The sequence below is a fragment of the Andrographis paniculata genome, unplaced genomic scaffold (genome assembly GCF_009805555.1).
Source record: "Andrographis paniculata isolate CXL003 unplaced genomic scaffold, ASM980555v1 Contig77END, whole genome shotgun sequence".
In the NCBI taxonomy this organism is placed as follows: Eukaryota; Viridiplantae; Streptophyta; class Magnoliopsida; order Lamiales; family Acanthaceae; genus Andrographis; species Andrographis paniculata.
The window spans coordinates 3,346,713-3,462,332 of NW_026137614.1; the positions used below are offsets into that span (position 1 = coordinate 3,346,713).

Below are 115,620 nucleotides of genomic sequence, written 5' to 3' on the forward strand. Positions count from 1 at the left end.
TTTTAAAAAAGATCTGAAGAAATTTAGCAAAAGAAACATAATGTTAGTATTTTTAAAAAAACTGTATTTATATTTTTTATTAAAAGACGGATACAATGTCCTGAATTTCAATTTAAATTTAAGAAACATAAAATTTAGATTTGACTCGGGCGAGTGGGTTCCGAGTCGACTCAAAACGTGTTTTAACTTAACTGTACAGATAATCTGACATAAATAGAAATGCAGTAACCAAATCAAGCAAGCGTTCGTGGGGAGGACTTGGGGCCTCGGCTCGGCCTATATTTTTACGCATCTCTTTCACGCTTCAACTCCATTTCCTCTCTTTTTCTCGATTTTTCTCTCATATGGCGGCGTTTCTTTGCTAGATTCGCGTAAATCTGCTGCAGGTACGTTTGGACCGTTTATCATTGCCTGTTCGCCGAAAGGACTGGTAAATGCTGAAACCCTAGGATTCATTGCACCTCCTAAGGAAGCCGTTTGCTTTTTGGGTACATTTTTGGGCATTTTTTGGTGTGTGTTTGGTTGATTGAATTTTTTATGGATTAGATTTTCTGTTTCGGATCTGTAATTGGATATAATTTTACAATCGAACTGATTTTTATGTTGGTTTCGTCTTGATTTATTTTAGTTTATATTGTAATGGGATTTGAAGTACGCTAAGAGTTGGGAAATTGAATGTAGGTGTGATGAGAGGAAGTGCTGTTTGTTGCCGAACTATTTGCAGGAAGTGAATCTTCGTATTGAGGAGTAAACTGCCGGTGCTGGTGGAATGGAGCCTGTAGAGGTTTTGCCTCCAAAGCGCAGGGGCAGGAAACGGAAGATAATTGAAGGGCAGGATGCCTCTGTGGATTGCAGTAACAAAAGGAAGACAGTGGAGACTAGGTCTCTGAAGCTTGTGGGTAGATACGTGGTTAAAGAATTTCAGAGCAGTGGTTTGTTTTTGGGAAAAATTACCTTTTATGAGTCAGGTTTGTATAGAATAATCTATGATGATGGAGACTGTGAAGATTTGTATAGTGGTGAAGTAAAAGCATTTTTAGTTGAAGAGGGTGATTTGGCTGGTGAATGGTCTGAAAGGAAAGAGAAGTTGGATGAATTTTTGCTAGGAAAAGAAGTGGGTGCAAAGAATACAGAACTTAAAGATGCCCCGGAGCTGGTCAATGTGAATTTGGTTTCTTCATCAGTGATTGGAGTGTCAAACAATATGGAAACATGTGCTAATGAAGTGATTGAGGTTCATGGTAATAATACCAGTGATACTGATTCTTCAAGTGATTCATGTGAGGACGCTCAAGATGATGATTCCAATCTAGACATGGAGGACACATTTGTTCCAAAACCAGAATTTCCTCCCTCTTCTGGGCATATTGGTGTTCCGAATGAATATGTTTCTCACCTTCTCTCTGTATATGGTTTCTTACGTTCATTTAGTATCCCTCTCTTTCTTTATCCCTTTTCCTTAGATGATTTTGTGGGTGCACTCAATTGCTCTGTTGCAAACACACTGCTGGATTCTGTACATATTGCTCTATTGCATGTTTTACAGCGGCATCTTGAAAGGCTCTCATCTGATGGTTTAGAGCTGGCGCATAAATGCTTGAGGTACTTCTCTATATGTTTTGCCATTAACTTTCTTTATTGGATGTTTTATATGTATGGATCCATTTTTGTGCGATGGTGTTCTTGTTAGGTTTTTCCCTTTGAGCACTTCTCGTGAACTTGACACATTGTATATTAATATTCTGAACAATAATATTAACGTTATTGTTGTTTTCATTATGTTTATGTATGAAATTAAATAGCGGAGTCAAACTATAGGTGGTAAGGTATGTGATTTTTGAAATGATTGTCCTGCCGGTCAATGTCTCCACTAACATTGGTTATTTATAGTTCCTTCAGTGCTGCCCTCTGAGTTCAAGTTGTTTTCTCATGACCATTCAATTGATACCAATAGTATCCTTACTCATCTCTGATTGTAGGTGCCTAGATTGGAACTTGCTTGACACTTTTACTTGGCCTGTTTACACAGTCCATTATCTGATGGTTATGGGCTGTTTAAATGCACCTGAGTTGAAAGGATTCCCTATCCATTGCTTGGAGAGGGATTACTACACTTTATCAGCTGGAACAAAATTGATTGTTTTGCAGATTTTATGTGATGATGTTCTAGATTCTGAACTGCTAAGGGTAGAAATGGACAGGCGTGAAGAATTGGAAGTAGGAATAGACATAGACTCAAGTACGGTGTTTATGACTACTGGTGATTCCAGAGGATTCCATCCTAGATGCTCTAAAACAACAAACAACATAGAAGCAATACAAGTTGTTTCTGAAAATCATCAAATGAAGCATTCTCTTGGTGTCCATTCTACTCAGACAAGTAGACCAGCTGGGAGCTCTGCAGATGAGGATGGTAATGGTGATGAATGTCGCATTTGTGGCATGGAAGGATTATTGCTTTGTTGTGATGGGTGCCCATCATCATACCACACTAGATGCTTGGGATTAAATAAGATGCATATGCCAGTGGGTACATGGTATTGTCCCGAGTGTAAAATAAGTGCTACTCAACCCAAACTTTTGCAGGGTACAATTTTAAGGGGAGGCCAATGTTTTGGGGTTGATCCATATGGACAAGCCTTTGTTGCAACCTGTGATCACTTACTTATGTACGTGCTTCTAACTCTGTTCAATCATATTAGCCTTTTACCTTGTTCTCATTGTCTGTTCATTCTTATTAGCTGGATATTAATTACATTCCTTGTATGAGTGGCTTTACATGCTATACTGCCTTAGCATAACTAATCAAATTTTAATCTTTGAAATTTTCTTTTGCAGATTGGATGCCCCAATCAGATCAGGAGTCTGCCTCAGATACTACAACAGACATGATGTTCTTAAATTTCTACTTTCCCTCTCTTCTAAAGTAGAGCATTTGGTTGCATATTCAGAAATACTCAGGGGAATCTTGCAGTATTTTGAGATACCTGAAAGCATCCTACCTTGCTATGGCATATCTGGAGTTGGTATGCAGATGGAAAAAGAAAAAGAAGTTAGTAAAACTGCATGTCACTTGGATAATTTGTTGGGTAAATCAGCTGTGGAGATTGCAGAGGTTGAGAACTCTGGAAGTTGTACTACTCATTCTAGTGCAGCAGATATGGTGAGTTCAAGTGTTACTAAGTATGTTCAGGAACCTGTTATAATTGGAGGCTCTTTGGACATGGGAACCAAATCTGATCAACTGGCTGTCAAAGGTTTGGCTGAACAGTATTCTTGTGTGAGTAAGGACACTGTCTTGCAGGAACCCATTACTTACAGTGGTTTACCTGGCCAGGCTTCTGATACCAATGATTTAAGCCAACAAAGCACTTCAAGTGTGAATGGAATTGCCGCCTGTGCAAGACAAAATGGCAATATTGATCACAGCGGTCCCTTTGCAAATGGTCTTCGTGAATCGAAGTTGTCTATTTTATGCTTGGATAACAAGGTTGACAAAATGTCTAACTCAGACCCATATGATGCTTGCTTGTTTAAGGGTTCTTTCTTCAAACCAACTGGTTATATTAATAGTTATGCACATGGTTATTTTGCTGCTTCAGCAGCTTCTAATTTGGCCATTCTTTCATCAGAAGAAAATCAAGTTTCTGAATCCCGCCCTTATAATCGGCGAAAGGGTATGCTTGACAATGTTTCGCTTCAGGTAAAAGCATTCTCTTCTGTGGCCGTACGATTTTTTTGGCCAAATACAGAGAAGAAGCTTTATGAAGTTCCTAGGGAAAGATGTTCGTGGTGTTTTTCTTGCAAGGCTACTGTATCAAGCAAGAGAGGCTGCTTGTTAAATGCAGCAGCTTCAAATTCTACTAGAGGGGCTACAAAGGTACCTTGTGGTGTTCGTTTGATGAAGAGTGGTGATGGGAGACTCAGTGGAATTGCAGCGTACATCATTTTTATGGAAGAGAGCTTAGGTGGTCTTGTTGAGGGTCCTTTCCTCAATGACACTTTCAGAAAAAAGTGGCGAAAGTTAGCTGAACAGGCTACAACATGCAAGGCTGTAAAGATCCTTTTGCTTGAAGTAAGCACTAATTTTAGTTGGTTGCATGCTTGATTCTGATTTTATGACAAGCTGATAAATCAATATGCATGGTTATATGATTAATAAATAATATTCGCAAGGTTTGAAAATGAAGGGTGTTAATATGGAGCACAGTGAGATACCCCCAAACTTCTATCCTATCCCTTCATTCTATGCTATTAGCATATTATTTATTTTCTATTTGTTGTCTTTCAAAAGAGAAACCATAAAAAATTGTTATATATCAAGAGATTTCTTGGGATCTGTTCTTTTAAGTTTGGATTTGAATTTGAGGTTTGGGAATAGTAAACATTCGAATTGAAATAGTGTTTGATGGGATCTAATGGATGTATGATGAGATGTTTTGAATATAAAATTAATTTTTTGGTACTATATTAAATGAAGAGAATAGGTGTTTGATTTGATGGTTTTAGGAAAATAGAATTTGATGAATAGTGAGACCAAATCCAAACGCTATTGGCTCCATTTTCTTTCTATAAATTATTACTTATCAAAGTAGTTATTAGTACTTCATGTATTAATAAATTTACAGATAATTAATGTAAATATATTTACTTCATATCTGCATCATTTCAATATACTTGGTTCTCTGAATGTATCATTTTTATTAAACTATTCTTTATTTAGTATAAGAATAACAATCAAGTATTTGCATTTCATCATTGATCACTATATATATACACATTTATCTGAAATGCTGTTCAATGCTGGTTGATGTGAATGTCTAACATACTCTTTAGGCTTTCTACTTGATGTTTTATCTATCATTCAAGCATAAGAATAGCATTCAAGTATTTGCATTTGATCATCTATCACTATATGTACAGTATACACACATTTATCTGAAGTGCTGTATAGTACTGGTTGATGTGAATGTCTAACATACTTTGTAGCCTTTCTGCTTGACTTTTAATTTGTCATACTTTAGATGAAAATTGTTTGATAACATTGATTAACCTAATTTTGCGATCAATACAATCAGTTTACCCTAAACCCTTAGGGTGTGTTTGTTTGGGGGTTTGGATTTTGAGTTGGGATTTGAATAGTAAAAAATTTTGAATTTGAATAGTTGTATGATGTGATATAAATAGGTGTTGATGTGATTTTTTGAATGTAAAATTGATTTTTAGTATAATATAAAAAATAAAAAATAGGTGTTTGATTTGATGTTTTTGGGGGAAAAATGGGATGAATAGTGGATTTAAAATCCAATCCCCCAAACAAACACACCCTAAGAAGCCATTAAATAATATAGTACTATATTACACATAATAGTAAACTAATTACTAAGGTTGGTCTATCTTAGGAACAAATTGTTTGACTATAACAGGTGGAATGTCTAATACTTTATTATTAGATAATATTATTTAAAATAATTTCTAATATTTTAGTCCCAATCCCACCTCAAAAAATATCAAATCCACATTTGTTCCTGTATGGTTGCATTATTTCAGTTAGTTAGTAGGTGCAGAATCATCTCAGCTCTGTGGTCACTGCATCTAATTGGAAAAATATAGTGAATTGAGATATATTTGCCCACGGGTTTAATAGATGGTGCTTTGATTGATGTTTATCAATAATTATCGCTATATTACTACACTTGTGTTGCTCTGTATTGCTCAGTATTGCTCATAATTTTGCACTTCCAAATTCCTAATGCTTTTGCATTTACAGCTTGAGGAGAATATAAGGACAATTGCCCTATCTGGAGATTGGATAAAGCTTGTTGATAGTTCATTCCAATCTTCTACTTCTCAAATTACAGCTAATGCTGCTGGGTCAGCTCAGAAGCGTAGACCAGGGAGGCGTGGTCGGAAACCGTCTGCTGTAGTTGAAGAAATTAGTGCTAACTACAAGGATATGTCCCCTGACTTTACTTGGTGGAGAGGGGGTGTGCTGTCAAAGCTGATGTTTCAGAGGGGAATCCTTCCTTGTTCCATGATCAGGAAAGCAGCTCGTCAAGGTAAATATGTAATATAAGCATGCCCTATGCATATTGTTTCTTGGGAAGTTGGATTGCTTATATTGAGTGAGGTTGTGATTAGCTTTTCATTGAGTTTATAGATGTCTAAACATATGGGTACTGAATTGTGAGAATGACAGGTGGTTTAAAAAAGATAATTGGCATACACTATGTTGAAGGACATGAGAGTTCCAGAATGAGCAGGCAGCTTATCTGGCGCTCGGCAGTTGAAATGAGTCGGAACTTGGCTCAAATTGCACTTCAGGTATCATTAATTTCTTATTTACTTTGAAAATAATACGCCTACACCTTTGTACTTATACCATGATTATTTCTGGTGGTACTTTATTTCTGGAAGCAAGCATATTATATTTTGATGTGTTCTTTCTAATGCATTCAACACACCAGGTTCGATACCTTGATTTTCATGTGAGATGGAGTGATCTAGTTCATCCAGAGCAGAACCTCGTCGATGGAAAAGGGCCTGATGCAGAAGTTTCAGCTTTTAGAAATGCTTTTATTTCTGAGAAGAAAATAGTAGGACATGACACAAGATATTGTGTTGATTTTGGCAGTCAGAAACACCTGCCATCTCGTGTTATGAAATATGTAGCAGAAGTAGAGAAAATCCTGGAAGATGGGAAGGAAAGATTCTGGTTTTCTGAGACACGCATCCCATTGTATCTAATTAGAGACTATGAAGAAAAAGTAGTGAAAAACAAAACTGTGGAAGTATTTTCCAAACTGCAGAGGTGGCTGGGGAAGGGTTCCCGTAAAAATATATATCCCTATCTTTGGAGGAAGCAAGATAACCTGGTCAGGAATTATTGCCCTTCCTGCCATGAAGATGTCTTGCATAGGTAATCTTCAAAACATATCTTCCTGACTTTCTGTTTTCTCATACAAGGGCTTTCCCTTCTAAATTAACTGTTAATTTTTCGACCTTTGCGATTCCAGGAATGCAGTCAAGTGCAGTGCATGCCAAGGTATGCTAATACTCTTATATCTGGAATTCTCAAACTTGAACTCTTATCTTTTTATATATTAAATAGGATTTCTGTAGTTGATATACTGCTAGAAGTACCAGAAAAAAGAAATCATGGGGAGTTTATATATGAGAAATGCTACTTTTTGGTTTATAGTGATGCAAATCCATTACGCCTATTTGTTTCATTCCCTTTTTGTACTCTAAACCCTAAATCCATCACATTCCTTGATATGTCTAGATTTCTTATTTATTTGCAACATTCTTTTCTTTCTTGCATTAGTGTGCCATTACTAAGATACATAATATGATGAACTGCTGGCAGGAAAGGATATTATGTACCTTTTGGGTATACTTAGAAACAGCAAGTTTTGTGCATACTCCAGTATGCTAGGTTCAATGTTTTTTATTGGATTGCAGTTGTTTTACATCTTAAATGCCCATGTTGTGAGATTCTTGCATATTATGATCCGATGACTCTTGAGAAGTGCTCACTAACCCTATAAATAGCATCATTTGTACACTCTTTGAATTTTAGTACAGTTTCTTTCAGAATTTTCTCCAATGGTGTTCATTACTTTGCTCTTTTCTGTTTGTAATTTTGATATTCTGAGACTGCTAATTGTGGAAGAAGGGGACAGAAGAAACACTAAAATCTTATGCAAAAAACCATGTATATGTTTCAATATTTTTCTCTTTGTTCATTTATATTTCAAATATAATGTGGAAAGTAATTAGCTTTTTATGCTGCATCCCGTTATTGATTTACTTGCGAAACTATTGCTCTGCCGTGACGACAGTTGATTCAGCATGTTTGACTACTTATTTTTCTATATATGACTTGAAAATAAGACCTTGTCTATTAGTTTATTTGGGTTGTTATTTATGATCTCTTGTGACAAAAAGCTAGTCAATTGGGTATGAAAACATGCCTGTTACTGCCATCTTATCTTATCTTATCCTTCTTTTTTTTTTTTTCTTTTTTGTGGCAAAGAAGTTGTCTTGTTATTTATGATTTCGTGTGATGAAAAACTTACCAAATTTGTTTTGTTGATCAGGTTCTTGTCATGAGCAATGCACCAATGGTTTAGCAGTTGAAGTGAACGAGGGGGTTGAATTTTTGATCACCTGTAAAAAGTGCTGTGAAAGTCGAGTTATCACTCACGTCCAGAGTAGTTATGGATCCCCTACAAGTCCTTTGCTTCTACAAACTCAAGACTTACCAAACGGTAGTAATACCAATATACACGTGAACTCAATAGCTTATAAACAGCCACAAGCACCAGTGCCCATAGAAATTTCTTCTGAGAAGAAATTGAGTAATGGTTCTGCGGTTGCTAAGAAAACCAAAAATAAACACTGGGGTCTTATATGGAGGAAGAAGAACGCTGAAGAAAATGGCGCTGATTTCAGGTTGAAGAACATTCTTATGAGGGGCAAGTCCGATAGGGGTTCGACAGAACCTGTTTGCCGTCTTTGTAATCAGCCATACAATCCTGACCTAATCTATATATGCTGCGAAACATGCCAACGTAAGCTCTTCTCGCATTTGATCGTTATTTTTTATAAATTAACTTTGGCGCTTTGGTGATTGTATTCCTGGTTTTTCGCAGATTGGTATCACGCCGATGCGGTTGAATTGGATGAGTCCAAGATTTCTATGCTGATGGGTTTCAAATGCAGCAAGTGCCGCAGAATCAGATCTCCTGTGTGCCCGTACTTGGATCCTGAAAAAAAGAAGGCATTGGAGAACAGGATCGACAGCCGAGCTCCCAAGGTGGATAATATCGAAAAGGCCAACGATTCTTGTCTAAATTCCAAATATCTCAAAAAAGAAGGCCCATCATCTTTACCACCTCCCATGAAAGCAGAATTTCATCATCAACCACCAGCAGATGATCGGCGCCATCCTTGTGTACCCCAAGTCGGGAAGTGCTCCAACACACCAATGGTGGACAGCGAATGGAATAGCGCCACTCTTTCTAATTCAGCTTCTCGAAAGCTTCCTGTTAGAAGGCACTTAAAGCAAGAGAATGACACGGCCGATCCATTTCAGATCGGCGCATCTGTTGTAGCCGAGACCGAGAAATTGCCCGTCAGGAGATACACTTACACTGACTCTGCTACTGACCGTATGCAAGTTGAAGCCCCAAAAACTCAATTGGTCAATTCTGACGAAAAAGCTGCTGACACATTGGAATACGATGATTGTCTTCAATATGATGGTGCGGAGTTTGAGCCTCAGACATATTTCTCGTTCGATGAGCTGCTCGCCTCTGACGATGGGGGAAATGGATCATATGTGTTCCCGGAGAATGAAACGCTCGAAATATCGTACGATCAGGAAGAACCCGTCATTTCTGTCGACGTAGTGCCCTGTAAGTTCTGTGCTCGCATTGACCCGTTTCCAGACCTTTGCTGCAAAGCGTGCGGGATGTGGTTGCACGGGCATTGTTCGCCGTGGGTGGAGTCGTCCTCGTCCTCGTCGTGGGAGGACGGGTGGAGGTGTGGTAATTGTCGGGAGTGGAGATAATCGATTCTGTTTGTTTGTTTGTTTCTAACAGTGGGAGGATGTGGTCCGATGAAGTATGTATCTATATTGTTGTACAAGGAAGGAAGGAATGAATCAGAAAACAAACCAAACAGCAGCAGAGTGTGGTTGTAAGGTAAGGTGTAAGAAGGTATCATTTTTGAGCATTGGTTGATGAATTAATTGTTTGTGGGCAGCTATGAATGAAATGACACTACTGCCTGCCTGCCTGCCTATCGTATCATATTTTGCCATTCATTCCATCTAACTAAACTATATTCTCTCCTCTTTTCTTTGCTAAATTCTACTTTCTTTGTTCCATAATTTATCAATATATTAATTTTGGCAAACTCAATAACATTTAATTATTATTTTTGATTCAATATTTATTTAGATATTATACTAGAATTAAATTTTTTAAAAAATTATATTTTTATTTTTAATTTATATGTTATATTTTTATTTTTTTCAAACTTAAAAGTATTTTTTAAAGCATATTTGAAGTAGCTTTTGAAACAAATAAAAATACTTCTAAATAAAAATTATCATAATAATGATAATAATAATAATAATAATAATAATATAAGATAATATAAAAATAATTAATGTAGATATTATACTAGAATTAAATTTTTTAAAAAATTAAATTTTTATTTTTAATTTATATGTTATATTTAGATTAAAATTTAAAACTATAACTGGACTTTTCGATCACTTGTTCAATTTGGAATTTTTTCATTTGCTTTCTTGGGCTATGCATTAATTTCAGACTGGATCCATCATTTTAACTAGTCCTAATTCCTCCAAAATTTTTCTAAAATTTTTTGAATTTTTTATATAACAGTTATGCTGTGATTTATTATTATTATTATTATTATTATTATTATTCTTTTTATTTTTACATACTCGTACACGCAGGCACTCACCAGGATCAAATCCGAGGATGTCTCACCATTTGCCATGACTGGCTGATGTTCTTTCATCCCATACAAACCACGACCAAAACGAAGCAAACTTTTGAAGAAAAAACGTAGTGCCAATTAAAGTCCTCAACAAACCTAATGACCTAAAAAAAAAAAAACACAAAAAACTAATGTGAAAGTAGCCTGCCTGGCTGCTTGGTACCGTACACCTTTTACCGCTCCCACTAACAAAAGCTGCATCCACTCGTACAAACACACACCAACATAATGCAAACCAAAATTTTTCTTTATTTCTATTTTTTATTTTTCTTAATAATTTCGAAAAAAAAAATAATTTGAATTTGATATTAAAATGATACTTCTTCGATCTAAGATTAGCACATTTTGAACCGACACGGAGATTAAGAGAGATGATGTTAAATAAATATTAAATGTAGGATAATATCGAAAAATACATAGTAGTACAAATAGAGGTTTGGAGAGAAGAAACAAACGATGCCCAATAGTAACGAAGTTACCATTTAATTGAATTTAGAGCGGTCTAGAAGCTTCTTTCAGCTTAAACAATGCATGAAAAGACCAAAATACCCCCCGCATTCACATAACACTACAAGCATTAGGGTTCTCATCACTGAACAGCTGAGGAGCGTGGTATGGTTGTGGTACGTACCAATTATACGGGGCCGGGTAGTAGTAAAAATACTGCTCACCCGGGTACGGGTTCGGGTTCGGGTTCGGGCTTACGGACCGTTGCGACTGCGCCTTGTTTACTGCTTCGGTTTTGTCTCCTCCGTCGCCGCCGCCGCCGTCGGCCTTCTCCTTGCCGCCGCCGCCGGCCTTCTCCTTTCCACCGCCGGCATTATTCTTCTCCTTTTTGTTTCCATTCTTTTGCTTTTCACCTCCGCTTTTCTCCTTCTCTGCGGCGGCGTCCTTTTGGGGTAGAATTTCGACTTCCTTTTTCACATGCTTCCTGAGCACCTGAGCCAACGCTTCTACGTCCATGGCGCCGGTTACTGTTACCAGGTTCTTCTCCTTGTCGATCTTCATGCCGCTGTAACCTGCAAACGCACCGTCGGATTAGGATTGTGAAATTGAATTAGAGATCGATCGATTATATGCTCACCCTTGGTTTTTGCTATGGATTTTCTGATCTTCTGAATGCAGCCTTCGCAGTGCAAGCGCATCCTCAGCACCGTCGTTGTCACCGGAATCTGCATTACGATTAAATTCAGAGAAACTGTAAGATGCGCGTGGGAGACGTGGGTGAGGTGTTGAGGCGGTTAACTGTTGGATAGTTGCAAACGTGTTGTTCGTGCTAAATATGGAGAAAACAAAACAGAAAATCGACGAATGAAATCGGATCGATGAACTGACGGTAATTGAATACCTTCTTTTCCTTTTCGGAAGAATCCTTATCGGATTTATTCTTCGAGTTTTTATCATTGGACTGCTCTTTGTTGTTCTTCTTCTTCTCTTGCTTAGGATTCACAACATTGTTGTTTTCTTTGCCTTTTGCATTCTCTTTATCATCGTTGTTGCTGTTTTCTTTCTTTGGTTGTGGCGAAATGAGTTCAAACTTTTTGTGCGTTTTCTGCTCCACCTTATTCCTGAGTTTCATCGGATCCACTTTTCCGACCACCGTAATCTTCTGCTCCCCGCCGATGGAGGCGCTGTAGACACCTAAATAGAAAAAAAAAAAAAAAAAAAAAAAAGAAGCAAAAACATCACCAGGAAATCAGATCCGAAGAACTACCAACACATCTATGGTGAATATATATTAGGAAATAGCTTTTCCGAAGAATATCACCGTCCAAAGAGCGGATACACTTCAGAACTTTGGAAACGCAGCCATCGCAGTGCAAGTCAGCCTTCAGCACCACCGTGACATTGCTCCTGCCTCCTCCTCCATTCTCACCATTGTTCTTCTGCATAGGAGCCAATTGCCAAATCGAAGTTTTCCTTATTAACAATTACAAACTGCATGATGAATAATTAAAGCACATTGACATTGAGATTAAGTTAGATTGATTACCTCACCCATTGGCAACGACGCGATCGGAGTTGAAGGAAACTGTGAAACTTGGTGGGGGAGGAAACTGGAAACTGCCTCTGGCGGTATTTATAGTTTGGCAGTGAGTCATATGTTAGTGGGCAGAGATAAGAGGAGTTTGAGTTGTCACACCTCAAACTAAAGAGTCTTTCTATTATTGCATCTACAATTCTTCCAAATTCCAATATATTAAGGCTTTAACATTCTTTTTTAATAATAATAATATTATTATTATTATTTTTAAAAAAAAATTAAATTAAATACTATTTTTATTTAATTGAAATTTATCATTTCCGGTTAATTTGTCGACTTAACTTACAGTTACATATGAAGTTTTAAGTATTGTATAATTAGTAAATAATTAAAAAATATATTAGTAAAAATAATTATGATTTAATAAAAATAATTATAGATTAAAATTAAAATAACCAAATAATTTAATAAAAAAATTATAAATTATAAATTTTAAAATGTGGTTAAAATTTATAATTATATTTTAAAAAAATGAGAAATTATATGGAACAAAAGAAAGTGGATAAATTAAGTGGGACGGATGAAGTAATATATTTTCAAATAATATAGTACTCCTTTCGTTCCAAAACAATAAAGACATTCGGGATGGACACGAGAATTAAAGAATAATAATATTATATCGATAATGGATGTAAAAGTATTTCTAAAAAATCAAAATGTCTCTATTTTATATAATTATTGTGAAGAAGTGGGGATAATTTTGTAAAAATGTAGGGAACTTGTTACAAAAAAAAAAAGAAAAAAAAAAAGAGACTATTGTTTTGAGACGGACGAAAATGATAGAATGAAACTATTATTTTGGGACGGAGGAAGTATTTTATTAATTAATGAAAGTCGGTAAGAGATTTTAATATTTTTGTTCTTTAACTTTATGTATAAAAGTAATTGTATGTGTAATAGTATATTTTTAATTTAAATAAAAGTTTGAGAGTATTTGAATATTAGTATAAGATTAGTTTTACTAAAACATAAATAAATATTTCTTAGTGAGATAGACTAAAATGATAAATATGATATTTTGAGCTGAGATTAAAAAAGTATTTATTTTCTCTATTATTCAAATTTATATCCATTTTACTTTTTAGGTTATCATTAAAAAAAAATTCCTTTTTACTTAAAAAGACATTAATATTTTGTATTTTTTTTACTTAAAACAAACACTAACTATTTTTACCTATCTTCTAATGAGGGATGAAGAAGTATTTTTTTTCATAAAATATTGTATTAAATCTTTTAATATTTACTATTTTTAAAAATTTAAAAATAAATCTTAAATTAATATTAATTTGTACTCATTCAATTCTAACTCAATGTGTATTTTTTATTATTTTATGTATCATATTCAAAAATATTTATTTTAATAATAACAATTATCAATATATAAATACCAAAATGATCATAACTTTTACGAAATTATTCATTTCATTTTTACTTGTAGAGACAAAAGTTTTAGAATATTTTAATATTTTCACAAATTAATAACATACTATTATTATTTTCTAATCTACTAAAAAAATGACCACTTTTAGTTTGGACGAAGAAAGTATATATATGATTGTCAATGTGTTTTTTATTCTTCTACTATAATAAATATTTTTGTTTTCAAATATTATAATTAAATTTATGTATTTATTCAAATAATTTTTTTTTTTTTTTTTTTTTTATTGATATGATCTTCAATATACATTATACATTCATTTTTCTAAAAAATTCAATCTTCAACATAAAATATATACATATTTTTATATTAACAATTTCATACTCCATATAAAAAATAGTTCAAACTAAAATACGAAATACACCTTAATTCCAATCCCGAAGACTCTTGATAGATGCAGTGGAATAGAATGCAAATTCAAAAGGTTTGTTGTGTTCAGAATGATGTTGATTTGAACAACAAACTAATCACAAAAATGCATGCGCAGAATGAAACGAAACAAACATCACACCGAAGTTTGTTGACCCAATTATCAACCCAGGGCAATTCCACTATAGGTAAGACAAACAAAACCACAAATAAACAGCCACAAACCCAACTTAATTATATTGGTTTCCCTACCACATGTATCTTTCTTCGCAAAGGAAATCATGGAAGGCCTCGACGTCCATTGGTTGTGCTCTGAAATGGAACGTTGTTGTAGGCAGCTTGACACCTTTTTCTCCTTTAACTCTTCTTAGAAGCCATTTGCATTACACAAACACTCGGCAATTTTTCCACACAACAAACTATTGGAACACTTTCAGAATGTCATCTTCGACTTCGTGAACCAGCAACTTTGAACAGGTTTTTCACCCAAAAATATGTACGAAATCTTTCTAAATTTATGCCTCTCAACACATGGACAAACCTCTCTACAAAACTCTCAAAATAAAAGACTAGACTCGTGCTTAACAATATGTAAAACTCAACTATTACACCATGAAATTTGGGCTTTCCTTTCGATATGAAAATGAGTATAATTTTTCAAGTTCCATGGGTTGTGTATATATATACACACACAAATCCACTTCTTCCAATCTAAATTCAACAACACAAAAACTCCAAATAGTCAAATATGCCAAAACACATCTCATGTCAATTATCAATGCGTATGTAGTAGAAGGAAATGATAGTAAAATGATACCTTTTTCGGTAATAAGAGTAAGATATTTATTCTTCTTTTATATTTGACATCTTTTTTGCATGCAAGCTCGAAGGACAACATTATTTTGTCTTTGTATACAGTAGGATAATGAGATATACATTTTATCTCACCTTGAAGTTTTTTCATTATCCAAAACATCAAGCATCGAACCAAGACTTTGAGTAGGGTTGCAATCTTGCAAGAAGCAGGTTGATTGTCTTTCTTTTTCATCTCTTTTTTACTTTTGAAATCAATGCTAGCACATTTTTTCTTATACTTATGCATAATTTGAATTATTTTTTTATATCCCCAAAAGACATTTTCCAACTCAGAAAATGTGTGACAAAATATTCCACATCAGCAACCAGTGTGGACAATTTAGCGGTCATACATGAACCAATCTAAACAGTTTGCGGATCCCCGATCAAACTAAATTTTATACCAACACAAATGATATTTAAATATTTGACAAATATTAGGGATGTTACCACCTTCTAGTGGTTTTTCCAACAATATTGATTCAAAATGAGGTTGAGTATATTAAACTTAATCATACAAAGTGTCAAAAGTATTTTACTTTATAAAGATTTTATTTTCTTGTAAAATTTACAAGAGTGTTTGTGAAATTTTGATTTTGAATAGTAAAATTTTAAATTGAAAGAATTACTTATTGTGATATAAATATACATTGATGTAATATTTTGAATATAAAATTAAATTTTAGTATCATATAATAAATAAAAAATAAGTATTTTGTTTGATTTTATTTTATTTTTTGGTGAGGGGGATTGGAATAGTAAAAAAAAAAATCAAAATCACACAAACAAACACACCCTACATTTCATGAAATAATATATTTTCTATCTATGTTTTGATAATTTTTCAAATGTCGTCGAGATAGGTGACCCTCCTTAAAAATAGAATTAGATATTTCTTTTTTTTGATCGGATAAAATTAGATATTTACTTGGATGAAAAATTCTATAGAGGTCAAGATGTAAATGTTAGCATAACCACTATTTTGATGCTTTGGTATGGTAGAAATCTCAAAATTGAAATTCAAAATTTTATCGAAGTTATCCTGTGATGTTTTAGCTATTCTTTTTGTATGGGGATATCAAATGCTATATTCAATGCAAAACTCGAGTGATCTTTATCGTTCAAAATTATTTTGGAATATAGTCGAAGTATTAGTTTCTAGAGTAGATTGGAGTTTGTCAAATGTATATAAATAAAAAGCTAATTATGATACATGTAAGTTCTACGAGTTTTTAAAGAACTACATACATTCTAGTTTATCTTTTTATTGTTATCACCCAAAATAATAGTGTAACATCTCGGCCGGTAAGTCATAAAAATCGAATATGTTGGAACATAGACTGATCACATTGATCAACATAAATCCTTTCAGCATGTACAGAGGTTTATCCATTTTAAAATATTCTTAGACAAAACATGTTTAATTCTAGAGTTCTTTCAGTATTCATAGAAAATGATATACATATTGTTGATATAAGTAACCTAATCGATCCATTTAAGTTCTATTCATATTTCTTTTGCAAAACACACTGGATAAGTGTGTGTTGACATGTAAAACTAACTTACGAATCAAACATACTCAATTTGAAATACTTTCATGCTCTTGATAATAATTTTTTTGATAAACAATTTTTTTTTTTTTTTTTTTTTTTTTTTTTTTTTTTTATGTTTGTCATGTGAAACTCTAATTATTTTAGGATTATAAATAGACTTTGTACATAAATAGTTTTCCAATTTAAATTTTTTAATAGAAATAATCCTCCAATTTATATGTTCTCACATGTGATCATGCTGCCTGTATCACATAGTATAATATTTATTAATTTTTTTAAAAATGAAATAAAATAAATTGTATTTGCAACCTAATCGAAATTGGAATTTGTATACATCATGTACAACTACATTAATTATTTCTTTAATGTAAATTTATTTGTATGTATCATATAAAATACAGACATAACAAAACAAACGGTGGGGAGGGGGAGAAGGTATATTAATCCTTCTATCCATATTGTCATCTCATTTTATTATTTTTGTCTACCATCAAATCAATTGTTTCATTATCATAAATAGTAACCATGGTCCTTGTGTCATTGTAAACGGAAAATTGCAAAAAAATCACACATTTTTCGTTATCATTTTTATCCTATATTGCAAAATATATCCCACGTATTTGCAAAAGTCAGTTATTTCTATCTTTTGGCCGCGCGTGATCACGTGTAAAGGCGCGTGGTGTGAATGTCACGCGCGAAAAAAAAAAAAACATAAATAACAACTTTTATAAACATACGAGATATATTTTGTCAGCTAGATAAATATATGACAAAAATGATAATAGAGTATAAATGTGAGATATATTTTTTTTGCAATTTTCTCTCACTATAAAACTATTTTATTTTTATCATTATTATATAAAAATATCTTTATTTTTAAACCAAAATTAAAACACACATTCATATATATAAAAAAAAAAAAAAAAAAAGGAAAGACTTTTTAACATTATTTTATACCTGCAACTATTGAAATATCAAGGAATTAATATTACTTGATCCAAAATTCTAAAAAAAAAAAAAAAAAAAAAAAAAAAAGATATTTTATCTTAAAAATCTAAAATTTTACTATATGTATTCTTCAAATATTATTTTAATATAAAATTCAAGCCAAATTTTCGTCCCAACATTTTAAAATATGTATTTATAAAAATTTACATGTAATATGATATATTTTCTTTTAAAATAAAAATTACATTATATCGTTATGTACAAAAAGAGAAACAAAGACAAGCAAAAACATCCACAAATTTTCCATTTGGCAGGGCAACGCAGATTCAATTCGACATCACTCAATTAATTGCTTAAAACTAATGCAACATACCTTAGGTGGGTGCAGTCGAGCATCCCAAAATTCGCCAACGTAAGTCCAACAAACGGCCGTTTCATATTTTAGATCGAACCTTGTTAATAAGCTCCCGACGAAGAATTTTCCCCGACGCCGATTTCGGGACACTGCTAACGAACGTGACTCTTCTCAATCGTTTAAATGGGGCAACCTGTAATGTGGAAGATTCGACAAATACATACAAGTCACTCTAGAACGACAATAAATCGGCGAAAAGAGACATTGCATGAAAACAAGAAAATTAGGACAGAGCGAAACCACGAGGGATTCGAAAAGAAGGGAATACCTGCTCTGAAATGAACTTGATGACATCGAGTTCGGTAAGTGAGCTGTTAGGTGATAGAACAACATAAGCGACGGGAACTTCACCTGCTTCCGCATCTGGGAACCTACAATGGGAATAAAAATGATTTATATGTATGGAATGGCGAGGTATTTAATTATTGAAGGCTTTGTTAGAATGTTTACGGGATGACAACAGCGTCGAGTATCTCAGGGTGAGATATGAGCAGCCCTTCGAGTTCAGCTGGAGCGACCTGGAGAGAAAATGTTAAGCAATGATTATCGATAATATGTTTCACTTTGTGCCGGGCTCATATGTCTTTATAAGAGTGATATCCTCGAGATTGTTTGCTCGGGTGAAATATAACAATGTTTAAATAAGGGGACTGGTTATGGTGCTGATTAGGGCTATTCAGCATCATTCTAATTAGCCACAGTCGGTACATTGTAATAAAATAATATACACAACACATGGTTGCCATTGACACAGTATATGTTGTGCTTGATATTGGATGAAATCAATTGTGATTGTGTTGTGTGGACGGAAAAATTGTAAAAGATATTCTCTATGTATACTCAATTATAACTTTGTCCTTTAGTTATATTGCTGGAAAAATATATCATAAATGTTTGCAAAAATCGCCATTTTTGTCATTTAGCTGCGCATGGGACCACTGTTGTGTGAACATCACGGGTGCCCATAGCGACTTTTGCAAATTGGCAGAATATATTTTTCTACTGAAATAAATAAAGAACAAAAGTAGTAATTCAATATATATAGAAGATATTTTTTGCAATTTTCTCTGGTGTGGACTATTGACATGTGCTATCAACAATATATTGCATTATATTATACAACCTTAGTCCGGGCTAAGTATACCACTTTGTTTGAATAAAGAGACAAAGAAATAATAATATTTTAATGTTTTAATGTAAAAGTAAAGTAGATAAAAAAGTAAGATAGAGGTATTATAGAGAATTTATTAAAAAAATTATAAAAAAAGTGATGGCATAAATAAAAATATAATAACAAATTGGTTACTATATATAAAGTATAGATAATAAAATTGTTGATGAGCAAGGTGTTTACTATAAATGGATTGTGCATAAATTTAACGGACAGTAAAAAAATGAAAACATGGCATAATTATAGCATACGGATGGAGTATTAAAGTAAACTGGTGTTATTTGTTTATTAGCTATGTGTTGTACGCTATATTGAGGTACTATCAGCATCATGCAAAATATATTTGATTCAACACACTACCAAAAAGAAACCATTTTCAAAGGAACTTACTTGAAAACCTTTGTATTTGATCAACTCCTTAATACGGTCGACAACATACAGCTGACCATCGTCATCAAAGTATCCAAGATCTCCGGTGTGTACCCATCCCTGTTCGTCAATTGTTAGTTTTGTGGCCTGAATGTTGTTAAAGTAACCTGAATTGGGAAGTAGAAATCAATATTAGAATTGAATGAGAACATAGCCCGTCTCCGTTTCCCTGAAAAGCTCTAATAACTTGAAATGTGTAACCAACTACATCGTAAGTCCTAACTACAAATATACCTTTCATCATATTTGGCCCCCGGACCCAAATTTCCCCCATTTCTCCGGGAGGAAGTGGCTTTATTTTGTCTACACTAACAATTTGACACTCCACTCCAGGGACAAGCATTCCAGCCGAACCAGAGTGCCGAGGCCCGGTGTAGGGATTCTCTATAGAGATAATGCCACAAGTTTCCGTCATTCCATAGCCCTGAAATTATTTGGTTCACAGACAATTACATAACGTAAATATCGTATCTCATCTCGCAGTGTAATCACCAAGATAGTATTGTCAAAAAGTTTAGTACATCAGTTAATCCCTCCCTCAGGCTTCCTTTTGCCAAAGAAATGTGCAACTAAATCTTTCCCTGTATGCCGTCGCAGCAGTCAAGAGGAAAATTTCTGCTCTGTCTACATATTCACTTTTGGAAATTTTTGGCATTAACAGTAACTAATAACAATTTCATTTCACAAAATATCACGTCTAACTATTTTAACTTGTTACTATTTCCAAATTTTTCCGAAATTCTAAAACCCTCTATATAAACAGAGATATTTTGTTCAAAGATCGACATTTGATGTTCGGCCACTAAATTTCACAAGTAAAAACAACATCATATGTTTCATTGTAAGCCTCGTTGAAATCATCCAAGAAGTATCCCAAACGTTAACTAAAACAGACAATCAACAGCTGCAGCAGCAATTAATTAATTACAGAGGCACAAATGGATTGTTTCTCATACAAATATTCAAAGAGCCAACGCTGAATGTGCACAGTAATCAACAAGATTGACTTCCATTCACGACATTTACTGCCTAAATCAAGCACAATTAATCAAAATCAGTAAGTTCTTCAATTTTCATGTGGTAGGTAATCTACTGTTGAATGAAGAACTATCAATCGAATGCATCGAACGAAATTAATTACCTGACAAACAACAGCCTGTGGGAAATTCTTGGCACAATCCTGCATCAATTCCCTGCCGAGAGGGGCGGCGCCTGATCCTATCTGCTTTAACGACGAAAGGTCGTATTTGTTCACAGAACTGAGCTTTGCCAACGCAAGTATGATCGGCGGCACCACCCACAGATGCGTGATTCTGTGCTTCTCCACCGCCTTCAGAATCGATTCCAGATCGAACTTCGACATGGAGACGACGGCATTACCGCGCTGCAACTGAGCGTACAGAATAACAGCGAGGCCGAAGATGTGGAACATAGGGATAACGCAGAGGTACACGTTGTGCATCTCGCCGGCCATATCCTGGTCGGCGGAGACCATCAGCGCAGCGGCGATGAAATTCCGGTGGCTGAGCACCACGCCCTTGCTCGTTCCAGTCGTGCCGGACGAGTAGAGAAGCGCAGCAGTGTCGTCCTGCCTGATTCCATACGGATTGCTGTCCAAATCAAAGGATCCTCCGCTGTTTAGGAGCTCCGAGAACAGGATAATCGAGGGGATCCGTCCAATTTGAAGAACTGGCTTCTCCTCAGCGCCAAATAGAACGACCGGCAGCCCGAAATCCCTAACCTTCGGCAGCAAATCCTCGACGGTGAAGATAATCTTCGCGGTGGAATCCTCAATCTGTTTGGATAGCTCCGCGACGGTATAAATCGGATTAACGGTGGTAGCGACGGCGCCAACGGCGATAGCGGCGAAGAAGCAGATAGGGAAGTGGATGGAATTGGGGGAGAATATGAGAACGACGTCGTTTTTGGCGAGGCCAAGGTGGAGCAAGCCATTGGCGACTCTGGAAACGGCGGACTTGAATTGACGGAAGGTGAGGGTTTCGCCGGTGTGGTAATCGATGAGAGCAGGTTTGTGAGGGAAAGACGAAACGTTCCTGAAGAGAAAGGAGAGGAGAGAAAGGTGAGGGGCGTCGGGAGCAGTAAATGGAGGCCTCAAGGATCTGAAGATGCCGTCGAGGCCATAACCAGAGTTCGCCATGGATGCAGTAGTTTCAAAGGTTTTCTTCCCTCGGTTATGTAGAAATACGTGGGACTGTTAATTTGTTTACTAATTAAACTAATCATGGTAGGTATAATAATGCTGACAGTAGAATACATTTTGGTCACCATAGTAGGTATAAATTGATTGTAGTCCGAACATAGTAAATAAAATGCGGAAGTGGAAGTATGTAAAATAATTTTACCATTTTTATTTTTTAGGTAACAAGCAATGAATAATTTCTGAAAAATTAGAGGTATTTTGTTATTTATATATGAATTATTTTTATTATAATAGAAAAAAAATATTTTTTTGAATGTGACATAAAAATGATAAAAAATAGTATATTAAATTGGAATGTATAAAATGTTACTCTCTCCGTCCCGGCTTCGGGGTCCCTTTTACTGCAGACACGAAAATTTAAGAGATGTATATGTTGGATCCTAAAATTCGGAGGTTCCAAGATAGTTCGTTGATTTATCGGTGTGGGTTCCGGAAGTACTCCAAGTAGCCTGTTCGTCGTCGGATTTGGGGCGGCTCCTTCGGTGAAGCCTGCACGGCTTCGATCTTAAACGAGGCTTCAAGTCTAAACGACCGATTACGATGGATTTAAACTAGCATCTACTAAAATTCGGATAAATCTACTGGAAAGAAGATAAAAACATATTGCAAGAAACATAAAAACATGTAATTCGAATTAAAATGCATAAACAAGAACTAAAACATAAAAAAGAAATATAGAAATATACAAGTTCATCTTGTTGTGCGCGTGTGATATGTTTTTTCTAGTTTTAATTTTAAAATAGAATAACCGTTTCTTTTAATTTTAAGATAGAATAATCATTTCTTCCACTAGAATGAACAGTTCCAGTTATTACTCCACCATTCTCAATCACCTAGTAACCTCCCTCCAACGGTCCGGTAACCTTCTTCCACTACCTCCAACTGTCTGGTACCCTCTTTCCATCAGTTTCTGGTAACCTCCTTCCATAATCTCAGTAGCATAATCAAAATGACAAATATTTGAGAAAATTGCAAAAAATGTCTGTACGTAAGTTCAATTATCATTTTCGGACACATTTTTTTAACTTTCGCATTTTAGGACAATATGTGTATTCCGGATATGATTTTTACCCTCCGACGTCAGAAAAACGCACGTGACCATCACATGCACCTACATGGCATTACCCGTGCAAACGTGGATTTTGTCGGTGGTTTGATGTCGCCTGCGTGGACTTCGGATAAGTGATGTGGAATTTCAACTTATTTAAAAAATATATAAAAAAAAATTTAAAAAATCAAGTTGGTCCATTCAGGCCAAATTGAAAATTTTAAATTTTCTTTATATATTATTTTTTAAATAAGTCGAAATTCCACATCACTCCTCCAACATCCACGCAGGCAACAACACACTACCGACGAAGTCCACATTTGCACCGGTAATGCCACGTAGACGCACGTGATTGTCATGTGTGTTTTTCTGGCGCCGGAGGGTAAAAATCATATCTAGAGTACACATATTGTTCTAAAATGCAAAAGTGGAAAAAAAGTATCCGAAAATGATAATTGAATCTACATACGGGACATTTTTTCAATTTTCCCAAATATTTGTCATTTTGATTATGCTACTGAGCAAAATGAATTACATTATCCAATTATTCACCGAACCCAAGTCTCACAACCATATTATTTGGTCTGGGCATGTGGTGCACGCCTATGATCTACTGACATTTATATGTCTGATAATCATTATATAGTTCATATGCATTTCAACTCAACGAATAATCGATTTCGAAAATTATGAATTTAATTCATAAATTAAATTTTATTTATTAAATAAATAATCGATTAATAACTCATTATTCAACATGTGCATCAATCGACGACGACAACTAACGGCAATCAACGGCCTGGACAGCAACGGCAGTGCAGCGAACTCCAATGGACAACGCCGAACAGTGACGGTGAGCGGCGGTGGAACTCCTCTCGTAGAACTTCGGTCACTTTCTCCATACCCGAAATAGCTTCGATCTTGTCGATTCTTACACCAATCTTTATCAATCTAACTTTCTCTGACGAAAGGACAACAAATTAAGACTCAGATGCATGGTGCAAAGTGACCCGAGGTAAATAAATACTAGAACTTTTCTACTATCTTTTTTCCATACGGGCAAGAGAGGCCCCCCTTCCGCACCTACCCCTCCCCTATTTCATTAGAGGTTTATTATTATTATTATTATTATTATTAATTTTTCAATATATAGAAATCTTTGAAATTAATAAAAAGATAATACTTTATCCATCCCGCAAAAAGGTTATTTAATTTTTGCGTCATTGTACTTAAGATAAAAAAAATATCTTTATATTTGAACAATTTACTCGATAAATATTATTGTATTTCTATAATAAAAGACTAATAAACATATTTTTGTTTTTTTCTCTTGATTTTTACTATGTACTAATATAAAAATTAATATTCAAACATACAAAAAAGTCATGACAACCTTATTGCGGGGGGAGGGAGTATAAATACAAATTCAAAGTGTTGAATTTTTTTAATAAGTACTTATATTAATTTTTATTTTTAAAAATTACAAAAATAAATATTTATAATATATATAGTCATTGATATAGTTTTAATTTATTATTGTGTAATAAAATTAAAAAAAATTATTATTTTATAAATTAAAAAATATTTTCTATATTTTTTTTAAAAAAAAAAAAAAAAAGAAAAAAAGATTTGCCCTCCTCTAATTTGATCCTGGTTCGGCCGTGCCTTTTTCAATGCTTTGACGGGAGGTAATATTATCTCCTCCTATTTTCAGGAACAAAATTAGATGAATCATAATAGTCATAATAATAATAATAATAAATAAAAGAGAGAACTATAATTAATTTATTTGGTGAGGGAGTAATTTCAGAGGACAGCAGTATTCCCTTTTGTCCGCCATGATCCATTTTTTTTTATTTTATATGTTCTATAAAAGATAGTAATTTTATCAATTTTAAATATATTGAACAAATATAAATCAATTTAATTAAACTTTTAACATCTTAGAGGCATGACACATTAAAAACCTCTTTATTTTTATCTCTTTCCTCAATTAACATAATTTTTTTTCTATATTTAAAATTCTTCATTTTTTTATAAAACTAATTTATGGTAATGATAAATAAATAAAAATAAATATTTTTTATTCATTTGTATTATATAAAATTTTATTATGTACGGAATGATATCCATATTGCATATATTTTTTTTTGAGATATAATCTTAAAATTCTTTAAAATACCAATAATATTATTCATATAAAAAATAATAAACTAATATCATAACTTATTATTAATAACTTACTATTAGACCATCCGTAAGGGTATCTCCACTACTTTTTCTTATCCACGTCACTTTCTCTCTATGTCACGTTAGCGGAGATACTCTCTCCTATTTTATATTCACAACAAAGATACTCAACCTAATTTTTTAATAAATTTTTATTTTCATATTATATATATCATTTTTTTAATTATAGTTTTAATTTGTAGTATTAATTATTTATTTAATTATTATACTATATTATATTATTATTTGTCAATATTTCGATTTATTAAAAAGTTATGAGAAAAAAGTTATATTATTTATTATTTAATTAAATTTAGTTTTAATTTATTTTTAAATTTTAATTTTAATATCAAATTTGTATTTTTATTGTTATAATTATTATTGGTTAATTAAAAAAATATAAAAATAATAATTACAATAGAAATATTTAAAATTAAAATAAGAACAAATAACTTAATTATTCATCGAACCAAATTTTTGCCATATGTTTTCAATCAAATATGCTTTGAGTTGTTGATGTGCTCCTCTGTCTCGAAGTCCCATTCTATTTTTTAGAAACTCAATCATTCCAACATGCCTATCTGCAGAATATTTCTGACTTGAACCACTTAAATTCTCAGTCTCCACTTGTTCGAATTGAGATATATCATAATAATGTATATATGTATCTCTTTCATCTTCAACCATTATATTATGCAAAATGATACATATCTTCATTATCTTACCAATCAAATCAATATCCCAAATGAGTAACGGACGTCGAATAATAGCGAATCGAGCTTGCAAAACACCGAAAGTACGTTCTACATCCTTTCGAGCAGCTTCTTGACGTTGTGCAAATAATTGCATCTTAGATCCTTGAGGCAGACGAATAGATTGAATAAATGTCGCCCATGGAGGATATTTTCCATCCGTAAGATAATACCCAATATTATATTGGTGATTATTGACAATAAAACTTACTTCTTGGACTTTTACCATTAAACAAGAAATTAAAAATCGGAGATTGATCAAGTACATTAATATCATTGCATGTATCTGGTGCTCCGAAAAAGGAATGTCAAATCCATAGATCATACGATACCACAGCTTCTAATACGATAGTTGGTTTGCCATGATCTCTATGTGAAAATTGGCTTTTCCAAGCAACTGGAAAATTTTTCCATTCCCAGTGCATACAATCAGTACTTCCCATCATTCATGGAAAACCACGTTCTTCTGCAACATACAACAATCGTTGTAGGTCTGTTGCATTTGGCCTTTTTAAATATTCCTTACCGAATATTGAAATGACTCATTCAACAAAATTTTTTACACACGTTCTTGCTGTACTCTCTCCAATACGGATATAGTCATCTACAACATCAGCAGCTATTCCAAAAGCCAACACACGCAAAGCAGCCGTGCATTTTTGTAATGACGATAAACCAAGCCTTCCCGTTACATCTCGACGTTGTTGGAAGAACTCATTTTCTGTTGTTAAACGATCTACAATGCGCATAAAGACATGTCTCCTCATTCGAAATCTACGATGAAATTGAAAATTTTTATAGACAGGATTTTCAGAAAAATAATCGTTGAACAAACGATTGTGACCTTCTTCACGATTTCTCTCAATGTATATTCTTCGGCGTGATTGATTTTCCTCTCGTGGTTAGTGATAACATCTTGAATACTCAAAATTTTCAAACATCTGTCCCAAATTTCTACGCTTCATCGTATTCTTCTATTCCTCCACACTACTATTATCCTCAAAATTTTCAACCTTTTGTAGGTTCATCATATCCTCAAAATTTTCAATCATATGGAGGTTCTTTTAATGCTCAAAATTTCCAATCATTTCAAGGTCCATTTCATCCCCCATTGATGGGTTTTACGCAAAATATACAAATGGAAAGTATTCCTGAATTTTGCACACAAACCAATCAACAAGATGAAGATGACGTACAAATAATTGCTCAAACAATAGAGACCAAAAGAAAGTGGACTCGTGAAAAAGATTTGCTTCTTATTAATGGATGGCTTAACACAAGCAAAGATGCACTCATAAGCATTGATAAAAAAAAGGTACTACTTTTTGGAAAAAAATTTCTCAATATTTTAATGATAACAAATTTGAAGCAAGGGGTGTCAAAAAGTGTAAACCAATGCAAGAATCGTTGACAAAAAATAAATAAAGCCGTTTCAAAATTTGTTGGGTGTTTTCAACAAGCTAACCAACAAAATATGAACGGAAAATCTTTTGATGATGTCTTGAATAAGGCACATCAAATATATTCTGCATATTGTAAGAAAACATTTATTTATGAACATGTTTGGCGTGAATTAAAACTTGAGCCAAAATGGAGTACCAGTCATCGTGGTACAAATGTTGTCAATGAACCATCTTATGACAGTGGAGTTGGCCCGAAGAGAACTAAAATTAATGAAGATGGTGGATACTCGTCTAATTCAAATCCAACAACACCACATAGTGATGGAGTAGAAGAATCTCCCTCAATTTGTCCTCCGGGTGTGAAAGCGTATAAAAATAAAGGCAAACGGGCACTGAAGAAATCTTCAAATTCACTTTCCTCTAATGATTTTGAAAAACTGCAAGCTCAAAGTAAAGAAGTTGCATCACAATTTGCTCGCATGGCACAACCGAAGGAATAAAAAATTCAAAAGCAATGAGCGTATTGCAAAAATGCAACTTTATCGAACACTAGTGGAGAAATATAATTTGACAGAGCATGATCTATTTGTTAAGGCTAAATTGTTCGAAAAGTTGTTTTAAATATTGTTTAAATTATATGTATTTTATTCTATGTTATTCAAATTATCTTGTTTTTTATTTTATATTAATATCTTATTATTAATTATGTATGTATAATTAATTATAAACTAAATATATTTATTGTTTAATATAATTTTATATTATTTAATTGCTCTAAAATTTATAATTATATTTTATTTAATAAATTAAATTAAATTTACTAATATTAATTTGTTCAATATAATTATATAATATTTGTATTTATATATGTTAAATTTTAAACTGATAAAATATATTCAATATTGGTATCATTTTATAGAATACAAAATATTATGAACTATACAAAATTTAAATATAACAATAAATTTAATATTAATATAAATTAAAAAAAAAAAACAAAATGTATATAATATATATCATATATATACATATATACAATAAGTGTGGTAATGGAATAAAAGCTTCCCCGCATCTCTGCAGAGATGCTAGGAAACAATGAATTTGTCATTTTTTTTAGATGCTGGGAAGCAATGAATTTGTTATTTTTATTTTTATTTTTATTTTTTTTAATTATGACGTGACGCATCTAAAAAATCTATATATTAAAAAACAAATTTTACTTTAGGTGTGTCTCTTTGAATGGAAATACAAATCATGACAATTCAATGCATCCGTTTATGATAAAACAATATTATTTTTATTTCAAACTTTGCGTAATATTTGGTTTTTGTGATAAAGAATTTATGTGTAGTATTAAGTACGATAAATAACTAAATGATATTATAGGAGAAGAAATATATATATATTTTTTTATTTGTTTGACGTAATAAGATAAAATATAATGTATATATATTAAAAATTAAGTATAATTAATTATTTTTTACTTCAAAAATATTGCAGGATGTTTAGATAAAAATAATAATAATAATAATTATATTTACAAAATATTATTTTTAGAATAGAAAATTTATATAATAATTTTATTTAAATCAAAATTCATATAAAAAATATAAACTCAAATTAAAACCCAACAAATGCTTATTGTATGTTTAAAATGTATAAATATTTTTGATCATTTGTGTGCAAATATTATACTTTGTGCTTAATGGGCTTGACTAGAGTTTGGGCTTATAGAAATTGTCCACTTCTGTCAAATTGCTAGAGGAAGGAATGCAATTTGTTCGAGCAATATTTTCAAATTTCACTAAAGAAATCTTAATGCCAAAGAATCAAAACTCTATTGTAAAACATTTGTAAATTTATTTGTAAAGAGATATATATATATATTATTCATGAAAAAAAAAAAAAAAAAAATTATGTGTTCATTTTGACAATATTAATGATAAATAAAAGCATTCATTCAATGAAACGTTTTACGGAAAAAGGTTAATTCACACGTTAATAGATCATTTTGATTTTGTCATTTTAATACCTTATGTATTTTGATAATATTAATTGAAAAAAGTGTGTAATTTTTTTTTTTTTTTTTTTTTTTTTTTTTTTTTAAAGGTGAAGATACTCAAAAATTACACTACTATATTCGTACAAGTTTATGCATGAATCGAGCATGAGCTGGATTAAATGAAATGAAAAATTCTTATGCTTGAGTTTGACTTGTTTGTTATTATAATTGAATCAAGCTCAACTCACAAGCTACTAATTTTTATAGTAGTTTCTCATACGTTTTGTATCGAATAATCGGTTAAATAAATTAATCAATAGAATTAATTATTGAAGCATAAACGCCTATACTAATGTTCATAACAAGACTATGCAAAAATCCAAAGTAAAAAAACAGCACCGATGACATAAAAAATCAAAAATGACCTGTCAAAAAATAAAATAAAATAAAATCAACGCTTTAAACGATCAATTTATGCCCAAAAAACTTTTGTGGGCCATCTATTATCCACTAAAATTCAAAGGAAGACACCAGCGGCGCAATAAGAAAGATATGTCCGGGTCACTTCCAACCAAAATAGCATAGTCAACAAGCCCATGTCAGGTCAAAATCATGATTGGAAGGCGGGAAAATATGGTAAGTGGAATCAAGAAGTGAAAGTTAAGAAAATTATGGAATAAATAATAGAGATGAACAATAAATATTATTTCATCTTTTACCGTCCAATCTAGTGTATTCTTATAAAATTTACTTTTCGTCCTGGTTCATTAATTACGGTTACTTCAGTTATAAATTTATTGCAAATTTTGTCAATCGCGAGAAAAGCTCAGATACTTTATTGAGGTCAGGAGACCCGTTCAATATCGATTTTTAGCGACAACACTAATAATATATTTGTCTTTGAAGGAGCAAAAATGGTTTGGGACGAACAATACACTACGGACATAAATCTGTTGGATAGGATAGATGATAGAGAAGAATTGCAAAAGAAAAATACCAAGTGTTGTTGCGTGTGATCTTTTTGATAGGAGACTTTTCTCATTCATCTCTTATGAATTAAGATATATTTAGATATATTCCCCACGAGACTTTCTAGATATATGACTCTTGAACATAGATTAATTGTCATATTAATCACTATGAAAATTACAAATTAAATTTTCAACACCCTCTCTTAATTTGTAAATTTCAATTGTTGTTTATGCTTCTGCATCTTCTTCGCACCAAGTGATTTGGTGAGAATATTAGCCCGTTGTTCACTTGAATTGATAAACTCAATGCTTGTTTCTCATTTTGTCATAAGTTTTTGAATGAAATTATGGCGCAATTCAATATGTTTTGAGCGAGCATGAATCATAGGATTCTTAGTCAGTGAAATAGCTGAATTATTTTCACAGAAGATTGTTGTTGCATGTTTTTGCTTAAACTACAAATCATCCAGCATTCTCCTAAGCCACATTCATTCACAGGTTGTTTCAGTAATAGTACTCGGCTTCAGTAGATGATAGTGTTACTATTCTTTGTTTCCTTGAACACTAGAATATTGACGATTTCCAAAGATAAAATATATAGCCCTTGGTAATCTTTCTATTATCAATCTAGCCAACCCAATCACTATCAACATATCCAATCAAATTGTAATAATTTTATTTTTCATACACAATACCAAGCTTTCTGGTTCCTTGAAGATAGCACATAATTCTTTTTGTAGATGCAAAAATGAGTTCTTCTCGGATCACTCATGTACTTGGACAACACACTAACTGCAAAGACGATATTTGCCATCGTGTCAGTTAAATAGGTGAAAAAACTCACTAAACTTCGAAAGAGATAAAATTCACTTTTTCTGAGTCATTTAATTGCTAGAGTTTTTCATTTGCAAGTAGTCATGTGAAATCTTTTCAAAATATTATGAGCGTATTTTTCTTGTGAGAGAAAAATTAATCCTTCGCTTTTGCTTCACTTACATTCCCAAAAAATACTATATTGTACCCAAATCTGTCATCTCAAATTTCATCTTTATCTTTTGCCTAAAATTCTCCAACAATAATTTGTTAGTTTTGAAATAAATCAAATCATCAACTATAAACAAATGACAAAAAATCACTCAATTCTTTCTTGATATAGAGTGAAGACTCATTTCTACCTTTCTGAAAATTGCAACTTGCAAAGTAACTATTAATTTTATTGTTCCAGGCTCGCAGAACTTGCTTTAGTCCACATAAAGTCTTTTGAAGTCGGTTGACTTTCTTCTTCTCCATTTCATGACAAATCCTTGCGAATGCTTTACATAAACCTGTTTCTCCAGTTCTCCATTTAGGAAAGTAGATTTTACATCTTTATGGTACATTTTGGTGAGACTTTATTGAAACAAAAATCTTTGATTGGAAGGCCTGCTCAAGGGACTGGTTTTGTGCTCTTTCAATCATTTGTTCATGAACCTAAAGCAAGCTCATCAACTCATGAAATGACATTTCGGACAAATCTTTGAATTCTTCTATGACAACAACACAATGGTCGAATTTTTAGGGTAAATTTATGAGAATCTTCTCGATTATCTTCTTGCTTTGGATGTTTTTTCCCATGCTTTTAATGTAATTCACAATGTCAACGGTTCTTGTAAAAAATTTAGCTATATTTTCACTCTCTTTCTTCGCCAAATTGTCGAAATTCCTCCATAAAGATTGAAAGTGTATAGAAATAACTCTATCATTTCCATGAAACTCTTCTTTCAGCACGTCTCATGCATCTTTTTCCTTCTTTTTATTAAAAATCCGTGGATGGATTGTCTTACCCACTCTTTGCTTGATATAGCGAAGTGCACTGCAATAATTTTTCTTCTTATTATTATTTTTTGTACTATTTTTGTTGAACATTAGTTCAGACTGTAGACATACTTTCTACATGTGGTTCTTTGAATCCTTTTGCTACAATATCCCATAGATCATGTGAAATGAAGAAGTTTTCCATTTTACTACTCCAATAATTGTAACGATCTCCTTCAAAGATTGAAACTTCACTCAGGAAATATTTAAACAAGGTGGTTACCGTAGAACTCAACATTGTTTAACAACTCTGATACAAAATTTATTGGGTAGGATAGATGGTCGAGAAAAATTGCAAAAGAAAATTACCAAGTGTTGTTGCTTGTAATATTTTTTATAGTACTTTTTTTTTTTTTTTTTTTTTCATTCACCTCGCATAAATTAAGATACATATAGATATATGCCCCAAGAGACTTTTCTAAATATATACCCTTGAACTATACGGAATGACTCTTGAAATGCATATCATTATTTTAGTGTTTTATTATTTTATAGGTACTAGAGTATAGATTGATTATCATATTAATTATTTTGAAAATTACAAATTAGTTTTTCAACAAAATCATTTTCCCCAATGGGGAGACAACCTTGTAATTCTAAACTTGCTTATAGGGCTTCTAATTGCCCATGTTATGCAAATAATGAATATTTCACTTTGTATATTTTGACAAGACCAAACGATCATGTATTCTTTTGAAGAACCTATAGAGAATCCTATGAGATTGTACCTTAGAATTGGGACACACATATAATATATAATCATTGGACCATCCAGATCATGGGTGGCTCTTAGCAGAACTAGAGTGAACAATTGCTCATGACTCAAAATTTAAGATGGTCTATATTTGAAAATTTTAATTTATTATTAAATTTTAAATTTTATTATATATATCATAATTACTCAATTTAATTTTAATTCTAAAATTTTAAAGCTTAATCAAATATTTTTTCAAACACTTATATTTTCTTCTTAATCATATCTATCCATCTTTCTAAATTGCAAATCTAATTGTCGTCCATCCACCATAAATTTTGTAACAAATGATATATTTAGATTTCATAGTTATTATTATTATTATTATTATTATTATTATTATTATTATTTGTATTTGTGTTATTATTATTATTGAATTATTATTTTTATAATGGTTGATTTTTTAATTTATTTTCGATTGATGATATATTTTGTAACTGTGGCCGTATATTGAATATATAATTAAAATAATTTTTATTTTTTTAAATTTATTATTATATTTATTGGTGATATTATTTTAAAAATATATTTATCGTATATTTACGGGGCCTACAATTTAGCTTTTGCTCAGGGTCCTATAAAAGTTCGAGACTGTCCTGATACATACTAATACGTAAAATTTTCATAAATAGACGAATATGATGGCATGTAATCAATCAGCAATCCCCATTAGTTTCGTTTTAGCCATTATTGATTATATGGTTTTCTTGATTTAAGCATGAAGCTCTATTATGTAATTTCTTTGTACTTCCTGATCGATCAGAGGAATAATGATACACACTCCGTGTCATTGAAAGGTTATCATTTTTTATTTTTGTCTGTCCCAAAATAAGATTATCGTTTCCTAATTTAGTAATTGTACTACCTAACTAACATAATAAATAACTTTTCAACTTACAATATATTACACAAATGCTATTACTTTTATATTGTACCATACTAATAGGAGTATTTTTATCTTTTTTTACTACAATCCAATATAATACTAATATTCAAAAATTTACATAAAAAATCAAATGTCACATTTCCAATTCGACGAAGGGAATATATTATTCTGGACTCAATTATTTTATATAATAATAATAATAATAATAATAATAATTACGCATGATATAAGTATGACTAAAGTTTAAGGAGCAGGTTGCGTGTATGAAATTTTTTAAAATTTTCTTGAAACCTAACAATTGAATAGTAGTCATTGCTCTATTTTTCATGTAAAATAGGAAATTACATATGTAGAATACAGTGCCATTCAGCTACATCGATTATTATTATTGGTAAATTTCAGCTTATATATATATACACATACTCAAAAACCCTCATTTTAAAAAAAAAATTAAAAAAAAAATAAAATAAAATAAAGACAAAACCCTAGTTGAGTTTGACCATGGATTTGTACAAACAATAATGTTCTTATTGCAGTGTTAGAAACAAATTAAACTCAAAGCAAATTAAATAATTAATTGAAGAAAAACATGAATTGCATATTAATTATATATATGTAGATTGGGATGAGTGTCTTTGACTGTGTTGATATTGTTGTTCCCAATCTCTGCCTTTCTCAGTCCTAACTCAGAGTCAGTCATTCACTCACCATCAATTTTACATAGATAGATAGATAGATAGAGACAAATTAAAATACACACATAATAAAACAAAAAAAACAGGACAAAATTAAAGCTTGTTGACTCTGAAACCTGTGAGAACTGTCCACTTTTTTATATTCTTGGATTTAAATTATAAAAAATAAAAATAAAATTATTTTCTGAAAAAAGTTAAAAAAAAAAAGAAAAAAAAAAAAAAGACAATATTCTGAGTGAGCCCTTTTGATTTTGATTCATTTCTGTGTTTTCTTAAACATATATGAATTGAGAAGAGTGGTCGAAAACTTACATACATACATACATATATATATATATAAATATATATAAATCTAGACCATACCCCAATTAACCTGTCTGGTTCTGACACGATTTGGATTATTATATATAACAAGTTTTATTTATTTTATTTTTTATTTTATATATATATGTATTTTAATATTTATTGTCCATGTGGAGGCGCAATTTTAGGGAGCATGAGATCTGATCTGGATGATATCTAAATTTTTTATTCGATGGATCGATGGGTTTGATTCGATGACAAAATATTATGCTTCTTTGTTTAGGCAAAGCTCTCTTCAAAAGTTGCCAACTTTTCTAGTCCTTTTCACAACAAATAATTATATAATAAACAATCATTTAAATTTAAATAATCAAACTTGGTTTTTTATTTTTTTATTTTTTATTTTTGCAATTTATTTCTTCGTTTTTCTCACTCTCACTCCTTTTTGACCTTTCAGACACGACATTCCTCGAAAACCTTCTGATCTCTTACTGTCGTGCTGATAATATATATATATATATATATAAATAAATAAATAAATAAAAAAAGATAACTTCAAGATTTTTCTATTTAGGTTTTTATAAATATATATATATAGTAGAAATTTATGTGGGATTTTTCTAATATGTTAAAGAAAATAATTTAAGGGAGAGGGAGGAAGAGGATAATGTAGTTATTTATCCTATTAATTAATTAATACAATAATTATAGAAATGTTTTTAGTACTACCTCTGTCCCACGTACCGTGTATGTTACATTGTAGATACGGTATTTTAGAAGGGGTATAATTAATAAATAATTAAGAATGTATTGGTAAAAATAATTATCTTATACTATAAATAATCATAAATTAAGGTTAAGATAACTAATTAGTTTAATTAAAATTTAGAAAAAATAAAATTAAAAAGTTTAAAATAAGATTAAAGTGTATAATCAATTTCCAAAAAAAGAAAGTGACATAATACGTGGGACGGACAAAAACGACAACGTGAATATAGTACGTAAAACAGAAAAGAGTATTAATTAATTAATTAATTAATGAGTTGCTTGCTTGCGTTGGCTGTCTAAAAAAAAGGAGTGGCAGTGGCGCATGTGGTGACGTCATATGGGGTCGATCTTGAAATAATACACAAATTTGGAGCTTATGATGTCATGTGTGCTTTCCCTATAATGATTCTGATCTCCATATTTTCTAAGTCTTTAATCTTAATTTGTCTCATCTTATCTATAAAAGTTGTACTTTAAATTCTACAACAATTTCAATTTTCTTTATCGATAATGATTTTTTAGTTTGTTTGTTTGTTTGTTTAAAATGTACTTTGTTCGTATATATGTTTTGGAAAATGTTATGCTCCCTGTTCAAGTAAAAAATATACATTTATTTTTAGCGCGAAATTTAAATAATAATATTATCTTCTTTCCATAATAAAGTATTAATTTTTTCATTTTAATTCGTCCCATAATAAAGTATCCATTTTATTTTTTTAGTAACTGTACTATCCACCTAACATTACAAATACCCTTGCAACTTACAATATATTACACAAATATCATTATATTTATATCACACATGCTAATAAGGTTATTATAGTCATTTCTACTATATTCCTACTATATCCCAATATAATACTAATATTTCTAAAATTACGTGCAAAAAGAAAATTGATATTTACTTATGGGACGGAAGGAGTAGTATTTTAATTATAATGGATAGATAAAAGTAGTGTAATGACATTTTTGCCTTTACTTTTTGGGTATAAAAGTAATGATGTGATGTAAAGTAGAGGTATTTGTGGAAAATATGGGGTATTAATGAAATATTTACTTTGTAATTGGACGTCTCAAAATAGAAATATGTATACTTTATAGCTGGAATGAGAGAGTAATATTTTGGATTGTTTTAACAATTTTTAAAATTTTCGATCGATAAATATGTCTGGGATATCATGACATAAATAGAAAATACTATTTTCGTCCAACTCTAAGGGTCTCATTTAGTTTTTGCGGGTTGATCTTTAAATATTAATTATTATATGAAACATAATACAAATTAAGGAAAAATGACAAAAATAATTATATTATTGTCTTATAATAATATTATAATGAAATTTATGAAAAAAATATACAAATATAAAAATATTTTTTAATGTTAAGTAGAATGATGAAAAAGGTAAATGAGACCCTTAGAGCCGGACGAAGAGAATATATTTTAATATAATATCTTAAATAAAAATATAGGGCGTGTTTATTTGTAAAATTTTGGTTTTTTTATTTGATTTTGAACAGTAAAATTTTGGATTGAAATAGTTGTTTGATGTGATATAAATATGTATTAACGTGATATTTTGAATGTAGAATTTAATTTTAATGCAATATAATAAATAAAATAATAAATGTTTAATTTAATATTTTTAAAAGAAAAAAAAATAGTAAAATAAGTGAAAATTTGTACAAGTAAGCACACCCTACATTTTTTGTATTGTCATATAAAAAAAAAAAAAAGATATTTACGTGTATCTTTTTACGAGTTCATTTCTTCTGTCATTGAAATGGGTTCAATTTTTTTTTATATACAAGTTTTAATATCTGTATTTTTTAACATTTTACACTAAAAAATACAAAAAGTAATTATAATTTTTAATAAAATAATTTTTTTTTTTTATATATATATAATAGCCTAAAAATAAAAGTAAACATAGATGATAGATGAAAGATTATGTATATTTTTTTATTCTAAAAAATAAAAGATAATAAAAACACATATTCACATTAAAATAGCTGAAAAAAGGTCATAAATAGTAATAATGAATATGGATTTGAAAACACAAATAAACAAAATTAAATGTTTATTTATGTTTTTTTTTTTTTTTTTTCATCATTTACCATAATTTATCTTTCTAAAAAACTGCAACATTCAAAACTTATGTATTTGTTATTTAAAATATATTTTTTGAAATAAAATAAATAAAATGATTATAGATAACATTTTCTTAATATATATATATATACATATATAGTGACGTAACTGGCTTTTAGATTTTGTGGGACAAACTTGTTCTGTTAATTTATTTTTTTAATTTTTTCACTATTCTATTTCATTTTCAACGTATTTCGGACGGTTAATTTTTTATTTTTTTATTTAATCAGGTATTTGGCTTCTTTTTTTTTTTTTTTTTTTTTTGTATGAAAAAAAATTGTATGAATCAACTTGTTGATTTATTTTTAGGCTTAGTCTGAGTTACTCTATTTCATTTGATTTTTCTTCGACACTACAGTGATCATAAAAAAGAAAAAAATAATTAAAAAGAAAAACAAAAGAGTAAGTAATTTAAATTGATGGGCAAAATTACATAATTGATTTTTTTTAATATTTTTTATTAAAAAAAAATGGCTTTTGGAGGCAGATGACCCTACCTCGTCCGTCACTCTATACGAGGTTTGGGAGCTAAGAGCATCTGCAACCACGCTGTATTTATGGCATTTCAACACCATTTCTGCCGCCACGCTGCTCCAATCCAATGCCATTTCAAGCTCCAATTTTGGAGTTTGCTACAGTGCAAGCACCATTTTGGTGCTTGCACTGTAGCAAAACGTCATTTATTTTATTTTATTTTTTTTAATTTTTAAAATTATAAATTTAATTTTTAAATTTAATTTTTATTTTTTAAAAATTTTTAAAATTTTATTTTAAATTATAAAAATAAAAAGTTATTTAAGATAATAGAAAAAATTGAATATTTGAAGAATAATAGTGAAAAATGGAGTTATGGTTGGAGTAAAATGACTGTAGCAACTGCATATTTGAAATTAAAACTGGATAAATGGAAATGATGGATTGAAGATGGCCTAATTGGATCAAATTAATATGTTATTGGTTTGCGTTAATAAAGTTATTTAAGGTAAAATTGTTCATCATGTTCTGCATTAATTTAAGGTAAAATTGTTCATAATTTACTTATTTTTTGAAAAGTTTATATCATTATAATTTATAATTTAAAAATTGTATGAAATTTTTTCATATTTTAAAAAAGTATTGCACAAAATTTCCTTTTAGAAATTCCTATGCAATATTTTCAAAAACACAAATGAATCTCGCACAATATTTAAAAAAATTTATACAATATTTTCTTAAATACTTGGGGGTGCAGTTTCTAAATCAAATGAGAGAATGATGCAAACTTTTTAAATTACAGGTGAGTTATAAATAATTTAACTTAATTTAAACAATGTGTTACAGTTCATACTTATATATTGTGTTTATGAACATATCTATTGAGTTGAGATTAATGGCAATATGTATTGTATTACTTATTGTAATATGTTGTTTCACTTTATGTTCAAAACTAAATTTAAATGATCAAATTCATTCGCCCATCCAAAACGGTCCGAAAATTCAAACATTTTGCGTTGCAATGACGTTTGTTGTTTTTTGGCAATCCGAAATCATTTAGAGTCTTAAATCGATGTTTATATAGTTTTGAGGTGGTCTTACTAAAATTTTTGTAATTATTTTTATTTTGAGTTTTAAGATCTTCGACTCAATAAATTACACTACAAAAAAATAGTATATTTGTAACGGAATTTCGTTCCTAAAGTTTACGTAGCTAACGTAATTCCATCTCTAATATTATTAGTAACAGAAAAAGTGAATTTAAAAACGAAAAAATCTCGTTACAAAATTGATAATTTCTTGTAGAGTTAATGTTTTATTTCTCCATCATTCAAATATATGTTTATTTTTTTTAGTATTATTATTTCATTATCTTTTGCAAAAAAGTATATTATTTTTTTGTATTTTTTACTATAAAGGCAAAAAGTAATAGTTATGATCGGATTTTATTAAAATTGTACTCTAAATATTTGAGCACACAATTAGATAATGAAAGAAAGCGTATTTTATATTCAATTATTTTTTTTCAATATTCGATTGACAAATATTATCTTTTTCAATTTTTTTTTCAATTTGTATATCAACATCAATATAAAATGATATTATATATTTTAGTTTTTTTATTAAATAATTATATTATAAAATATTTTGTATGAGTATTTTTATAAGAAAGCATACAATTATATATTACCATTTTCGTCCCATCTAATTTGTCCTCTTTAATTTAGGTAAAGAGTTTTAAGTATTGTGTAATTAGTAAGTAATTAAATAATATATTAGTGAAAATAATTATGATTTAATAAAAATAATTATAAATTAATATTAAGAATAATATTAAGATGACTGAATAGTTTGATTAAAATAAAAAATATATAAATTATAAATTTTAAAATGTGATTAAAGTATATAATTATATTTAAAAAAAAAAGAAACAAATTATATGAGATAGAAGAAAATAAAAAAAATGAACAAGTTAAGTAGGATGAAAAGAATATAAAATTATAAAAAATTAAAGAAAATAAGACCTAAATATTACATAATATTTTTACTGCCTATGATTTGTCACCATCTTTTTGGTGCTTATACTTAATATAGATATGATGTCATTGTTTTTACGTGGTCATATTTACTTTTTTCGTTGTTAAATTTAATATTAAAAATATTTTTATATTTGTATATTTTTTATACAAATATTCTTCTATTAGTATTATAAGACACTGATAGAAGTATTTTTGTAATTTTTTTTTTAATTTGTACTAAGTTTTTATATAATAATTAATATTCAAAAATCAACACATAAAAAGTAAATAAGACCCTTAGAGCCGGACGGAAGTAGTACAATATATGAATTAACAGTAAATACTATAATTTCATACAATACAAACAATATTCGATTTTAGCATACCAGATACTGTTATACAACACATCTGTAATTACGAACAAACATCACATTATTTGTGTATAATAAAACAATGTATTGTTTGTATATATATTACATATTACAGGTGCTGAAAATCAGCACGGTGCGGATTCTAAATCAGCATCGTAACCGTTGCCTTAAACTAAACTGATTGCATAGTGCAAACATTTAACTTTGATCAGAAAAATATTACTTCTTTGATCCGTCAAATTTACTCTCATTTTTTTTTTTTTTAAATTTGTCCACTAAACTTACTGCATTACTAATTTTGGTAAAGTGAAAAAATCAAGATTTAACCATTAACCTTTATTCAACATTTATTTATTATAAATATCTCTATTTTTTTTTACATTATCTATTCTATTGTTTTTAATTTTTATAAATTTTTAAATATACCTTCAATTATTTTTTTATTTTTATTATTTTTTAATAAAATATATACTTTTTTTTTTTTAATTTCCATGCTGAACCAAAATATTCTAAATTCACTTAACAGATATAATACTTTGTTATTTTTGCAAAGAAGCTTTTGAACGTGTGTTTTTTTTTTATATATATTTTAGTTTTAAATTTTTATTATGCAATTATTTTGATTCTTTATAAAAGATGTAGTATTATTATTTTTCTCTCAATGAAACATTCAAACCACTACTTAGGCAAAATTTTGACTTTTTTTTTTTGAGTTTTTTAATATTTTGTTTAATATTTCATTTTCAATTTAAAAATATCATATATAACATCTATTTTTTAAATATATATATATATTATTTTTAATAATTATGTCGCATAGAAAGAAAAAATTAAAAAAAAAATACAACAAGAGCAAACTACACGCATTAGAACAAATATCTTTTCAAAACGGCCACCTAAAGGGTTTGTCTTTTTGTGTTTTTTTATTCATATTTTACACTATTCAATCTATCACTTCATTATATATATATATATATATATAATATTTACATAGATTTTTTATTTAAAAGTATCAAAATATAAAATTCCAAAATAATATAATAAATAAACAAACACACACTCACGCACATAAATAATGCTCAAATTGCATTATTATTGGGTGTGTTTGTTTTCTTATTGAAAATTTAATAAATTTTCATTATTAATTCAATTCACACAATTTTAAAAAAGGGATATTAATTTTTTTTTTAACAAAATATCACATAAAAATTTATTTAAATTAAAATTAAAATTATTATATAAATTTCAAATTAAAACCAAAGAAGCCCTTTTAGTGTATTTATATTTTTATATGTTACAGTTTTTTTTTTTTTTCTTTTTATGTATATATTTTTATGTTAAATATGAAAAATTAGCGTTTCTAATACAAAAAATAAGGTTTGGATCATATGGTGACATATTAAAATAAATCAGCATTTGCTAAATAAATCGCAGCCTTTGTTTTGAATCTAATAATTAAATTAAATAGAGTAATTTAGCAAATAGATGATTTAGATTAAATTCAGATTGTAATTCAACATGTTATCTGAGTTAAAAAAGTAATATTTTATCGGTCCCACATAATTTGTCTAATTTTTTTATTTCAATTTGTGTCACATAATTTGTACATTTTAATCACATTTTAAATTTATAATTTATATATGTATATTTTTAATCAAACTATTTAGTCATATTAATTTTAATTTATAATTATTTTTATTATATCATAATTATTTTTACTAAGACACTTTTTAATTACTTACTAATTACATGATATCTAAAACTTCATGCCCAGCTAAAGTGGACAAATTAACCAGAAAAGATGGAGTATTTTGTTTTGAATTGTTAACTTTTTTGAGTAGATAAAGCATAAATATTATATATTGTGTTGATATGTATATACTTTTCCGTCCCAACTCAAATTATTTTTTTTACCATTCTATTCTCGTGTTTTTCACACAATATATATATATATATTATTTTAATAAAAATAATCGTATATTAATACTAAAATATATTTAACTTTTACTTAAATGATAAACATACAATTACATATACAATTACTTTATATATAAAATAAAATGACAAAAATAGCAAAATCTCTTACATATTTTCATTAACTAATAAAATATTATTATTTTTTAATTTATATTGAGTGGGACGAAAAAAATTATATTGTAATTTTTAATAATATTTATAAAAAAATTACTTTAATTAGAAATATCAATGAACAAATTCATTATTGATCAACTACTTATTTTACTCCCTCCGTCCCAATACAATAGTCTTGTTTACCATTTTAGTCCGTCCCAAAACAATAGTCTTATTTTTATAAATAATCATATCATTATAAAACTATCCTTACTTTTTTATTATTATTACATAATTGCCACTATTTTTTACACTAATACACTCACAAAGATAAAAAAGATTTTAACCCGTACTTTTAACCCACTATCAATGTAATATTAATATTTTTAAATCTCGTACCAAAAACAATACAATATATATTATTGGATGGAGAGACTATATCAATACAATAAATATGGAACTTTTAGTTGACTAAATGCGGGCATGTTAGAGTGTTGATTATTAATGTATATATTATATAGATTATAATTTAAGCAAATCAAATACTCCTATAATTTGACAACATATACCATATAGATTATTAATGTATATATTATATGTATGTTAGTTTAATATATTTTGTGTAATGAGATTAATTGTAATATATATACGTACACCGTTTGGATTAAAATCGTATATTATCAATTTCAGGGCCGTCTCGGATTTTTTGGAGATCCTAAGCAAAAATAAATTATAGGTCCTATAAATACATGATTAAAATATATTTTTAAAATAATATCACTGATTAACGTCGATTGAAGAAGATGTTGAACGTGACCGTCACGACAATGTCAATTTGAGAAAAAAAAATATGAAAGACGGTTTGTACGGAATTTCAAAAAACGAGAATGACTGAAGGAAGGTGAAAGAGATAAGACAAAAGGTGAGGCAGGTTTGGTCTGAATTGGTGGGCGCAATGCGACAGGGTATGAGGTAAAGAACTGTGACGATTAAATTTGAAAAGATAGAGTGAGACATGATTAGGAAGAAAGATATAAAAAAAATATATAATTAGAATTTTAAATTTAATTTTAAAATTAAATAGGATAATTATGAAAAAAAAAATATGAACTAATAGTTACAATTTAATTTTAAAATTTCATAATAATAATAGATAATAATTTAAAATATGAGCCATTTATTAATTAGGGACCAGAGCAGTTGTTCGCCCTACTCCTGCTATAAGCCGCCCCGCATTAATTAATATATTGTATTTATATTATATTAGCATATAATTTATAGTTTGATTTATATTTTATATGACGCTAATATATATTGTGTTGTTTGTAGTGTGTTAATTAATAATTATAGTCAATACAATAATAATATTCGACTTATGTTTCTTTAGTCAATTTTTCCCAAAATTTATTATTTCGATTCTGCGTTTTTCGAAAAAAATACAATTTTTTCTTCTCATAAAATATCACATCAAATATTATTTTCATACCAAATCAAAACCAATTTTTTTCCAAACTCATAAAAAAACACACTAACATAAAACATTTGGGTATAGACAAATTAGAGCCCTGTTTCCTCACGTATAGAGTTAGGGTGTATTCATCCGTTATTTATTTGGGTGGTATAATTTTCGATAAATATTATTAAAAATATAGAGTGTATTTTTTTACAAATTTTTTCAAAAAATTTATTATTCATTAAATTTTTTCACCAAAAATATGAAATCAAATGCATATATATTTTTTTATTTTTTATATTATACTAAAAATCAATTTTATATTCAAAAGATCATATCAACGCCTATTTATATCACATTATACAACTATTTCAATTCAAAAATTTACAATTCAAATTTTTAACTCAAAATCTAAACTTCCAAACAAACACACCCATAATATATACTCCCTCCGTCCCATAACTACGTATCCGTTTGATTTTTGCACGAAGTTTTAGAAATATTAGTATTATATTGAGATGTAGTAGAAATAAAGTATAAATGACTAAAATAACCATATTAGTATTGTGTGATATAAATGTAATGACATTTGTGTAATATATTGTAAGTTGTAAGGATATTTTTAATGTTAAGTAGATAGTACAATTACTAAAAAAAAAAAAGAAAATAGATACTTTGTTATGAGACAAATTAAAATAGAAAAATGAATAGTTTGTTATAGGACATATGAAGTATATAGTTATACAATATATTTTATTCGTTCAGCCATAAAATATACAATTATTTTATATATAATTGTATCTAATATTAAAAATATCTTTACATTTGCAAAATTTATTCCGCTAGTATTATTATATTTGTATTATAAAAGAGTAATATATGCATTTTTGTCATTCTCTTTATTGGTACTATATTTTGATAAAATAAGTACTCCAATATTAAAAAATCAACACAAAAAAATAAGTGTATGCTTTTTAGCTAGACATATTATCGGTTAACTTACAAAATATTATCAATCCAACATAAAATATTATTTTATATTTATTCTCACTTTCCTTTTTAGTCCGTCAACTAAATTTATCCCATTACTAATTTGGCAAAGTCAATAAATAAATATTTAATTTTTACCCTCTATTCAACACTTATTTACAACAAATACTACTAACTTTATTACATTCTCACTATTCATTTACTTTACTTTTTAATTAATTTTTTAAAAATACCCTCAACTACCTATCACTTTCTTAATAAAATATTTATTTATTTTTTTTTTAATTCTTGTGTTGAGTCCAAATGAACTAATTTTAATGGACCGGAAATAATATTAACATAGTAATACATTCAAAATTACAAAATGATAGACATCCTATATTTTTGTACTATGATTTATTTTAGAAAAGTTATAATTATATTAATTTGTAAAATTTTTTTACTTTTTTAAAAATATTTTTGTAGTACTAGCTTTGTTTACTTCGGGTGTGTTTGTTTGGGGGATTGGATTTTATTTTCACTATTCATTTCATTTTTTTCCCTAAAAATATCAAATTAAACATATATTTTTTATTTTTTATATTATACTAAAAATCAATTTTACATTCAAAACAACACATCAACACCTATTTATATCACATCATACAATCTCAACTCAAAATCCAAACCCCAAAATAAACACACCCTTCATCTACTTTTATTTATTTAATACTATTTATTTTTCAAAAAATATCACATTAACTATATATATATATTTTCATAAAACATTACGTTAAATTATTAATTTTTTAATTTTTTTCAAACTCTTAAATTTTCAAAAATCTCCAAAAATATCTACCTAGATAATTCCAAAATTTAGGCCATTGAAACCCTAATTACAATTTTTTCTGTGTCAAGGTTGCTTGCTGCATCAAGAAACCGAATTTCATTTTTATTGAAATTAAATAACAATAATAATAATAATAATAATAAATTAGCTTACCTAAGTGTACAGTGAGGAGCAAGAGTCAACTCTCTGAGAAATTGATAATCATTAACCAATCACATCAATGGGACCATCTCTTTACTGTGAGAAAGGGCTGCCGTGATAGGCGTCGGGTTTCTAAAACGACGTCGTATCGGAAAATATATATTTATAATTATATATATATTTATATATTTATATTATATATATTTATACTCCCTCCGTCCCAGATACCGTGTCTGCTACACTGTAGAGACGGTATTTTAAGTGAGGTGTAATTAGTATATAATTAAGAATGCATTAGCAAAAATAATTATTAAATAATATAAATAATTATAAATTAAAATTAAGATAACTAATTAGTTTAATTAAAATTAAAAAAAAATAAAATTAAAAATTTTAAAATGAGATTAAAGTGTGTAATTGTTTTTTAAAAAAAAATGACATGGTATGTGAGACGGACATAAACGACAATATGGACATGGTACGTGGGACGGAGGGAGTATTATATATATATATATATATCTACAATCCACATGCACGTATACAGTAGCTATATGCTTGCTGTCCTCCATAATTTTATATACCATTGATTCTTTCATTTTATTTTTTTATTACATCTTCAAAATAAGACTGAGATTTTGATTTCTTGTGTCGTTGTCTCAATTAGCCACCATGCATGCATATTCATTATTTTATTTATTTATTTTTATTTAATTTCTTCATTAATTATAATAATCTACATATGTACAAACTTTTATTTTTTATTTTTTATTTTTTAATTAATATATGCAAACTTGTGTCTTTCAAATACAGTAGTGGGGTTGAGTCATTCAATTGTAAAAGGACATATTCATCATCATTATATTATATATAAATTTACATATATTTAATTAATGGGAAGCCCTCTTCAAACATTGATCCATTTTAAATTATTTCAATTTAAAATGACCATTGTTTTTTTTTATTATTAATTAAATCAGAAGTTCTAAATAGCAATTTGAAAGTCTTATGTGTGAGAAGGTGTATTGACATGTTCGTTAATTTTTGTGACACAAAATTAGGACAACTCACAGGTCAATGCACATATACTATTTTAGGTTTTTTACTAGTAAAAGTTAATGATTTTTTTTTTTTTTAATAAATGAGATATTTACAATAACCATAGTAAAAAAGTAATATAATGTAAAAAAAAATTAATATAGAGCTAATCTTGATTCCAAATCAAGTTAGGGTTTTCTCAAATGAACCAAATCAACAATATTGGAAGGATATTGATGCAATTAATTTTATTTTTTTTGTATGAATCTTGACATAAAAATAAATAAAGGATTTATGAAATGAGGCACAAATTAATTTAGAGGGAAAGGGCTAGTTTTTTTTTTTACTATGTACTTTCAACAATAAAATAAATTAACACAATTTTTTACCCCTTGAATTTGCAACACAATCACAATCACACGACCTACTAACCAACCAACCAAATCCCAAATAGAGAAATTTCAAATCTTTTTTTTTTTTTTTCCATTGATGATCTTCGAATGAATCCCATTTCACTTCCAAAAAGTTTGATCCCCAAATTTCTAGTAGTAATAGATCCCTCTCTGATGATCATAGTGATCTTCTGTTGCAGTCTTGTGTTCATCACTTAGCAAGAATGTATTGACATCCCCCCCACCCCCACCCCCACCCCCACCAGATGTGATCAGCTGCTTAACTTCTTCAAGATCATACTGCAGCTGCAGCTGCATCTGGCTGCTACTGTTGTTGTCGTTTTCGACGACAGAACCAGAACCTAATCCATTTGGCTTGTGATCTTGATCAAGATCGAGATCAAGAAACGAGCTGATTGGATCCTCCAAATGAGCATGATTATGGTTGATTAAATTCTTGCCATGGCTGCCCTGGATGAGCACAAACTTGTTGCTCTGATGGTGCTGTTCTTCCGAGAATAAGCCAGTCTGAGGATTCACACACCCTCCCATGTCTTCCTGCTTAATAACTTGATGCTGATGTTGATGGTGATCTTTATTGCCGTAGCTGATCTGTCCACAGCTCCCATCTGACGAAGAACAGCTTGCCTGCTGATGATCATTACCCCCAAACATGAGCATATTGTCTTTGAAATAGGGTAATTCCATAAAACCCCCTTCCTGGCAGAACTGATTGCTGCTCATAAATGGAATCGGGATTGTGCTGCTGGGGAAGACCAAATTTTGGGGAGACGATGAAATTGGAATTAAGGGTTTGGGATTCGAAGATGAAGTTGCGTAAATTGTGTTGTACAAATGGTGCAGAGTCGATAAATGGTTTGGGGTTTGAAGGTTTCCTGAAAATGGGAGTGAGAATTTTGCAGGCGGAATTATCAGAGACGACGACGATGACGAGGAAGACGACGATGGCCCAATTAGCTTCTTCTTCAGCTTCGTGTTCCAGTAGTTCTTTATATCGTTGTCTGTCCTGCCTGGCAACTGTGCTGCAATAATTGACCATCTGCATTTTTTGCCAAAAGCTTTTTATCAAAAAAAATAAATAAATTCAAAAACTTCCATTGGAAGAAAGCTTCATCTTCTTCGTTGCTGTTTTTTGCCCTAATCACAGAAATTTAACATTTTATGCAAGAATCAATTTTCATTTTTCGTTTGAAGAAGATGAATTAAATTAAAACCTGCTTCCGATGGTTGCGTAGAGGGCACAAATAACTCTGTCTTCTTCCTCAGAGAACTCTCCATGTTTGATGTTTGGCCTCAGGTAATTGAGCCATCTCAATCTGCAGCTCTTTCCACATCTTTTCAGACCTAATTATATATATATACAGGATTCAATTTCAAAAGGTCTTCTTCTTGTAAGGAATTTAGAAATTAGGGTTTTGGTAAGAACCTGCTTTCTGAGGAAGAGCAATCCAGTTTCCACCAGTACCAAACTTGTCGATGAATTCTTTGAGCTTTGCATCTTCTTCAGGCGACCATGGCCCTTTCTTCACGTTCGCCTTGTCACAGCAAGGAGCCCTCCCCATGTTTCTTTTTCTCTCTCTTGCTTTCTTTCTTTGTTTCTCTCTCTATATTAGATATATATATATATCATCATGAGGGAGAAACTTGTCTCACTTTATCCTTCTTCTTGTTGTTCCTTGAGATTGAGGTGACCAATTGGGGATTCTTCTCACTTTAATTATTACTGTTAGTCATCCCAAACAGTAGTACTCAAAGTCATTACTTATTTAGCATAATATATATATATATATATATAATTTAAGATATGTATGTGTGTGTATTTCGTCGAAGGAAGCTACACAGGTCAAATGGGGACAACCATGTAATGTGTGTATATAATATACGTATATGTAGTTTTTCTTTTTTTAAAAAAAATATTTATTTATTAATTTTTTATTGTTTAAACTCAGTTTTTTTTTTTTTTTTTTTAAATTTGAATTTTTAAATATTAAAAATTTAAATTTAAATATATTTTTTTTATATGATATGAATGAAAGTTGATTTTATATTTTGAATATAAAATAAATTTTTATTATAAAATAAAAAAAATAATCATTTGATTTGATATATTTTTTTAAAAAAATAATAAACAATAAAAAAATTTTTAAAGAAAAATGACAAAAGAACACAAATATATTTTTATTATTTTTCTCTCTAAAATAATTATATAATTTCTATTTAAATATTGAAATTAAATCAAATCAACTTCCCAATCCAAATCTAAAGAAGAGTTTTTTAGTAATTACCATTCCCTTTCTACGCCAAATTTATTCTCATTTTTCTTTTTAGTACGTCCATTAAATTTATCTCATTATTATTTTTGGCAAAGTCAACAAATTAACATTTAATTATTATTTTCTATTCAACATTTATTTACAACAAATACCACCAACTTTATTACATTTTCTCTCTTCATTTATTTTATTTTTTAACTAAATTTTCAAAAATACCCTCAACTATCAATCATTTTTTCAATAAAATATTTATTTTTCTTAATTTTTGTGCCGAGTCCAAATAATCTAATTTTAATGGAAGAAGGGAGTATTTGGACCATGTAATAGAAAATATATATATATATATGTTTTTTACAAACTATCATTATAATAAATATTATTTAAATTTAAAAATAAAATCAGATCTTCCCAATCCAAATCTAATAAAACAAATATTATTTGAAGTTTGTATTCAATTTTAACTATTTAAATTTCATAATTTTCTTTTTAAAAATAAAATAGAAATTATATAATGTTTACTCTATAAAATATTACATAAAATATAATTTAAATAAAAATTTTAAAATCTCAAATCCAATCTAAACTTTAAACCATGATTTCACGAGTTGATCCACGCATCACCGGACCATTCCCTCTGGAATGAGTTTTACCTTATTCTTGTTCTATACTCTTTTCAATACTTTCTTATTATACTTTTAAAATAAGGTAAAATTGCTCATAACTCTCGTGGTGTTGAAACTCAGCGTAAATTTCCCCTCTAATTTAAAAATTGTATGACGTCCCCTTATACTTTAAAAAATATTGTATGAAACCACTTTGTGGTTTCGAAACTCAGCATAAATCCCCATTTTACTTTAAAAAATTGCATGACGCTCACTTAAACTTTCAAAAATATTGCATAAAACCCCCATGCCATGCAAAACATATAGATAGGAAATCATTTTCTTATCACATGAGAAAAGTTTCATGGTAGTGGGGTTTCATGTAGCATTTTTTAAAGTATAAGAGGGTATCATGCAATTTTTAAAGTACAGGGAAATTATACGCTGAATTTCGAAATCACATGAGAGTTATAAGCAATTTTACCTTAAAATAATCTGGTCTCATTATATATATAGGTGGAGAATGAAATGTCTCTGACATATATATATATATTACATATTTTTTGCTTGCAAGAACATTTGTCAATTTGTACAGGGAAATTATACGCTGAATTTCGAAATCACATGAGAGTTATAAGCAATTTTACCTTAAAATAATCTGGTCTCATTATATATATAGGTGGAGAATGAAATGTCTCTGACATATATATATATATATTACATATTTTTTGCTTGCAAGAACATTTGTCAATTTGTACGCAACAGAAATAGAGTCGAATGATATGTTAATAGATACTCCCTCCCCTTTCAATTTAATTTGTCAATTCTAGGTTAGCCATAAAGTTTTTTTAGGTATTATATAATTAGTAATTAATTAAGAAATATATTAGTAAAAATAATTATAATTTAATAAAAATAATTAAAATTAAAATTAAGATGACTAAATATTCCATCTGTTCCATAACTAGGTATTCGTTTGTTTTTTGTACGTAATTTTAGAAATATTAGTATTATATTAGGACGTAGTAGGAATAAAACAGAAATTACTAAAATAACCTTATTAGTATGGTGTGATATAAATGTAATGATATTTGTATAATATATTGTAAGTTGCAAGGGTATTTGTAATGTTAAGTAGATAGTACAATTATTAAAAAAAGGAAATGAATACTTTGTTATGAGACGAACTAAAATGAAAAAATAGATACTTTGTTATGGGACGAAGTGAGTAGTTTAATTAAAATAAAAAAATAAAAATTATGAATATTAAAATGTGATTAAAATATATAATTATATTTCAAGAATAATAAAAAAATAAATAAATTATATAGAACAGACAAAAATAAAAATAATATACAAATTAAGTTGGACGAAAGTTGTATTTTTCAAGCGATACATTGGGCTGTGCACTTCCTACATAGATATGTTCTTGCAATGAATGATAATTACATTGAATAAATCAAAATATCAATGTATGATTGTTGTAAAGAAACTTAGGGTGTGTACGTATGTAGGATTTTGACAAAATTCGACTATTCATCCAAAATTTTTTTTTCTAAAAATATCAAATCAAACATCTATTTTTAATTTTTTATATTATACTAAAAATCAATTTTACATTCAAAACATCACATCAATACCTATTTATATCACATCATACAACTATTCAAATTCAAAATTTTTACTGTTTAAATCCCAACTCAAAATCCAAACCCCCAAACAAACACACCCTAAGAGGTGTATAATCATAACTAACAATATTTTGAGTATTTTCACATATAATTTAAAATTAGAAATTTCAATATATGTCAATTTATGGATCATGTATATATTACATGCTTGCAAATGTCAAACAATATATTTTTTTTATTGAAATTTAAAATACTTTTACACAATGTAAAAAATTCTGAATTTGTATTTAATTTCATCAAATATTGTTCTGAATAATATAGTATAAAATAATCCTTCACGCATACATAAATGCTGAAATCAATTAAACAAGATGTTGATTTATTTTAATAAATAATAATTTAAATATTTTAATATAATAATGAATGTTAATACATGTTACCGAAATGTTAATCTGAAGCAAAAAAGATGTAAAAGTTTATCTATTTTAATTTTGTGATGAACACTAATACATAATCAAATGTTTAAAGTATGTCACTATGTATGTTTCACTTTGTCTATATAGTTAAAGACGTATCTTTGAATTACAACATGTTCCATATTTCATTGTTACGATGTATTATTTGGATCTTTTCTAATTTATTGCATTCTTTTGGATGAACTTGAATTCGTACTTATTTCATATTGTTGTTTTCTTTGTACTTTGATTTATTGTAAAATATATCATATACTTTCTCCATTTCATTGAAAGGTTGTCATTTTCTATTTTCGTCCATCCCAAAACAAGGTTACCATTTCCTAATTTAATAATTGTACTACCTACCTAGCATAATAAATATTCTTCCAATTTACACTATATTACACAAATGTCATTACTTTTATATTATATAATACTAATAGGGGTATTTTCGTCTTTTTCAGTACAACTCATTATACTACTAATATTAAAAAATCTACGTGTAAAAAGTAAATGACAACCTTACACCGAGACAGAGGGAGTATTATATTTTATACATGTCTTTTTTGATTTTATTTTATTTTTGCCTTCTTTATACCGAGCGAGTTGTTCAAATTTATTTTAATTAACAGTAACTTGGATGTTTTAATACAAAAATGATTAGTACTACATATTATTCAATTCTAAAGAGATGCAAACGAGATTATAATATTTTGACTAATCTTTATATCTTGAAAAACTATGAAAATTATAAGGTTCACACAAATTCATAAATTGAATCCAATATATTCTCCATATATTTACATACGTAGTTGGACAATTTCGACTTCAACATCCAATATTGGTGAGCGATTGATTGAAGTTGAAATAACAAAAAATAGATTTTACTCGCATTCATCGATTTCGTCCATAGATTTTACTATTAGATAATTTTGCTCTATTTTTCCTATGCCGAAATTGAAGCTCGGAGTGGAAGGAGGTAGTTATATAAATCAGTAGTAATTAAATTGTTTTTATACCTCTAAATTAATAAAAACCCTAAATTAATTTTTATAATCCTTAAGTTATTAAAACTTTTGTATGATTTTATTAAATTAATTTTTATAATCCTTAAGTTATTAAAACTTTTGTATGATTTTATTGATTTTTATTATTACGTGGTATAAATATATATATATATATATTTTTATGTTCTCTTGATAATATATAGTTTTGTCATTTTTAGTTGTCCAAATATAAAATATCTATTTTAATTTTTAGTTTGTATGACCTCGCTGCATATTACAAATAGTATATTATATTTATACTTATTTACATCAATATTTTCATATTAATTTAATAATTATCATAAAAATAAAATATTTATTAAACTCGGTATAAAAAATACTAAATACTTACATTTTAAGTTGACGGAGGAGTATTATATTTTTGAATAATATTTTAGAAAATAACTTAATATTAAGTGAACACATTTTTAGTATTGCATATGACATTTTAAAATGAAAATACAAATCTTATGATAAAAATAGGATTAAATCAAAATTCACACATACACAAAAAAAAAAAAAAAAAAAAAAAAAAAAAAAAAACCATCAATTTTGAATATTATAATTAAAGCAGACCCTATATATTTTATTGGTGTCTATAATATTCTCAACACTCAACATTCAATTATTTCCAAAAGTTTAAACATAAATTATAAGTAGACTTTCTAGAAAAAGTGGATATATATATTATTTTATTTAACTTTTTAACAATTTTCCGTACGCACTAAAATATATAATCACGAATAGCATGCTTTTGTAGAAGGGTTTTACTTACGATTTGGGAAGAAATATATTATCTTCGTCTTTTATATGTATATTTATTTATTTTTTTCATGAAATTTTAAAAATATTAGTATTAATATTATAATATAGTAAAAATAAATATGAAAAGATTAAACTAACCTTATTAGTATTATATAATATATATAGGTAATGACATTTATATAATATATTATAAATTAGAAGGGTATTTGTAATGTTAGATAGATAATATAGTTATTAAAAAAAATGAATAATTTGTTACGTGGCGTATAAAAATGGAAAAATAGATAAATTGTTAAGGGATGAAAAATATATACTCTCCCCGTCCCATTGAAATGTTACCATTTTTCATTTTTTGCTGTCCTATAACAAGGTTACCATTTCCTAAGTTAGTAATTGTACTATCTACTTAACATAATAAACACCCTTTTAACTTACAATATATTACACAAATGTCATTACTTTTATATTAAATCATACTAATAGGGGTATTTTTGTCTTTTTTTTACTATAATCCAATATAATACTAATATTTAAAAATCTACGTGTAAAAAACAAACGTCACTCTTCTAATGAGACGGAAGGAGTATATTTTTAAGTGTTCAACTTAAAAATAATACTAGTATATTTTTTTACTATTTGATAATAATAATATATATATAACCGATATACACAAGTAATCTATGGTTATATTTCTTCAGATGAGTTTGAGAAAAAATTAATTTGAATTTGATATTAAAATAATGTATGATGAGATGTTTTGTGAGAAAATTTTTTTTATTTTTTATCAGAAAATATAGAGTTCAAATAGTAAAAATCTGAAGTTTGAAGTAAAAGAAAAAAACAAATACTCCCCCGTCCAAAAAAAGATATCTTATTGGGAATGAAGATAAGAATTAAAGAATAATACTGTTTAATTGAAAGTGGATATAAAGTAGAAGGTAAAAGACTAAAATACTCTTATTTTTTTGAATGATTTTAAAAAATAGATTAGAGTAATAATTATGGGTAGTTTGAAAAAATATAAATAATTTTGTTATAAAGTACGGACCACATTACTAAATAAAAAAACAAAACAATTATTTTAAAACGAACTAAAAATAAAAAATAAAACAAATCTATTGGGAAGGAGAAAGTATCTAGTAGTAGTATATTTTATGTTTTTTGTTTGTTTGTTTATTTTATTTTATTTAAATATAGGAGTAGTATTTAATTTAATTTAAATTTGGTTGGTGTCAAACATAATGATTATATCTAGAAAGAAACAAATACCTGATCAGAAATAAATAATTAGATACTACTCCCACTACTGTGAATGTATGTATGTGTTTTAATTAAAGCTGTAAAAGGAAAATAATATTCACTTCATTCCATATAATTTGTTTCAATTTTTTATTTTTGTCCGTCTCAAATAATTTGACATTTTTATTTTTGAAAATATAATTATACACCTTAATCTCATTTTAAATTTTAAATTGTATAATTATTTTAATCTTAATTAAACTATTTAGTTATCTTAATCTTAATCCATAATTATTTTTATTATTACGATAATTATTTTTACTAATACATTTCTTAATTACTTACTAATCACACCTTACCTAAATTTCCGTATCTACAGTAATAGACCCATAATACATAAACGGAGAACAGTAAAATCAGATAGGCTATTGAATAGTGTTATTATTAAAATGAAGTATTTGTCTGGTTTTGAATGTATAGTTTATATGATTTGCTAAAACTGATTGATTTGAAGGATGATGATCATGTTTTATTATTATTATTATTATTATTATTATGATTATTTATTTATTTATTTATTTATTATTATTATTATGACCCATCAGATGCCTTTTCAATTTGACTTATCGATGCTTAATTTTGAATTGTCACACACCTAAACCTCAGAACCTACTGTTTGTTATAATTAAATTGGTTTGCACTTATAGTATTTTAGTTTTATTTAAATTTAATAAATAATCTAACAGTTATTGTACATTGTGAAATTCAATACTTTCTTGGGTAACATAGACTACAATAATGATGAGTTATTATTATTATTATTATTATTATTATTATTATTATTATTATTATTATTATGTAGCTTTAACTTATAATGATTTAGGTATTGGGAAAATAAATTATAGTATTAGATTGGGTGTGTCTCTTTGTGTTGTACACGAGGATATTTGCAATTTTTATTTTCATTAATATAAAATAGATACGCATATTTTATTAAATACTCCCTCCGTTCAGGCTAAAAGTATACATTTACTTTTGGCGCGGAGATTAAAGAATAATAGTATTTTAATTATAGTGTGTAGGTAAAAATAGTGAAATGACATTTTTGCCCTTATTTTTTTTGGTATAAAAGTAATGATGTGATGTAAAGTAGGGGTATTTGTGGAAAAAAATGGGGTATTTAATGAAATAGTTACTTTGTAATTGGACGTCCCAAAATAGAAATATGTATACTTTCTAGCTGGACGGAGAGAGTAATACCCCATCCGTCCGATAACAAAGTATTCATTTTTCCGTTTTAGTTCGTCTCATAACAAAGTATCAATTTCTTTTTTTTTAGTAACTGTATAATCTACCTAATATTATAAATACCTTTACAACTTACAATATATTACACGAATATCATTACTTTTATATTACACATACTAATAAAGTTATTTTAGTCATTTATACTTTATTCCTACTACATCCAAATATAATACTAATATTTCTAAAATTACGCGCAAAAAGCAAATGAATATTTAGTTATGGGATGGAGAGAGTAATACTTCTTTCGTCCACCTCTAATGTTACATTTATCTTTTGCGTCATTGTACTTAACATTAAAAAAATTCTTATATTTGTATAATTTTTTTTTTGTACAAATGTCATTTTAATAATATTATAAGACACTAATTAAACTATTTTTGCAATTTTTTCTAAACTTGTACTACGTTTTGATATAATAATTAATATTCACAGATCAACACGTAAAAAATAAATGAGAGTCTTAGAGTCGGACAAAGATAGTATATTTTATTATAATAATAAAAAAATTACAAATTTCTTTTGCTATAAGCTCGCTAACAATAGTAGGAACTCATCGTCCCAAAATTTTGTTTGGGGGTTTGAATTTTGAGTTGGGATTTGAATAGTAAAAATTTTGAATTTGAATAGTTTTATGATGTGATATAAATAGGTGTTGATGTGATATTTTGAATGCAAAATTGATTTTTAGTATAATATAAAAAATAAAAAAAATAGGTGTTTGATTTGATGTTTTTTGGAAAAAAAAAATTGGATGAATAATGTAAATCCAATCCTATCCCCCAAACAAACACACCCTTATTGCATCCAAAATTTATAGCATTGTACAATGAACATTATCTTTTGATCATTTAATTCAAGAATATTACAAGTAATTAGTTTTCAAGAATATAAAAATCTTATTAGTTTTCAAGAATATTTTCTACACTTAATCCATAGTTTAGATCATTTAATTCATAAGATATATTACACTTTTCTAAGATGTGATGCAATACTTTTTGTTGTAATTAAAATTGAACTTCCATTGATAAAAGGGTTTGTTTAGTGTTTTGATTTTAATTTTAATTTTAATTTTTTTTTTATATGTGAGATATAGAAAATAATGTTGATAATATAAAAAAATTATAAGTTTGCTTATTTAGTATATATATATTTTTTTATGTAAAATATAAAAAATCATATCGATAATATAAAAAATAATAATTTTTGTTAAATAATATACGGATGGTAGTATGACTATTTGGTTGTGTTGCCCAACTTGTTTTTTACTATGAGAGACAATATTTATGTAATATGGGTGTATTACTGCAGACACGACAATTTAAGTAAAGTATAATTAGTAAGTAATTAAGAAGTGTATTAGTAAAAATAATTATTATTTAGTAAAAATAATTATAGATTAAGATTAAGATAAGTAAAAAGTTTAATTAAAATTAAGAAAATTATAAAATTTAAAATTTAAAATGCGATTAAAGTGAATAATTGTATTTCCAAAAATAGAAAGGACAAGTTATGTGAGACGGACGAAAATAGAAAATAGGGACAAATTATGTGGGACGGAGGGAGTATATATTTATTACTCTCTCCGTTCTAAAACAATAATTCCATTTTGTTATTTTTATCAATTCCAAAATAATAGTCATTTCAATTTTTTGGTAACTATCTCTCATTTTTTTATAAAATTATCTCAATTTGTTCACAATAATTATATAAAATAGAGACATTTTGGTCTTTTAGAAACACTTTTACGTCCACTGTCATTATAATAATTATAATACTATTATTCCTTAATTCGTATTTATCTCAAATATCCGTATTATTTTGGGACGAAGGGAGTATATTTTATAATTTTTACACATGCATAAAAATATATTCCTTCAAACTATTTTATAAAATAAACACATCCTTGTGATTTTTATTTTTTTATTTTTCTTTTTCCCTAGGACATGAGAATTCATAAATGCTGTATATTATTCATAGTGTCAAACAAGATCAAGAGAGTATGGATAACTTTGAACTCATAATCTCGCAGTTATAAGTTTACTCTCATACTAATTTAGTCATCATTTGCAAGGCGTGCATTGTAGAGTTGTTTTTTTTATTTTTTATTTTTTTTTTTATGTAAGAATCCTTAATTATTACTTTTCGAATATGTTCTAGATAAGTTTAAGCCGAACCTAATAGTCTCTAAATTAGTTCAGTAAGATAAGTCATACTAAGCAAACCCGTGTGACGGACAATGTCTAGACTTGATTATATCAACCAAACCAAGAATTGGTCAAAGACGTCTTCTATCTTATCAAATGGTGTTGTTCACATAATGTATTTGGGGCATTTTATACTATTTTAACCATGAATTTTGATCAACAAATAATTGGTGCCAGCTGGTGTACATATTGCTTTCCAACTTCATCACAAATTTAGATTAGCAAAATTTATATAATTATTGTTTTAATTCATTCTTCCAAAACTGCAATCATAGAAATTAAAAAAAAAAAAAAAAGAAAAAAAAAAAAAAAAAAAGCTCAAGCAGATATCCATGTGTGATGACTACGATGCATGAACCGAGATGGTCGAACAATATATATATATATATTAATCAACATTTTAGTTATAATGTCGATGGAGTCAAATCAGTACAATGATAATTTAAAAAAGTTAGCATATATATATATATATAAAATAAACAAAATTGTAAGTGACGATTAATATAATATATAACATATATTTGATAATAAATGATATAATTATATGCAACACAATGTAGCATTGTGTTCAACTAATAAATATATTGATACAACATAATATAATATATAATTTGTAGAAAGCATGCTTCTATATAATACTTATTACGTCCGCCTCTGAGGGTCTTATTTACTTTTTGCGTCATTGTACCGAACATTAAAAATATCCTTGTATTTGTATAAATTTTTTGTACAAATATCCTTCTATTATTATCATAAGATATTAATGAAAGTATTTTTGCAATTTTTTTTTAAATTTGTACTACGTTTTGATATAATAATTAATATTCAAAGATCAACACGCAAAAAGTAAATGAGACCTCTATAACCGAACATAGGTAGTAAAATATTATGTTGTGCTATATAAAAATTGTATTGTCCGTCTTTTATATATGTATTAACTGTGTCAAATCAGTATATCATTATCAAAGAAAACTAAATACAAAACACTAGGGACCATTTTTTAAATGAGTCTAATTTTTCGATTGTTTCATATAAATCTTGCAAATTTAATCTAATTTCGAGCATGGAACATAAAATGATGACACAAGGCGAAACCTCAAAAAGAAAATTGGTAAGATTGCGACATTCTCCCGCACTTGTAAGAAGACTCAACCTCAAGTCTACGTCCTTTTTGGATCTTGCAATATTCCTCTCATCGTTGCTATTGATTCATTCCTATCTGCTAAAACTAATGTGAACATGTCGATTGCACTCCTCACCGTTAGATTAAATCCCTACACGAGATCGAGTTGTTGCTCACTTGTTAGTTTTAGGAGGTGTTAGACCAAACATTATTTTCTTGTCATTATTCTAATAAGTATAGCGTTCTTGAATCCATCATGGCTAGTATTTCTAAACTCGTCGAACCACCAAACTCTCTCTTTCTCATCAATATAGATGATCTCTATATTCTTTTCAAGATAACTTGCTCTTCATATCCTAGAGACTTATCATCTCATCCACATCATACTGCATTTGTAGTCAATAGAGTTCGATGAAAGTCTCAATAGTCATGTCTCCCTAAGAATTTTTGTTTTAAAAAATTCTTTATTTATCTATTTATTTATTTCTAAGATTGCACATTTTTCTAACCATCATGGAATCATGTTGCATAACATGTTTCCGCAAGATGGATGCATGTTTTACAAATTAATCGCGGTCACATTTACATTTACTTCGTTAGAGATGGTTTTTTTTTTTTTTTTTTTCAATGTGAAACACATGTTCTATGGTATGCCAATGAATGAATCGAGATCGTCGAACAAGCAAGAGAGAAATTAACAAATGGAAATATCAAAATTTTTATTATCAATCAAAGAAAATCGAATACAAAACAAAATGCTAGGTATTTATAGAATTGTAAATTCTAAATCTCATAAAGAAACTAACCCAAAAATAAGAATAATGCAAAAATTATATATATACAAATATATAACTTCAAAAAAAAAAAAAGACCACCGATTTGAGGCCATAGTCGATCTTGAATGGCCAAAAGGCATCAAGGCTCATTTTGTTAATAAATTTGGTTTGTTGGATCATTTTAGATAAACGATCAAAATTTCATCTAATTCCCCAAAAAAAAAAAAATAACAACAACAATAGATCAATTACTAATAATGGACAATGGTATGAAAATATTGACAAATCACTAATTTTAATGTGAAATATCTAAAGAAATCTGGCAATATCTTTTGCATAAGACCATCTTCAAGCCATAAATTATATTTTTGCCGTTTAACTGTAAAAATATAGTTGTTATACTATTTTTATTCCAACTTAAAACCTTATTTTCTACTCCAAAAAAAAAAAATATTATTCAATTATTATATTTTTTTTTAAAAAAATTTTAAAAAAAATTAAATAAAAAATTTAACACATCTCCAAAAATAGCGTTTTTAGTGTTGCACTGTAGCATTTCCACCAAATATGAGGTGGATTGGAGCAATTCAACTCCATTTTGTGCACCAAACTCCAAATATGAAGTTCTGTTGAAGTTGCCATAAATTGTAATTATTTTCAAAGTGTCTCACTTTATTAGAATCACACCTCAACTAAACCTTCATTTCGAAAAAAATACTCCATCCGTCCCTTAACAATCTATCAATTTTTCTATTTTGGTCCGTCCCATAACAAAGTATCCGTTTCCTTTTTCAGTAATTGTACTATCTACCTAACATTACAAATACCCTTCTAATTTACAATATATTATACAAATGTCATTACCTTTATATCATACAATACTAATAGGGTTAATTTAGTCCTTTTACCTTTATTTATACTTTATCTCAATATAATACTAATATTCCTAAAATCTCGTGCATAAACAAAATGGATAGATAGATTGGGGACGGTGGGAGTACATGGGAGCTTTTAGTACAAGAAATGAATTATGAAAAGACGAGAATATAAAATTAAATTATACATATTTAAAGAAAAAAGTGAATTTATTTGGATAATAATATTTAAAATTTCTATTTGGTAAAATAATACTCCCTCCGTCCCACATATCTGCTACACTATAGACACAATATTTTAAGAGGGGTGTAATTAGTAGATAATTAGAATGTATTAGTGAAAATAATTATCTTATAATATAAATAATTATAAATTAACATTAAGATAACTAATTAGTTTAATCAAAATTTTTAAAAAATAAAATTAAAAAGTTTAAAATGAGATTAAAGTGTATAATCATTTTCCAAAAAAAGGAAAGTGACATGATATGTGGGACGGACAGAAACGACAACGTGGACATGGTATGGGGACGGAGGAAGTACATAATACATTTAACAGCAAAATATCTTAAAAATTAATTATCATTTATTCAATATATATATATATATATACAAAAATTAATAATTTAAAAATACATCAATCAATAAAAAAATTATATAGCAAAATTCTACTACCCGTTTGCAAAAATTATTTAGAAGTATATAGCCGCGACGACTACAGATGAGAAGATATAGAAGAAAGAAATGATCCAATATAAATTTTTATGCCAAAAGTGTTGGAAAACATTTTATTTTATTTTATTTTTAATCTTTCGAACCAAAACACGATTATATTTTTATAAAATATTTACTAATGTTATTTATTCAAAATTACTTGTTTTTTTTTTTTTTTTTTTTGCAAATTCCTTCTTCAACTATATATTTATTTTTATAATTCTACAAGCTTAATTTAAAAAGTCTTATTAATCCACTCGTTTAACTACTAATTCTTTCTTGATTCTTCTCTATATCCAACTTGTCTGTGGCCAATAATTTTGGGTACATTATACAAACCCTAAAAATTATATATATATAAGTATTTTTATTTTTAAATCCAAGGTACGTGTACAAAACCCTAAATTAAATATACAGTATTATATAATTTTCCAATTAATGACATGCAAAATTAAATTTTAATTATTTCATAAAAAATCAGATCCATGATGCTTTGTTAAATCCTTGTATCTGTCGTATTCTGGTGAAGCATCGAATCTTGTTGCATAATAATAATTTTCAAATTAATTATCTGATTAAACTAAAGCAAATGATTGAACTGACAACAAATTAAATAATAAATAAATAAATTAAATTAAATAATTTAGGAAAGAGAGACAAGTGTCCAGACATCCTTTGACTTTGGACAGTGGAAAATATATATGACAGGAAGTGAAGAAGACTTGTGTTTTGCTTAATCAATGGTTGGCTAACTAAGATTGAAAAACTAAAATAAATAGTAATAATTTAAATTAAAATTAAAATTTTTATTTTTATTTTTATGTTTATGTTTATTACTATTACGTTTTACATTATTTAATGAGTTAGTTAATTAACCAAATCTTGAAGTCAATAGGTTCGACACATTTCATATCTTAAGGTGATTGTAATAATTATTAGTGCCTGTGATCTAATTGTACGCTCATTTGACCGGACACGGATTTTAAGAAAAATATGTAAGAATAGAAATTTTTATTTTTTTTGGTAAAAAAAAGTGGTATTTTTTTTACTAAAAAAAAAGGAATAAATTTGGAAGACAAAAAAAAAAAAAAAAAAAAAGAATAGATTTGAACGACGGAAAGAGTATTAAATGATATTTGAATTAACATTTTTGTCAAAATATAGTTAATCTACATATATTATAAAAGTTTTAAATACTTGTTTATTTTCACCAATCCACATGAAAGATGGAATGTCAAAATTAAACTTCGATGACATTTTCCAAAACAAATGTACAAAATTTTCTAATTAGCTCGGTTTATACGATAATTTTGGACACTTTGGTGTTATTTAATTTTTTAAAAATATCATATCAAATATATTTTTTTTTACAAAATAGTACATCAAATACTAAATATTTTACTATTTTTAAAATTCTAAAACTCAAACTGTGTTCTTTTGTGAAATTTTTACATATTTTTACTATTTAATTTTTTTTTCTTCTTAAATTTTTATAAATCAAACAATTACATTTTATTTTTTATATTATACTAAAATTCTATTGTACATTCAAAATATCACATCAATATTTATTTATAGCATATCAAATAACTATTCAAATTAAAATTCTCACTATTTAAAAATCGATCCAAACCAAATATAGAGTTAAACATTTTTATTGTGTTTGAAATGCTACCGGTGTGTTGATTTTGTATTTTGGTTTGAAAAAATATATATTTTTTTTCGTGAGATAAAAAAATTAGATAGATAATATAAAAATAATAAATACATGTAGCATATTAATTTTTTTAAAAATATAAATACTTGAAAATTTTAGGTGAAGTTTTAAGAATGAGATATATATAATTTTAAGCGGAGTTTACGTTGTACAAAATAATTATACAAATATAAATATAAGAATATTTTTAATACTAAATAAAAATAATAATAATAATAAATGTCACCCTTAGCGGAAGGAAAGAGTAATTTTTTTTTTCTCTATTTGTATTTTAACAAAACAATAAAATAAAATAAAAATAATATTTATAGAGAAAAGTTTGAAAATCTCAATTTGAAATCAATATAAACAAGCCAGTTTCTTTCCCAAATCCTTGCGTTAAAGAAACCTTTCTCTTTGTCTCTGTCTTCGTCATCTCTCCGACGACCATCTCCACTGCGGGTACAGATTTTACATATGCGTTCGTCGTCCACAGCCACGTGGGACATCATCGTTTCTCCACTGCTTTTTTTTTTTCTTTTTCCAATCGTGCCTGCTTTTAATTTTTCTCTAAGTTTGTTCAATTTCAATCTCCGTCCGCCTCTGTACCCACCTCGACCATTACCGCCGCATTCACTTCGACCTGCATTTCTCTATCCACATTTGTTTTTCACTCATCCAGCCTTCGTATTGCCTCGTTTTTTTTCAAGTTCTCTCACCCCTTTCTTACTATCCACCACTTTTACACCTCTCTTCATCTTCGTTAATTCCCATCACTTTATTTGTTCGTCCAGCTCAACCACCACTGCGATTACACGACTCCGGAACTCTTGGTAATATGGGTATAGATTCACCTTCAAGCTGTTAGTTTTAATTATTTGATGTTTTTCTTACTAATGGTCTGAAACTTGCAAGTTGAGATATTGAAAGATTTAGACGTAATTGGTGGGATTTTCTGTATGTATTGTCAATTTTGAAATGTATAGTGTGTTAGGATATCTTTGTGCTTGAATTTGGATAGCAATTTAGTTAATTGACTTACCTTGGTTAATTGGATTGGGATTTATTGCAGTCATAGTTAAAATGGAATTGGCATCATGAATTTGGTATTATCATAGCTTGCTAGCTAGTGTCTCTTGATAGTTTGGCTACAGATTTTAACGAATTGATGAAGTAGTTGGTTGTTGTATAAATGACTTGGTAGCAATTTTGGCTTCAAAATGTTGATAAATATGATGTGACGATTTCTTTGGATGAAATTAAACTTAGGAATGTTTATGGATTGTCATAAGTTGAAGTTGATGGATGAATTTGATTGTGAGCTTCATTGATAGTAAATTGGATTAACTACTGTAATGGTTATGTTGTTAAAAAAGTAGGAATGTTAGTTTTATGCGATATGATTAGAATATGGTTGATTTTGGTTTTGCTAATGTTGACACTTATTTCATAATAAGTGCAATGAATCATTCTTGGCCGTACACTTCACTTGCCAAGTTTATCATTTTTCAAGGAGTTGTCCATGTTTTGAAATTTATAGTCTAAAGTCGATAGCTTGCAATAGTTAGCTTGTTTTCTTGGGCATATTCTTCAGAGAACTTAATAAAGTGTTCACTTCATTTATCAATTTCTACTTGATTATATTGTTAGTTGTACTCGGATTAGAATGCAGTTTTTGTACTACTTATATCTACTCTAGTTTGGGTTTAAAATTACTTCCTGAAATTGGAATTATGTGCAATGTTACATAGATATCAATTGATTTGGTAAGGAAACAAAGTTCCAAGTGACATTTGAAAAAAAGTTGGTATATTTTGTTGAGTACGATAATATGTGGTTTAAAATTGTTTATAATATTGTTATAGGATAAACTCTTGTTTAATGTTGGATCTCATTAGATATTAAATTAGACATTGTTATGGGACATTGTGAATTCTATCCATAATATTACTTGGTTTAGGCTAATTGCTTATAACAAGATGGTGAGTTCAGGTGGTTTAATTAATGGTGTCCAAAATGGCTACATGAATATTGATGCATTTATTTATAACTTCAAGCATTAACTTTGATATGTAAAATCCTTGTAGATAACTAGATCAAGTGGTGAGACTTTCATGTTTGGGGGTTAGGTCCCGGGTTGGTGCATGTGTGGGCAAAAAAGAAAAGAAAAAAACAGAATAGTATGATATACGGGCAACTCTCATTTGTGATGTAGCCTATTTATAGGATTTTGGAATAGGTGTCTTTAGCGTAGCTCAATGAAGTTTCATGAGTGGATTTCCACTGTTGGGAAATAATCTAGAGTACGTAATACGTAAGAGGCCAACACTCCTCTGAGTCTAATGGTAACGAAAATAGAAACCACAAGGGATTTACACTTTGAAAACACGTGGTATTGTTCCGTGGTTATAACATTTGTGTATGTCAGTGATAGTTGCCTATGACCGGCCAATATCAAACATAAAACAATCAACACATAAGATTTATTAATCCAGTTCGGTAAAACAATCTATATATGAGGGATTCCAATCCATGAGACTTCAACTAAATCTATCACCAAGTATATATAGGACTTAACAACTCAACAAACAAGGACCACAAACTATCATTTCCTACAACTTTTTTGTATAGCAATCTACAAGAAATTAGAAATTAAACTAGATTAAAACCACAGTTCTAGTCCTAACAGACTACTAGTCTAAGTAAGAGTAAGTGAGTACATGTTGATCTTCTTCTACTATTGGAAATCCATTTCTTTTTTTCGATGAGCTTCAAATCGTAATGAAACAAAAATGCTAGAGAGAAAACATACAGTTTCTCTTACTAAAACAAACACAATTTTCACTTTTCTCACAAGATTGTCTCACAATTTGCATAAAAAACAAACACACTGTTCTAGGCAATGTTTGACTATCTAACCTTTGGGTATTAATTGCGCCACCATAGACTTGCAGCCTCCAATTATTTGATTTTGAACGTTTTCCAATGTTTTACAATCCAAGTCCAACAAAAACTTGTGTAGAAACGGCATAAAGCAGCCATGCAAAATGGGTTTGCAAAAACTTATTCACTATCCAATTATGTGTCAGTCTCGAGTCTTAATATACTAGACAAAAAGATGTATTGTATAGCAAAATTAAAAATGGGCAATTTTGTAACATTCTATACTTTTTTGGCATATGATACAAGTCCAAACAAATACGTAAACTGCCACACTCACGCACCTTTCACTCCATCAATCCAACAATCTTTTTATCAAATTATTACAAACCAAAATAATAACAAGGCTACAGACAACCTTCACAAGTGAATCAATTTGCAGTTAAAATTGCTCAACAATTTATCACAGTACTTGGGCATAAAACACAAATAGTTAACCACAGCAATAGAAAACGAAATACCATATCCTCTTTTCCAGCACCTCTTTTTGGCCGGTGCTTGCCACCTCCTAATTTGCAGCATTTGCCAAAAGAGAAGCTATGTGGTCTCTTTATCATCTAGCTCCATGTGAACAATTGGGTCTCTTCACGGCTCGACTAATTTTTCTCTGGTATATTTATGCATCACTTCCATAAAAATATCGCGACACATGCAAGTCTGCTCAGCTTGTACTAAAGGTTCTTCATCAGATAAGTCATTGTACAGACATTGCAAGTTAAATTGAGGCATATAGGAGCGAATGAAGGCCACATTCTCATTCGGTCCAACAAGTCCGACAAAAATAAAATTATCAAAGTAATATAGACAAACCTAATAGCATCAGACTTCAAACCCACCTCAAAATCAAACATTTTCATGACAATAATGCCAAAATTCACAAATTTGAAATGTTTATCAATAACATAGAGAATTTTACCAAGCTCCGAGATCACTGAAGACACATCTACTGTCGGAAAGGTGTTCAGTGCAAACCGTTGATGAAGACATTGAAATCTCATTGAAAGAGATAAGTTTTCATAACAATTTTTCTAAATTCAATCATTTTTTTCAACCTTAACGAACCGGTCAATCTCACCAGAATGCTCTTGAAGGTAATGAGTAGACATAGATTCCTTGTCGTTACGGGGAGTTTTAATAGCCTGTTAATAACTGCTGGACTCAATTCCAACACATGCCTATGATTATACACCTTGTGGAACCATGACGATGTCAGATTCTGACCCATGACATTTAGGTTAACGTAGAAATTCCGCACAAGTTTTCGATAAAAGCGATTTAAACTTGTTGCCCAAACAACAATTCTTTTTCCTCCAAGTATCAAATAAAATCAATTTTATTGTAGTTAAGGTGATCAAATAGTACGGATTGAACAAAGTCTTTGGTTACCAACACCTTACGCTCATGGTTTTTGTTTTCTTTGACAAAATAAGTATGACTCAATGCATTATTTGCATTGATAGTAGGCATCATTCTCGGCACTTCATTTTTTATTTTTGTTTAACTTAGACGGGCCAACAACATCCGTATGTTTATGTTTCTTGATCACAATAATAGAAGACAAAAGGAATTCAAAATCAGTACTTCCTCAATATCAACAGATTGTCTTTCGGGGATTGTAGCTCTGATTTGATTAGCACCTTGATTCTCAATTATTTCAGCAATTCTTTTTTTTTTTTTTTCAACAGTTTCGGGGATGTTCACAACTTCATATTGTTTGTTTACCAGTAACTTCCACTTCTGTTGAGGTTCTTTCAGTCTTATGTTCAACAACTTATTCAGTAGACCGATTTTAACTTTTTTCTTCATTTGCTATTTGGTTTCAACATGTTCATCAATGGCTCTGCCAAAGTCTTTCAATTAATATTGTTTGGTTTAGATTTGGGGAGAATGTCCGTTATATCAAAACCCAGATCTAAACCAAACAACATTGATGAAAAGCCTTGACAGAGCCATTGATGAACATATTGAAACCGAATAAACAAATGAAGGAAAAAACTAAAATCGTTGTACCGAAGAGGTTGCTGAACAAGAAATTAAAAGAGCCACAAGAGAAGTGAAAGTTGTGAACAATTTGGGCATAGAGTTATGAACATCCCTGAAACTGCTGAAAAGATAACTACCGAATTGATCTATGATTAAGTTGCTGATCAAATTAGAGTTACAACCCCCGAAGGACAACTCGCTAATATTGAAAAAGTAAGTCCCGATTATGAACACCCTCTATCTTCTGTCATTTATGATGAATAAATATAAACAGACAAATATTGTTGGACCATCTAAGTCAAAGAAGAATAGAAGCAAGGTGCGGAGAACAATGTCTACTATCAATTCAGGTGATGCATTGAGTCATACTTATTTTGCAACGGAAAACAAAATTAAAAAAAATATAAGAGCGCAAAGTGTTGGTAATAAGAGACTTTATTCAAAAGTTATGATTTGATCACTCTAACTATAATAAAATTGGTTTTATTGGATACTTGAAGGAAAAAGAATTGTTATTTTGGGCAACTAGTTTAAATCACTTTTGTCCGAAACTTGTGCGGAAATTCTATGTTAGCCTGAATGACAAGGTTCTTGATCGGACATCGCTATGATTCCACAAGGTGTATGATCATAGAATGTGCTAGAATTGAGTTTAATAGTGATTGATAGATTGTTAAAACTCTTCCAAAACAACAAGAAATCTATGCCATTTAAGTACTTTCAAGAGCATTCCAACGATATTGTCGGTTCGTTACAACTAAAAAATGATTGAATATGGAAAAAAATATTATAAAACTTATCTCTTTCAATAAGGTTTCAGTGTCTTCATCGACTATGTGCACTGAACATCTTTTCGACAGCAAATATGTCTTTTGTTGTGCTTGGAGCTTGATAAAATTCTGTTTGCTATTGATAGATATATTGGATTTGTGAATTTTGGTTTTGTTGTCATGAAGAAGATGCTTGTGGTAAATTTAAATTTTGATGCTACTAGGTTTACTTACTCTACTTTGATAACTTTGTGTTCATCGAAGAATGACATTGTTGCTAAACCGAACGAGGAGGTGGTCTTCATTCACTCTTATATGCTTCAACAAGGGTATGAATACGGCTATGTTCAGTGCAGGGTAATCAATACGGTCGTGTTCAGTCACCTTCTCAGTCATCCAAAAACACGACCGTGTTCAATCTCAGTCAACAATAATGAGACTAAAATTGATAAAGTTCATTTGAGTTGGAACAAAATTGATAAAAAAAAATATAAAAATTAAATGAGATCAAAATTGATAATTATGATATTGAATGAGACAAAAATAATTTTTGTTCATATATTTATATTAAATTTTGGGTAAATTATAGAATATTTCTAAGATACATTTTATGTAATTTGATACATTTTGGTTTATAAAAGAATAATAAATATTAAGAAATAAACATATAATACACATCTTCAATCTATTTATGAATTATGTTTATGTAATTGTGGTGTTAATTCATAATATATAATTTTTTAATTTATGAATAGATTCCACTTTCTTAATGGATAGTCGAGTTTTAAGTTCAATAATTCTTCACTACCGAACGACAAACGTGCATGTTGGTTCGGAGTTAGAAATTTTATTTTGATTAATGTAATTTGTAAGAGATAATTAACTGTTGTATTTTAAGACAATCTTCTAATTTTTATGTTTTTCTCTTATGTAATGAAGTATATACTTTAATTATTTTTTTTAATGCAATTTTATTTGTTTCTTTACTAAAAAACTTTTAATATATTTTTCCAAAAAAAATTAATATACTAGGTGTGTTTGTTTGGAGGTTTGGATTTTGAGTTGGGATTTGAATAGTAAAAATTTTGAATTTGAATAGTTGTATAATGTGATATAAATAGGTGTTGATGTGATGTTTTGAATGTAAAATTGATTTTTAGTATAATATAAAAAATGAAAAATAGGTGTTTGATTTGATATTTTTGGGGGAAAAAAATTGGATGAATAGTGAAAAAAAAAATCCAATCCCTCAAACAAACATGTAGTATATATATTTATTAATTTTTATATTATTTATATAATTTTTTATAAAAATTCCGTATTATATATATTTTATTGAAATATAAGATAAAATTACTTACATATATATTTTAAAAATATTGACATCATTACTTATATAAAAAATAAAAATAAAAATATTATTAATTTATACATATTTCACTACTTAAATAATCTTATACGAAAGAAATCGATCATAGGATTTGGACAGGGTATTAAAATTCAATTTTAAATTTAAATCATAAGAAAAGCACTAAGTGGGTTTGTTTATGAGTTTTAATTTTTGAGATTGGATTTTTAAATAGTAAATTATTGAATTTGGACAGTTGTTTGATGCGAGATGTGTTTGACAAGTAGCTGATAGTCGTTAGCTGATTCGATTAACTATTAGTTGTTTGCTGATTCGATTAATTGGTTTGACTAGTTGATTCGATTAGTTATTTATATTAAAGTGTTTGGTAAAATAAAAATTTGATATTATCTGTTTATACATAAAATGACAATTAAAGATATTTTATATTTTATTTTCAAAATGTTTAATTGAATTTTTTAGGTGGATAGATTTTTTTAGAATTTTATTATTAATTTTAAAAATTTAAAAAATTATATTAAGATATTTATTTTTATTATTTTTTAAATATTTTGTAAATAATTAATACAAATTTAAGAAAAAATATATATATTTTTTCATTAGAAATAGTATAAATATAAAAGAACAAAAACCATTAGTATATGTATTTTTATTAGATTATTTTTTAATTAATATATATTTATATTAAATTTATAATTTTAAATAAATATATTCATTTTTAATAAAAATATTATGCGATAAAAAAATTATATAAATGAATAATAATATTAATATTTTTACATTATCTGTATTCTAAAAAAAATTTAAAAAAATTATAAATAATATAATTGATATATAAAAAATAATTATTTTTAAATTTATAAATTTGAATAGTGTAATTTAAAAAATATTAATATATATAAAAAAAATTAATTAATGAAAAAAATTAAAATGAAAAAACTAATACGATACGATGAATATACAATTTTTTTAAAATTATATTTTTGAATCCTAGAAATTAATTGAAAAGCTAATTTATCAAACATAAAAAACTAAAAATTATTCTGGTGATATTTTTAATATAAAATAAATTTAGATAGTAATAAAAAAATAATAATAATTATTTGACTATATTTTATTTTTAGGAAATTTCAAAAAAATTGTCACTAAGCATTGTTAAAAGCCACAAAGGAACAATAATTTGCCCTAAACAAATCGATTGAGTTTGGGGTGGTGCGGTGGTTCTCGGATTGGATTTTTAGTTTGGACGGGGAGTATAAAATCACATCGTTCTCGCATCGGGGTCGCCGGCGGTCTGTAGATTGGTGTACAGAGACAAGCAAAAATCAACCCTTCTCCGGCCAGTGGAACTCTCAAGTGTTGAAGACAGAGGGCTCTTTGCCGTTGTCGCAAGGTCGGTAACTCTTGAATTCTATTCATCTTTCCCGGAAAATCTTACAGGAAGAACGACCCTACCGAATCTTCCTCTTTTCATGTTATTTACAATATTCCTTTTCTGATTTTCCCTATTGAGGCTGGAAATAGCGCTATCGATTCAAAGTTGCGTGTTCGTGCAGCGGTATTCAAGTAATTGTTTCAATTTAACTCTGCGCGACGCAAAACAGAAATATAATCAATTTTGTTGAACACGTATTTGATGTAATTGGCCGAAGTATTCTGTAGTATTACTTCCTTATAGTGCAATGCTGTGTGTTCTTGATGTATGGCAGTAGCGTGTTGAGGGAATTTCACGTGTTTTCTCCTACAAACCGCAGCTGTTCCAATGGAGGCTGACAGGTACCGTCTTTTGCAGTTTGCCAGTGGACTTTATGATGTTTTGTATTGATAAGATATGAGGGATAATCATCTGTGATTTGCATAATATTTTGTCCATTTTTGGTTTTTGTTGGTAAACTGTAGGTTCATACATTGTTTGTTGAACTTTATGTTCATATCTTGTTTGGCTATATTCTATGCTCTTTGTTCTTTAGAAGTGATCATAAATTTAAAGAGGTTTGTCATTTTCTTACCTCAGGCTGAATTCTCCGGATACATCAGTAGTTACATTTGAAGTTCTAGGTCATCAGCTGCAGTTCTCACAGGTAGGAGTACATCAACGAACTTAAGATAGTTTTCGGGCAAATTCTTCTTTCTGGATTCATTTCATAAATGATACCTTATTCAAGTCCTCACCTTTTAATATATCCGCATGTGTGTGTGTAATAAAGAATCGTCTGTTATTAATCAATCACATGACTTTTATGTATGACTATGGTGGTGTGCCATGTTTCTTTTGCCTATAAATGTTCTGTGACATTGCAGGATCCTAACTCTAAGCACTTAGGGACTACGGTATGGGATGCTTCAATGGTGTTTGCCAAGTTTCTGGTAAGCGGGCACTTCATCATTTTCTTGTACATCATAATTAAATTGTAATAGTGCTTTGTGTTCACATCCCTTCCAATAAAGATAGCCGTTGGATGGTTACATCACTCAAAGGTTTGAAATAATTTCTTCAGTACCTTTCTTGATTTGAGAAGTTTACACTAATTATTAAGAATCCGCTCACTGGTTTTAATCCTTCCTGTGATCGATCAGCCTAAGCCCCTTTTGATTGTTTCAGATGACTTCTTTATCTCACGCTTAAAACTATTGTACTCTTGGGTCTTGGCCATGTTTTGTTTGATTGATGGGAATAAGTTCTGAATGATCAACAGATGACTATGTAATTTAGAGCATATAATTGATTATATCTGCGTAGTTCATTTATTGTTGGCCGATAAGTAATTAGACTTTCATCAGTTAATTGAGTTTTGTGATCATGCTTGAAAATAAAGTCTATCAAGCCAAATGACTCAAACTAAAGATGCCCTTTGGATTATGAATACTTGGGTGTTCAATTCCTTGGAAATTCCTCCCTTAAAAATAAATTCTATCAAGCCGAATGACTCAAAATAAAGATGCCCTCTGGATTATGAATGCTTGGTTGTTCAATAACTTGGAAATTCCTCCAGCTTATTCTTATGTTTATGCTTTCTTTTTCACTTTTAATTTAGTTATATGATATCTAGCATATTTAGCATTCTTACGAAGTTAAAAGGGTCTGATTATATTTTATTGTTTACAAATTTATGAATTAAACTGATCAAACTTCACTTGTTTACAATGAAGGAAAAAAATAGTAGAAAGGGAAGGTTTTCACCGTCTAAACTGAAAGAAAAACGTGTAATTGAACTTGGAGCTGGCTGTGGGGTGGCTGGGTTTGGTATGCTTTTTTGTCGACACTTTTCAAATCAATTTTAGGATGGTTTTCAATTTGAGACCAATGATTAACCTGCAGTAATTCCTCAGGCATGGCTCTGCTGGGCTGTGATGTCCTGTCAACCGACCAAATTGAGGTTCTGCCTCTGCTTAAGAGAAATGTTGAACGCAATATATCTAGGATAGTGCAGACGTGTCATGATTCAGGTCTCTGCATCACTTTCTCATTCGTCGTAGTATTTCAACTTCTGGGTTCTTGTTCAGCTTCTTCTGTAAATAGTTTACAGTTACAGCAAACTGATTGTTTCATTTTCAGACTCCTTCGGTTCCATCGTAGTCACAGAGCTTAACTGGGGTGATATGGATCAGATAAAGTCATGCAATCCACCTTTCGATTATATCATTGGCACCGATGTTGTGAGTTACTATTCCATGTAATATCCACATTATATGCAGGTTTCTTTGTTTTTCTCGATGTATATAGCTTTGTACATCAAATGCCTAGTATTGATTGTTTAGTTCTTGTTTGACATTTCTTCCAATTTACTCATTCAGGTTTATTCAGAGCATCTTTTGGATCCTCTGTTGCAGACAATACTTTCATTGTCCGGCCCACGAACCACTGTTTTGGTATTTCGCTATCCTGACATACAAATACTCCTCAACTCTTGAACTGGAGAGTGTAAACACTCAAATTTTCTGTTGGAAAAATGTTGTGCAGTTAGGGTATGAGCTTCGTTCAACAAATGTCCACGATCGAATGCTTGATTTATGGAAAAGAAATTTTGAGGTTAAAAGTATTCCTAAAGCAAAGGTATGGCTGTAATTTTAGCTCACTTAAATCCACAGCAACAGGTGAACGAGGATAAGATCATTTTTAACTTCAATATTTGTTATTTTTTATCCTGCAGATGCACCGAGAGTACCAGCATCCGACTATACAGTTATTTATGATGACCCTAAAGCCATCTAACAATGAGATTGATTGTCGAGCTGAAGAGAGTGAATCTGACGAAACCGAGCAGATATGTAAAGAAAATAAGAATGATTCCGAGGAAGGAAGCTCCCTCATTGACAATCTGCAGGCTAAAAATCTCAGTGATTGGGAAACAAGGAGATGCGGCGCAATGGCTGCTCGTCTTCTTCGGGATGTAAAGATAACATGAACAGATAGGTATGTCTGCTTATTCACGATCTGTTTGTAGTATTATACAATAGTATTTTGTCATAACATGCATATGACATTTTTAATAGAAATGACTTTCGAATTTGATCTTATTATTAACAGTTGCGATTTCAAATAACAGCAAAGGGATCACACAATTGAATTCATCCTGCTCATAACATGTTTACATCTTCAACTAATTAGTCTTTTATCTCGTAAAGAATTGAATTAGATATCGAATCTACTGATATTTTGACGGATGGTTTGCTCGATATGAACATGTGCAGTCGAGTCATCCCCGGCGACAGAAAACCGATCCACATACAAACCTACATAGGATATCAGCGGGGCAGCTCTGGATTCCTCAATAAGAAGCCTCAGGCGACGAGCTTTGACGAACGGGAACAGCAACAGCCGTCTGAATCCCACAGTCGTCCCGTTCGTCGCCTTTTCCCACTCACCCGACTCATTCAAGAAATCCAGACGGAACGCCGCAATCCGCTGCCCCATCTGAATCGGCTCTTGCACGAGCAGCACATTGAAAGAAATCGTCTCCGGAAAATCAAGAAACAGCGTCCAGCTCGACTGTCTGCGCGTCCCATTGGGAGCCCAGTAAGAATATATACTGTCGATGAGAATATTGTGTGCGCCATATCGAGAATCGTCGCCCAAATTGCCGCGGGTGGTGCTCGCAGAGATCGAAGCCCTTTGCGCTAAATTGTCGGAGAAGATGGAGGTTCGCATGTCTGAAAATTCTTCGAGGGCTTTGATGTCTTCGGGGGATATAAGACCCGATGAATTCGGAGGTACATTGAGCAGCAGGAGACAGTTCCGGCCGACGCTTTTGTAGTATAGATCGAGAAGTGCCGAAGCGGGTTTTGGGGATTCCGACGCGTGCCAAAACCATCCGGGCCGGATCGAGACATCGCATTCGGCCGGCACCCAGTCGCGGCCGTTGGGATCGCCTTGTCCTAAATATCTGTCGCCGTGAAAATGCATGTTAGTATTCGAACAAATAAATTCTATACTACCAAATATGTTCAACATATAAACAGCGCGCCGCGCTCGTCGACATAACATACCAAATTCGGGATATTGATTTCTTTGCTATGATTGTAGTTACTGTACTGAATTTTGTAATTCAACACAATACTACATTACATTGAAGTAACAAATCGTATGATAATAGTCTATACAATACACATTCAATTTAACAAGATATATATGTATATATATATACAGCAAATCTTATGAATATATTTTCAAATAACACAGCTTGCAACAAAACAATGATTTTGCCTAGTTTTTCAAGGTTACAAACACTCTAAAGTGAATAAGAGTTAAATCTAATATATTGTAAGTTGATTCTTGTATGTAGATAAATAAATATAGGGCAAATTGTTTTTTTAGTCTCGTAATCGGAACTTTTTTATTATTTTAGTTCCATAATGAGAGTTTGTCGTAAACTAGTTCTGTAAGTAAAAAGAATTTGCACTTTTAGTCCTCCGGCATTAGAGATGTCTATGTGGAACCTATGTGGCTCGCCAGAGAACACGTGTATGTTAGGTGTCGCTGACCTGGCGGACACGTGTCCTCCGGCAAGCCACGCGGGTGCCACGTAAGTATCTCGGGCGCCATACTAAAAGTGCACAAATTTTTCACTTACGAGACTAGTTTACGACAAGCTCTCGTTACGGAACTAAAATGATGGAGTCCAGTTATGGAAAAAAAAATCAATTATCCATAAATATATGGTGAGTATCCTTTTAAACTTAAGCCTTTAGGTGACACGGCTATTTACATCATCTAACAATATCAAAAAAATTCGAATTCACGTATGTACTTGTTTCGCGCGCCAAAAACTTCCTTCATAACCTTTTCCCACCAAAAAATTTCACTAAACCAAATATAAGGAATGACTACGAGTGATATAACGACAACGAGCAGTTTTAGAGAGAGCAATTCAGCGCAATGAGCTAAAATGAACTTACTCGGCATCGCCATGGCCAATTTCAACGGAAGATTGGTTCAAAAGAGACCAGCACGTCGCATCGGCAGAGCCTAATTCATTCCCGATCCATCTTGTGTCCGGACCAGCATCACTGAATATTGCGGCCATTGGTTGATGTTGGTGAATGAGATCAAACCATTCGTCGAAGAAGTACTTCATGTCCTTCTCTCCCTCGCCCTTTGCGCCGTCCAGAAAAACTTCCCTAATCTCGCCATATCTGATCAAATGGACATAAATTCAACATATGAATCCATTCTCGAATACTTATTTCATATTTACGAAAAGAAAATGGAAGAAATATCGAATACTTTGTCGGCCTAACAAATTCAACAGCCAAAATCAGATACTAACGAACATTTTGATGGAATTGTAAAACACATAAAAACATGTTTCATATGAGTAGAGACTTTAGCAAACATTAATTTCCACAAATATGCTCCGATCTACTCGGAATGATATTGCCTTAGTGACTTAACATCGCATATATACAGACAACACATAACAAATAAATAGAAAACTAATCATTTATGTTAATATAATATAAATATTTCACACAATACATGGCAACATTGATCTCACCGCATATTTCATATTACACTAGCTGTGGCAATAGAACTGTTAAACGAATCAAGCCATTCGTGAACTTTACTCGATTTAAACTCATTCACAAACGTAAACAAGTCGAGTCGAACAACATAAATAAGTTCGTTTTGTTAAAGAACGAGCCTGAGCCTTATTTGCAAATGTTCATTAAAATAAAATATTTGTAATATATATGCATATATATGAAATCATTAATTTAAATATAAATAAAATATTATACCTACCCAAACAAGCTTAATCGAGTCGAACACAAAAACAAACTCGAACAATCAAATTGCTTAACAAACGAAACTCAAACACTAAGGGTGTGTTTGTTGGGAGACTTTTCCAAATTTTCACCATTCATCAAATTTCTTTTCCCAAAAATATCAAATCAAACTCTTATTTTTCATTCTCTATCTTATCCTAAAAATAAATTTTACATTCAAAACATCACATAACACCTATTTATATCCCATCATATAACTATTCTAAATCAAAATTTTTCTATTCAAACAAGTCTTTGTCCGCCAACATTATCAAACAAACACAAACACTTATATAGGAATGGAAAGAATGAGAAAGAAACCTTGACAAGAGCAACAATTAAGACTAATTTCCACAAACAGAAAAGATATATAGGAATGGAAAGAATGAGAAAGAAACCTTGACAAGAGCTCAGTCATCTGCCCCAAATAATACTCATTGTACGGAAGTGTCTTCCCATAAGAAGAATCGTGCCTATCCCAAGGAGAAAGATAGATCCCCATTTGCACGCCGGCGGCACGTGCGGCGGCGGCCAATTCTCCGACGACATCGCCGGCGCCGTTCCGCCACGGGCTCGACTTGACGGAGTAATCGGTGTAGTCGGAGGGCCAGAGGCAGAACCCGTCGTGGTGTTTGGCGGTCAGAATGACCCTCCCGAACCCGGCGGCTTTGGCGACGGCGATCCACTGCCCGGCGTTCAATCGGGTCGGGTTGAACAGGGTCGGGTCGGCCCGACCCGTGCCCCATTCGGAATCCGTGAAGGTGTTGATGCCGAAGTGGAAGAAGAGGGCCATGTCTGAGAGCTGCCATGAGATTTGACGCCGGCTTGGGATGGGCAGAATCGGAAGCGGCGGCGGCGGCGGTGAAATGGCGGTGGCGGCGGCGGACGACGGCGGGGATAGGAGGAGCTCGATTGCGGTTGCGAGGATCGATGTTAGGAGAATGTGGTGGGTCGATGGATTGGGTTGCGGAAGTTTCGAGCTGCAGGTTTTCTTGGTCATGTTTGACTCTCTCTCTCTCTAGGTTGGAGAGTGAGAGTGAGATTGAGTTGAAAGATGCTTGGAAGTTGGGGGTTAAATTTGGTACAGAGTAATGAATGTTTGAATCACGTAAATTTTTAATACGTGTTATAAGAGTAATGACATTTGATTTGTGTAATATATTGTAAGTTGTAAGGGTATTTATTATATTAGGTAGATAATACAGTTACTAGAAATGATATGATTGTTCTGGGACGGACACAAATAGAAAATGATATTATTTTTATGGGACAAAGGGAGTATAATAATATTAGCGGCGGCTGCAGTGCTAAATTTTAAAAATTAGCACTATGCTGACAACACACTGCAGCACACGGTGTGCTGTCAAACAGCCCACCATGTTACTAACGGCAACACACCATCTGCATTCATATAATACAAATACTGCACATGAACTAACAGCGCTAACTAACAACACATACTATAGTATTATACAACACATACTATAGTATTATACAACACAAATACTAATTGATTTCAACAAACCACATACTGTTATACAACACACTTGTAATTATGAACCAATAACACAAATACAACACATGCTATAGTCTTATACAACACAAATACTAATTGATTTTAGCACACCAAGTACTGTTATACAACATGCTCTAATTATGAAGCAACATTACCTGTCATTGTTATACACAACATGTTCTGTGTATAATAAGACTGTGTGATATTTATATATATTAAGGATGATTTTTCCATTTCAGCATCTAACTGTTCTCAATAATATTTTTAAAAATATATACAAATATAAAAATATTTTAATGTTAAGTACAATAACAAGTTAAATATATTTTAAAGTGGATGGACGAAGTACTTCAAATCACGCAGAAGTTAAATATACTTTAAAGTGTAAGACGTGGTACTTCAATAAGCATAGAATGTATTTGTGTAAAAATTTCTTATACTTACATTACTTTTTAAATCTTAATTGATTGCGATATAAAATAAAAATATTTTAAAAAATATATGAATAAATTAATATAGTAATTTTTAAATTTTTTTTTTTTTAGTTAAATTGAGTATATAGCTATTTATGATATACATATAAATAAGTAGTACGTTAAATTAAAGAATAATAAAATGTTAGTGGTCTGCAATGATGGTGGTCAGTGCCAGTGAAACAAAATTTTAGTTAAAAAAATAAAAACAATCAAATGTTGACGATGGTATGCAATGATGGCTGTTGGCAGCAGCGATGCAAAATTTTAGTTCAAAAAATAAAAATAATCAAATGTTGGCGATGGTTCACTGGCAGTCGGCGGCAAACGAGATGACGACAATAGTCCCGATTGTGAAGAAAATTGAGGAAGAAACAGACGCGAAAATATATTTGATTTATGAATTGTTAAAATTTGGACCAATCCAAGACCTGCGACCCGAGCCCAACCTGCAATCCAAATCATTTGTCCTTGATCCAACTTTTGTAAACCCGCAACTCGCTTTGTATAGAACTCTTATTCCTCAAATCGATTCATGTGGGTGGGTGGAGTGTGATTTCTCTTTTCTCCTTCGCTTGCGATTCTTTGTGAGATTTTGGGGGGTTTTTCTTCTTGGTGTTGGTTTCAACCATTTCTTCTCGTTGATATCTCCGATGAGTTTTCTTTTTTTTTTTTTTGCGCTGAATGTTAGGGGGTTTGATCGGGAGTGTAGAGTTAAGTTTCGGTTGTTCAATCCCACTACAGAAAAAAATATTATATTTGTAACGGAATTCCGTCCCTAAAGATCACGTAGCTAACGTAATTCTATCATTAATTCCGTCTCTAATATCATTAGTGACGGAAAAAGTGAATTTAAAAATGAAAAAATCTCGTTACAAAAATGATATTTTCTTGTAGTCCGTCAGCTTGGGGTTTGTTTAGAAGCGGTTGGTTGTCACTATCGTATGTCATATACTGCCGAGTCGGCTTGTAGACTGAGCCAAACCATAAGTTTCTCCAATCGGTCATTGGAAAGTCGATTGGACGTCGCTGGGAAGAAATCGCCCGGAGTCGCTCCCTGGAGGTCGTCACCACTGGCAGCCGCTATCCGAGCTACTACTGTTTTCCGATTTTAAGAGGTCGCCGCTGCTTGAGTTTAGGACGTACAAACAGGGAGTCTTATTGCTATTTCTTTCGATTGGATTTTGTTTGTTTAGTTAGTTTTATGTTCTATTTCCAATTTATAATTCTTAAATTGATTTTATGTTCTTGGAACACATTCTTGTTAGAGAATATTTGTTGTCAACAGAATATATAAAAATACAACAGAAATTAAGATACTAGTTTATGTTTATTTTTTTCTAAAAAAATAAATATGTAATATAATTTATATTATATACATTAGTTCTAATAATTATTTAAATATCCGAGTTCGGTTTCGGATCCGAGTGTGATGGATTTTTAGTAAAATTCGTAACTCGCCTTAAATCCGACTGAATATAAAACTTAAAATCCACAACCCGTCTCGAAATATATTTTTTAGACTTAAACCCGCCATATTTGACATTCCTAGTTGGATTTATTTATTTATTGTTAATTTTGATATTTTTTCTTAAAAATAATTGTTCCATACGTTCCATTTTAATCCACATATTTTATTTTTATTTTTATTTTTGTATATTATAACACTTTTCTATTTTTACTAAATCTATTAATATTAAATATATTTAAAAAATATAAAATAATTTAATTAAAATTGTAATATCTTATATATAGGACACACAAAATTTCTAACCTTAGAACTTATTCAAAAAATTTTATTTCTTTATCTCTCATCAATTAATTTTAAAATTTATAACTTCTATTGTGTTAATTAGTAAAATGTATTAGTAAAAATAATTATGATTTAATAAAAATAATTATAAATTAAAATGACTAAATAGTTTAATTAAAATAGAAAAAGTATAAATTATGAATTTTAAAATGCGATTAAAATGTATAATTATATTTCAAAAAGAAAATGACAAATTACGTGGGACGAAATATGAGACAAATTAAGTGGGAAGAAGAGAATATAAAATTTTATCTCTTCTAAAATAATATTCATATTATATATATTTATCTCTGATATAGCCTTTTAAATATTTAAAATACATATTTTAATTTTTTTTAATCATATATACTAATATCATTGCTTACATAAAAATAAATAAATGAACTAATATTATAAATCACTATAATTAAGTATTTCCTATTTATTTTAATCAAATACATGCATTTATTTTGGCATTCTCTAGCAATTTTTCGGCTTTAGACTATCTTATTCTTGTTATCTTTCTTTTTATTTTATTTTATTTTCCTTGTTTATTTTCTTGAGCCTTCCAATCGGCCCAAATCCAATTTATAAAGAAGTATGAATTTGTAATAGAGTATGTCATAATTTCTTTGATTTATTTATTTCAGTTCTTTGATTATACCTTATCACAATTCATTATAAAAATAATTGTTTATTCTTATAAAGGATCATGTACAACTATGGTTTAAATTTAAAATTTTAAAAATCCCTAAAACTCTTATTTTGAGCTTAATACTGTAAATAAAAGAATTTAGGTAAAGTATAATTAATAGGTAATTAAAAAATATATTAGTAAAAATAATTACTCACTCCGTCCCAGATACTATGTCCACGTTTCCGTTTCTGTCCGTTCCACATACCATGTTACTTTCCTTTTTTTTGGAAAATGATTACACACTTTAATCTCATTTTAAATTTTTAATTTTTTTTTTTAATTTTAATTAAACTAATTAGTTATCTTAATCTTAATTTATAATTATTTATATTATAGGATAATTATTTTCACTAATGCATTTTTAATTATCTACTAATTACATCCCTCCTAAAATACCGTGTCTACAGTGTAGCAGACACGGTATCTGGACGGAGGGAGTATTATTTAGTAAAAATAATTATATATTAAAATTAAGATAAATATATAGTTTAACTAAAATTAAGAAAATTATAAAATTTCAAATGCATGTATAATTATATTTTCAAAAATAGAAAGGACAATTTACGTGCGACGGATGTAAATAGAAAATAAAGACATATTACTCTATTTGACTCAGGTATTGTATCAATATTAATGTAGAAACGAAAATTTAGGAGAGATATAAATGTATTAATAAAATAATAAAAAAATATAATACAAATAATTATAAATTAAATTAAGATAACTCATTAGTATAATAAAAATTTTAAAAATTATAAATTATAATATTTAAAATGTGATTAAAATGTATAATAATTTTTTTTTTTTTAAAAAAAAGTGACTTAATATGTGGAATAGTTTAAAATGAAAAATATGACCTTATATATGAGTCAGAGGGGAGGGAGTATAAAAGTATATTTTGTTCGTGGGTTTGAATTTAAATTGAAATAGTTGTATGATGTGATATAAATAAGTGTTGATGTAATATTTCTAATATAAAATTAATTTTTATTATATTATTAAAAAATTAAAAATAGATGTTTTCTTTCATATTTTGAGAAAAAAAATCTGATGAATATTAATTTTTTAGAAAAATTCCATAAAAGAACACACCCTAAATATGTAGACTACATATGCCTTATGTTTTTATACAGACTGAAAAATCTGGAAATATTGGCTTTATTTACACAATATATTTTCATCCATTTGACATTATTCATACTTAAAAAAATATCACATCAAATACATTTTTTTTCTCTTATAAAATATCAAATCAAATATTAATTTTTTATTTTTTTTTCAAACTTTTAAATTCCAAAAACCTCCGAAACCTTTTATATAAACAAAGCATATATTTTTATTATTTTTGAATTATATGTTCTTAGTAAAATAAAACCTCGCTTCATACATTCACAATGTATAAATAATATATTTTTTTTTTACTATTAAAATACAAAATATTCATTTTTTTTTTAATAAATTTGACTATGTTACACATTATAAATACATCCAAACTTCTTCTTACTTATATCAATACTAGAACACGCTATTGGCGCGGTATACCGCGCGACTATTCTATAATGTAATGTAGTGAAACATTATTTATTTGAAATATAAAATGTAAAACAAAAATACAATCGAATTATTTGCGCTCAGGTCGGTTGGTCCTCGGTCGGTTGGTCTGATCGGTTGATCAGGTGGGTTGGTTAGCTGTCGGATAGGCAGGTCGGAAGGTCCTCGGTCGGTTGGTCTGGTCGGTTGGTTAGCGGTGGGATAGACAGGTTGGAAGGTCCTCGGTCGGTTGGTCTGGTCGGATGGTTAGCGGTCGGACAGACAGGTCTGATGGTCTGCGGTCGGATAAAGTAGGTCGGCTGGTCTGCGGTCGGATAGGCAAGTCGGTCCGCAGGCGGATAGATTGAGATAAGAAGGGTGACCCTGCATCTCTTTATGAGTTTTGAAATGTCATTTCAAAATAGCAAGGATATTTCAACTTTGATAATTGTTACGCACAAATAATAATAATAATAATAATAATAATAATAATAATAATAATAAAAATAAGGATAGCAGGATCTTAAAGGAAGTTAGATACAAAGTCGGGTGGAAATGGAGAAAAATTTGCGCTCAGGTCGGTTGGTCGGATGGTCAGATGGGTTGGTTAGCGGTCGGATAGGCAAGTCGGAAGGTCCTCGGTCGGTTGGTTAGCGGTGGGATAGGCAGGTCGGAAGGTCCTCGGTCGGATTGTTAGCGGTCGGACAGACAAGTCTGATGATCTGCGGTCGGATAAAGTAGGTCGGCTGGTCTGTGGTCGGATAAAGTAGGTCGGCTAGTCTGCGGTCGGATAGGCAAGTCAGTTGGTCCGCAGACGGATAGATTGAGATAAGAAGGGTGACCCTGCATCTCTTTATGAGTTTTGAAATGTCAAAAATAGCAAGGATATTTTAACTCTGATAATTGTTACGCACAAATAATAATAATAATAATAATAATAAGGATAGCATGATCTTAAAGGAAGTTAGACATGAAATCGGGTGAAAAAGGAGAAAAATTTGTGCTTAAGTCGGTTGGTCAGGTGGGTTGGTCGGATGGTCAGGTGGGTTGGTTAGCGGTCGGATAGGCAGGTCGGAAGGTCCTCGGTCGGATGATCAGGTCGGTTGGTTTGCGGTGGGATAGGCAGGTCGGAAGGTCCCTTGTCGGTTGGTCCTCGGTCGGATGGTTAGCGGTCGGACAGACAGGTCTCATGGTCTGTGGTCGGATAAAGTAGGTCGGCTGGTCTGCGATCGGATAGGCAAGTCAGCTGGTCCGTAGGCGGATAGACTGAAATAAGAATGGTGACCCTGCATCTCTTTATGAGTTTTGAAATGTCAAAAATAGCAAGGATATTTCAACTTTGATAATTGTTACGCACAAAAAATAATAATAATAAAAATAAAAATAAGGATAGCAGGATCTTAAAGGAAGTTAGACACGAAGTCGGGTGGAAAAGGAGAAAAATTTGCGCTCAGGTCGGAAGGTCCTCGGTCGGTTGGTCCTCGGTCGGATGATCAGGTCGGTTGGTTAGCGGTCAGATAGGCAGGTCGGAAGGTCCTCGGTCGGTTGGTATGGTCGGCTGGTCCTCGGTAGGATGGTTAGCGGTCGGACAGACAGGTCTGATGGTGGTCTGCAGTCGGATAGGCAAGTCAGCTGGTCCGCGGGTAGACTGAGATAAGAAGGGTGACCCTGCATCTCTTTATGAGTTTTGAAATGTAAAAAATAGCAATGATATTTCAACTTTGATAATTGTTATGCACAAATAATAATAATAATAATAATAATAATAATAATAATAATAATAATAATAATAATAATAATAATAAAAATAAGGATAGCAGGATCTTAAAGGAAGTTAGACACGAAGTCGGGTGGAAAAGGAGAAAAATTTGCGCTCAAGTCGGTTGGTCAGGTCGGTTGGTTGGATGGTCAGGTAGGTTGGTTAGCGGTCGGATAGGCAGGTTGGAAGGTCCTCGGTCGGTTGGTCCTCGGTTGGATGATCAGGTTGGTTGATTAGCAGTCGGATAGGCAAGTCGGAAGGTCCTCGGTCGGTTGATCTAGTCGGTTGGTCCTCGGTCAGATGGTTAGCGTTCGGACAGACAGGTCTGATGGTCAAAAGGTCGGACAGACATTTCTAATGGTCTGCGGTCGGATAAAGTAGGTCGGCTGGTCTGCAGTCGCATAGGCAAGTCAGCTGGTCCGCAGGCGGATAGACAGGTCGCTTGGTGGGTGCGGTCAAGGAGTCTTTTGGTCTACCGATTGGTCTTTGGATTGGTTGGGTGGACTATTTGAGTTCTGGAACTGGTGGAGGCGTTTGGCGAGGCGGTTAATGTAACCGACCAGACGACGTTCCAAAATGTTTCGTCTTGGGCGGTTGACGGCGGTTGCTGACGACGGTTCCAAAACGTCTTTTCAAGCGAGTACAAAGGTAGGTTAAGGGCTAAATTGTCATTTTTGAAATGAGGGGCAAGATAGACTTTTCAAGTGGCAGATCCGTACAAACTCGTATTTATAAGATATAATATATACATTAAATTAACTTACAAAGACAAAAAAATTCTTTACATATAAAAATACTACAAACTATTAATTAAATATTAGTTTATTTTATAATCTTAAAAAGATATATGTATGTCTTATTATGGGAGGGGATCGTTAGTATGACCCCTCACTGCCCCACTCTCAACATCATCACATATCCAATTATAGATATATGGGTGTGTATTTATAAAGTGTGATATACACACACCAATGTATATATATAGGTGTGTATCTATAAAGTTGATACACAACCATGTATCTAGGTGTGTATGGGGCAGGGAGGAGATGATACTGAGGATCCCATTTATATATTACGGGAAGAGATCCTCAGCATCACCCTTCCCTGCCCCACTCTCAGTATCATCACACACTCATGTATTTATACATGGGTGTGTGTGGGACAAGGAGGGGATGGTGCTGAGAATCCTATTTATATATTATAGATACACACCCATGTATCTATACATAGGTGTGTGTGGAGCAGGGTGGGGATGATACTGAGGATCTCATTTATATATTACGGGATGGGATTCTAAGCATCACCCCTCCCTGTCCCATTCTTAGCATCATCACATACCCATATATAGATACATTGGTGTGTATCTATAAAGTTGCTACACGCCCATGTATCTATACAATGGTCTGTGTGGGGCAGGGATGGGATGATGATGAGGATCCCATTTATATATTACGGGAGGGGATCCTCAGCATCATCCCTCCCTGCCCCACTCTCAGCTTCATCACACACCCATGTATAGATACATTGGTGTGTATCTATGAAGTTGATACACACCCATGTATCTATACATGGGTGTGTGTGGAGTAGGGAGAAGATGATGCTGAGAATCCCATTTATATATTACGGAAGGGGATCCTCAGCATCACTCCTACCTGCCCTACTCTCAGCAACATCACACAACCATATATAGATACATGGATGTGTATCTATAAAGTTGATACACACAAATGTATACATGTATGGGGCAGGGTGGGGATGATGCTGAGGATCTCATTTATATATTACGGGAGGGGATCCTCAGCATCACCCCTCCCTGCCCCACTCTCAGCATCCACTACAAGAAATTATCAATTTTGTAACGAGATTTTTTCGTTACTACATTCATTTTTTCTGTTACTAATGATATTAGAGACGGAATTAGAGATGAAATTACATTAGCTACGTGAACTTTAGAAACGAAATTTCGTTACAAATATACTAATTCTTTTGTAGTGATCATCACATACCCACATATAGATACATTGGTGTGTATCTATAAAGTTGATACACACCCATGTATCTATACAAGGGTGTGTGTGGGGCCGGAGGAGATGATATTGAAGATCCTATTTATATATTACGGGAGGGAATCCTCAGTATTACCCCTCCCTACCCCACTTTCAACATCATTACACACTTATATATCTATACATGGGTGTGTGTGGGGCAGGGATAAGATGATACTAAGGATCCAATTTATATATTACGGGAGGGGATCCTCAGCATCACTCCTCCCTGCCCCACTCTCAGCATCATCACACACCCATGTATAGATACATATGTGTGTATCTATAAAGTCTATACATGGGTGTGTATCTATAAAGTTGATACACACCCATGTATCTATACATGGGTGTGTGTGGGGCAGGGAGGGGATGATGTTGAGAATCCCATTTATATATTACGGGATGGGATTCTCAGTATCACCCCTCCCTGCCCCACTTTCAGTATCATCACACACCCATATATGGGTGTGTGTGGGGCTGAGAGAGGATGATGCTGAGGATCCCATTTATATATTACGAGAGGGGATCATCAACATCACCTTTCTCTGCTCCACTCTCAGCATCATTACACACCCATGTATAGATACATGAGTGTGTATCTATAAAGGTGATACACACCCATGTATCTATACATGAGTGTGTGTGAGGCATGGAGGGGATGATGCTGAGGATACCATTTACATGTTACTAGATAATCAAGTTTCATATCACACAATTTTTTTTTATATTGTCTCTTTTGCCTAGTTGGTCAACACGCACGTGTCCAGTTCTGGAATCGACATGCACGATTTGTATCTATCGTTTCTACAGTGCCATTTAATAAAACTTTTAAAAAATAAACAAATATGAGAAAAAAATAATTAAAATTTGTATTAGGTTTGTTCCTCTAATTATTTTTTTACACGATTTTCAATATATATAGTATACTATATTTTATTATCTTACAAAAAATCAATATTTAATATAAAATATATTTTTTTTTCTATTATGTATACAATTCCCTATACATCAGATAAAAAATATATTTCAAATTAAAATTACTAAACAAACAAACAATATTTAATATACAATAATTAGTTTTATTAATAAATTTCATAATGACTTGTTAATCATACTTTGTTTAAATTCTCATATCTACAGTAACATACCCAAATTACATGGGAGTATATTAGGTTAGTGTGAATTATATTTGTTCATTTAGTGCTTTTTTATACACATCTTAAAAAAAAAAAATCTTCTTTCTTTCCTTCCGATATGTTTAATTAGTAACAAAAAATAATTATTCATTCGTCTCATATTTATTTATCAATTTGTTTTTTGCTCGAAGTTTTAAAAATATTGATAATATATTAGGGTGAATAAATATAAAAATAAAAAGACTAAATTAACTTTATTAGTATTGTATTCTCTTTGTCCCACTTAATTTGTCCATTAGTTCTATTTTCGTTCGTCCCACTTAATTTGTCAACTATTTCTATTTCCGTTCGTCTTAGTTAATTTGTCATTTCTTTTTTTAGAAATACAATTATACACTTTAATCACATTTTAAAATTCATAATTTATAATATTTTTGATTATATTATTTAATCATCTTAATCTTAATTTAAAATTATTTTTATTAAATTATAATTATTTTTACCAATACGCTTTTTAATTACTCACTAATTATAGTATACCTAAAAGTCCGTGCCTAATCTAAATGAGACAAATTAGCTGGGACGAAGGAAGTATGATATAAATGTAATGACATTTATGTAATATATTGTAAATTGAAATGATATTTGTAATCTTAGGTAGATAGTACAATTACTAAAAAATAAAATGAATACTTTATTATGAAACGAATCAAAGTAAAAAAATAGATAGATTGTTAAGTACGGTATTACAATGTGTCTAAATTGGAGGATTTCTCTTTAGCCCTAAAGGCCCGAATTAAAAAAATTACTACACAAGAAAGCCTGGGAAAGGCTTGGTGAAGCCAGCGAAGTCGGAGCAAATTATTTTCTCCGCTGCAATGGATGTTTCAGTAATAAAAATGTATTCATTGTTGTGCTATACATAAAATAAAAAGCCTCATTGCAAATACAGATTTGGACACCTCAGCGACACATTATGTATGAGGCTTTTTTAACAAATTTCCATTGCATATGCTCTCGATGAGTACTAATAATAATAAATTATGATATTTTTTTTATTATGTTTTGGAAAAAAATTAATTTTGCTATCAATATAACTAAGATTAATCAATTTTGGTTCAAATATAAAAAATTCATCAATTTTGGTTTCAATATAACAAATTTTAATAAATTTCAGTCCCAAAAATATAAAACTAACATAAATTGCTTATGTGGACATAATGAAATTCATGTGGCAGCTGATCTGGACATAACACGACTGGGTATAATCCAACACGCCCGTGTATATCTCAATCATCATTTGCCTAGTCGCAATTGTGTTCCTACATGATCGTGTGGAAAATAGAACCCTTATTGTGGAACGGATGGAGCAATTGTTTTGTAAACAAAAGGATTGTTGATTTTTGGTGCATTGGGAGGTGTGGCAAAAATCAAATAGTCACCATTGATCTTCTTGTTTTATTATCTTTTGATTCTTTGAGGCATTTTCATCGAACACATTCGGGGCTTAAATTAAAAGCATGGTCTTATTTACATATTTTTTTATAATTTTCTATTTCAATATTTCCAATCAAACAATAACACCATTCCTTGTATCCATCCACAAACATGCTTTAAAAATATACACGGCCATATATTGTACACGGCCATGTTATGTCCAGATCAGCTGCCACATCGATTCCGTTAGGTCCACATCAACAATTTATGTTAGTTTTATAATTGTGGGACTAAAATTGATTGAAATTAGTTATATTAAGACCAAAATTGATGAATTTTTTATATGAGGACCAAAATTAATTATTCTTGAATGATGTTGTTGATAATTTTAAAGTAAAAATTTATTAGTTTATTCAAATTATTTTCGATCAAATCTCTTTCCTCCGCATTAAATTTCTTTCTTCCAACTCTACAAAAAATACTTAAATATTTATATTTATATTTATATAAAAATTATTTATTTTTAAACTTCAAAAATTTTAAATATTAGTATATATTATTTTGTAAAAAATAAAATTTTATACTCTCTCCGTCTCATTGAAAGCTAATGTTACCATTTTCCATTTTCGTCCGTCCCAAAACAAGATTATCATTTCCTAATTTAGTAATTGTACTATTTACTTCACATAATAAATACTCTTTCAACTTACAATATATTACACAAATGTCATTACTTTTATATTACACTGTACTAATAGGGGTATTTTTATATTTTTTTACTATAATATATATAATACTAATATTCAAAAATCTACGTGTAAAAAGCAAATGTCACTCTTGTTACGGAATAGAGGAAGTATAATATAAAATAATAAAAATAAAAATACAAATATTAAAAAAATAAAATAAAATAGAAAAGTACACATCTCATTAGTATCTATCCGTAAAATTTTTTTATTTTTTTTATTTTTTTTTAAATTTTAATATCTGACATTACATCTTACTTGGGTATTTCCTATACCCATTTACGCTTGCTCTTAATCTTACTTAATATTAAGGGGTTTTTAAGAAAGAGTTTTTTTAACATATTTTAAATTAGTTGTTTAACCGTTTAAAAAATTAATTTATATATTTGATAAATTAGTTTTTTAAAATAATTTTTTGGATCCAAAAAATTAATTTTTAAAAAGTTAATAAACTCAACTTTTTGAAATATTTTTTTCATTTAAATTTTATTTATTTCTTATTTACTCTTAAAAACTAATTTTTTATTTTATACATATAAATATATTTTTATTGCAGTATTTATTAATTATATTTAATTTATTAAATTATAAATTATGTTTGTAAATTTAAAATAATTAGTATTATTAATTATTATATATAAATTATTTTATTTGTAAAATATATAAATCTATTAAAATTAAATCAAATAGAAAAGATAAATATTTAATTTATTTATATATTTTTAATTATATAAATTTTACATTAAAATATAATAAACAACAATTATCAAAATAAATATATATCCGTAAGATTTATTATTTTATATTTTATACAATTTTTCAACAAAAAATTATTACTATTTTTTTAATAAAAATATTTTTCTCAAATCTAAAATATAAAAATAAAAATTTTAGAATATTTTTATGGATTTTAATAATTAGTAACAAAAATTCTCATAATTTTTAAACTAAAATCAACAAAAATTAAACATTTTAAAAAATAACATATCAATGTCCTTAATTGTTATTTTACGTATAAACAACTAATGTCAAACAGTTATTTTACCAAACATTTTAATACAATCAGCTAATTGAATCAGTTAAAAGCTATCAGGTAATTGCCAAACGCACCCTTAATGATAAAGATTTTAATATAAGGAGGGTGTTTGGAAAACAACTTTTTGAAAATCTTTTAGCTTATTGAACAAGTTTTAGCTGTTTGATTAGTTAAAAAGTTAATTTATATGTTTGGTAAATTAGTTTTTTGAAAGAACTTTTTGGATCGAAAAACCTCAACTTTGAAAAACTCATCTACCCAATGTTTTGAAAGAGCTTTTTCATTTTAATTTTAGTTATTCCTTATTTACCCTTAAAACTTAATTATTTATTTTATACATGTAACTATATTTTTTATAGCAGTATTTATTAATTATTTTTAATATATTTAATTTATTAAATTATATTTTTATTTTTGTAAATTTAAAATAATTACTATTATTAATTATTACATGTAAATTATTTTATTTATAAAATATATAAATTTTTAAAACTAAATTAAATAGAAAAAACAAATGTTATTAATTTATTTATATATATTAAAAAAATAATTAACGTAATAAAAATATATATACGAAAAATTTATTATTTTATATTTTACATAATTTAATAAAAAATTATTATTTTTTAGTAAAATTAATTTTCTCAGATCTAAATAATAAAAATAAAAATAAATATTTTATAATATTTTTATAATTTTCAATAATTAATAACAAACATTTTAATACAAACCGCTAATTGAATCAATTAGTCAAATTAGCTAATTGAATCAGCTAACAACTAATTGAATTAGCTAACAACTAAAAACTATCACCTAATTGCCAAACACACCAAGGATAAACATGTAATTTAATAAAAAAACAATCAACACTACTGAACTACACATGATCTTTTTTCATATAAAAAAAACAAAACATGTTATTGATCTCATCATGTCAACATATCATATAAACACATGCATTATATATTTTGGATAATGCATTATATATTGTATTATAAAATATTATAAATATTTTATAATAATATATTCTCTTTGTCCCTTAATAATCTATCTATTTTTTCATTTTGGTCCGTCTCATAATAAAGTATCAATTTTTTTTTTTTTAATAATTGTATTATCTACCTAACATTACAAATACCCTTCCAATTTACAATATATTCCACAAATGTCATTACCTTTATATCATACAATACTAATAGGGTTAATTTAGTCTTTTTACTTTTATTTCTACTATATCCCAATAGTCCCAGTGTGGCTGATCATCCTCTCGAACTTCTGATTTCAAACCAGAAAAGAGAAAGAAAGGACTAGCAGCCGAAAGCGACTTCCAAATAAAATCGAATTCTTATTTTTTTGATAGGAATCATCTCAATAAAAGAAATTGGGACCGATTAGCCAGTCTGCTTTGGTCTTTAGGGCTTCAGGGACCCGCACTATGAGCAAGCTGCGCGAAAAATCGCTCTAAACCCGGCAAGGAAGATAGGTAAGAAAGATAGGTAAGGAAGTTACGTAAGGAAGATAGATAGGGTACACGACAGAGTGTACTCTATCAACAGATTAAGAGAACCATTCTAATACTAATGTTTTTAAAACTTCATGAAAAAAGCAAATAAATATATATATATATATATATGAGATGGAGATATTATAATATATGTTGATTACTTTTATGTAATATGTTGACACGATCAAATCAACACTATATTAATTTGATTGGATCAACATCGGATTCGCAGCGATCAAAAAGATACATTCATAAAAAAAATACAAAGGGAACAAATCTATTAATTTATTCTACCTTTATATTAATATATCATTACCTTTTGTTCTTACATATCCAATCAAATGACATAATTATCGGAGCGAGTATAATATATAATATATACACTAAAAAAAATATATACAAAGATTAACAAAATTACACAAAATATTATTTAATCTTGTAATTTTATAATTGTTCGCATTTTATAACAAAAATACTTAAAATTATAAAATATAAACAAACTTTAATTGGTTTGTAATTTGAAATTTATTAGATGAAATATTATATTTGAGTTTTCATTTAAATGATATTTCCATGCCATAATTTATCACGAATTCGAGATCTAAGATTCTGAGACAATGTTAAATGAAGTAAATGACCGTCTAAGCTAAAAGTTCAAGTTTTTAGGAATAAACATTACTTATTTATTTATTTACGAACGAGAGTCAACCAACAAAGATATATATTTACTTGTGGGATTTGATTTTTGGTTTTACTATCGAAAACATTAAATTACATATCTTTTTATTATATTATAAATAAATTAAATTTTATATTCAAAATATTATATCAATACATATTTATATCCCATTAAACAATTAATTTAATTTAAAATTTCACTATTCAAAATCAAAACTCAAAACTAAAATCTTATAAGTAAACACAAACGCTAGTTTTGAAATCGAAAAAAACAAACCCTTTTATCTTGACACGTTTGTTATTTATTTATTTGCTATCATCTATTAGAGAAAGAAACAAGTCCACGACTCTTATAAGATAGTGCTAGTAAAAGGCCTCTCCTCTCCTCCATATCTCCATCTTCAACAAGTAAACTAAAGGTATGCACTCTCTAACCTAATTAATTCTTCACTATTTATTTTTTATTTTTTATATTTTTTTTATAACGTGAAAATTCGCAGCCACTATCCGAAAGTGTGGATAAAATCCCGATTTTGATTAATTTCTCTCATCACTTCTTGCTTTACTTTTCTTCCTCTAAATCTTCCTTCCACCATAGAAATGGTGATTCGTTGTCATCATCGTCTTATTATTATTAGAAAAAATTGCCCATTATCCATACATGATTTGAGAAGTTTGCATCATTTTCATTCATGATTTAGAAATACATGAAACCCCGTCGTGTTTCTAAATTATTACATCTGTCAGGAGTTTTGTAATATTTTTGAAAATACGGTATTTTGAAAAGATTCTGTGTAATATTTTTTAAATTACAAAGAAAAATAATGCAGAAGAGAGAAAGTATATTCAATTATTTTTTTTATTTTAAATATTGAAATATTAATTATCATAAAATGTTTATCAAGGTAGCGGAAATAATTTTTTAAAAACTTGTGTTGATTGGTGATAAAAAAAAGAAAAAAAAAATTATTTAGTGGTTGAACAAACTGCAAAAAGCCAAATTTGTGTTCTTTCATTATTCACTGCCAAAAAGATGTTCTTTGCTTGATTGCATATTTCTTAGGACAAAACCAATAAATTGCCATTGGTTGTCTGATGTAATTTAGCAAAGCAAGAAAACGACAATCATGGCAGTGTTGAATATTACTTTATATATAGTACAATTATTGAATCTTGAAAATTAATTTTATTTACAACCAATTTGCATTCGACCATTGCTTACATATACACGTGAACGACAGATTTTTTTTCATATTTTATATACTCCCTCCGTCCCAGAAGTAAGTATTTATTTATTTTTTGCAAGTAGTTTTAGAAATATTAGTATTATAATAAATTAGAAATGACTAAAATAACCTTATTAGTATGCGTGATATAAAGATAATGACATTTGTGTAATATATTGTAAATTGTAAGGGTATTTGTAATATTAAGTAGATAATACAGTTACTAAAAAAAAGGAAATTGATATTTGTTATAGGACGGACTAAAATGGAAAAATAGATACTTTGTCATAGGACGGAGGAAGTATATATATATATATTTATGATTTTTTAATTAATTTATTATATTTAATTATTATTTGGTCAACTGCATCTGCATTAGCACCCCATTTCTTATCAATGCAATTAAAAAATTCTGCAAAATATAATATGATATCGAAACTATGGACTAAAAAAGTCTACACTGAATTAAAAAATCTGTCCCAAAACTGGTGAACGATTTTAATTGCATTAACTTCAATTTTTCCTAACACATTTAAATTTGTTTCTACAATACTATTTAAGTCATTAAGTTTGAGAGGATGGTAGGTATGTTTTATATTTAAATTGTTTATTTTAGGATTATTTAGATTAAGTTATTATTTAATTATATTAATAATTATGCTATGTTTTATTTTTTTCCCGTCCGTTAAACTTATATGTAATATATTTATAATAAATAATTTTATTCATTCGTAATTTTATTACTATAATAAATAAATAATAACCATTTTGAGACTAATTTTTTTTTATTACCCCTGTAATAAAATTTTTATATTATTCTACTTTATTTGTTACTTATCTCACTTTTATATTAAAATATTATTATTTTTTAAGTATAAAAAGCTCGGATGAAGAAAGTAAATTATTATCTATATATCCGATATGGATTAGGCCTCTTTCTGATATTTTATTAATGAAATGTACACTTCTCCAAATTTCAAAGGCTGATTTGTCAGTATATTTTTACTAATTTGATACTATACTTTTTTTTTTATCGCAGAAGTAACCGGTGAAAATAAAAAAAATAACAAAATGATAATTTTACTATTTTGATATTTTGAGAGATAAATTAATATAATTATATTTTTTAAAAAAATTAATTTTACATTAAAAATTTAAATGAAACGTGGAGCTCGGGGGGCTCGTGCTCTCTCGAGCCCCTTCTTAGATCCGCCACTGTCTTTGATCGAACTAAATCTACACTTGCTATGTTATGCATGAATGACAGTAGCAGCATGAGCATGGAAGAGAGTCTTCTGAGCTCGAAATCGGAGCAGCTGCGAAGCTTAAAGACCGAAGTTTGGGTTGAGTCGAAGAAAATATGGAGAGTTGCAATGCCAAGTATAATCTCAAGAGTTAGTTCATTTGGTACACTTGTTGTTACACAATCATTCATCGGGCACGTAAGCTCGTTAGATCTTGCTGGCTACGCGCTTGTCCAAACATTAATCGTGCGATTCATCAACGGTATTTTGGTAAAACACTCTTTGTTTCATCAAATTTACGATCATTGAATACCAAAAAAAAAAAGAAAAAGGGTTTTGTTCTTATAGAATGATGTTTCGATGATAGCTTGGAATGTCGAGCGCGACAGAAACTCTTTGCGGCCAAGCATACGGCGCCAAACAATACCACATGATGGGAATATACTTGCAAAGATCATGGCTCATTGATCTCATCACTCTAACTATTCTTCTTCCTATCCTAATCTTCGCGGCGCCAATATTTAAAATGCTCGGTCAGGATCCGAGTGTCTCGGACTCTGCTGGATATATTTCTTTGTGGTTTATACCTTTCACTTATGGCATCATCTTCAGCCTCACCATACAGATGTATCTACAAGCGCAGCAGAAGAATGCGATAATTGCTTGGCTAAGTGTGCTGCAATTCGTCGTCCATATCCTGTTGTCTTGGCTATTTACGAATATTTTGGGGCTTGGAGTTGCCGGCGCCATGGTTGCGCTGTCGATATCTTCTTGGCTCGTCGTTTTGGGAGAGTTTGTGTACATTTTTTGTGGATGGTGTCCCAACACTTGGAAAGGATTGTCCATTGCGGCCGTGAAGGACTTGATTCCGGTCATGAAGCTATCAATATCATCGGGTGTGATGGTTTGGTAAATGCCTCTGTTTATACAGATACTATTGAAATTTTTGTCACTGTTTATCTATAGTAAGTTTTTAAAACATCTTATCGAATATATATCTTTTGGGAATTGTCACTGATTTGAAAAAGTCAGCACTATGCTGAATTGCTGAAATTTTCAAATTAGCACCTATAATATATAAAAAAAAATACATGTTCTTATTACATACAACGCATGTTATGTTTAGAAATATACGTATGTTGTATAAGAGTATGCATGTGCTAAAATTGTGTTGTATGTGACTATAGCATGCGCTGTATTTATATTATATTAATATAAGAGATATGCTGCCAGAAGTACTACAATGTCCTGTTTGTTATTATGTAGTGCTGAATTTTAAATTCAGCAGTGTAGTCCCGCCATATTTTTTTTTACAAAGTATCACATTATATACTTATTTTTTACTATTTTGAAAACTTTTCAAAACTTCAAAATTCCAAAGCGCTCTGTCTAAACGAAGTATCATCAGCATTCATTTTTGCTTGATCAATCACTTCATTAATTTTTGGTTTGGATGTTCTTTGTAGTTTGGAGCTGTGGTACTATGCAATATTGGTGTTAGTCGCGGGCTACATGAAAAATGCCGAGATCGCCATAGCTGCCTTTTCTGTTTGGTAAAAAAGCTCACTTTAAATCTGTTAGTTCTCCATCTAGTGGTTCGAAAACTTCATTTTTTTTTTTTTTTCGTATAAACTTTCAGCCTTAACATCACCGGCTGGATAGTGAATCTCTTTGTCGGATTAATGGGCGCCGCGTGGTTAGTATACACACTGAACTGTTCTTGTTTAACTCCAATCGAGTATGTGGTGATCACTTCTTAATTAAGAACAGTGTGCGCGTGGCGAATGAATTGGGGCGAGGAGATGCAAAGGCAGTAAAGTTTTCGATCAAAGTTGTGATGGGCACAGGAGTGGTGATAGGGGTTCTCCTTTGGGTGCTTTGCTTGTGCTTTGGCAACAAGCTCGGACACTTGTTCAGTGACGATGAGGAAGTTGTGGAGCTCGTGGGAGATCTTTCCGTCCTGCTCGCTAATACGGTTTTGCTTGGCAGCATCTTCCCATTGCTCTCAGGTTATATAAGATTCAACTCATGATATATATATATATCTCGAAAAATCTTTAAATTTTATTTGAAGTATGTCGCTTTTGACTACTCGGCCACTCTCCACTTCCTCGGCCGAGGCCCCCTCAATTGGTTCTATATGGTTGGGGGCTCAACATGTCAATCAAAAAGGTTAACGATTTAATTGAAGGAAATTAAAACAATTAGCTTAGCTAGCTTTCCGAGAGGATTTAGTTATAATTCATCTGTATTTTGAAAAATCTGCATCATAATTGCTCATAATTTAGAAATTGCATTCGGTTCATTTGTATCTTGGAAAAACATTGTACATAGTTTTTAAAAATTGCATTATACTCCCTTATGTTCTCGAAAATATTGCACAAAATTCCCTCGAAAACACAAAGAGTTTCATACAATTTCTGAATCATAGGCCCCCTCAATGAGTTCTAATTCATTGAAGGGTTGTGCCTTTATCAAACAAGTCAATAAAAAAGCTTAAAGATTTAATTAAATCTTTAAGCTTTTTTATTGACTTGTTTGAAAGTGAAATTAAACAATTAGCTTAGCTAGCTATCCAAGAGAATCTAGTTATAATTCATCCCTTCGAAATCTGCACCATACTTTTTGAAGATTTAAAAACTGACGAAACTTACTCTTGCTTTAGAAAATATTGCATATAATTCCTTAAAAATTGCATGAGTTTCCATTGTAATTTTGAAAATATTACACAAAATCTCATAAAAAAGGTAATTTGTGCAACCTTTTCGAGAATGCGAAGAAACTTAATGCAGTTTCAAAAAATTACAAAGAAAAATCGTAAATATTTTTCAAAACACAAGTGAATTATAAGCAATTTTGTTACATATCTTTAAAATACATTCTTCGTTTTTGTTGAGGTATATATCGCTTGTTGATGGATGTGCAGGTGTGGCAGTCGGAACTGGTTTGCAGACAAAGGTTGCCGTTATTAATTTCATATGCTTCTACGTCCTCGGATTGCCAATAGGCATTGTTCTCGGATACGTCGTACATCTTCAAGTTAAGGTAACTCTATGTGAATTAATTGAGTTAAGCTTATTGTGCTATATATATGTGCTGAAATCAATTTTTTTTTTTTTTTTTTTCTACAAGTTTGAGAGTTCTAACCAAGATATGTTTATAGAGCATGCTAAAATTGTTGACACCATGAACTCATAGCTAAATTAACCCTACTAAACTAATTTATATGTGATCGAAAACTAACCAACAGTATTAATAACTTATATTCCCTCCGTCCCAAACAAGGTGCAACATTTGCTTTTGGCACGAGTTTTTAGGTGGGTAGTATTAAGTAAGATAATTTAGAAATTAAGTGATGTGATGGAGAGACAAATATATATTTTATTTTTTTATTTGGATGACGTGAGAGGATAAAATGTGGGGTGGGGATTAAATATAATTAATTATTTCCTATTTTGGAAATGTTACATGGTGTTTGGGACATACCAGGAAATGTTACAGGGTGTTTGAGAGGGAGGGAGTAGTAGATATAGTCTGCTGACCAAAAATCCTTAGATAAGTGAATAGTAAAAAGTTGAAATTGAATAATTGTTTGATTTGATATAAATAAAGATTGATGTGATATTTTGAATGTAAAATAGATTTATAGTATAATAAAAAAAATAGAAATATAATTGTTTGATTTGATATTTTTGAAAAAAAAAAATCGGTAATAAAAATTTGTAGTAAAACCCAAGAATACATAATCTCCAACCCAATATGTAGGTCCAAGGACTTTAAAATCAGGGGTTAAGATTTATATGTCAATAAAATGTGGTTGGTGAGATGTCGATGATAAGTTGAAGATAAGCTTCCAGTCACAACCTGCAGATTGGTCATCACCTTCACTTCACTCACACCAACTGCATTTAATTACGTTTTGAGCTGCATTGTTTAACGTATTATTGGTAGAGACATGTCCACACGTGGATGGAAGTGGTATGGTTTGGTTTGGTATGGTATACTGAAATTTTACGCTAGTAATATGAAAAATGTCATATCGATATACAAAAAGTTATAGTATAAAAATTTTTATACTGATATTGCATCGACTTTTTAGTATACCGGTATACCCCGTATAAAAAATTATTAATATAAAGCAAAATGGCCAGTATACCAAAAGTATTGAAATATGTACCAAAAACAACTAAAGATATAAAAAATTATCATAAAAATAAAAATATATTAATATTTTTTATTTAATTCTAATGTTTAATTATTTTTTTATTTGGTATTCCGGTATATGTAATACTAATATATACTAAATTTTGGTATGGTAACAATATGCCGTGAACAATATATATACAAAATTTCATATTTTTACAAAACTTAAAATTTATGGTATCATATCGAAAATTTTGGTATATAAAAAATACTATAGTTTTGATATTTTTTCAAATAGTACGTACAATATAGTTTATTTTCGATATATATATTTTTTTTATATCTAGATCTGATATCATTATCTAAGACACACCATAAGGACTACTAGGAGACCTAATATCAAGGATTGACATTTATGTCCCAAATTCTCGGCTATAGTCCGTCCTGTCTATGCAAACTCCTTGTTTTATACGGTGTGCCGGACCTATCAGCTCCCGGGCACGTTACACTTGGCCTAAGCCTAAGTTTTTTATGATCTATCAAGATGGCTTAAATGGTAGCCAGAAGGAGGAGCCATTCCCTATTGAGTTGGCACGTGGATGTTAATTAGCCTTCAGGATTCATAAGTGTTTTTGGCTTTTTTGCATCAAGATGTCCAACATGTCATTTGTGTAGAACCTTAGAAAACATACAAAAAAATTAAATATTTAAATAATAAATTAAATTCCATATTTTTGTAAAATTGGAAATTTTCAATTCTAAAAAAATTATAAAAATTAAATAGTATACATAAATCAACAAATAAACGTATTGTATCATTTTTTCTCTATTTTTATGCATATAATAGAAAAATAAAAATAGAGATTGAAAATTGATCTATTTTCCAAGTTTGATTTTTTTGATAAAAAAAAAGATAAATAAACATTTCTATTTTTTCTATTTTTATTTCTATGTAACATCATTAAACTCATCGAGATGTGCTTGAATAGATGGGCCTTTAGGTATATGTAGACATTAAAGATGCTCCTTTAGCTCGAGAATGCTACAATGTATTCCTCCGTGTCTTGAGTTTAATCTTGTTGAGATATTTTAGATTTAGATTTAGATTTAATTTAATATTTGTTTAGATTAGTTTATTTTAAATTTGGTAAGTTTAGATTACTATTTAATTTTATCCATAGGTAGAGTTGTTTTGATTAGAGTCTATCGAATTTGTTTCACGACTCATATACATATAAGCTCTTATTTTGATGATAAATATAATGAAAATTTTCAGTTTTCACAACTATTATTGTCAAAGTAGAGTAGAATTGAAATAAGCATACAAGAAAGATAAAAACAACTAATTAAGATAATTTTAAGTAGACGGTTGCTTAGCGAGATGATAAAATCACTTACCAATAAGGTAAAGAAAATGATGAGAACATTCACATTCAACACATAATTTTCATCAGCTCAAGGCTTTCATTTACGACTAAATTATATACCAAAGATAATCCTACTTCACTATCCCTATTGAAAAGTCTAATTTAGTTCATATGAACTTTTACCGAATTTTGGATTGCAATCGTAGTTTTGCTTTGATTTTCAAGTATTTATTGAAGTTGAGATGGTATATATATGAGCAGGGCATCTGGGGTGGACTTCTGGTGGGAGTTGGATGTCAGACAAGTTTACTTAGCTTCTTGATTTGGAGGACAAATTGGGAGAATGAGGTCTGAATGTACAGTTAATTACACATCAGTCACTGCAATGCAATCCATATATATATCTAAACATGTTGATTAATGTTTATCTATATTTGACACAGGTCTCAAAAGCTTCAGAACGTTTAGATAAATGGAATCTGAGATCACCAAATGGAAGCAATTGATGAAAGGAATCGAAAGCTCGGAAACAAGTATAGGTGATCGATAGGTTCATTTCTTTTGGCATTTGCAACAAAAATCTGATAAAATTGTGAATCCATTTATGTGTTTGATCACTTTTTATTTTACATTTTTAATTAATATCTTGTGTCTTTCATGATGTTTGCATATGCTCAAACATAATCCAATTTGTGCAAAACATATATTTCGAAGGAAAGCATATAATGCAAAATGGTTTGCTTTCAAAGTACTAACATAATTGATTAAACCGCTATATCTAGAAATACATTAATTAGTCGCTGTTGAGATATTTTATATATTCAATTTTAGATTTAGTAGATTTATTTTTAAATTTGATCTTATTTATAGATTAGATTACTTAGATTTGAGTTTAACGTATTGTGTATGTATAAGCTCTTATTTTGATAATCAATAAGACAATTTCGTTATTTTTCCTCAAAATTTCTAACAATCGACATGCCTAGATTTATAATCTAGCTAGAACAAGGGTAGATAAAATATTTGAGCCCGCTAGAACTATCAAACCGTATTTTAGGTTAGCCGAGGAAATCATGTTCAAATATAAACACCCTATAGATATGTGTTTAGTTAGATTCAGTTCACTTTTATTTTTTAATATTTTTTAGTTAGCTAAAAAAATTTAGTTTATTTATATTATTTTATTTAAAAATTATATTAATAGTTATATTAGATAAATTAAATATTTTTAATATTATATTAATATTTTGACACAATTAATTATATATACAATTATAGTTCGATTTGACTAGGTTGAAAAGTTGCAAATATTTTCCGTCAATTTCAAATTTTAATTTTTTTTTGGATATTTTTTTATATAGTTGGTTATGATCGAATTATCTACTAATAATAAAAGTAGTTATCTGTAATATAAATTGTGATGATTCTTCGCACTTTGATAGAAATTGTTTTAAAAAATAAAATAATATATAACAGTAATAAAAAAAATAATAATGCACAAGTGAATTAGCCAAGATTGTATTTTATGTATTTGATGTTAAAACAAATTTAATTCGATCATAGTTGTCTCTTATATAAATATATATATATTAATATGATATTTTAAATTTAAAATTAAATTTAATGTTATAATAAATAAAAAATAAATATTTGAATTAATATTTTTAGAATTTTTTATTGAAATAATAAGAACCCCCCCCCCAACCAATAACATCCTTAAATATACAATTGTATTATTATTAGTTCATGTAGAAAAATATTTGCCATTTCTATGGAGAGAATGAAGATAATTTTATTTTTTCAAATTTCTATTATAATCAAGCATATAACAACTTAATTTATTCTCCTTAATTTAAAATTTAAAACACTCGTAAATTTAGAAAGTGAAGGAATTCGGGCATCCAACCTAAAACTAATTGGTGGCCTTCAGCCTTTACTCTTATATAATAGGAGAGTTCTCACGTATTTAGCAATGTGGGACAATATTCAACAGCTTATTCAAAATTAACGCATGCCTATTAAGGGTAATTCAAAATTAGAATTAACATACCAACATACTCCCCTTAATTCTAATGTTGAAGAGGGGTAACTTGAAGCATCTCTCAACTTAATAAAGGTTTTAAGCTTCAGCATTTTGGTAAATACACCGGCTACTTGATCCTCGGATCTGCAGTACTCCAATCGAATTATTTTCTTATCAACGTGATCTCTAATGAAATGGTAACAGATATCAATATGTTTTCTTCTTCTATATGTGACAGGGTCTTTTGCCAACTTTATTACAGAAGTTTTGTCAATGAATATCCTTATTGAACATTTCATTGGAAAACCTATAAAATTTAACGATGACTTTAACCATAAAGCTTGGCATCTACCTGAAGTACCTGCAACATACTCAGTTTCACAAGTCAAAATCGCCATAATGGTTGCTTTTTCAAAGACCATGAACAAACCGTGTCGCTGAAAAAAAATAAAATAATAACCACTTGTGCTCTTACAATTGTCCAAATCTCCATTTCAATCACTGTCCGAATAACCAATAAGCTCACATTTACACATTCTTAGATAAAATAGTCTATTCCCTTCACATACTGCATAATTCTCTTCAAAACTTGAAAATAAAATTCTCTTGGCGACTCCATATATCTAACTAGGCCAACAACATAAGAGATGTCGGGTCTAGTACATGTTAGGTACCTCAAGCTCCCTACAATTTTCTTGCAATAGACGGCACTTAGAGGCAGCTCTAAAAATTTCTAATATGCCTAGGAATTATATGTTATTACTCATTTGCTCTGATCTGATATATATGTTTGGGTAATTTTTAGTATTTTCAGTTGTCAATTGGACAAAAATGCCCCTTTCGAAAGCTAAGAAGAAAAGGCGAAAGTCATATTCGCGACTCGTGAAGGTTTTGCAAGGTCAGGTGTTCATGACTTGGGAAGTCAGCTAAGAGTCGACAATTGCAATGAAAAAATTAGTCAAAGTTTAGCTTGAATTACCCTCCTAAGGCTGCAAAATCAGAATTACCCTCCTTATGAATGGATGTTTGCAATTTAACTGCCGGATGGATGCTAGTGTCAATAACCCCCAATCTTCTACAAGCTCTACCGGCGGCTATAAAAAAAGGAGTCGATGTCAGTCATTTGTAAAAATCAACAACGCACACTCCAACACATTTCATTTATGTAGATTGGAATCTTATTGCTCCATATTTACATTTCTGATATAGTTAAGTTTACTATTCTATTGTAATCGCAATCAATATTTTGTAGCAAGTAGCAAAATATCATTATTAGCTATAGATTTTGTGATGATCCGGTCAAGTCAGCAGGTGTTGATTTGACTGGTTTAGTATATATCATAAAGTGATTAGGCATGTGTTTATACATATCACATCATATATCATTATAAAATAGTATATGTTAGTTATAATATAATATAATATATATTGTAATATAAATATGCTGAAATATTTATAAATATATGTTGGTCACCTCCACAATGCTGATCAGGACAAATTAGCACAATAGTGACTTGATCGAATCAGCACCTGATCCATGTCCACCATTATTGTTTATTTCTTTCCATAATATTTATATGAAAAGTTCTTATGTCAATATTCTTTTTCCTTTCACTCTACTTTATAGTTATATTCCAATATATTTCAATTCAAGTAAATTTAATTCAATTAATGTAAATGCTTTCATTTTCATAGATTTACTCCATAAATTATTGAAGATTCAATTATTCAAGAATAAGGCATCAATCCTCCAATTATTTCATTTTCCAAGCTATCCCAAAACTGAAATGGGAAAGAAATATTAATTTACATTGTAGATTTGTTAGTAAAAGGAATGAAATATTAGTCATTGTCATTGTTTGAATTTATTAATTTTGGTATAAATAACTAAAGGATAAAAAAGAAGGAATACAAATATATTTGAGTACCACGTCTATAAGAATCCACCCTAATCAATATGTTTGTCCTTAAATAAGATTAATAAGTCTTTTGTACAACTTAATTAAATACACTAATATCGACATAGTTAAGCAATCTGAAATGGATAAGATGAAAGAGTTAATAGAACTAACCTTAAAACCAAATACTTTGTCTTATATAAACATGAGTTTCAAAATTGTTTTCCTTCATCAAAATAACATAAATCAAAATCTATTCTTCACAAAGATAAATCATCTGGCAGAATGATTTCAACATATTTCCATTGCATAATTCTTCTGCTTCTTTCCCTTGTCTCATCATATGCTGAGACCAACAATAATTTTTCATCTTCTTCGATTTTGAGCACCTCGAAAAAGGAATCAGAAAGGCTGTTCAAGGGTTTAAACCAATGTCCAGCTGAACTAGACAACATTAATGTCGTAGGAAATGATCCATCTGCACCCAAACTGGTGGAGAAGACTATTCGATTTCAAAAACTTATTGATAATCGAACCGATATTGCAAGTCGTCGAAAAATAAGTATTGAAGAGTTTGGGCATCATGCTGGCTATTTCAGTCTTTTGCACACGAAAGGGGCCAGGTAAACATTTACATAACTGTATGCTATTCTAGTTTTTTAATTGGCAATATTTGTGATTTAGCCAACACTTCAGTCTCCTTGTTAAAAGTAATTCGTAATACCCAACTTGCAACCTGCACCTACCATCGAAAACCTTTCAAGTTTTCGAGGTATTTCATTTAGATTTTTTTATATAGGATCTACTACAAAACATGATTTAAATAGATAAAGTTGGATCCAAAAAGTTGTGTAGGAAATCTGAGGCCTAGTTTGGTTTTGATGGATTTGGATTTAAGGTTTATTATTAATAAATTTCAATTATTTGGAATTTTAAATATGTTGCTTGGTATTATGAAGTATTTGAAACAACTTAATATGAAAGATCATTTCAAATGTTAGGAATGAATAATTTAAAATTTGGTATTGATTGGTATATATAAAATTCAATATATTGTGAACCTAAACAAATGGATTTAAGATAATTATTTGAAATCACTTTAGTTCAAATGACTCCACCAATCACCTAAAAGGAAACAATATAATATGAATTTCATTTGAAAAAAATGAACCAAGTGCAACGTCTTTGTAATAAAAAAAAATGTCTAACCACTATATGATATCTTTGTGGCAGAAAACAAACTCATAAATTAACTTCATTTAAATTATATCTCATTTCTTGTCTAAATAATAATAATGAGTAGCAGAAGAAGAAGATGTAGTAGAAAAGAGTTGATACCTTTAAAACTAAGGGTGTGTTTGTTTGGGGGATTTTGTGGGATTTCTACTATTCCCACAAAATTTTCCCTCCAAAAATATCAAATCAAACATTTATTTTTCATTTTTTATATTATACTAAAAATCAATTTTACATTCAAAACATCACATCAATTCTTATTTATATCACATCGTACAACTATTCAAATTCAAAATTTTTACTATTCAAATCCCAACCCAAAATCCAAACCCTCAAACAAACACACCCTAAATTAATCCCACTTTGTCATTAGGGGTTTGTAATTTAAGTATCTACAATGCAGAAGAATGTTATCGACCTTGTATTTTCATATTTAACTAAATTTATGCATTTGATCTACATGACATGAATTGATTGGATTAGGGTTTCGTAAAACCCTAGCTTCAACTCATTAGGGATTTGTTTCTTTTGTCTCCAAACCCTATGTTTTTAATATTTAAACTCTGCGTTTCTTCGAAAAAACTTTTTTCACAGAGCATCCCATCATACATTATTTTAATACCAAACTCAAACAAAAATTTGTCTCCAAACCCTAAGTTTCTATTATTTAGACTTTGCATTTTAATACATGATATATATGGGCATTGATGAATGGTGGTTCCTGCAGGATGTTTTACTATTTCTTTGAATCAAGAAACAACAACAAAAATGCCCCAGTGGTCGTGTGGTTAACCGGAGGACCGGGATGCAGTGGTGCCCTATCTTTGTTCTATATCAATGGACCATTTCACTTGGCAGACGATTTGTCACTAAAATGGAATGATTTTGGTTGGGATAAAGTACTCCATCTCCCCATTCCTCTTTGATATTATTTATACAACCATTACAAAAAAAGTATCATTTTTGTAACGAGATTTTTTTGTCTCTAAATTTATTTTTTCCGTTACCAATAACATTAGAGACATAGATGAAATTACATTAGCCACGTGAACCATAGAAACACAATTCCGTTACAAATATACAGTTTTTTTGTACTAAACATATAAGCATTCGAATAAGCCATATAAAAATGGCCTTTGAGTTTAGCATTAGTAAAACCTAATTCTAACATTTATGCAACTTGTAGGAGTCGAACATCATATATGTGGACCAGCCAATAGGAACTGGTTTCAGTTATTCAACGAAGGACAACATTCGGACCTACTCAGAGGAAGCTGCTGTTGATTTCTATGAGTTCTTACAGGTCTTTTCCATTTAGATGTCAACTTTTTCAGTATAATTTATGAACAATCACCATATGTTTTGTCCATAACTTGAAAACATACATATCAGGAGTTTTTTAAAAAGTATCCTGAGTATGCCAAGAATGACTTCTTCATCGCTGGAGAATCATATGCTGGCCATTACATTCCTGCTTTTGCCACTGTGATCCAACGAAGAAATCAAATGAAACAAGGGATTAAAATAAACTTGAAGGTATGACAATGCTATATTCTTCGCTCTTTTAATGACAAAATTACTTATAATTTACTTGTGATTTCAAAAATTTGTACCATTCTTTATTATGATTAAAAATTTTATGACTCTTTGTATTTTCGAAATATTACAGAAAATCTCTTGTTTAGGAAATTTTATGCAATATTTTGAAAAATTCAAAAGAGTTTCATGGAATTTACAAGAAATTATGTATAATATTTTTTAAAATACAAATGGGTTTTGTACAATTTTTAAATCAAGGGATAATATGATATCGATTTTTCAAACCATGCGTCAATTATAAGTAATTTGAAATTTTTTATGTTGTAGGGTATAAGTATATACACATTATTGTTGTTGTAGTTTTTCTTATTTTTATTACTTTAAAATATTGTCAGAATTGAAAAAATACATGGTCTTAATTATGTGATCCTTGTTTCACCAATCTTATTGGATGTAATATTTTGAATATGTATAAAGATTTTAATGAGTAATTACAATATATATATATATATAAGTAAAAAAAGGAAGAAAAGTAAAAAATAATTAGTTAAAAATAAATATTTTAAATGCAAATTGTGTTTCGATTGTGTTGTACATGTATTTGTTAATATGGGTTTCAAAATTAATTTTTTCATCTATCCCTTTCTCAATATGTATAACATTATTTAATATAGGGAGTAGCCATTGGAAACGGCATGACAAATCCATCGATCCAGCATAAAGAAAATCTTGATTATGCTTTAAAAACAAATATAATCTCCTTGTATCGATACATGAGGCTGCGTAGTTCAGCTTCTAAATGTCAGAACGAAGCAAAAGATTGTGGTAATTTCCTAATATATACTCAATTTAGTGAATTCACTTTGATTTGATCGATTTATTACATTTTGTTGCATCTTTTTCATTGCAGAAAGAACCGATCCAACGGCTTGTTACAAAGCCTTCGTCACTTGCAATACTCTTCTCAACAATATTATTAAATATGCACCCAACAATATGAATGTAAGCAGTTTATGCAACGTGATTTATTTAGTTTAGAATGTTCACATTTGTAAGGAACTAACCTTATTCACCTCTTTCGGTTTTAGTCCTACGACATTCGTAAAAAAGCTGTAGGTTCCAACAATTACGACTATTCGAAATTGAATAAGTTTCTCGATCAAAAGCCAGTGAAGGAGGCTTTGGGTGTTCCAGGAAGACCGTTTGTTTTATGCAGCGATAGAGTTTTGAGGGCGATGGATTACGATAAGATGAGAAACTTCGCGGTTTATATTACACCATTATTGGAGAGTGGAGTGAGGGTTTTGGTATATGCTGGCGAATTCGATCTTGTTTGCAGTTGGCTGGGTAAGTTCACTTGATCACTACCATATATATATATATATATATATATATATATATATGGCCGTGGATCATGTGCTGATCCAATCAAATCGAGTCAGCATATCACATAATGATATATAACATATATTTTTGTATAACATAGTATATGCTAATGGAACTATATATATATACATATATGGGCGTGGATTATGTATTGATCCAATCTCGAGTCAGCATATCGCATAATGATATACAACATATATTTTTTACATAATATAGCATATACTGTGTTATAAGATATCATATGTTAGAGTTATAACATAACATATGTTGTGTCATAAATATGCTATGATTATATATAATATATGTTGATTACCTTTATGTGATATGTTGATTTAATCAAATCAGCACCATGTTGATTTGATTGAGTCAGCACCGGATCCACAACTATAAATATATATATATATATGTGGATGAGATGTAGATGGAAGCTAATTTGGATTGTGCATACATTTGTTCCTCAGGAATTTCGAAATGGGTCGAGGAACTAAAATGGCCTGGTTATTCATCGGCTCGATTTTCTGATTTCAAGGTGGATAATAAGAAATGTGGTTCGGTGAAAGGTAAAGGACCTCTCACATTCTTGAAGGTCTTCAATGCCGGTCACATAGTCCCGATGGATCAACCAAAAGCGTCGCTGGAAATGATGAGGAGATGGATGCAAAACAAGCCTTTATGAACACTACCAAATGGAGCCAAGCAAACCACCATTACATGGTGATTATTTGACCTTTTGGGTTCATAATAATAATAATAAGAATAAGAATAATAATGCATATGTACACTCTGGAAAAGTATTGTGAAAAATACTATTGGGAATAAAATTACCATAAAATCATGGATATCTTTGCTGATCTCACACCATTTAGCTCGTTATTGTTCTTCTTCGAGCAATTACTTTTCAACTTGGTGATGAGTCTAATGTTGGAAAAATAAGGATAACAATGTTGAAATGTAAAAAAATAGATAAAATTGTAGAAAATAACTATTATTGTTAAAGAAAACAATAAATCGACCAGGAAACTAGTTTTCAGGCCTAAGTAGAAGAAATCTTTTCAAGAAAGAGGGCCAATGTTTTGTTCAAGGAGAGATATGACCAGAGAAACTGTTTAATAGGGTGGGAAAAGGCCAAGCCCTATACCTAAATATGTTAGCATTGCAGTCTGAGTCCACCTACCTATTAAATTAAATAATAAAAAAAAAACCTAAATTGGATCAAATTTATATGTGATTTTACAAAATTAGGTGAACTTCCCGTATGTACCAAACTTATATGTGATTTCATAAATTCTGTGTCACGCGTTGAAAATAAATTTTAAAATATTAATTTCTAAACTTCTAAAATTATAAATATATTATTTTTTTTTTATATTTAGCCTCAAATAACATTTAAAAAAACTTCTAAAACGAGTGAAAAACTAATTATTTATGAGTATATTTACTGTTTCTTGAGGTTATATAATAAGAATAATAAGTATATTTGTAAATACAAAGATTTAGAAATGAATATTCTAAAACATATTCGTATTTTGAGCGCGCATGTCAAACACCGTTAAATAAGAATGGCCGAGGGGTTAGACGTAAAATTTATAAAATCACGAGAGAGTTTGACGCTTGGCACGGTTTTGAAAGTATGAGGGATTTTGCAATTTTAGAAACCAAATGTGAATTTTGTGCGATTTAGCAAAAAAATAAAATAAAATAAAAAATAAAAATGAAATAAATAAATTGTTGTTAAAATTTACCTCAATCAGCACAAGACTTTCATGAGTATTTATTTATTTATCTATTTATTATTATTATTAAAAAAAGAAAATTTATAAGTTGTAATCGGGGGTTTTGAATATTTTTAATATTTACAGAAAAATTCAAAAAATATATTTTTATATATTAAATAGAAATTTATATATAGATATATATTATAAAAAGATCGATATAATGGACAAAGAGAGGGTTTTTTTATTTACAAAATCAAAATTTACTCTATTTAAATAAAAAAGACTTTAGGATAAAATACATTTTTGGATCTTCTTGATAAACTTCACAAAATATATTCTTCTAGATAACAAATATCCAACACTCAACAAAATTTTATTTCTTTATAAAATGATATACTTATTTTGCTATTATATATAGCGTTGAATGGCTTCTATCCAACTGAATGAGGACAGTAGCTATGTAGTTTCCTTTTCATCAAGTTTACTGAAATCTTGCCCTTTTTTTTTTTTTTTTTTTTGGTTTACAAAAAAAAAAATAGTGACATATAGAGTAAATAAGTGTTAAATTGAGGTTAATTTTGCCAAAATTAGTAATATAATAAATTCAATGGACAAATTAAAAAAAAATAAAAATAAATTTGACGGATAAAATGAGTATTGTTATAATCACAACTTTCGAGAAATACAACTCCATTATGGTACAAACATCTTTCAAAAAACTTATACAATCTAGATATGTTTAGACAAATGATGAATTATAAGTTCTTGCATATTTTTGTATATTGATTGTGCTTATGTATCATAATTTGTTGTGATATCTACTTGTGGTTGAAATTTATTTCATGTTAGAAATGAAGGAAAATGAAGAATTTAATAAAATGTCTCACAATTAGGGATCGAATTCACAAGTTAATGTTAAAACGTTGTTATGGATAAACGTCAAGGGCAATATTATGAATTAAAATGAACATATATCGCAACTAAGATTTGATTTTTTCTTTTCAATTATTTAAAGAGAAATCATGGTATTAAAGAAGAATCTATGATTGAATCATTATCCATTTTCTTACTTGGAGGATTCGTGGACACAATTGGAGATGAGAAGAAATCAACAAAAGATCGTCATTATCATTCCATCGAAAATCTTAGATTTCGTTTATTTTTATAGTAAGTATTTAAATTATTCTATTCTAGTTTGAGATTGAATTTAGACCCTGGATATAGATTGTTGATGCATATTTTGATATGATATGAATTTCTTTGGTTGATTGATATTTGTGCAATTTTAGTATATAATGCACACAATTATTTTTTATCGATTCTTTATCACTGTCGGATTCTAGATTATTATAAGAATTATGTATCAATCGAATATTTGCATGTGAAATTGTGTACTTATTTGATGAAGTGATAACTTGGTTGACGAATATCACCTAAAAATTGCATGATCATATATAATTTCTTTATTATTATAATTATTATTTTGCAATTGATTGGGTATTCGAATTTGGTATTTCTCGTAATAATTTCAATTGAAGAAATTATTTATGGTTGTAGCTAATTTATTCTTTGATTAGGGATATAGTTAATTGTTGGTACCATTAGCACAACAAAGTAAATAAAAATTGAATGTTTGATTGTGTCTAATGTAATTAATCAACAATATTATTTGAAATCAATGATCGGATCCTTGAATTTGATCTCTTGTTCATTTCTTGGATTCAAGATATCTATCTCATTTGATTTGATTTTTATTTTACGAGTACTTTATTTTAATTGGTTTTTAAGAATGTATTTGAGTGTTGTCAGACTTTATTTTTTTGATTATGTCAAAACAATATTATTTATTTATTTGTGTTACATAAAAATTTATTTTCTACAAAATAATATTCATGCATATTATATTGAAATAGTGTTTAATATATTTAAACACATATGTTAAATAGAAAAATATCATATTACTTGTTTTGACATATGGTCAAACCTCTCTCATTGTTGATGTTGTCTTCATATACCAATTGCAACAATGTTGACCCATTAAGTTGCTGCAACAATCGGTCAGCAACTTTGAATTGTTTTGTTCCTTCTCGGTTTGGTGGATGTACAAGAGAAAAAGAATGAGTTAGACCATCTGTAATTGGGTATCTCTATTACTCTTTGTTATTCACGTCACTTTTTCTCTCTACCACGTCAGCGGAGATACTCTCTTCTATTTTATATTCACAACAAAGATACTCATCCTAATTTTTTAATAAATTTTTATTTTCATATTATATATATATATTATTTTTTTAATTATAGTTTTAATTTTTAGTATTAATTATTATATTATATTATATTATATTATATATTAATATCTTATTATTAATTATTTATGTATAATTAATTATAAACTAAATATATTTATTGTTTAATATAATTTTATATTATTTAATTGCTTTAAAATTTATAATTAGATTTTATTTAATAAATTACATTAAATTTATTAATATTGATTTGTTCAATAGAATTATATAATATTTGTATTTATATATTTTAAATTTTAAATTGATAAAATATATTAAATATTGGTATCATTTTGTAGAATATAAAATATTATGAATTATAAAAAATACTACAAAATTATAATATAACAATAAATTACAAAAACAAAACATATATAATTTATATTATATATATATACCTAAATTGGGACACGTGACAATGGAATCACATCTTCTCAGCATCTGCAGAAATGTTGGGAAGCACGGTTCTATTAATTTTTATTTTTATTTTTTAAAAAATTATGATGTGGCGCATCTCCTTCTTCGAGGAGATGCGCTGTTGCGGATGCTCTTACATGGTCAACTTGGCATCAGAATTATGCAGTAAC

The 115,620-nt window shown here is 29.5% G+C and overlaps 8 protein-coding genes and 1 pseudogene across 17 annotated transcripts; 4 read left to right on the forward strand and 5 right to left on the reverse strand.

The window, feature by feature from the left end:
- Window positions 1–227: 227 nt before the first annotated feature.
- On the forward strand, window positions 228–9,847 carry LOC127239205 (DDT domain-containing protein PTM-like). 3 transcript variants are annotated; one of them, XM_051257239.1, is made up of 10 exons: window positions 228–488; window positions 682–1,602; window positions 1,980–2,669; window positions 2,839–4,075; window positions 5,771–6,059; window positions 6,200–6,324; window positions 6,468–6,919; window positions 7,017–7,045; window positions 8,103–8,576; window positions 8,658–9,847. In XM_051257239.1, the coding sequence occupies exons 2-10, from the start codon at window positions 770–772 to the stop codon at window positions 9,575–9,577; spliced, it is 5,049 nt and encodes a 1,682-aa protein (XP_051113196.1). In that variant the 5' UTR covers window positions 228–488; window positions 682–769; the 3' UTR covers window positions 9,578–9,847. The 3 variants fall into 3 exon arrangements, with proteins under 3 accessions (XP_051113196.1, XP_051113197.1, XP_051113198.1); XM_051257240.1 differs by having other exon boundaries at window positions 228–430; XM_051257241.1 differs by having other exon boundaries at window positions 228–386.
- Window positions 9,848–10,924: 1,077 nt separating this feature from the next.
- Window positions 10,925–12,684, reverse strand: LOC127239340 (heavy metal-associated isoprenylated plant protein 3-like). The gene is made up of 5 exons (XM_051257436.1): window positions 12,530–12,684; window positions 12,305–12,422; window positions 11,885–12,177; window positions 11,621–11,708; window positions 10,925–11,555 (listed from the first exon to the last, which is right to left on the reverse strand). Exons 1-5 carry the CDS (start codon window positions 12,536–12,538, stop codon window positions 11,095–11,097), a joined length of 969 nt encoding a protein of 322 aa, XP_051113393.1. The 5' UTR covers window positions 12,539–12,684; the 3' UTR covers window positions 10,925–11,094.
- Window positions 12,685–17,915: 5,231 nt separating this feature from the next.
- Window positions 17,916–21,968, reverse strand: LOC127239472 (probable CoA ligase CCL7). The gene is made up of 6 exons (XM_051257643.1): window positions 20,900–21,968; window positions 19,993–20,182; window positions 19,720–19,865; window positions 18,609–18,676; window positions 18,427–18,529; window positions 17,916–18,291 (listed from the first exon to the last, which is right to left on the reverse strand). Exons 1-6 carry the CDS (start codon window positions 21,914–21,916, stop codon window positions 18,178–18,180), a joined length of 1,638 nt encoding a protein of 545 aa, XP_051113600.1. The 5' UTR covers window positions 21,917–21,968; the 3' UTR covers window positions 17,916–18,177.
- A 391-nt stretch (window positions 21,969–22,359) lies between these two features.
- Window positions 22,360–38,401, reverse strand: LOC127239265 (uncharacterized; annotated as a pseudogene).
- A 9,315-nt stretch (window positions 38,402–47,716) lies between these two features.
- On the reverse strand, window positions 47,717–49,311 carry LOC127239266 (transcription factor RAX2-like). The gene is made up of 3 exons (XM_051257343.1): window positions 49,014–49,311; window positions 48,802–48,931; window positions 47,717–48,626 (listed from the first exon to the last, which is right to left on the reverse strand). The coding sequence occupies exons 1-3, from the start codon at window positions 49,147–49,149 to the stop codon at window positions 47,717–47,719; spliced, it is 1,176 nt and encodes a 391-aa protein (XP_051113300.1). The 5' UTR covers window positions 49,150–49,311.
- Window positions 49,312–72,534: 23,223 nt separating this feature from the next.
- LOC127239253 (uncharacterized) lies at window positions 72,535–76,658 on the forward strand. 5 transcript variants are annotated; one of them, XM_051257331.1, is made up of 12 exons: window positions 72,535–72,749; window positions 72,870–72,922; window positions 73,069–73,132; window positions 73,371–73,437; window positions 73,658–73,723; window positions 74,507–74,600; window positions 74,687–74,803; window positions 74,913–75,013; window positions 75,152–75,226; window positions 75,318–75,410; window positions 75,508–75,770; window positions 76,049–76,658. In XM_051257331.1, exons 3-11 carry the CDS (start codon window positions 73,119–73,121, stop codon window positions 75,760–75,762), a joined length of 882 nt encoding a protein of 293 aa, XP_051113288.1. In that variant the 5' UTR covers window positions 72,535–72,749; window positions 72,870–72,922; window positions 73,069–73,118; the 3' UTR covers window positions 75,763–75,770; window positions 76,049–76,658. The 5 variants fall into 5 exon arrangements, with proteins under 5 accessions (XP_051113288.1, XP_051113287.1, XP_051113289.1 ...); XM_051257330.1 differs by having other exon boundaries at window positions 72,881–72,922; window positions 73,066–73,132; XM_051257328.1 differs by having other exon boundaries at window positions 72,536–72,749; window positions 73,066–73,132.
- On the reverse strand, window positions 75,854–79,679 carry LOC127239252 (alpha-L-fucosidase 1). The gene is made up of 3 exons (XM_051257326.1): window positions 79,021–79,679; window positions 77,753–77,989; window positions 75,854–76,740 (listed from the first exon to the last, which is right to left on the reverse strand). Exons 1-3 carry the CDS (start codon window positions 79,620–79,622, stop codon window positions 75,990–75,992), a joined length of 1,590 nt encoding a protein of 529 aa, XP_051113283.1. The 5' UTR covers window positions 79,623–79,679; the 3' UTR covers window positions 75,854–75,989.
- Window positions 79,680–95,257: 15,578 nt separating this feature from the next.
- LOC127239466 (protein DETOXIFICATION 24-like) lies at window positions 95,258–103,609 on the forward strand. Of its 4 annotated transcripts, none has more exons than XM_051257631.1 (9): window positions 95,258–95,390; window positions 97,468–97,711; window positions 97,809–98,350; window positions 98,908–98,994; window positions 99,081–99,137; window positions 99,212–99,450; window positions 100,368–100,486; window positions 103,213–103,299; window positions 103,395–103,609. In XM_051257631.1, exons 2-9 carry the CDS (start codon window positions 97,472–97,474, stop codon window positions 103,455–103,457), a joined length of 1,434 nt encoding a protein of 477 aa, XP_051113588.1. In that variant the 5' UTR covers window positions 95,258–95,390; window positions 97,468–97,471; the 3' UTR covers window positions 103,458–103,609. The 4 variants fall into 4 exon arrangements, with proteins under 4 accessions (XP_051113588.1, XP_051113587.1, XP_051113590.1 ...); XM_051257630.1 differs by having other exon boundaries at window positions 95,297–95,390; window positions 97,465–97,711; XM_051257633.1 differs by having other exon boundaries at window positions 95,297–95,390; window positions 97,465–97,703.
- A 3,548-nt stretch (window positions 103,610–107,157) lies between these two features.
- LOC127239268 (serine carboxypeptidase-like) lies at window positions 107,158–111,709 on the forward strand. Its single transcript, XM_051257344.1, has 8 exons — window positions 107,158–107,495; window positions 108,836–109,007; window positions 109,295–109,411; window positions 109,501–109,644; window positions 110,322–110,472; window positions 110,558–110,649; window positions 110,736–110,994; window positions 111,495–111,709. Exons 1-8 carry the CDS (start codon window positions 107,158–107,160, stop codon window positions 111,707–111,709), a joined length of 1,488 nt encoding a protein of 495 aa, XP_051113301.1.
- Window positions 111,710–115,620: the final 3,911 nt, after the last annotated feature.

What these genes read in the sequence shown, in the direction of transcription:
- LOC127239205 (XM_051257239.1), top strand. Translation starts at nt 770, where the DNA reads ATGGAGCCTGTAGAGGTTTTGCCTCCAAAGCGCAGGGGCAGGAAACGG. An exon ending in CATGAAGATGTCTTGCATAG is followed by an intron (nt 6,920 to 7,016) that starts GTAATCTTCAAA and finishes TTGCGATTCCAG; the next exon opens with GAATGCAGTCAAGTGCAGTG. An exon ending in CAAGTGCAGTGCATGCCAAG is followed by an intron (nt 7,046 to 8,102) that starts GTATGCTAATAC and finishes TTTGTTGATCAG; the next exon opens with GTTCTTGTCATGAGCAATGC.
- LOC127239340 (XM_051257436.1), bottom strand. An exon ending in GTGTATCCGCTCTTTGGACG is followed by an intron (nt 12,178 to 12,304) that starts GTGATATTCTTC and finishes TTTTCTATTTAG; the next exon opens with GTGTCTACAGCGCCTCCATC. An exon ending in ATCCATAGCAAAAACCAAGG is followed by an intron (nt 11,556 to 11,620) that starts GTGAGCATATAA and finishes GTGCGTTTGCAG; the next exon opens with GTTACAGCGGCATGAAGATC.
- LOC127239472 (XM_051257643.1), bottom strand. Translation starts at nt 21,916, where the DNA reads ATGGCGAACTCTGGTTATGGCCTCGACGGCATCTTCAGATCCTTGAGG. An exon ending in TCAAATACAAAGGTTTTCAA is followed by an intron (nt 18,677 to 19,719) that starts GTAAGTTCCTTT and finishes TTTTCTCTCCAG; the next exon opens with GTCGCTCCAGCTGAACTCGA. An exon ending in TCAAGTTCATTTCAGAGCAG is followed by an intron (nt 18,292 to 18,426) that starts GTATTCCCTTCT and finishes TCCACATTACAG; the next exon opens with GTTGCCCCATTTAAACGATT.
- LOC127239266 (XM_051257343.1), bottom strand. Translation starts at nt 49,149, where the DNA reads ATGGGGAGGGCTCCTTGCTGTGACAAGGCGAACGTGAAGAAAGGGCCA. An exon ending in TGCTCTTCCTCAGAAAGCAG is followed by an intron (nt 48,932 to 49,013) that starts GTTCTTACCAAA and finishes ATATATAATTAG; the next exon opens with GTCTGAAAAGATGTGGAAAG. An exon ending in TACGCAACCATCGGAAGCAG is followed by an intron (nt 48,627 to 48,801) that starts GTTTTAATTTAA and finishes CAAAAAATGCAG; the next exon opens with ATGGTCAATTATTGCAGCAC.
- LOC127239253 (XM_051257331.1), top strand. An exon ending in ATCAGCTGCAGTTCTCACAG is followed by an intron (nt 73,438 to 73,657) that starts GTAGGAGTACAT and finishes GTGACATTGCAG; the next exon opens with GATCCTAACTCTAAGCACTT. An exon ending in TGGTGTTTGCCAAGTTTCTG is followed by an intron (nt 73,724 to 74,506) that starts GTAAGCGGGCAC and finishes TTTACAATGAAG; the next exon opens with GAAAAAAATAGTAGAAAGGG.
- LOC127239252 (XM_051257326.1), bottom strand. Translation starts at nt 79,622, where the DNA reads ATGACCAAGAAAACCTGCAGCTCGAAACTTCCGCAACCCAATCCATCG. An exon ending in ATGACTGAGCTCTTGTCAAG is followed by an intron (nt 77,990 to 79,020) that starts GTTTCTTTCTCA and finishes CCATTTGATCAG; the next exon opens with ATATGGCGAGATTAGGGAAG. An exon ending in ATTGGCCATGGCGATGCCGA is followed by an intron (nt 76,741 to 77,752) that starts GTAAGTTCATTT and finishes TCACGGCGACAG; the next exon opens with ATATTTAGGACAAGGCGATC.
- LOC127239466 (XM_051257631.1), top strand. Translation starts at nt 97,472, where the DNA reads ATGAGCATGGAAGAGAGTCTTCTGAGCTCGAAATCGGAGCAGCTGCGA. An exon ending in ATAGCTGCCTTTTCTGTTTG is followed by an intron (nt 98,995 to 99,080) that starts GTAAAAAAGCTC and finishes ATAAACTTTCAG; the next exon opens with CCTTAACATCACCGGCTGGA. An exon ending in GGATTAATGGGCGCCGCGTG is followed by an intron (nt 99,138 to 99,211) that starts GTTAGTATACAC and finishes AATTAAGAACAG; the next exon opens with TGTGCGCGTGGCGAATGAAT.
- LOC127239268 (XM_051257344.1), top strand. Translation starts at nt 107,158, where the DNA reads ATGATTTCAACATATTTCCATTGCATAATTCTTCTGCTTCTTTCCCTT. An exon ending in ATGATTTTGGTTGGGATAAA is followed by an intron (nt 109,008 to 109,294) that starts GTACTCCATCTC and finishes TGCAACTTGTAG; the next exon opens with GAGTCGAACATCATATATGT. An exon ending in GGATTAAAATAAACTTGAAG is followed by an intron (nt 109,645 to 110,321) that starts GTATGACAATGC and finishes TATTTAATATAG; the next exon opens with GGAGTAGCCATTGGAAACGG.